This window comes from Convolutriloba macropyga, chromosome 13 (assembly GCF_964194025.1).
Source record: "Convolutriloba macropyga chromosome 13, txConMacr16.3, whole genome shotgun sequence".
Classification (NCBI taxonomy): Eukaryota; Metazoa; Xenacoelomorpha; order Acoela; family Convolutidae; genus Convolutriloba; species Convolutriloba macropyga.
The window spans coordinates 44,873,453-45,017,631 of record NC_134480.1 but is presented as its reverse complement, the minus strand read 5'-3'; the positions used below and the strand labels follow the sequence as shown (position 1 = coordinate 45,017,631).

Genomic DNA, 144,179 nt, shown 5'->3' with positions numbered 1-144,179 from the left:
CTCTTTTTAGCTAATTTGACCTCCAGTGACGATTCTGTTCTGGGTATCGATTGGCCAACATCTGGATGAGAAATTAATCTCGATTCTTTGTTTGGGTCATCCTTTTGTCTTTTCATCGCCTCTTTGCCCAGTTTGTCCTTGTTCACTTCCATTTCAATGTCACTTCGCTCATCATTGTTCCAATTTTCGTCTGTGATGAGCTGCCCATCTGACAGTCTCCAAATCTAAATATTTGTTAAGAATATTTTTATAAGTTAAACTTTTTGAATCGGGATTAGTCGTTATATTGCTTAATGGTGTATTCGCTTTTCTGCCAAAATGTGCCTCAAAAGGTGATATTCAAATAGTCTTTTGACGACATATTCGTAACTGATAAATTATTGAATTTATTGATGCTTTCGTATTAAATTGATTTTGCGCCGCCGTTTTAATACAGGCTGAGCGATTCTTGATTGTTTGAATGAATCTTTCAACCAAACCAATAGCTCTGTGGTCGTGTATTGGCGCCTCGATTAGCTGTATGTTTTTTTGATTACAAAATGTTTTAATTTGATGCCCCGTTTGACATATAGCTTGATCCAATCTAATTGCGCGGGGTATACCGTGTAGCAAAACATATTCTTGAAGAAACTTTAAAATATTATCTGCATTAGCTCTATCAAATACTTCTGCTGTTGGGAATTTCGAAAATCGATCAATACATGCGAGAAAATAAATCTCTTGATTTTTTTCATTATAGATGGGTCCTCCAAAATCAATTTGAATCTCTTCATTAGGAACTTTACATAACTTTAATGGTGCCCATTTTTTTGCTGGTATAATAGGTTTTAAATTTTTACCAATCATGACACAGGGGTTGCACTTTGCTGTTTTGGTTGCAATATCCCTGTGCATGTATGGCCACCACGCGTGTGTTGCCATATCAGTCATTCCCCATGTGCCAGGATGAGTTGCGTGGATTGCGTCTACATACGCATCCTTGATTGCATGGGGAAGAGCAATTCTGTCATCTATGCAGACACACCCATTCTTCACATGCAAGTCCTTCCAGAAGGAATGAATGCAGGGTGATATTTGTCTACATCTATCTTCATTGTCCGTCAAAATGCAGTCGCGAATCTCTTTCAAGATCGCGTCCTTGATTGTCAGGCTGGCCATTAGAGAGCTTGAGAAGATCTTGGAGAGCGCGAAGTTGAATGAATCCAGGTACAAATCGTCTACTGACGGCGAAGTGGCTGTTGTATCTGTAGTAGGTGTTATGGGGGTCACGGGTGCCGCTTGGACAGTAGAAGGTCCCGCCTCTGCAAATCTTACTCTCGATGGGGTCGATTGTTTAACAGTCATCAGCGTTTCATCATCAGAAGGTGATTGAGACATCATGTAAACGTTCTTGAATTTTGTTGCGATTCGTTGAAAGTGATTTAAATTAGAGAGTGACTGTTCGGTGGGTCGGTTTAAGGCAAAAAGAGAGTGAGGAATGTTAGTTGTCTCGATTTTGGGGATGGAATTTAAATTATTTATCATTAATTCGCTAATTGAGTCGTCAATTTGCGTGCTTGTAGAATGTTCTGGATTTCGCGGTGCGAAATCACTACATAAGTTATTAGTGGAATTTGGATTATTTACGACGCAATTTGTAGATTGATTTCGCGCTGCGAAATCCACGTAATTTTCGGCATTTAAAAAGAAGTGTTTCGCACTACGTTTAATTACATCCAATTTAGCTACAATAAATTGCTCGTCGTATGTGGATATATTAGCAGCTTGTTGATGCGGGTCGCAAGATATAAAATCCACTAATCCCATTTTTGTGCCCGGAAGGTGATCAATCGAGAAATCAAATGGTAGTAAACGATCTACCTAACGTGTCAGTCTACTGTTATATGATTTGTTAGATCTATTTTCTCTCATAATAGAGAGAAGTGCTCTATGATCAGTTATCACAGTAAAGGGTTTGCCGTATAAATAATATTTAAAATGTTCCACTGACCAAACAACACCCAGAAGTTCTAGTTCGTTTATACTATATCTGTCTTCAACAGAGTTCAAAAATCGCGACGCGAATGCTACAGTATGCCACCCATTAGGTGTTCGTTGTTCCAATGCACATCCCAATCCTTTACGCGAAGCGTCACATTTAATTCGTGTTTCTAATTCCGGGTTGAAATGTATATTTTCAGTGGTTTCCGTAATTTGTTCTTTTATTAAAGAAAACTGTTTATCGTGCTCTTCCGTCCGGAGAAATTTCGAATTTTTCTTAAGCAATGGTCGTAGGGGGTAACATAATTTTGACAAATTCGGGATACATTTTCCAAGATGGGGTACAGAACCCATAAAAGAGCGAAGTTTTTTAAGATTAGTAGGTGCCGATATTTTTCCAATTGCATCTGTTTTACTTCAAAGTGGGGTTACACCTGATTGTGTAATATTATGACCGAGCCATTCAATCGTCTTTTTTGCGAAGTGACATTTTGCAAGTTTTATGCGGAAGTTTTCCTGATCCAGTTTTATTAAACATTTTCGTACCAAGTCGAGATGTTTTTCGATTCCACCTCTACTAACGATCAAAATATCATCTAGGAAACAGAAAGTATTTTCCAAACCGGCAAGAGTACAATCAATAGCTTTTTGGAACTCAGCTGGCATGTCCGTTAGGCCGTAAAATCCAGTTTTAAATCGATATGTGCCAGTCATATCACCACTGACTATGTTAAAGTTACAATGGCGGGCCGTATCACTGTGTAGCTTTAGTTGACTATAAGCGTATTGCAAATCAAGAGTTGTGAAATAAGCAGTCTCCTGCGGCGCCGTTGACAGTGTTTGCGAAATTGTTTGAATTAGCGAATCTATATTAGGCATTTGATACTTGTTTTTATGAATAGCTTTGTTTAGGATTTTTGAATCGAGTGCTATTTTGATTGACTTGTCCTTTTTCACCGTAATGACAATCGGAGATATGAAAAATTGATCTGAACAGTTGTTTAACTTTTCGATATGTCCTTCATTTAACAGTTTTTCTAATTCAATTTTCACTTTCGGTTGGAGGTGTATGGGTACTTTTCGTCCTTTTTGATGTATTACTCGATAATTTTTGTGAAATTTTGAATTGACCGTGTGATTTTTTGATTTTCCAATTCGGGATATCAAATCAGGAAATTCCTTTGCCAGTGATTTCTTGATTGCACAAGGTGGATCTATATTATTAACTTCTAATTGCGGGCAAGGCTTCTGAGAAATTGTGATGCCTAACTGGTCAAAAAGGTCTCGTCCTAATATTGGTCGAAATCCATCGGATACAACTGTTATTTTTGCTTTCTGTATGCTCCAATCATTACATTTTACCGGCGTTTTCAAAGTGCCAAGAGGTTGAACGATATCATTAGAAAAAGACTTCAATTCCAATGGTCTTTTCTCCGACCATTGTGATTGAGCACAATTGAACATTATTTCTCTTGCGAGCGACATATTAATAATGGTACAACCACTACCAGAGTCTAGAAGTAAATCACAGTTTGTGTTTCCGATTGTTAATGACAAATTTTTCAGTGCCAAATTTGGGGAACTCATATTTTCAACTGTGGCAACGTAATTATCATCCGAAGAATCATAGTCTGAGTTGATTTGCTCATTTTAATTGATATAATTGACGTTCAGAGTTTCCTGGCTAGAATTTTGATTAGATGTTTCTGCCGTATCTACAGTGTTAATGCGATTAGTTTGTTGAGTGTTTCTTGTAGTATTAAGTCTTCGACGACAAACTTTAGCGAAATGGTTTTGCAAACCACAGTGGTTACATTTCTTACCCATTGCGGGGCAAACTTGACGATGTGTAGGTGTCCAGACTTGACCACAACCACGGCATTGTCCAACGGATGCAGGGTTTGCGACTGTTCTGCTTGATTGAGGTCCCCGTACTCCCGCGCCGCGAAATCGATTGAATTGTTGTACTGCGTTCACCGTACTGCCAGTTGCTCCGTTATTAGATGAAATTCTTTGCTGATTCTGATTACCCATTTCCATGTTGACTGCAATGCTGAGTGCCCTCTCTGGTTCAACTGTGTCCCTTAGAAGCTCACGCTGAATGTCATCATCCAGCATGTTAGAGATGAAAATGTCCCTGATGATGGCTTCTTCACGGTTTTCAAAGTCGCAATTTTCAGCCAGTTCTTTCAAGATGCTGTAGAATTGCTCTACAGTTTCGCCCTTCTTTTGCTTCCGAGAGAAGAACACAAATCGATCAAATCTGATGTTTCTTGGGCGGATAAAAGCAATCTCCATCATTTCTCAGAGTTTGAGGGTAGCCAAATCGTAAATGTTGTCATGCGGGAATTTTTGTGTTAGTAGTCGTCTTCCTTCAGTACCAATACTTAGGTACAAGAGAGACACGCATTTCTGATTACACAAATTCCATGGACGCTCCCAGCATAGTATTCCCGCTTCGGTTATCTTTTGACATTTTAGTTCCCATTGCAACTTCAGCTGGTTGTTTCTTATTCTACGCTCTCTCTCTGCTTCCTCAGTTGTGTCGTCAATCGGCATCTCGTACTTTGGTTCCACTGGCAGACGAACTGTCGATGGTTTGGGTTGTAGCAATGTGTCTATAGTGGTATTCTCGCGAGCGAGAATCGCTAGTTTTAGTTGAGTTCTCCATTTCTCACATCTGATTGGTGGGTCTGAGGTTGGTCGTTCCCAAAATGGCTCTATCGACAGCGGTGTTTTTCTCGATTCTCGAGCTGACTGCGCCATGTCGTACAGATTTACAATCCGTAGATTTGAATTGTTTCGTAGTGCCAATTAGCGTTCTTTACTTCGGCCAATTTAAGGGTGAATTGGCGGAGCGATTTAATGCTTTATTTTGTTATTTGAAAATTGACTATTTGAGTTACAAATTTTAGGCTGAATTGGCCGAGCGAATTCGTGTTCATTTATTTGTATTGTATTTCGCTTAGCGAAAGATATCAAACTTTTGATGCGTCTGAATTTAGACTTTGGGAATCGAAATCTAGTTAGGAGAGAGAGAGTCAACTATTTTGAATTACGAAATTGAGAAGAATGAAATTAGGCAAAATTAACAAAACTGCTTCACAATTTGTTCACGAGATAACATTACTAAATGCGGCAACTTACAATCACGAGACAAGGTGAACAGACAAAAGATCATGCATAGGATGTAAAGAAATTAACAAGTATGAAATCATAAGATTTGATCTTCAAAATTAAACTAAATGGATGAACAAATTAAAAGTAGATAAATTGAACTAAATTAAGTTAAACAGAAATTGAACCAAATTGGTTACACCAAAATAATGAACTCAAACTAAAAATGTACTATTGTACCACAGATGTCTTCTGGGTCAAGTGCTTTTTCGGTCAATTCATTCAGGATCTCTGTCAATTGAGTCATCCTCTTTGTTGGGAAAATTTTTCACGTCTTGGATATAAAGGTTTCACAAAACGTGAACGGAAAGATTCACATAGTCTGCATTTCTAACACTTGAACAGAAAATACATAAGTCATAAATGGGAACGCAAATCAAATGTTCAAGTCTAGGTGCAGCATTAAAGGACTGTGCAACACACATCGGCAGGAAAATAGTGAAATCACATTTTGTTAACGTGGAAAGAAGAAGATTTACTGCAAACGAATAGGAGCTTCCTGGAGTGTTCTGTTCAGTGGAATCCATCAAAAACAATGACTTTAGAAGACATTCAATTCAATTACAGTTCATTAAGTTTTGTTATCGAAAATGAAAAGGCATCGTTCTAATAACTCCTATAACACTAAATAAACCAACCAAATCAACAGGAAAAAGTCTAAAATAAATATGGCAGGTACCTGGAGTTGCAACAAACGGCCCGTTTGTGATTTGATTTTTTTAAAATTCTTCACTATCGCAGCGGATTAACGCGCTAAATAATGAATACTCTACTCATGCCACAGATGTAGCTCAAGTAAACAATTTCAATTTGCTTTCTGCCCTCAAGCATAATACCAAATATGTGTTACTCAACTCAACTGCAATCACTCTTCCCCACTAGACAAACACATTAAAGTAAAACTCAGGTAGTCCCCAAAAATGAACGTAAAAGTAATTCAAAACTTCCAAACACAAAGGCTCCCGAGTTTTCGAAATAGGAAGGGTTCAAATAAAACTTTATGCAAATGCTTACAAAACCATTTCCTGACATTGTGACGTCAAAAAATGCAAATTTGAAAGAGGTTCGTAACTGCATATTGCCGAATGACAACCAACGATGCAAGGAAGTCAATTTTTAAATCCGTTCTAATTGGAGAGACAGTCAGGATAGGTATTAATGTGTGCAGACGTTTGTGTAGCAACCCTAAAATCGGTCTAGAAAACTGTATTGGAATCGCTTCGTAAAAAGCTTCGTTTTTTGCTAAAACGCGTTCAGGATGTATGTGCACCGCGATATATTGAAAAAATCGGCCGTGTGCCAACCATGCACTGATATGGGTAACAATACCAAAAGTCTCATAACTTCATCGCACTGGAACCCAAACGTAGATAGCTCTGAACCGGTTTACAAAATTCATAGCAATTTTGGGGTCCTATTGTTAAATAGAAAAACCAAGAAAAATATGCTTGGCACGTTTTGACAGATGGTTCAGACATACTTCCAAAGAAGTGTTTGAAAAAGCAAATGGTTCTAATTGAGTTAAATTCCCGGACGGTTACATCCCCATTTATGAAACACCATGACACAAAACATTAGATCAAGCTCCATCTTTTTGGCAACAATTTTAATATCACTGAAAAAATAACTATATCAAAAAATTATTCCAGCTCCTGCAAAAAAGTCGTGCAGCGAATTGAGTAACTGAAAGCTGAATAAAAACAATTAAAAGACAACTAGACTTCATCTAAAGAATACAATAGCATCTAAAAATGAAATTTTACTAAAAAGAATTGAATGCACTTATTTTTGCATCAATTGCCTCTATGCAAACCGAAATCAAACGCATCACACTTCCAGTCACAATTTGTAAGACAACCAAATGAACAGCTCATAAGTATTCGTACAAAACTCAAAAGTTTGTTCCTCACCTATGAAAGTACTTTCAATCACTATTTGTCAACGATACAGTACCAAAACGTACTATTTGTACAACAAAGAATGGTAATGAGATGAGCGTGGAGACGGCGAGACCTATGAACGGAGTGGGCTATGAACAAAGATCATGTCACTGCCGGATGCTGCTACAAATACCTCTTTTTACCTTTCCAGTGTGCATCCCAAACTACAAAATCCAGTTAAGAGGACAGAAAAACCGCTGGAGTTCAATCTTACCCGCTAGAGGACAAAACACAAAACTAAAAGACTGACTAAAGTTAGTTCAGTTCTCTCTATATAAAATAGAATAGTGTCTTCTGAGTCTCTAATTGGTTGAAGGTGCACAATCAGTACTTTCACTGCTACCTTCATCAGGGGTTGAGAGTTTCAAATCCAAATCTGTGAAGTGTAGCAGAAATACGTAGAATGTGTCATCCTCGCTGGAAAATAGGGTGAAGTTTGTGATGAGTTGTGTCCTCTCTGAAGTGGGTTGTGACTTGTGTCGTCGTCTGAAGTCCCTGTCATTGAAGTGGTGACCACTGTCGTCAAAGAAGAGGTTTGCCTTTTAAGACCAGTAAGGGTGCCAGTTACAGGGTGTGCTGGTCAGTAACGTCAGTCCTGTTGAGAGTATGTCCAACTGCTCTCACTGTCTTGTATTGAGGATTTATTCCCAGTTGGAGGATCGCTTGTAGTCGTAGTCTCTGTCTGGTTTGCACGAAGAGATTTCTGTTTATCTCCCCCTGGTACAATGTTCGAACCAGTCGAATTTACCAGCTCACCTTCTGGTGGAAATCCGTCTTTTAGCTACTGTGTGAGCTACCTTTCCTAATAAATCTAATAGTGAGGTTTAATGCTTTCTTTTGTGAGTCTCAACCGGGGACAAAGAAGAAAAGAACTGATCCTAATCTTCATTTTTGTGGGAAAGGAGAAGAATATGTGAGAGATATATATTCGTTAGAGAGGAAAAAGATATAAGAGAGAAAATGAAAGAAAAATAGAAAAATAAGTTTTAAACAGAGTTTTGAGATCAGTGCGTCTCGTTTTTGTGGGTCTGTGAGCCCAAGGTGGTGTTGTAGGGCTATGGCCTACGTTCGATATTCAAATTTGAAATCCGGAGCTCGATTGTCTGGATCTCGAAAGAAGGCGAGAAATTCTGGGTCACGAGCCAGACAAGCAGCAAGAGCTCGAGGATACAGATCGGTGTTGCAGTGTGGCTGCAACGCAAGGAGGTGATTGAATATCTGTTGCTCTTCCTGTGATCGCTGGCGATTTTCGAGTTTATCGGCCATCCAGTCCCTGTAGAGGAGGCTGAAAGTGTGTCCATAGGTACACTTCGTGGAACCTCCTTCTATACATTGTAAATACTTGATTGGGACGAGGATGAGACGATTGGTCTTGGCGTAGAGTGGTGAGAATATAAAATAGTTCTTGATGGGGTCGAAATTACGAAGAGTGCCTTCACAAAAAATTAGGTTGTATTATTTAGTTATAGTTCATATTATATGGTGAGGTTAGCTTTGTGATAGCATATTGGAGGCGTGAATTCATGTGAATTATCGGGTTGGTGTGTTCGAAATGATGCTGCACAAATAAGTAATTGTGCATCGTGAGAGCATTTTCACCCGATTCACTTTGTGAGTGGTGTTGTTTACATCCATCTGTGTGGGATGTAAAAAACCAAATTGCAAGTAGAAGGGGTCGTACTTGGCGTAAATCTTGTAGAGTGCAACGTCGCGAGTGAAAAAGGTGTTGAGGTAGTCATTCATGCGATCTGCGAGTGCGAACAAATACTTCGAAAGATGCCAGAAGCGTTCTGTGAAACGCGAATTGATGGGGAAGTGAAAACATTCCAGGGGTAGGTCCCTGTCTCGTCCTTCTTGGACATACTCGTTCTCTAGTTGTCCGAGAGAACAAGAACTGACTGTTGGCTTCAGCTTGTGCTGAGGTGGACTGGAGGTGTAGCTAATTTGTTCGGGCACGTGTCTGCCCTGGATTGTAATAATTCCGACAGGGTTTGTGAACTCGTGGCATCTGAAATTAGGTCTTTGTGACCTGTGTGGAATGCCGTGTGTTGGCACGAAAGGGTTTGGCCTTCCGCGGGAGGATGAGGACTGTGGGCCTCAGGGAGGGCTTGGTGTGTGGCGAGCAGGCGATTGTGAAGCCTGTATCGGCAAAGAGCGGACCGGTTCGATTTCATGTGCTGTTGCCCGCGGACGCTTCCTAGGTGAGGGGTCCGTGCAAGGGTAGTTGTCAGTTGACGTAGGTTGGTCGTAGGGGGGTGGCTGAGGGAAAGATTGTTGTGGCCTCAGAGGTGGTAGAGCCAGGCCGTACCGCGGTGAGGGTACCGGCGGGGCGTTTTGTGTGAGGTGTGGGCATCACTGGTGTTGGGTAAACCAGTGGCTGCGGTTGTGGTCGTGGTCCACGGATCCTACAAGAGTATGCCCAGTTGGGGACAAACCGGCTCTGGTGTGGAGTGACCAGACTGGTCTGCTGTGGCCACTTCATCAGCTAAAGATGGAATGTGCGTGGTTGGCATCGGTGGTTGTGTTGAGGAGACTGCTGTGTGCGCAGTTGAGATTAATGAAGGTGGCTGAAGCTCTTGTGACGAGCTGTGCCGTCATGCAGGGACTGTAGGTGGACTCGTATCACTATTGATGTACAAGTGAAGTTCACCTGAACTCGAGGAAGAGGTGGTGCGTGAAGGCAGTGGGTTCACCCGCGCATAATTGGCTGTGTCCACAGACAGTGGCTGTGGGGAAGTTTGCACCATCTTGAAGAGGGCGGTTGTTTGCATCTCGCAAACTGGCTCGGGTACTGTGGGCGCCAGTACCAACGGAGTCAGGGATGATGGCAGAATATCATCAACCTCCAGCATGATAAGGTCATATACTGTCGGATCGACATTTGGGGGGATCGGTGAGCCTCCTTCTTGGTGGGTAGAGACTGAAGGGGAGTCACTAGGAAAAGTTCCTCTGGGATTTCCTGATAATCAGGATCTTTATCAAGAGAGTCGCGTGAAAGAGAAACTCCACGTGAGCGTTTACGCTTATAAGGTTGAAAAGTGTGTAAGTGTAAAGATTGAAAATCTGGTTTCGTGCGAGAATCAACTGGTGTTTCATAGCACTGATAAATAGAAGCTGGGAGAGTGGCTGTGGGGCGTTCATTTGAATTTTTGTGTACTGGAGAGGAGAATTTCTTATAGAAATTTTCAAACTTTTGTGTAATTACTTCAATTCATGTTGTGAATGCGGATGGCAGCTAACGATTGAGTGTCGGCGTCGTTTTTTAAGTGAAGGTGGTTTATATTGTGTAGAGTCGGATTGTAGTACGTGGAATATTGTCCGTGAAAATACTCCAAAAAATCCAGAGGTTATGATCTTAGCCAATGTGATATTGGCTCCCAAGAGTAATTTTAGATTGTATGTGTTAGATGCACTTAGAAATAGGCCGAAAAGGCAATGTAGAAAATTGAATACAGTCCATATTATGGCTATTTCTTTTATTACGTACCAAGGATATCCAAAGATTCCTATAAGGGTTTCTTTTAAACGGTTGCCATTAATCAAGTCACGCAAATCAAATCGGCAGAGGTTGAATTCTTTGCCATTAATAAAGAGTTTGTTAAAATAATCGTTGTATTCGGTGAGTAATTGTGAGAATTGTGCTTGTAATTGTGCTTGTTTTGCAAGATCTGCAAAATTTACTGTGCGTGCTACTTCAAATTTTTCAGCTGCGTCATCGACTAATTGATTATAATTCATCTTATCTATTGATTTAGTCCAGTCGTCTTGACTGTAAATTCCGAGTTGTTGCGCAGTAAAATCAGCGTGGGTGAAGCGAATTTCTACTTCATCAGGCGTGAAGGTTTTAACGGGATTTCGCGCCTAATTTGGGTAGGGTGTTAAACGATATGTGTCATCGCCGTCTGCATCGAGTGAGATTTGTTGATCAAAATTTTCAGATTTACATGGGGCTTTAATAGACCAAGGGATGGTCTTACGGGTGACTTGGTCTACAAATTGTAGTTTATTTTGGTAGTATATAGGAATACGTTCGAAACATTGATTCTCTAATACATAAAGGGGTGATGAAACAACCATACATTGAAAGAGTGAAATTACATTTTGACTTTTAAGTGTAGCGAATCTGTGTCGCTGTCCTGTAATTATGTAACCAACTAAAGGAAATTTCAGTGTGAGTAAAATAAAAGCGGTTTGTTTCAAATCGCAGTCTAAGTCGCAGAGGTTCTTATCAATATTCAAACTTGCTTGATCCATTTCGAGCAAGACTCGACAAATCATGTAATCGAGTTTGGCATCGATTTGGACATTAGGGTGAACAGCTCCAAACCAATTTTGTTTTCTGAATAATTCGTATTTTTCTGATTTGTGGTACAACTGTGATTCTTGTTGAATGACATATCCATCACGGATATTTGCTTTTGTGTAGGGTGTTAAAGAGGATGGTCCAACAGGGACTGTGATGTATGTGTTATCAAAGTCGGAGGACGGTTTTCCCGGGAGAAAATTAAAATCTTCTTTGTAATGTATAAAAATGTCTTGATAATGTGTGGCGTAATATGGGCAGTCTTCATTACATTTTTAGATTGGTTTAGTGAGAACCTCCAAACGAGAGAGTGCAGATTCATCATAAAGGTGTTTTTGAAAACGGCTTGAATACATTTGTGCATTGTGTTTTTGACCAGAATTAGTTTCATTATTCTCAAGTTTTTCGATAAAATATCTTTTTTGGAATTTAATCATGCGTGCATATGATCTTCCCACATCAAAAATACGGCAGTGGTTTTCTGGTTCCCAAATTATGGTGGGGGAACAATAAATTTAGGGTCTAATTTTAGTGGTAGAGTTGGATAGGTTCGTGTCGTGTCGGGTGGTTTCCCGATACAATGATGAGAGTTTTGATCAGGATCTGGTGTCGGTGAAATTGAGCTTAGATTGATAATGGGCGGTGTACCCGGAAACCCGTGGTAGTGAGCTTTGAAATGATGTTGATGAATTGACTATACTACAGGAGTTGTTCCAATGTGCTTAGTTATCTGTCCAATTAGTTATCTGTCCTTGTGGAAGATTAAAAGAATTATTTGCAATTAGTGATGCAGTAGGTGAAAAAAATTGAGAACTGATTGCATCAGAATTAGAAGTGTCAGAAAGTAAGCTAATAGCATGTGTGGTATCGTGAATATTTGAGACAGTACGAAGTGACTGTGGCAATTCGGAGCTACTTGTCTTATCGGTGTTTGCTAAAATTATTGGTTGTGTGAAAAATTGTGGAAGGTTTGAACAATTAAGTAATTCAAGTTGTGGTGCTCGTGAAGGAGCTGTTATAAGTTTGGCAGGAGGGAATGTTGTATTTTGAAGAAAACCAGGGTATGGTAGTAAAGTTTGTGTGGTTATTTGTTGCTGTTATTGTGCTTGCGTTTGGTGTATTTGCGTTTGACTTTGATGGGGGGATATGGGATTACCGATTGTGGGTTAAAGTGGGTGAGTGTCCGTAGGACGATGTCTAACTGTAGATTTGGTAGTAGTAATGACTGAGTATGAGTGTTCCTCGGTTTCTTGAGTTTGTGGTTTTTTATTAAAGAGTTTAAATAATGAGTTTTTGGATGTTGATTGTTTAGTTGATTCTCTGTATGAGCAACTAGGCGATTCTGAGACGGGGGAGCACTTGGGTTAGTGTTTGATTGTTGACTAGAGGACGCAATTGTGACGATAATCTTTAGCCCAAAGTGGGGCAATTGTCGCAATAATAAATTTTATAGTCATTAGAGGTGGGAATAACAATTATTAAAAGATTTGAAGTGTGTACACGTATGCGGATTGCTGCGCAGAGTGATTTTGGTGGGATGACATTATGTAGCTAGATGAGATCTAAAAAATCAGCAGAAAAAACTGTTAATAATTCAGCAATTGTATAATCTTTTCTCTCAACAGAAAAGATAAATTGTGGGTAAGTAATTTCATTTGTTGGGTTGTTGTTATTTAACAATTTTTTGGTATTGTTCGTCCAATCTTAGGAGTTCCTTAATATATTTAATATCATATGAGGCTGGGATAGCGTCAAGATTAACAGTGTAAACAATATCTGTGTATAGAATTTCAGAGAGTTTAGGTGTCGCTTGTGGTGGAAAGATAGGGAGATAACAAAGAGCGATGTGTTCGTTATTAAAATCCCTAATATAAAAAACCATTCACAACGAGTGTGTGAAAGTAGAATGTGATCTAAATTATAGAAAATATCTTGAAAACAGATCTATCAAGGTTTAAAATTCTGAATATTTCTAAAGGTATCAGCGTAGGGTGTTCTTTTAAACACTACTTCGAGTCTGTGTTGAGAAGTTATGTGCACGCCTGTCAAGTCTTTTGAAGGAGATGCTTTCAGTACTGTGAGACTGAAAGTTGGAATTTGAGTGTTGTTGTCGTTATTGCTTCCTTGAGCAATTTTGAGAGGTTTCTGTGAGCTGTTGGCGAAGTCAGAAGTCGAAAGAACTGTGCTGTGAGACAGTTCATGTTTGGTTGAGAGAGAAGAATTGAATTATGATTATATCTTAGAAAATTAGAGATTTTCGAAGTCGTAAATTAGAAGAGAGAGAATTAGAAGAGATGAGAGAGAGAGAGAGAGTTTAGTAGATGGTTTTCAAAGTGTTGAAAGAAGAGGGAAAGAGAGAAGCAAATATATTGCAAGAGCGGAGGACTGAGAACTGATTTTAGACGATATGATTTTATCTGACCATGATTTTTTAGTCGGGTACAAAAAAGTTATCGAATCATATCTTGGCAGATAAATGAGATTAGGGAATTTTTCCCGGACTGAGCTGTGGATCGGTTATTAACTTAATTTTTAGGTAATTTCCTTTTTATTATTATCGTGGGGAATGTCCTGTAATTCCCTTCCTTTCATTTCCTGATGGGGGGGTTTTTGTGGTTCTGCTAGGGTAGCAGGTAAAGAGATAGTCCGTGTGCTTTGTTTACTGAGCTAAGGAGTTTGATTAATTTTCCCAGTGAAAAAAAATTTATTATGGCGGAGAGGGGTAAAAAATATCCGAATTATCCCTCTCGTGTAGGAGAACGAGGTAATTGCATTTCTATCCGTATTGTGTTTTATATCTATCCAGCGTGTTACGCTAAATTGTATTCGGCTATTTAAAGCGAGAAGAGTGATTTAATGTGTGTTCTAATAGAGAAGTGTGAACAGTTTTAAGTGTGCGTTGTTCGTGAAGCCGAAATTTTTGATTGTGGTATGAATACTCTATAGTCTTTTATTGGTTAAGTGTAGTTTAGTTTTCCGAAGTGTGTTCGGGTATTTCAGACAGGTTACTAGATAGTTGGGGGGAAGGTCATTTGTAGACGGTACCTCTAAATTGTCTAGACTGAACGAGACAGTCTTTGACATCGTAAGTGGTGGCTTCGTTGGATGGAGTTTTAAAAGGGAATTATCCGAGAGTTTTTTCTCCATTTGTTCTTGAACGAAGAGTTCTTTGCGGTAATATGGTACTATATTACTTCTATGATGGGTGATTTGTTTACCAGAAAAATCTTTGAGTTTATACGTAACTAATGTAGGGGTATCTATTATTTTATAAGGTCGAATTTTTTGTGGCTGGATCTTTTTGGATACTCCAATTTGTGTGGTTTTGTTTACGACTAAAACATAAGTATTTATTTTGAGTGGCTGCGCTGTTCCAAAGCGGCGATTTATAAATCTGCTTAAATATTTATTTTGGTTTAAATGATTATGTACTTCGTTATGAACTTCCGAGTGTATCTTTTCGCGATAAAGAGACCAATGTGCAAAAGTTTTTTCTGTAACTTTTTACTTTGTGGGTGATGACCTAAGTGGTCAGTATGTGCGTGATTTGGTAATGAGTTACAAGGTAAATTTTCTGTGGGTTTACACTTTCCACTATCTGTGGTGGAAGATAGATTGAACATTATGGGTTTCTTTGGTTTTTGACCAAATACAAGTTCATATGGTGAAAGATTCATGTTGGTTCTAACTTGAGAATTAATTTCAAAGGGAAAGACATTTTAATTTTATGTGACCACGTGTCATATTGTGAGCCTATGACTGTTCGAAGAAAAGTATTTAATTGGCGGTTACTATTTTCAACGAGTCCACTAGACCACGGTGCGTATGGCGTACGTGGTTTGAATTGTACATTATATGTACGGCAGAAAATTGTGAATTTTCCGTTAATGTATTCGTTTCCGTTATCTGTTACCAAAATATCTGGAATGTCAAATTTAACAATCTAGTGGTCAAATAACACTGTGAGTGCATTTGTGGCATCATTTTTGGGTGAAAGATGGAGAACAACATAGTGTGTGAATGCGTCCACAATAACATAGACGTAAGAGTTTCCATCAGAAGACGGTGAAATTGGACTTTTTGTATCCATTGAAGACTGGTGAAGTATGTTGAATGAAGGTGATTGAAGTATGGTGAAACTTCAAGAAAATGTGGCTGCTGCGGTGCCATTAATCGGTTTGGCATGGATTTACTCGCCTGGCAACTTCAGCAATCTTGTGTGAGTATTGCTATCCAATTATTAATGTTTGGAAAATAGTAATTTTCCGTGATTGTCGCGTGTCTTTTTTCACGACCAGGGTGTCCTGGGAGTGTGCTTTATAGGAAATGACTAGGAGAAGAGAAAGTGGTAGACAAATTTTCGTGATGTTGTTTCTTGTATGTAATACAAGAGATTATTGTCTTCATTAATGCTTAAAATTTGGAAATGTCAATAATAGTGTAGTAATCTTTTATTTGCTCGAATAGTGAGTGACGGGGTTGGGGGGAAATTTTTATACTGTTTCCAAAGCAAAAGTTGTCTTAGCGCTGGTTCTTGTTGTTGAGTTTTATAGAGAAGTGTATCATCTATTTCAGTTTGTTCTTCATAGAAATATTTATAAATGGTGGGTGATTTTGGTATTGCTGGAAGTGAAAATTTGATACTATTTTGATACTATTTGATACTATTTTGATACATTGCTGGAAGTGAAAATTTGATACTATTTATTAATTTGGCGTAGTTTGCGTCGTGATTAGATTGTATGAAGGGTTCTGTCTTGTTCGTGTTTAATGTGACGTCTGAGTGTTGTGTTGTAGGATAGTTTTTAGGGTTGAATAGTTATTTTTAAATTGTTGTAATTTTTGATGGTAGAGATTCACGAAAGGTTGTGCTTTGATTATGAATTCAGTGTGTGATACTGGAGGATAAAGATCATTTTCTAGTTGTACTTTAAAAAAGTTATCTTTAATCTGTAAATAGATTGGAAAATGTAATGATTCTAAATGAGTGTCTGTAGATACTGAATTAATATATTGTTTTGATACAGCGTAGTGACACTGTATAGGTTGTGTATTTTGGTTATGCGTCATAAAGAATTTAATTGAGTCTGGTTTTTCAACTGTGCGAAGACGGTGTTCATCTTGTGTTGTGGTTGTCAGTGAGCGATTTAGTAAATCTGGAAGTGAAATAGTTTTCCCTTCCGTCCAAACTATGTGTATGTTTGGAAGTTTCATTTATAATAATTGAATTTTTTAAACTCAATTTGTGTAAACTTTTGTGTAAATAAGAATAAAAATGTTTTGTGGTCAGTGTATAGTATTATTGGGTGTTAGATCCTTGAATAAGGAACTCATATTCTGAAAGTTCATATATAATGGCTGAGCATTCGCTGAGAATAGGGGATAATCTAAGTTCTGTGGTAGAAAATAGACGAGAGTTTGGCGATACTAGTTCCATTTTTCCAAATTGATTTTTTTTATAGGAGTGCTGCTCCAATGCCATAGTTAGAGGCGTCGCACAGGTTGTAAAAGGGTTTTTGTGAATTAAAGATTGCGAGGCTGAGTGTTCCGTCTGTAATTTCTCTTTTGACTCTATCAAATGTTTGTTGTAAATAAGGTGTCCATTTAAAATCTGTTGTATCTCTGAGTTGGAGATAAAAAAGGTCGAAGAACGACTTGTAGGTTGTATATGTATTTTGAAATGAATGTGTGAAATCTGACACAGTTTTGAATTTTTTTTTTGTTGGGTGGTTGGAGTTTTAGAAATTTGAGTAAGTGTATGTGATTATTTTGTATTTGGTGTCCTAAAAATTTAACGGAGTCTAAGAAAAAGAAAGATTTATCCGGAGCGGCTTTGAGATTTTCATTCTCTAAAATAGTGTGGTAGTGAGTAAGCGTTTGCAACATTGTGTCTGTTGTTGTATCTTGGATGAAAACGTCATCCAAATAGGTGATTATTTTGTTTTTTCTAATTAGTGGTTTGACAAAACTACTCATAAAAGATGAGAAAGCTGCTGGGCCAATAGAATTACCATAAAACAAGCGTTTAAAACAGTATTGTTGTCCAGCGATCACAACATTTGTGAGTCTTTGTGATGTGTTATTGAGTGGCATTCGGTTGTGCGCACTGTTCATGTCTGCTATAGAGAAAATAGGTCCTTTAATCTGTGTTAGAATAACTTGAATTGTCTGTATGGGCCAACTAAACTTTATTTCGTCAATCATTGTGTTTAATTGACGAGCGTCTAAGACAATTTTTAGATATTTTCCTTTTTGAGAATTTTTACTGGGTTGATGAATGTATTTCCGATGGTTAAAGAGTCTGTATTTTCGGGTGCTATAAAATCAAAGTGTGTTAAAATATCGAGTAAGTGCTGTATCCTTTCTTGTAATTGGAGTGGATTACGGGTGGCTCTTTGCTTCTTAAAGATAGCGGTGGCTTTGAGAGGGAGATTTAGTTCTACTTTAATTTTTCCGACATCGAATTTCGAAGTTGCATAGCAGTTTTGAAATTTAGTGAGAAGTTGTGCCAATTTTTCAAATTGTGTTTGTGTTAGTTTTGTGTGTTCGAAATTAAACATGGTTAGAAATTCTCTATCCGTCTCGGTGAATTTTGAGATATCAAAAGGCATTGTGAATTTTGTTTGTTGTGATTTGCTAAGATTTTGCGTTCTTGTTTTTTGCTAAGATTTAAGCAATATAATTTTTCAAGTGTTTCTGGCGTACCTTGAGTGAGGTAATTTAAAGTATAAGCATCCATGAATTCTGTGAGTTCATTGATACGATATTTTGTGGTTTGATAGTTGCTGAGTTAAATATCTTGTTGTGCATATCCAATTATTCCTTTTACGAGTGTTAACGGGTGATGTAATGGGTTTTGTATTAGTATTTGAATAAATGATTGATAAAGATATTCAAGACTGTTTATATTCATTATAGAGAAAAACATATTCTTGCGTAGTGGTATAAAGAAAAATCAGATGCATAAAGAATGGTACCATTCGCAAATTTATTTTTACGTTCATATGCGGTTAGGGAGTATGTTAAGATACGGTGTTCAAATGCTGTAAAGTATACTGAGTGATCTCCAATTACTGGAAATAACCGTGAGTAATAAGGGGGAGGTTTAATTGATGAATCATAAAAATTTAGTGCTTTTATTTCATTATTATGTTTAATCTCAAGTGTATGGGATGAACATTTTATTGAGTCTACATATTATTCTGGGAAAGGTGTACCTAGGATATTAAATTTTGTATTCAATAAATGGAAAGTGAGTAAAAATGAAGTGTTTTTGAGAGTTCGACTCTCAGTTACATCTGGGTAGAATGTAAGGTTTACAGTACCTTTTGACTGCAATTTAGAATTATTTGCTGCTGAGAGAACAAATGTTGATGCTTTCAGTTGTAATTTGTGATGTTCTTTGATTTCGGTCCAAGTGTCAGTGTTTAGTATATTAAGCGTTGCACCAGAGTCTAATAGAAAATCTATTTCTAGATGTGGTGGAGAGAGTGATCTTTTATGATCGAGTGTTTGTTGTGTGTACATTGTAAGTGGTAGTACCCATATGTTGTTTTTACACGAAGTGGAGAGAATGTAACCTACTGTGAGAGTGTTACATTCTACTTGGCAATTAAAATGTTCATCTTGTGTATCCTGATTTCCTGATTTAATTCTAGAAATAAATAATTAAATTCTTGTTCGAGGAGGGTTTCCTCGGAGACATTTGTAGTATCTGTATTTTCAGTGTTCGATGTAGTGCTGTCTGTTTGTTCTTGATCTAGTAATGAATTATTCTAGTTTCTAACTATACGAAGTCTATTTTGTGAGAACGGTCGTCGTGAACGATTTCTGTCTCGATTATAGTCAGGCGATTGTGGTGTAGAGTTATATTGTGAATTATTTTGGAAATTTGGTCTTGGGTATGGTGAACCGTTTCTACTCGGTGGTTTAAAATTGCTATTTCCGTAATAGGGTTTCGAGTTATTTTGCGAGAATTTATTTAGATTTCTGTGTCTTGAGTGATTTTTTTGTTCTCTGCTGTTGCTGCGAGAGCGATATAAAAATGATAGTTGTTTACCTATCATGTTATTCGATGTAACTTGTCTATTAGGGAGGTTTTGATTACATTTCATTGCTTGGTTAAAAGTTTGTTTTTGAAAATTAGGTTTATCAAATGGTTTTGCATACCTTTTCTCAGGGCACGTAGAAAAACTATGTTCTGAACGTGAACATTTTTATAATTTTTCAGGAAGAGTAGTTTTCCTTTAAAAATAAGGGTCATTTGAGTACTTGTGTCGTACTACATTTGTTCCGTGAGCAATATCTTGTTCATTGCGTTTATATCGTCTAACGTAAGATTATCTATCTCGAGTGAGAGATTGTTAATTAAGTGTGAAGAAGTGGGATTTGTATTTAATTTGTGTCTGTCAATATTTGTTCGTGTAATATCTTTTTGGTGTATTTTTTCAACAAGTTGTGCAAAAGAAAGTTGTGGTTTCAATGCGGTTGATTTGTGATTTGCAATCTTTTTAGTGCTATTTTAGCTAATTGTGGATCAAAGTGTTTTGACTAGTGCGCCATTCATTTGTGCATTCCGCATATCTGGGGCATTGTCAACATATCCTTTTCGAGTCATTTGTTCTATTCTGAGTGCTAGTGTTTTAATTTGTTCACCAGAAGCACGTGATATGTTTTCTAGTAATAATTTTGCTTGTGTTTGCGATTGTTGATTATCGAATGTTTTCTGAAATTCGTGGCAAAAGGCTTGCCAATCCTTTTTAATATCAAGTGGAAGATATGAATACCATTGATGTGCTGGTCCTTTTAGGGATGTTTGATTCATGGCAATCCGTTTCAAGATCCAGGCTTCATGAAATGGTGAATCAGTCTGCTCTGGTCCTGCTGTTTTTCCCATTTTGTGCTGTGAGAGCATATAGAAAATCTTCTGTTGTATAGGTGGGATTAGTACCATCAAACGGTCGTAACGACTATTGCATTGGTAACGAGCCGCCTAGGTAGGGATACATCATTTGTGAATTCCTACGAACTACAGGTGATGGCGTTTGTGTAGACGTTGCTTGTAAATAATAAGGGGTCGGTACGTTTGTACTTTGTTGTGTATTCTGTGAGTTTATTTGTCTGACGTTGTTTACTAATTGTTGTGGAGTAATTTGTATACTTTGGTTTGTCCCTTGTGTGGGTTGTGTTGAATTATTTAAAATAATGGGTTGATTTTTAGAGTGTACCGAATTCTGTCTGTTTAGACGTGGTAAAGGTTTGTTTACGTTTGGTAATGGTGGTATAAGTGTATGTATTGGGTTTGAATTTTGTGTCAATTCAGTTGAATTCACAGGTTGTCTGTGTTGATGATTTTGATAAACATTTGTGTTTTCAGTAGCATTAGTAGTAGAATGATTATTCTGATCATTATCCTCACGATCCATTAATGTGATTACCGTGTGTGATGGAAAGAGTGTTCCATCATCTAACAGTGTTGAATTGAAATCTATTTCCGTAGTTTCGTTTATACGGCTTTCTCAGTGTTAAGAGTGAATTATTGTTTCCATATTTTCAATAGGTGAGACTTCTAAAGAATTGTTTTTGTTTTTTATATTATTCGCACAAGCAAATGGTTGTGTTTCTGCATTATAATTTTTACTTTCTATGTTTTGATGGTTAATTGATAATTTTTGTATAGTCTCCGATGGAATTTCCGTGATGTTCACGAAATTTTGTGGAAACCAATTTGGGTCAAATATATAATGGAGTGTTTCTGGTTATTTGGTAAATATTCGTGGATACGTTTTTGCTATTAGTTTAGGGGCTAAAAAGATGTGTCTAACCAGACTTTTCCAAAATCTGTGTACATACCAAGATAGAAGTGTAAGAGAATCAAAAATCTTTTTCGTTTAAGTCTGCATCTGTGACAGAACTTGTACATATTTTGAGAAGTTGAGTGAATCGTTCCATTTCCTGTCGAGCAATTCTGTGTACGCTTTCTTTTCGAGAGTGTAAAGCATTAGTATTTAGTGCCGGAGCAAGGCGTTTAAAAAATTCAAAGGACGATTTTCTAAGCAATCCTTCTCTATCTGATGGTTGTATTTCAGACCATGTTCCGCTAAGGAACTCAAATAGTCTGTCTGATAATGGGTGAAACAGAGTATCGTATATTAGTGAGATATAACTGTTTGTGAGTGGATCACAAATGAAAAGAACTGTTTCTTTTGTGAGTTGAGTTCCGTAAATTTCAACTAAATATGAAAGAAAGGCAGTTCGTGAAACCTGTGACGCCTTTTCTGGTATAGAAAGGTCAGGTTGTTGCTCTACTGCAAAATAGTGGTATTTAAGCTGTTTAAAAAGTATTTAAAAAGATTTTTAATTCATCTAGGTGTTGATAGTGTTTAAACTCAAAGGGTAAAATTTCGCGTTTTAAACGCTTGTTCTGTTGTGTAAGAACAGCTAGTTGTAATTCGTCCGAGTGTGTCGGAACATGGGAAGAAGGTTGATCAATGTGATGATCCATTTTAATTGGTTTTTTTGTTTAAATGTTAATGGTTTTTGTTTTGTTGGGGCTGTGCTCCCCTTTTTTTAAATTTTAAGAAAATAAAGAGTAAAAAGCTATGTAATCTAGTTCTAGATTTCTTTCTCAAAAGAGAAAAGGGTGTTTTGCGTGAGTTCTTTTTACTGTTAGAGTTTGTTAACTCACTAGTCGCACCAGTTAAGGCAGACGCAATGTGGGCTCCTTTTACAGCCTTAAAGTATAAAGAGCTAGGGCTACTTATTTCTGCGCGCGAAGTAGACTAACCTATATCTCTAAGACTAACCTACTCTGTTGAACACTGAGAGTAAACTTCTATTATTACGGTGGTTAAGAAATATAGCACCGGATTCAATAGTATATAAATGGTGTGTTCAACTAAAAGACTGACTACATTTAGTTTATTTCTCTCTATATAAAAGAGAATAGTGTCTTCACAGTCTCTGATTGGTTGAAGGCGCACATTCAGTATTTTCACTGCTACAAAGTCATTGGCAAAATCAGCACCAAGGCAGAGCAAGAGAAGAATTTATGGATTTACGTTCAACGCCGCCACTCTTCCCTACGAAAAAACAAGGCAAGAAAACAAAATTCATCACTTCAAAGACCTGAAAAACAATATCTGCAGGAGAAGTCCAAGCCGACAACCGGAAAACCCTCAAGTTTAACGATTCCAAATTCTACTTTTTGTGATTAACGATCCAGAAAAAAACTATATTTTTATGTTTATGCGATGAAGGATATGAATAAAAAAGGCAACGTATGGATCGAAACCCGGGTCGAGGTGTCACCGCCATTAACCGCAAAATTATGTAAGATAAGCGGTGAATGATGAAAATTTTGTAAGATAAGCGGTGAATGCGGTGAACTTACATAAATCAGGTGGTGAATGCGGTGAAAAAAACCTTAATCGCCTGGTAGCGGTGAAATTACATAATTATACCGCTGAATTTAGCGGTGAAATTACATAAATTCACCGCCTCGAAACAAAATGTCCAAATTATGTAAGACAAGCGATGAATGCGGTGAAATTACATATATTCAACGCTTAATTTAGTGGTGAATTTACATAAATTCACCGATTGGAAAAAAGTGTTAAAATTTTGCGAGAAGAACAGTGAATGCGGTGAAAATACATAAATTCACCGCTTAACTTAATGGTGAACTTACATAAATTCACCGCTTAGAAAAAAGTGGTAAAATTGTGTGAGAACAGCAGTGAAAGCGGTGAAATTACAAGAAATCACCGCTTGTTTTAATGGTGAAACTACACAAACTCAGCGCTTGGAAAAAAAGTGTTAAAATTTGGTGAAAACAGCGCTGAATGAGGTCTAATTACAAAAATTCAATGCTTGTTTTGGTGGTGAAATTACACAACCTCACCGCTTGGAAAAAAGTATTATAATTGCACGAAAACAAGTTTTTTGAATCCGCAGCTTTTGGAAATTTAATATTTTTTTGTTTTTTTTTAAATCGTGAAACCCTTGTTTGATTTTTTTTGGCAAAACTCACAAAATACCCTGGCCTTAGGATGAGGTGGGAATTTTTTCCCACTTCGCAGTAGAGGTTTTGGGTGTTCAGTAATTAATGAGTGTTCTTTACTTGCGTCCTGATAAGTCTACGTTGCGATGTTTTTGGTCGTTTTGCGTGATTTTCCTAGGAATTGGGGTCTTATAATAGCCCGAAAATTGGGCTAGGCCCAATGTTCTTGACGATTTCTCCCAATCTACTTTACCAAGTGAGACGCTCATTGCTGCAATTTTCGGCACTAACCTCCGTTTTTTTTAGTGTTTAATTGGTCTCTCAAAATGGCCTAATCGAAAAGTTTTTAATGTTTATAATTGAAAAAATTCGAAGTAAAATTTTGTTGTATTTTAGGGGCACGCTTCACGTTTCAGATTTTTTTTCCTAAACTACTTTGCCAATTTGGCCGGGCATAATAGCGTTTTGTTTAATTTAAGTTTTCATGGTATGCAGTTTTTAATTGTTGTCTAAACTGACATGATCGGAAGGTTATTAAGCTGTAAATTTTAAAATTCAAGAAATAAAAATTGTTATAAATTTTTTTTAGTATTGATGTTTTTTTCTTCTAAATTGGGTTAGTGTTAATTGCGTTATTCAGACTTTTTGGTCTACAGAACTTTTCGACTCCTTAGTTTTCGGGAATTCATTTTTTGTTGGCAAAATCTTGATTTTGCCGGAAGTTGGCGTTTCCCATTAGCTCAAAAATCCGGGTACGCTTCATGTGTTTGACAATTTTTCTAAAACTACTGTACAAAATTGCATGGTTCTAATTTCATTTGTTGACACCAAACATTTCTTGAATGTAGCGTTTAGTTGTTTCCTGAAATCGGCCTACTCAAAAAGTTATTAATGTTTAAATTTAAAAAAAGTTCGAAAAATTTTTTTTGTGGCGCACGCTTAATTCTTCTGATGATTTTTCTTAAACTATTCCGCCAATTTGGTCGTGCACAGTCCTGTTTTACTAATTCTAAGTTTTTACAGGCGTGCCGTTTTTTAATTGGTGTCTCAATTGGCCTGCTCAGAAGGTGATTAGACTTAAATCTGAAAAAAATTAAAAATAATGATGTCTCAATTTTTTTTCAGTACTGATGTAGTTTTTCTTCTAAATATGGTTATTATTACTTGCAATTTGTATTATTTAGGGTTTGTTTGGGTCCTTGAAGCTTTTCGAATCCTTAGTTTTTGGAAATTCATTAATTTTTTTTGCAAAAACATTTAATTCTCGTTCGAGTTACATTTTTGTCAAAAGACCCAAAACACACCGGCCTTTATGGCGAGGTGGGATTTTTCCCACTTCGAAAAAGAACTTTTGGGTATTCAATAACTACAGAGTGGATCTTAATTGCGCTCAGAATGGTCTACGTGGCGCCGTTATTGCGCGCAGAAACTGGGCTCTCGCAATAGCCGAAAAATCGGGGTACGGTTCATGTCATCAAAGATTTCTCCATAACTACTGTACCAAATTGCACGGGAATTGTCGCATTTTACTGAAACTAAGCTTTTATTGCTTGCAACGTTTAGTTGATTTCCCAAATCAGCCTAATCGAAAAGTTAATAATGTTAAAATTTAAAAAAAATGGAAGTAAAAATTATATTTTCGGGGGCACGCTTATGGTTTTTGACAATTTTTGCAGAGCTACTTAACCAATTTGGCCAGTCACAGTCGCGTTTTAAGGACTGGGAGATTTGTAAAGGCCTGCAGTCTTTAATTGTTGTCTAAATTGGCCTGCTCCGAACGTTTTTAAACTGTAAATTTTTAAAGTTTAAAAAATAACGATGTTTTAAATGTTTTCCAGTACTGATTTAATTATTCTTCTAATTTGGGTTATTGTAGCTTGCAAATTGTGATATTTAGGCTTGGTTTGTGTCTCTGAAGCTTTAGGATACTTTGTTTTTGTCATTTCAACAACTTTTTTATTATTTCCGAAATCATGAAATTCTTGTTAGATTTCTTTTTTTTATCAAAACACACAAAACACCCTGGCCTCTAGGGCGAGGTGGGAAATTTTTCCCACTTCGCAGTAGAGGTTTTGGGCGTTCCGTATCTTATGAGTGGACTTGAATTGCCTTCAGATTTGTCTACGTGGCACCGTTTTTAGCCGTTTTGCTAGTGTTTGTGAGAAATTGGGCTCTCCCAATAGCCCAAAAATCGTAGTCTGCTTCATGTCATCGAAGATTTCTCCAAAACTACACTACTAAATTAAACGGGCATAGGCGCGTTTTGTTGCTTATGAAACCCTTGTGATTGATGTATTCAATTGTTGTTCTGAGTCAATAACCGAAAAAAGTTATTCATGTCCAAACTTTGAGAAAATTTGTAATTTTTGGTCATATGAGGTCTTTTTTGGTCATTTTCGATTTTCTCATTCAATTTTTGACCAAAATGAGTTGTTACTGGCTTGATCTGTTGCTGTTAAGGCGCTCTTCTCTGGAATGGCTGGTCACATTCCTGAAAATATCCTTTAGAACACTTATTTACTGATCAATGCAGAAAATTAAAAGTTCTTTCTCAAATTTTATGGCAGAGGGGTGTTTTGCGCAATTGAACAAATTTTTCGGCGTGCGTTTTGTGTTTTCTAGAGACTAATTGTGTCAAATATTGAGACTATTTGTGTTTTCTAGAGACTAATTGTGTCAAATGTTGGGGTTAATTCAACAATTTATCTTTTTTCGCGACTTCATCAAAATTCTGTGGATGTTGTTTTATGTCAAAACACACAAAACATAATAGCCTTCATGGTGAGGTGGGAAAATTTTTCCCACCTCACAATGAAGGTTTGACGTGACCTAGAACTTGGAAGTGGACCAGAATTACACCCACAAATACGCCGGGAACGCTGTTTCACGCTGTTTTACGTCGGTTCCGGAGATCTTGGGCTTCGATTTTAGCCCAAAAAATGGGGTACAGAACAGTATATTGTTTATAACTCCTTAAGTACTGGACCAAATTAAACGGGAGTGGTCGCATTTTGTTAGCACTGAACCCCTCTTGCTTGCAGTATTTGATTGGTTTCCTAAATCGGCCTAGTCAAAAAGTTATTATTGTTCAAAGTTGAAATAGTTCGAATTTTCGGGCTATTCTGGGTGACCCAAATTTCGGTACTACAAAACACCCGATTTACCCAATAAATGTTAGTGTTTTAGAATCCTCAGTTACTGGGGAGTGTCCCCATATACATTTTTCATACTAGTTTATGATGTTCAGACAGTCAATTTGGCCTCTGAACAGATGTCACTTCGCTTTTTCGCAATTTGGTACGGTACCTTGTTTTTGCTATAACTCCTTCTACAGTGCACCGATTGGGCTCATTTTTTAATATGATGCGTATCTCAAGCAGTGCTACAAACGGCAGTGCTACAAACTAAGGGCGTTTGTTTTTCTTCAGCCGTTTTTGAGAAACTACCCTGTAAACTTGACCCCATTTTTGACCCCCGAAGCGGATGACGGTCAGTCTGATCACTTTTTTCACTTTGTGAACACCCGATTTAACGGACAAATGTTAGTGTTTCAGAATCCTCAGTTTATGCTGAGTATCCCTATATATATTTTTTATGGTGTTTTACGTAGTCCAGGTGGTCAATTTTAGCGAAACCTGCTCCGTACTTCTCCTATTTAGTCATTTGGTACGGTACATTTATGTTGGAATATCTCCTCGTAGAGTGAACTGATTTTTGATCTGTTTGTTGATTTGAACTCAGCGTGAGCCGTACTTGAATCCCTGTAAATGTCGTTTTGTTTCTTTCAGCCGCTTTCGAGAAATTGGCCAGGACACATACCTCCATTTTTACCTATTCGTGTCCGGGTACATTTCGGGTATGTACATGTTAGACCAACAAAAAAGCCGAATTTAGCCCCGCGAATTGGTTCTTTAGACTCCCCTGATGGTGAGCATTCTCCTCATATATGTTTTATAGGGCGTTTTCCGTAGTTCAGAAGGTCAATTTTAGCTCTCAAAGTGACGTATCTCTCTTCTGGGGTCAGTTGGTACGGTACGTTATTTTTGCTATAACTCGTCGAATAATGCACCGATTGGGCTCATTTTTTAATATGATGCGTATCTCAAGCAGTGCTACAAAGGGTACTAAGGGTGTTTGTTTTTGTTTAGCCGTTTTTGAGAAATTGGCCAGTAAACTTGCCCTCGTTTTAGCCCCAGAAGAGGTTGACACCAGGGGTGACACCAGTGGTGACACCTTGAAGCTTTGAAGTGTGTTTTAGAAAATTAGTGTTTTGAATAGCCCGTCTAACGTAGATTCCGAATATATATACTTTATATATCATTTTCTGTGGTTCAGAAGGTCAATTTTAGCTCTCAAAGTGACGTATCTCTCTTCTGGGGTCAGTTGGTACGGTACCTTCTTTTTGCTATAACTCCTCGAAGAATGTACCGATTGGGCTTATTTTTCAATATGATGCGTATCTCAAGCAGTGCTACAAAGGGTACTAAGGATGTTTGTTTTTGTTCAGCCGTTTTTGAGAAATTGGCCAGGGAACTTGGCCCCGATTGACCTCCTGGGGAGAAAAACACCACTGCCCATCGACTTTGAATTTCTAAGTACTTATCGGAAACAAGTGATGGTATATATAGTTTTAAAGCCCGTTTCACGGGCACTTCAATGAGCTATGTCTCGTTTCGATTGGTTCAGTATTTCAGAAATTATTAACAATTTTCGACCTCGAACCTCCGAAAATGACCACATGCTCACTCCTCGATCTTTAATTTTTCTTTAATCAGAGTGTTTATGTTAACAACCGGTTAATATGAGTTACAATATCATTGTATCAAACTTTTAAGACTTTGTTGAACGTTTTTGGTTTGCTCTTCGGGAAACAATAATCGAACGAGCGTTTGGTACCAATTGAAAAAAGGGCATGGTGACTGAATGGTCCGGAATAGGTCTTTTTCATCGGGTCAAGGAGTTGTTCAAATCAAACCAAACTCGGTATGTATTATCCCCTGTGTATATAGTGTCTAAAACAAAAAGAATTTTTGCTAAAGCTTGCCTAGGAATAAAGTTAGTTTTTCATACGGAAATTTGCGAATTTCGCTATTAGCGAATTTTAAAAATAGGTCTTTTTTATTGAATCAAGGAGTTGTTCAAAGTGAACCAAATTGATATCCCAAACTACCAGTACTATTTAGGTTGTAATGCAAAACGAATGGTTGTGCTAACTTTCCTAGAAAGAAAGTTCGTATTTCATACGGAAATTTCCTATTATCTCCGAATAATTTTGAATAAGTTTATTTAAGAATAGGTCTTTTTCATTGGATCAAGGAGTTGTTCAAAGCAAACCAAACTTGGTATGGAGAATCTCCTGTGTAATAAGATTATAATAAACCGGCAATTTGTGCTTTGGGGTCAATACTTCAAAAACTCGTAGAGTAGAAATGTTAGGTTCGGAAAGCTATAGCAATTTTTTTTGTTTTACTCTCTAGATACACGTGGTTTGGCTCGATTTGAACAACTCCTTGACCGGATGAAAAAGACTTATTCCGGAAGATTCAGTCACCATGCCCTTTTTTCAATTGGTACCAAACGCTCGTTCGGTTATTGTTTCCCGAAGAGCAAACCAAAAACGTTCAACATAGTCTTTAAAGTTTGATACGATGATATTGTAACTCATATTAACTGGTTGTTAACATAAACACTCTGATTAAAGAAAAATTAAAGATCGAGGAGTGAGCATGTGGTCATTTTCGGAGGTTCGAGGTCGAAAATCCATATTTGAAAATTAAATATTCCAAATAATCGCAAATTTCCGTATGAAAAGCTAACTTTTTTCCTAGGCAAGCTATAGCAAAAACTCTTTTTTTAGACTCTATATATACAGGGGATGCTCCATGCCGAATTTGGTTTGATTTGAAAAACTTCTCGACCCGATGATAAAGGCCTATTTTTAAAATTCTATGATCGCAATATAGTAGTCTATGTGTTGTCAAATTTCGAGCTCTAAAAACTCTCTATTTAGTGTTTCAACTTAAATTGTTTTTCAACCTATTCAAGGACTTATTCAATTAGTTTGAGGATCTAAGGAGGAGTTTCGACATATAGAAAGAGTCTGAAACTGAATGACTTTTTGGCCTAGCTGCCCTTTGAAAAACGTAGTCAATACGCTGTCAAATTTGAGCTCTATCTAAACCGAGCCAGCGGTAAAACTGGGTGCACCCATTCCCGGGTATCAGGGGACGCCACCAAGTGTGAACTGGGACCACCCACCACGGGTCGAAGTGGGACCACTCAGCCCCGGGTATCAGGGGTATAGGATTAGGGTTTAACGATTCGCGTTTGGGGTTTTTCTCTTCAATTTCTCTGACATTTTTTCAGAACTGAGCGTTTAGAACTGATTCAATTGACATTACTGTTTTAGATTCTTTGCCTTCTGCACCTAAAACTTTGATGATGGACCCAAAACGTGTCGGCGTTCCGTATGCAAACTTAGTAGATGAACCCCCAAAAAAGAAGTTTAAGCCGAGCTTCTCGAAACAGCAAATCCGGGGACAATTGTGGAAGGAGATAAATGGACAAAAACTCGAGTTTCTGTATAACAACTTTGATAATGAGAAGAAGATCAATACTGCAATCGTGTGAGATTCCATTGTGGACTCCCTTTGTGTAGATGGATGCGTATCTTTGTCTCTGTCTGGTGGCAGAGTGGAACAGTTCTATGCCCTTTTGGACACCTTAGAGAGTTACAAAAGTGTCATTTTCATAATTGGGGGAAACAATCTCTCTTACTTTAATGAGGCGGGGGAGGAACCCGAAATTGTTATGGGAAAGATACGAAAGTTCTATAATGCGATTCGAGACTTGACACAGAAACCCAAAGTAGTCGCCTGCACAGTGCTAAAGAGATGCCAGGCTAAGCATTTTAACATCGACCGGTTTAATGCAATGCTGACCAGTTCTTCCATCAATTTTTATCGTATGCACCAGCATGTGCATAAGGCAAAATGCTTTAAAGACAGTGACGGGATTCACCTAACAGAAGAAGGTATCCATGCGCTCGCTTGTGGAATCAACAAATGTATCATAGAGAAAAAACTTGATTGATTGATTGATTGAAGTCCTTACTTGCAGTCCTTTTGGTTTATTTATAACTTGCCACTTCACATGACATTATTTGAGCAGTTTCAGTTTGACCAGTGTCAATTTGACCGGTTGCAATTTGACTTTATTTGTTTTATACATTTTCGTTCTCTGGTGGTTTTATATTTTGATAACCTTGAATTCTTAGTTTCTTGTATTTTTTTGGAACATTTTGCTACTGTAGTTGCATATGATCTGAAACAAAGCTGTAGTGACCACTGGAAAATAAAGTTGTTTTGCGAGAGAAAATTCTTTCATAATTTCTATAGGAAAAACTTTTTCAGCGGGCGAATTGCTCGCTGCGGCTTAAATAAAATAGAAATATCTGCGGACTTGTACAGCGGGCGTTTTGTCTGCTGCGGCCTATGAGAATAATTGATTAGGTTTACTTGCGTAATTCAGTGGACATTTTGTCTGCTGCGAAATAGGTCTAATAGCGTACTTTTTCAGCGGGCAAATGGCTCGCTGCGGCTTAAATAAAATAGAAATATCTGCGGACTTGTACAGCGGGCGTTTTGTCTGCTGCGGCCTATGAGAATAATTGATTAGATTTACTTGCGTAATTCAGTGGACATTTTGTCTGCTGCGAAATAGGTCTAATAGCGTACTTTTTCAGCGGGCAAATTGCTCGCTGCGGCTTAAATAAAATAGAAATATTTGCGGACTTGTACAGCGGGCGTTTTGTCTGCTGCGGCCTATGAGAATAATTGATTAGATTTACTTGCGTAATTCAGTGGACATTTTGTTTGCTGCGAAATAGGTCTAATAGCGTACTTTTTCAGCGGGCGAATTGCTCGCTGCGGCTTAAATAAAATAGAAATATCTGCGGACTTGTACAGCGGGCGTTTTGTCTGCTGCAGCCTATGAGAATAATAGATTAGATTTACTTGCGTAATTCAGTGGACACTTTGTCTGCTGCGAAATAGGTCTAATAGCGTACTTTTTCAGCGGGCAAATTGCTCGCTGCGGCTTAAATAAAATAGAAATATCTGCGGACTTGTACAGCGGGCGTTTTGTCTGCTGCGGCCTATGAGAATAATCGATTAGATTTACTTGCGTAATTCAGTGGACATTTTGTCTGCTGCGAAATAGGTCTAATAGCGTACTTTTTCAGCGGGCGAATTGCTCGCTGCGGCTTAAATAAAATAGAAATATCTGCGGACTTGTACAGCGGGCGTTTTGTCTGCTGCGGCCTATGAGAATAATAGATTAGATTTACTTGCGTAATTCAGTGGACATTTTGTCTGCTGCGAAATAGGTCTTATATCGTACTTTTTCAGCGGGCGAATTGCTCGCTGCGGCTTAAATGAAATAGAAGTATCTGCGGACTTGTACAGCGGGCGTTTTGTCTGCTGCGGCCTATGATAATAATTGATTAGATTTACTTGCGTAAATCAGTGGGCATTTTGTCTGCTGCGAAATAGGTCTAATAGCGTACTTTTTCAGCGGGCGAATTGCTCGCTGCGGCTTAAATAAAATAAAAGTATCTGCGAGCTTGTACAGGGGGCGTTTTGTCTGCTGTTGCCTATGTGAACAAATGATTAGATTTACTTGCGTAATTTTTAACTGGATCCAAATTGCTCCACTGCTTCCCACTTATAGCATCTCATCCCAAAAGTTACTTCGCCATTTTTAGTTTTCAGAATTGATGCCACTCAATAAGTTGTTCTGTTATTTGTTCAGAAATGAAGCGGGAGATCTACAGTTCTTAAATTTGATTGATGACCGATGGCCAAAAATTGTCATAACGCAGATAATAAATCTACAGCTATTGAGTGAAGTAATCTTAAACCTAGAAACAGGTAAGCAAAGCTACTACTTAATCTGTAAAGGCGCCGAAGTTGATGTGAAACGGAGGTATGATGCGGATATCCTGGAGGAAAAGAAGTTGAAATCTCTGCAGTCGAAGACCATCCCAGTGGGCAGCTATCGAAAGCTTGAAAAACAAGTGACAGAAAAGGGATCAGATAATTTAACAAATGTAGTTGTGAGAGAGGAAAGCAGTAAAAATGGAGTTGAAATTTCAGCCTCTGGAAGTGACAACTATATGGCTGTTATTGAGAGTTCTCACCAAAAGGACTTGATGACTAAGAGTGTTTATAAAGAGCCAGTGAAAAGAAAAGCGGACAATGACACGAGGCTCTCTGAATTGATAAGAGAAACGAAGAAAAAAAGCAACTTGGATTCTATGGTTTGTCATTTTTAAAAATAAAAAAGTCTTCTTAAAAATAGTAAGATTCTTGCCAGTAAGGTTCCTAACGTAAAATTATTTTTGTTCAGTGCTGCGACCACCACAAGGATGTATGTGCTCTCCTCAAGTCTGACGAAGCGAAGTTTGCTAGCTTTACAAATGATCATGCCCAGGCTATGGCAGACTACAACAAAAAACTTGAGCAAGAAGTGCAAAGTTTTAAGTCATTGGTTAGTTTTCGTGCAATTATTTGCTGCTTGTCCTCGATGACCATTTTTGGGTTCTTGTAGGGCCATGAAGGGACGAAAATTAACGAACAGGAAGAAAGTGCAGTACCAGAAATTGAAGCTGATGGCGTCGCGTGTGTTCGATTTCTTGAAGGAATTGACTTGTATGACCTTGGTTACGTGAAAAATCCAGAGGACGCTGGCAAGAAACTAAGAACCAAAATTTGGAACTGTGACGGTTTGACCGAGAGAATGATTTCGCCTTGTAAAAGTAACCACGATCAACGTGTTGCCGCAACTCCGGAAGAAGTAGCTCAATTTAAGGGTGTGTTTAGTTTTTGTTTCATCACTACAATAGATTGGGCACTGTTAGATTGATAAGTTGGTTTTAGCCCACATCAAAAGACTTTATGGTAAAGCCAAGTTCACAGAAGTCTACCCAAGAGCTCGTAAAGCTGCAAATCAAGCGGGAAGAAATAGAAAGAACTTCCTCAGGAGAAAACAGAGTAAAGATTTGAAAAACAGTGATTCAAAGAGAGAAGAGTCAGAAGTCGGAGATGAGGCGCGAGGTTTTTAGTTTGATTAGTTTGTTAGTCGCTCTGAGTGAAATGGTTTAGCTTTACATTAAGAAGTTTGATGTTAGATTTGATGTACTTAAACATTATTTACCCTGTTGGCATAGCAGATGAGCTAGTATTGTTATAGTTTTAATACGAGTTTGGCATATTTTGTGATGAGAATTTCATAAGCAGGATTTTATTCCTTAATCGTTTTGATTTTGTCCTCGATAAGCAAGCAAATTAATTGAGCCTCTTGTTATCCCCAACTGTTTTGAAATCTTTTTGATTGATAAAAAGGGTGGATTTTTCAAATCAACAAGCCGTAGTTCTAATTAAACAAGCATTGGAGTGCAAGTTCACCATTATAGGTGAGTTCTCTGAGAGGATTCTGGCACACGAAGTTTTTCCAGCTTGGAAAGTTTTGCTGCGTTATTCCATAAATAACTTCCTGTTGGCGCAATTTTTAGATACAATGAAAAAATCTGGCAAAAACAAGAAAAAGAAGTATTCTCTCTCTATTGACAAGGAACCTCTGCAGCAGCCAGCTCATCAAAGGAAATTGACATTCGAGGGATGTTCATTTAGTCAACCAATGTTAGCACGTGGCTCCAATGAAACAATTGATAACCAATTTGAAACGGCAGGACCATCCTCGAGAACACGAGTAAACCCCACAAAAAGACTAAATGAATCTGATTCTGAAGTCAAGATAAACAACTCAGTCAAACTATCTCTGATGAAAGCAGAACAGAAATGGATTTTCGTTGGCTCTAAGGAAGTGCATCTATTGGGTGTTGTCAGTGAGCTATGGCCAGAAAATTTCAGCTATATCCAACGATCGACGTTGGAAGAAAATAAAACTACGACTTTGAAAATTGATGGCATGGATGTTTCGTGTCGATTGCTCTTCAAGGGTTCCAAAAAAACTGCAAAAGAAGTCTACGAAAAATATGAGGCGCAATTGAAAAGTGGTGTGAGACCTGAAAGCTTAAAAGTCACGTTTGTTAAGGTCGATCGTAAACGACAAGTCTTTGATGACGTGAACTTCCTATCAAAGACTGGCACGAATACCAAGCAAAGCTCCTTGCCGGCTTTAGGCGGGTCTCCAAATCAATCAAAGAAACCTCGAATTACCTCCAAGGAGACGACATTGAAGACTCCAACACAAGTGGGGCCAATTGAATTGCGTGATTTACCACCTTGTCCAAAGCTTACACCCGCCAATCGTGGTCAAGACTCAGATCCAGATTCTGATTGCGACATGTTTGAAGAGTTTGCCAACGCTCACGAAATGAGAATGGCTTCTTTGATGAAAGCTTTTAATGAAGAGTGTGTGAGGCAGACCAAGAGAAGGAATTTTCTTCTAGAAACACTAAGGATCAGGTAATCTTTTTTATAAACATATGACGGTCTTTTTATCGTGAATGAGTTTGGAAAATCAGCTTCTAGATATTCTTCTACAGATACATAAAAACCAGGCAGTCTTTGTTATTAAGGTAGGAAAGGTCTTTTCACGGCTAATGAGCTTCAGAAAAGAGCTTTTGAAAATTTTGATCTGGAAATACGTAATGATTGGTTAATCTTTGAGATAAAGGTATAATTTTTTGTCTTTTAATTGTTATTGAGAGTTTCTAAAAGGCTGCTTTTATAGCGACTGCTGTTAAAAGAAGAGATCTCCTACTTGAAACACAACTTCCAAAGCGTGGATGAGTATCCCGAATGGGAGGTACAACAAAAGCCAGTCCTCCATGATGGATTTGATTTAATGACTATCTCCGCAGGAAGCGATGTGGGATCATTTGGACGTTCAATTGGCACTCATCTGATTTCCTCGTGCGTGGGAAATTAACATGCTGATTTCCTCGAAGCGAACGGCGGACAAAATTCGTTCTCCGGTATCTGACGAGCTTTCGGAAAAATTCAAAAATGTAGTGCGTCAGAAGTATCCGGCAACTCCAAATCTTGCCTACAAAGTGGCAAGGAAATCGTACAATCAGTTGGTTCGAGACAGCTGCAGGTTTGCTGAAAACGAAGGTCATGTTACTGCTACGGCAACTAACAGTTCGTTCCAACCAAGTGACTATTCTGTCGAAAGATCCAATACTCAAGAGCAATTAGATGACGAAGCTTAAATAGAATTAGAATTATTTAGATTTAGTGTTAATTAGAATTATTGTTTAAAGTTTATCATTGATTGCCAGAAGTCAAATCGCAGTTTTAATTTGTTCAGTCACGTGCGTTTGTGCTGAGAATTTACGAGGAGTCAATTTATTGGTTTTTAAATCAAGTTACAAATGTTTTCGGTGCCAAAATCTAAATTATGTTGTTTAATTGTTTGTTAAAATAGCTTGAAGATAGCTTTTCTGGAAGCATCTTGGTCAGATTGAAAAATTTGAATGAATTCAAGTTTTGTTTTCCCAGTTCTAATTGCTCGCAGTTATTTTAGTCATGTCTTTCTAATGCATTTTCCGCTAACACTTTTTTGTCGCGCGTTCTGTTGTAACAGCGCAACTGAACCAACAATATTCGGTTATGTTCATATAGTATTGATTGCGAATATGGCTCTTCAGGTGCGAAATGTCAGTTTGTGAAAAGCTAGTGATAGCTGATGCTTTTGTTGTGTCCAATATTTTGAAGCCGCAAGAGCGTAGGCCAATGATGATGTACAAAATTGATGACTTCTCAGATTTTCTTAATGAGGTGAGCTCGAATTCAACTCTTGCCAAGACTTTAGAAGGCTTTTCGAAACTGTACCGGGAGGCAGATAATAGAGGTTACAGAATTTTGCCGGACAAGTTTGGAGGTTTTGGCCTTTTCAATGTAACTGGGAAATTGCTGAAGCCAAAATTTGAGCCACTGGAGGACATTGTTGGAATAATTGAAGAGATTCCCGATAGTTTGAAAGAAAAACTGAGCCCCCTTTCAATTATGAAAAGCAGTTTTACGGAGAAGGAAGTGGTATTGCTTGGAGTGACAAGATTTGTCAATCACAGTTGTTATCCTAACACACGTTATTTCCAGGGATACAGCTGCAATTATTTGCCGTATAAAGCATTGAGACTTCAAGTCATACGGTCAATAAAACCAGGCGAGGAAATAACAGTCGATTACGGAGATTCTTTTTTGGCAGCTTTGGAGAGTGCAAATGTGATTATTGTGCTGAAAAACACTCTTCTCGAATTGAACCAGATGCGAGCAATCAGGAGGGCAAATTTTTTGCTTCTTGTGAAAATCGTTCAGAGTTTGAAGGCCCGAGTTCAGACAATTCTTCAGAAGGCACGCATGTTTCAAGCCCAACAAAAAAGCAGTCAAAAATTAGCTCCCCTCTTTTGTTTAGTCATTTAACTGAAAACGAGACGTCGTCGGATGATTCAGATGTAGGAAATGCTCTTGCAGAATCTGTTGGCACTTTCTCTGAAAAAGATACCATTGGGGAGATTTCTGTTAATAGTAAGGCAATATACAGGAAAAGAAGGTTGGGAAGACAGCACAAGGGTAGCGTCAAGGTGCACCGATCTTCTAAAACTGATCCTGTTGAAGTAATTGAAGGCTTTATTGAACAGACAGCAAGTTTTTCCGGTCAAATTGATGACGAGCAACCATTTCTATCAGATTATGATCCAGTTCCGATTTCTGATCAAGTGATATCGTCTTCCGTTGCAGCACGCGGCTACTCCTTTTTTACAACTGATGATCAGTCGGAAACAAGTAGCGAACGAAGCCCAGACAGAACGCCATTAGTTAGCTCATCAAGTTTTCCTCAACTGAATTTTCCCGAGAACATTCTATGTGGGAACTCCAACGTTACAGTCCACAATGCCCTAATTTCGCTTCTAACCCTTGTGGCAAAACATGGGGGCTCGGACGAACTTCTATATGATCTGATTAAACGAGAGCAATTTATTCATCCTAATTCTGGGTTCCCGACGCCTTTCAGCGTGAAAACGCTGATTCCTGAACTCTCAAATAACTATACTAAAAGTCACACGTGTTACGATAATGGCGAGTTGATTTGTCTGCATTTTTTTGAACATCTTAGATCTGTTGTAGAGAAAAATCACGAACATATTCTGAGGTACAGTTCAACCCGAGAACAATATAAAGACTTGAATTTGGAACCCGTCTTAGAAGGTGACTGCATGCGCCTCCGACTGATTGTGAATACAGATGGAGCCATTGTTCGTGATAGTGCGAACGAGTCGGCATAACCTGTGTGGGTTGCTTTAGTGGATCTGCCACCAATTCTTCGATCGAAATATGAGAATATTGTTCTCTGTAGTGTTTGGTATGGAAGTGGGGATTTGCCTTGGGACGATATCTTCAAAAGTTATCAACAGGAAATATCAAGAAAGTTCACTGTAAACGCTGAGGACTATGTTTTTGATGCAAAATTTAAGACAATTGCCTTAATTGTAGATCTTCCTGGCAAGAGTAGTGTCCTGAAAATGAAAAAATTTAACGGGTATTATGGTTGCACTTTATGTGAAATGAGAGGGCAAGCATAGGCTTGGGGCCCACTTTTACCCTCATAGCGAAGATTTGAAAATGAGAAAACCGGAAAATCATTATCGCCAATCTATCCTGTTTGAAAGCGGCGATGTTGATTACAGGAAATCAAACAAAGAAGACAATCCCGAAATTGATAGCAAAGGTGTTCAAGGTTACCCTTATGTGTTTAAAGTTATTCCAAATCTTCCTCTCACTGCCCCTATAGATACGATGCACCAACTTTCTAAAGGTGTTGCTAAAGACTTGTTGGAGTTTCTTTTTGAGATCAGTGGACCTCCAGTCACAATTGAGTATGCAACAGTCAGTCTAAAATTACCGTCAGAGTTTAAGCGAAGTGTTCGTTCTCTTGATAACTTGAAGCATTTCAAAGCAAATGAATTAAAAATGTATCTCCTGAATCTAGCGCCGATTGTTTTCCGACCTCTTCTTAACGACTATTCAGATATCCGTGATTTAAACTACCTGGTTTTTGCACTTCGTTCGCTCTATGAGAGTGGGGAAAATGCTTCTTTATGTGGATTGCTTTTGGAAGCTTTTTGTAGAAATATGCATTTCAAATACCCAGGAAGACAATTTGAGTCGATTAATTTTCATCTGTTGCGGCACCTCGCTTGGCAATGTGAATTTTTTGGACCCCTGTGGACCACTTCTGCGTCACTTTTTGAATCTGCTAATCATTATCTGGAACAGTTAACACGTGCAAGTTATTAGTTCAAAGATATGTCCGAAATCGCGAACTGATGCTGTCAGATCTAAAAGACGATTCTTTGAAACCTTTGGTTTCAAATTTACTCGGGAAAAGACTGCCAATTAAAGAAGACTACGGGTTAGTTGAAACACAGGAAGTTAAAATGTTGGTTGATCAGTTCCCCTCCGCTAAAATTTTCTGCCGATATGACGGAAAGTTTCTTCTTGATTGCGCCTGCTACTCCCGAAGCACTAGTCATAGCTATGTTGAGATCGGAAAAGATGCAAAAGTGGGACAATTGATTGCATTTTATGACAATGGAACAGTGCGATGCTTGATTCGCGTCTTTAAAATTTTAGAAAGACTTGCCATTAACTTAGAAGGAACTGACTTTGCCGAGTGCTGCGAAAAGTTTGAACCTCTAGGTTTTGCTGTTGAACAAACGGAAGAGACTCTTCACTATGACGTCGATGATATATCCTGCAAATTAATCCGGATTTCATACGATCAATTGTATTTTGTGAAACTGCTAAAACACTTTGAGCATGATTAATACTTTGTGTCAAACTAGATATCAACGTAAAGTTTTTCAACCTAGTGAAGGACTAATTCAATTAGTTTGAGGGTCTAGGGAGCAGTGTCAAACTCCGAATAGAACCAGAAAGCGAATGAATTTTTGACCTAGCTGGTCTACGAAAAAAGTTGTCGATACGTTGTTAAATTTCGAGCTCTGAAAACACCTATTTAGTGTTTCAACATAAATCGTTTTTCAGTCTAGTCAAGGACTTATTCAATTAATTTGAGGGTCCAAGGAGGATTGTAAACATTAGAATGGAGTCTGAAAGCGAATGAATTTTTGACCTAGCTGGTCTACAAAAAAAGTTGTCGATACCTTGTTAAATTTCGAGCTCTGAAAACACCTATTAAGTGTTTCAACATAAATCGTTTTTCAGTCTAGTCAAGGACTTATTCAATTAATTTGAGTTTCTAAGGAGGAGTGTCAACATTGCAATAGAGTATGAAAGGGAATGAATTTTTGACCTAGCTGGTCTACAAAAACAGTTGGCGATACGTTGTTAAATTTCGAGCTCTGAAAACACCTATTTAGTGTTTCAACATAAATCGTTTTTCAGTCTAGTCAAGGACTTATTCAATTAATTTGAGGGTCCAAGGAGAAGTGTAAACTTTAGAATAGAGTCTGAAAGCGAATGAATTTTTGACCTAGCTGGTCTGCAAAAAAAGTTGTCGATACGTTGTTAAATTTCGAGCTCTGAAAACACCTATTTAGTGTTTCAACATAAATTGTTTTTCAGTCTAGTCAAGGACTTATTCAATTAATTTGAGGGTCCAAGGAGGAGTGTAAACATTAGAATAGAGTCTGAAAGCGAATGAATTTTTGACCTAGCTGGTCTACAAAAAAAGTTGTCGATACGTTGTTAAATTTCGAGCTCTGAAAACACCTATTTAGTGTTTCAACATAAATCGTTTTTCAGTCTAGTCAAGGACTTATTCAATTAACTTGAGGGTCCAAGGAGGAGTGAAAACATTAGAATAGAGTCTGAAAGCGAATGAATTTTTGACCTAGCTGGTCTACAAAAAAAGTTGTCGATACGTTGTTAAATTTCGAGCTCTGAAAACACCTATTTAGTGTTTCAACATAAATCGTTTTTCAGTCTAGTCAAGGACTTATTCAATTAATTTGAGGGTCTAAGGAGGAGTGTCAACATTGGAATAGAGTTGGATAGCGGATGATTTTTTGGCCTAGCTGTTCTACAAAAAAAGTTGTCGATACGTTGTTAAATTTCGAGCTCTGAAAACATCTATTAAGTGTTTCAATATAAATCGTTTTTCAGTCTAGTCAAGGACTTATTCAATTAATTTGAGGGTCTAAGGAGGCGTGTCAACATTAGAATAGAGTCTGAAAGTGAAGGAATTTTAGACCTAGCTGGTCTACAAAAAAAGTTGTCGGTACGTTGTTAAATTTCGAGCTCTGAAAACACCTATTTAGTGTTTCAACATAAATCGTTTTTCAGTCTAGTCAAGGACTTATTCAATTAATTTAAGGGTCCAAGGAGGAGTGTAAACATTAGAATAGAGTCTGAAAGCGAATGAATTTTTGACCTAGCTGGTCTACAAAAAAAGTTGTCGATACGTTGTTAAATTTCGAGCTCTGAAAACACCTATTAAGTGTTTCAACATAAATCGTTTTTCAGTCTAGTCAAGGACTTATTCAATTAATTTGAGTGTCTAAGGAGGAGTGTCAACATTGCAATAGAGTATGAAAGGGAATGAATGTTTGACCTAGCTGGTCTACAAAAAAAGTTGGCGATACGTTGTTAAATTTCGAGCTCTGAAAACACCTATTTAGTGTTTCAACATAAATCGTTTTTCAGTCTAGTCAAGGACTTATTCAATTAATTTGAGGGTCCAAGGAGGAGTGTAAACATTAGAATAGAGTCTGAAAGCGAATGAGTTTTTGACCTAGCTGGTCTACAAAAAAAGTTGTCGATACGTTGTTAAATTTCGAGCTCTGAAAACACCTATTTAGTGTTTCAACATAAATCGTTTTTCAGTCTAGTCAAGGACTTATTCAATTAATTTGAGGGTCCAAGGAGGAGTGTAAACATTAGAATAGAGTCTGAAAGCGAATGAATTTTTGACCTAGCTGGTCTACAAAAAAAGTTGTCGATACGTTGTTAAATTTCGAGCTCTGAAAACACCTATTTAGTGTTTCAACATAAATCGTTTTTCAGTCTAGTCAAGGACTTATTCAATTAATTTGAGGGTCCAAGGAGGAGTGTAAACATTAGAATAGAGTCTGAAAGCGAATGAATTTTTGACCTAGCTGGTCTACAAAAAAAGTTGTCGATACGTTGTTAAATTTCGAGCTCTGAAAACACCTATTTAGTGTTTCAACATAAATCGTTTTTCAGTCTAGTCAAGGACTTATTCAATTAATTTGAGGGTCCAAGGAGGAGTGTAAACATTAGAATAGAGTCTGAAAGCGAATGAATTTTTGACATAGCTGGTCTACAAAAAAAGTTGTCGATACGTTGTTAAATTTCGAGCTCTGAAAACACCTATTTAGTGTTTCAACATAAATCGTTTTTCAGTCTAGTCAAGGACTTATTCAATTAACTTGAGGGTCCAAGGAGGAGTGAAAACATTAGAATAGAGTCTGAAAGCGAATGAATTTTTGACCTAGCTGGTCTACAAAAAAAGTTGTCGATACGTTGTTAAATTTCGAGCTCTGAAAACACCTATTTAGTGTTTCAACATAAACCGTTTTTCAGTCTAGTCAAGGACTTATTCAATTAATTTGAGGGTCTAAGGAGGAGTGTCAACATTGGAATAGAGTTGGATAGCGGATGATTTTTTGGCCTAGCTGTTCTACAAAAAAAGTTGTCGATACGTTGTTAAATTTCGAGCTCTGAAAACATCTATTAAGTGTTTCAATATAAATCGTTTTTCAGTCTAGTCAAGGACTTATTCAATTAATTTGAGGGTCTAAGGAGGCGTGTCAACATTAGAATAGAGTCTGAAAACGAATGAATTTTTGACCTAGCTGGTCTACAAAAAAAGTTGTCGATACGTTGTTAAATTTCGAGCTCTGAAAACACCTATTAAGTGTTTCAACATAAATCGTTTTTCAGTCTAGTCAAGGACTTATTCAATTAATTTGAGTGTCTAAGGAGGAGTGTCAACATTGCAATAGAGTATGAAAGGGAATGAATTTTTGACCTAGCTGGTCTACAAAAAAAGTTGGCGATACGTTGTTAAATTTCGAGCTCTGAAAACACCTATTTAGTGTTTCAACATAAATCGTTTTTCAGTCTAGTCAAGGACTTATTCAATTAATTTGAGGGTCCAAGGAGGAGTGTAAACATTAGAATAGATTCTGAAAGCGAATGAATTTTTGACCTAGCTGGTCTACAAAAAAAGTTGTTGATACGTTGTTAAATTTCGAGCTCTGAAAACACCTATTTAGTGTTTCAACATAAATCGTTTTTCAGTCTAGTCAAGGACTTATTCAATTAATTTGAGGGTCCAAGGAGGAGTGTAAACATTAGAATAGAGTCCGAAAGCGAATGAATTTTTGACCTAGCTGGTCTACAAAAAAAGTTGTCGATACGTTGTTAAATTTCGAGCTCTGAAAACACCTATATAGTGTTTCAACATAAATCGTTTTTCAGTCTAGTCAAGGACTTATTCAATTAATTTGAGGGTCCAAGGAGGAGTGTAAACATTAGAATAGAGTCTGAAAGCGAATGAATTTTTGACCTAGCTGGTCTACAAAAAAAGTTGTCGATACGTTGTTAAATTTCGAGCTCTGAAAACACCTATTTAGTGTTTCAACATAAATCGTTTTTCAGTCTAGTCAAGGACTTATTCAATTAATTTGAGGGTCCAAGGAGGAGTGTAAACATTAGAATAGAGTCTGAAAGCGAATGAATTTTTGACATAGCTGGTCTACAAAAAAAGTTGTCGATACGTTGTTAAATTTCGAGCTCTGAAAACACCTATTAAGTGTTTCAACATAAATCGTTTTTCAGTCTAGTCAAGGACTTATTCATTTAATTTGAGGGTCCAAGGAGGAGTGTAAACATTGGAATAGAGTTGGATAGCGGATGATTTTTTGGCCTAGCTGTTCTACAAAAAAAGTTGTCGATACGTTGTTGAATTTCGAGCTCTGAAAACATCTATTAAGTGTTTCAACATAAATCGTTTTTCAGTCTAGTCAAGGACTTATTCAATTAATTTGAGGGTCTAAGGAGGCGTGTCAACATTAGAATAGAGTCTGAAAGTGAATGAATTTTTGACCTAGCTGGTCTACAAAAAAAAGTTGTCGGTACGTTGTTAAATTTCGAGCTCTGAAAACACCTATTAAGTGTTTCAACATAAATCGTTTTTCAGTCTAGTCAAGGACTTATTCAATTAAATTGAGTCTCTAAGGAGGAGTATCAACATTGCAATAGAGTATGAAAGGGAATGAATTTTTGACCTAGCTATTCTACCAAAAAAGTTGTCGATACGTTGTTAAATTTCGAGCTCTGAAAACACCTATTTAGTGTTTCAACATAAATCGTTTTTCAGTCTAGTCAAGGACTTATTCAATTTATTTGAGGGTCTACGGAGGAGTGTCAACATTAGATTAGAGTCTGAAAGCGAATGAATTTTTGACTTAGCTGGTCTACAAAAAAAATTGTCGATACGTTGTTAAATTTTGAGCTCTGAAAACACCTATTTAGTGTTTCAACATAAATCGTTTTTCAGTCTCGTCAAGGACTTATTCAATTAGTTTGAGGGTCTAAGGAGGAGTGTCAACATTGGAATAGAGTATGATAGCGAATGATTTTTTGGCCTAGCTGTTCTACAAAAAAAGTTGTCGATACGTTGTTAAATTTTGAGCTCTGAAAACACCTATTTAGTGTTTCAACATAAATCGTTTTTCAGTCTAGTCAAGGACTTGTTCAATTAATTTGAGGGTCTAAGGAGGAGTGTCAACATTGGAATAGAGTATGATAGCGAATGATTTTTTGGCCTAGCTCTTCTACAAAAAAAGTTGTCGATACGTTGTTAAATTTCGAGCTCTGAAAACACCTATTAAGTGTTTCAACAGAAATCGTTTTTCAGTCTAGTCAAGGACTTATTCAATTAATTTGAGGGTCTAAGGAGGAGTGTCAACATTGGAATAGAGTATGATAGCGAATGATTTTTTGGCCTAGCTGTTCTACAAAAAAAGTTGTCGATACGTTGTCAAATTTCGAGCTCTGAAAACACCTATTTAGTGTTTCAACATAAATCGTTTTTCAGTCTAGTCAAGGACTTATTCAATTTATTTGAGGGTCTAAGGAGGAGTGTCAACATTGGATTAGAGTCTGAAAGCGAATGAATTTTTGACTTAGCTGGTCTACAAAAAAAATTGTCGATTCGTTGTTAAATTTCGAGCTCTGAAAACACCTGTTTAGTGTTTCAACATAAATCGTTTTTCAGTCTCGTCAAGGACTTATTCAATTAATTTGAGGGTCTAAGGAGGAGTGTCAACATTGGAATAGAGTATGATAGCGAATAATTTTTTGGCCTAGATGTTCTACAAAAAAAGTTGTCGATACGTTGTTCAATTTTGAGCTCTGAAAACACCTATTAAGTGTTTCAACATAAATCGTTTTTCAGTCTAGTCAAGGACTTATTCAATTAATTTGAGGGTCTAAGGAGGAGTGTCAACATTGCAATAGAGTATGAAAGCGAATGAATTTTTGACCTAGCTGTTCTACAAAAATAGTTGTCGATACGGTGTTAAATTTCGAGCTCTGAAAACACCTATTTAGTGTTTCAACAGAAATCGTTTTTCAGTCTAGTCAAGGACTTATTCAATTTATTTGAGGGTCTAAGAAGGAGTGTCAGCATTGGAAAAGAGTCTGAAAGCGAATGAATTTTTGACCTAGCTGGTCTGCAAAAAAAGTTGTCGATACGTTGTTAAATTTCGAGCTCTGAAAACACCTATTTAGTGTTTCAACAGAAATCGTTTTTCAGTCTAGTCAAGGACTTATTCAATTTATTTGAGGGTCTAAGGAGGAGTGTCAACATTGGAATAGAGTCTGAAAGCGAATGAATTTTTGACCTAGCTGGTCTACAAAAAAAGTTGTCGATACGTTGTTAAATTTCGAGCTCTGAAAACACCTATTTAGTGTTTCAACATAAATCGTTTTTCAGTCTAGTCAAGGACTTATTCAATTAATTTGAGGGTCTAAGGAGGAGTGTCAACATTGGAATAGAGTATGATAGCGAATGAGTTTTTGGCCTAGCTGTTCTACAAAAAAAGTTGTCGATACGTTGTTAAATTTCGAGCTCTGAAAACACCTATTTAGTGTTTCAACATAAATCGTTTTTCAGTCTAGTCAACGACTTATTCAATTAATCTGAGGGTCTAAGAAGGAGTGTCAGCATTGGGAAACAGTCTGAAAGCGAATGAATTTTTGACCTAGCTGGTCTGCAAAAAAAGTTGTCGATACGTTGTTAAATTTCGAGCTCTGAAAACACCTATTTAGTGTTTCAACATAAGTCGTTTTTCAGTCTAGTCAAGGACTTATTCAATTAATTTGAGGGTCTGAAGAGGAGTGTCAACATTAGAATAGAGTCTGAAAGCGAATGAATTTTTGACCTAGCTGGTCTACAAAAAAAGTTGCCGACACGTTGTTAAATTTCGAGCTCTGAAAACACCTATTAAGTGTTTCAACATAAATAGTTTTTCAGTCTAGTCAAGGACTTATTCAATTTATTTGAGGGTCTAAGGAGGAGTGTCAACATTGGAATAGAGTCTGAAAGCGAATGAATTTTTGACCTAGCTGGTCTACAAAAAAGTTGTCGATACGTTGTTAAATTTCGAGCTCTAAAAACACCTATTTAGAGTTTCAACATAAATCGTTTTTCAGTCTAGTCAAGGACTTATTCAATTAATTTGAGGGTCTAAGGAGGAGTGTCAACATTGCAATAGAGTATGAAAGCGAATGAATTTTTGACCTAGCTGTTCTACAAAAATAGTTGTCGATACGTTGTTAAATTTCGAGCTCTGAAAACACCTATTAATGTTTCAACAGAAATCGTTTTTCAGTCTAGTCAAGGACTTATTCAATTTATTTGAGGGTCTAAGGAGGAGTGTCAACATTGGAATAGAGTCTGAAAGCGAATGAATTTTTGACCTAGCTGGTCTACAAAAAAGGTTGTCGATACGTTGTTAAATTTCGAGCTCTGAAAACACCTATTTAGTGTTTCAACATAAATCGTTTTTCAGTCTAGTCAAGGACTTATTCAATTAATTTGAGGGTCTAAGGAGGAGTGTCAACATTGGAATAGAGTATGATAGCGAATGAATTTTTGACCTAGCTGGTCAACAAAAAAGTTGTCGATACGTTGTTAAATTTCGAGCTCTGAAAACACCTATTAAGTGTTTCAACATAAATCGTTTTTCAGTCTAGTCAAGGACTTATTCAATTAATTTGAGGGTCTAAGGAGGAGTGTCAACATTGCAATAGAGTATGAAAGCGAATGAATTTTTGACCTAGTTGTTCTACAAAAATAGTTGTCGATACGTTGTTAAATTTCGAGCTCTGAAAACACCTATTTAGTGTTTCAACAGAAATCGTTTTTCAGTCTAGTCAAGGACTTGTTCAATTTATTTGAGGGTCTAAGGAGGAGTGTCAACATTGGAATAGAGTCTGAAAGCGAATGAATTTTTGACCTAGCTTTTCTACAAAAAAAGTTGTCGATACGTTGTTAAATTTCGAGCTCTGAAAACACCTATTTAGTGTTTCAACATAAATCGTTTTTCAGTCTAGTCAAGGACTTATTCAATTAATTTGAGGGTCTAAGGAGGAGTGTCAACATTGGAATAGAGTCTGAAAGCGAATGAATTTTTGACCTAGCTGGTCTACAAAAAAAGTTGTCGATACGTTGTTAAATTTCGAGCTCTGAAAACACCTATTTAGTGTTTCAACAGAAATCGTTTTTCAGTCTAGTCAAGGACTTATTCAATTTATTTGAGGGTCTAAGGAGGAGTGTCAACATTGGAATAGAGTCTGAAAGCGAATGAATTTTTGACCTAGCTGGTCTACAAAAAAAGTTGTCGATACGTTGTTAAATTTCGAGCTCTGAAAACACCTATTTAGTGTTTCAACATAAATCGTTTTTCAGTCTAGTCAAGGACTTATTCAATTAATTTGAGGGTCTAAGGAGGAGTGTCAACATTGGAATAGAGTATGATAGCGAATGAGTTTTTGGCCTAGCTGTTCTACAAAAAAAGTTGTCGATACGTTGTTAAATTTCGAGCTCTGAAAACACCTATTTAGTGTTTCAACATAAATCGTTTTTCAGTCTAGTCAAGGACTTATTCAATTAATCTGAGGGTCTAAGAAGGAGTGTCAGCATTGGAAAACAGTCTGAAAGCGAATGAATTTTTGACCTAGCTGGTCTGCAAAAAAAGTTGTCGATACGTTGTTAAATTTCGAGCTCTGAAAACACATATTTAATGTTTCAACATAAGTCGTTTTTCAGTCTAGTCAAGGACTTATTCAATTAATTTGAGGGTCTGAAGAGGAGTGTCAACATTAGAATAGAGTCTGAAAGCGAATGAATTTTTGACCTAGCTGGTCTACAAAAAAAGTTGCCGACACGTTGTTAAATTTCGAGCTCTGAAAACACATATTAAGTGTTTCAACATAAATAGTTTTTCAGTCTAGTCAAGGACTTATTCAATTTATTTGAGGGTCTAAGGAGGAGTGTCAACATTGCAATAGAGTATGAAAGCGAATGAATTTTTGACCTAGCTGTTCTACAAAAATAGTTGTCGATACGTTGTTAAATTTCGAGCTCTAAAAACACCTATTTAGAGTTTCAACATAAATCGTTTTTCAGTCTAGTCAAGGACTTATTCAATTAATTTGAGGGTCTAAGGAGGAGTGTCAACATTGCAATAGAGTATGAAAGCGAATGAATTTTTGACCTAGCTGTTCTACCAAAAATAGTTGTCGATACGTTGTTAAATTTCGAGCTCTGAAAACACCTATTTAGTGTTTCAACAGAAATCGTTTTTCAGTCTAGTCAAGGACTTATTCAATTTATTTGAGGGTCTAAGGAGGAGTGTCAACATTGGAATAGAGTCTGAAAGCGAATGAATTTTTGACCTAGCTGGTCTACAAAAAAAGTTGTCGATACGTTGTTAAATTTCGAGCTCTGAAAACACCTATTTAGTGTTTCAACATAAATCGTTTTTCAGTCTAGTCAAGGACTTATTCAATTAATTTGAGGGTCTAAGGAGGAGTGTCAACATTGGAATAGAGTATGATAGCAAATGAATTTTTGACCTAGCTGGTCAACAAAAAAGTTGTCGATACGTTGTTAAATTTCGAGCTCTGAAAACACCTATTAAGTGTTTCAACATAAATCGTTTTTCAATCTAGTCAAGGACTTATTCAATTAATTTGAGTGTCTAAGGAGGAGTGTCAACATTGCAATAGAGTATGAAAGCGAATGAATTTTTGACCTAGTTGTTCTACAAAAATAGTTGTCGATACGTTGTTAAATTTCGAGCTCTGAAAACACCTATTTAGTGTTTCAACAGAAATCGTTTTTCAGTCTAGTCAAGGACTTGTTCAATTTATTTGAGGGTCTAAGGAGGGGTGTCAACATTGGAATAGAATCTGAAAGCGAATGAATTTTTGACCTAGCTTTTCTACAAAAAAAGTTGTCGATACGTTGTTAAATTTCGAGCTCTGAAAACACCTATTTAGTGTTTCAACATAAATCGTTTTTCAGTCTAGTCAAGGACTTATTCAATTAATTTGAGGGTCTAAGGAGGAGTGTCAACATTGGAATAGAGTATGAAAGCGAATGAATTTTTGACCTAGCTGTTCTACAAAAATAGTTGTCGATACGTTGTTAAATTTCGAGCTCTGAAAACACCTATTTAGTGTTTCAACAGAAATCGTTTTTCAGTCTAGTCAAGGACTTGTTCAATTTATTTGAGGGTGTAAGGAGGAGTGTCAACATTGCAATAGAGTATGAAAGCGAATGAATTTTTGACCTAGCTGTTCTACAAAAATAGTTGTCGATACGTTGTTAAATTTCGAGCTCTGAAAACACCTATTTAGTGTTTCAACATAAATCGTTTTTCAGTCTAGTCAAGGACTTATTCAATTAATTTGAGTGTCTAAGGAGGAGTGTCAACATTGCAATAGAGTATGAAAGCGAATGAATTTTTGACCTAGCTGTTCTACAAAAATAGTTGTCGATACGTTGTTAAATTTCGAGCTCTGAAAACACCTATTTAGTGTTTCAACAGAAATCGTTTTTCAGTCTAGTCAAGGACCTATTCAATTTATTTGAGGGTCTAAGGAGGAGTGTCAACATTGGAATAGAGTCTGAAAGCGAATGAATTTTTGACCTAGCTTGTCTGCAAAAAAAGTTACGATACGTTGTTAAATTTCGAGCTCTGAAAACACCTATTAAGTGTTTCAACATAAATCGCTTTTCAGTCTAGTCAAGGACTTATTCAATTTATTTGAGGGTCTAAGGAGGAGTGTCAACATTGGAATAGAGTCTGAAAGCGAATGAATTTTTGACCTAGCTGGTCTACAGAAAAGTTGTCGATACGTTGTTAAATTTCGAGCTCTAAAAACACCTATTTAGTGTTTCAACATAAATCGTTTTTCAGTCTAGTCAAGGACTTATTCAATTAAATTGAGGGTCTAAGGAGGAGTGTCAACATTGCAATAGAGTATGAAAGCGAATGAATTTTTGACCTAGCTGTTCTACAAAAATAGTTGTCGATACGTTGTTAAATTTCGAGCTCTGAAAACACCTATTTAGTGCTTCAACATAAATCGTTTTTCAGTCTAGTCAAGGACTTATTCAATTAATTTGAGGGTCTAAGGAGGAGTGTCAACATTGGAATAGAGTATGATAGCGAATGAATTTTTGACCTAGCTGGTCAACAAAAAAAGTTGTCGATACGTTGTTAAATTTCGAGCTCTGAAAACACCTATTAATTGTTTCAACATAAATCGTTTTTCAGTCTAGTCAAGGACTTATTCAATTAATTTGAGTGTCTAAGGAGGAGTGTCAACATTGCAATAGAGTATGAAAGTGAATGAATTTTTGACCTATCTGTTCTACCAAAAAAAGTTGTCGATACGTTGTTAAATTTCGAGCTCTGAAAACACCTATTTAGTGTTTCAACATAAATCGTTTTTCAGTCTAGTCAAGGACCTATTCAATTTGTTTGAGGGTCTAAGGAGGAGTGTCAACATTGGATTAGAGTCTGAAAGCGAATGAATTTTTGACCTAGCTGGTCTACAAAAAAATTGTCGATACGTTGTTAAATTTCGAGCTCTGAAAACACCTATTTAGTGTTTCAACATAAATCGTTTTTCAGTCTCGTCAAGGACTTATTCAATTAATTTGAGGGTCTAAGGAGGAGTGTCAACGTTGGAATAGAGTATGATAGCGAATGAATTTTTGACCTAGCTTGTCTGCAAAAAAAGTTGTCGATACGTTGTTAAATTTCGAGCTCTGAAAACACCTATTTATGTTTCAACATAAATCGTTTTTCAGTCTAGTCAAGAACTTATTCAATTAATTTGAGGGTCTAATAAGGAGTGTCAGTATTGGAAAAGAGTCTGAAAGCGAATGAATTTTTGACCTAGCTGGTCTGCAAAAAAAGTTGTCGATACGTTGTTAAATTTCGAGCTCTGAAAACACCTATTTAGTGCTTCAACATAAATCGTTTTTCAGTCTAGTCAAGGACTTATTCAATTAATTTGAGCGTCTAAGAAGGAGTGTCAGCATTGAAAAAGAGTCTGAAAGCGAATGAATTTTTGACCTAGCTGGTCTGCAAAAAAAGTTGTCGATAGGTTGTTAAATTTCGAGCTCTGAAAACACCTATTAAGTGTTTCAACATAAATCGTTTTTCAGTCTAGTCAAGGACTTATTCAATTTATTTGAGGGTCTAAGGAGAAGTGTCAACATTGGAATAGAGTCTGAAAGCGAATGAATTTTTAACCTAGCTGGTCTACAAAAAAGTTGTCGATACGTTGTTAAATTTCGAGCTCTAAAAACACCTATTTAGTGTTTCAACATAAATCGTTTTTCAGTCTAGTCAAGGACTTATTCAATTAAATTGAGGGTCTAAGGAGGAGTGTCATCATTGCAATAGAGTCTGAAAGCGAATGAATTTTTGACCTAGCTGGTCTACAAAAAAAGTTGTCGATACGTTGTTAAATTTCGAGCTCTGAAAACACCTATTTAGTGTTTCAACATAAATCGTTTTTCAGTCTAGTCAAGGACTTATTCAATTAATTTGAGGGTCTAAGGAGGAGTGTCAACATTGGAATAGAGTATGATAACGAATGAATTTTTGACCTAGCTGGTCAACAAAAAAAGTTGTCGATACGTTGTTAAATTTCGAGCTCTAAAAACACCTATTAATTGTTTCAACATAAATCGTTTTTCAGTCTAGTCGAGGACCTATTCAATTTGTTTGATGGTCTAAGGAGAAGTGTCAACATTGGAATAGAGTCTGAAAGCGAATGAATTTTTAACCTAGCTGGTCTACAAAAAAGTTGTCGATACGTTGTTAAATTTCGAGCTCTAAAAACACCTATTTAGTGTTTCAACATAAATCGTTTTTCAGTCTAGTCAAGGACTTATTCAATTAATTTGAGGGTCTAAGGAGGAGTGTCAACATTGGAATAGAGTATGATAACGAATGAATTTTTGACCTAGCTGGTCAACAAAAAAAGTTGTCGATACGTTGTTAAATTTCGAGCTCTAAAAACACCTATTAATTGTTTCAACATAAATCGTTTTTCAGTCTAGTCGAGGACCTATTCAATTTGTTTGATGGTCTAAGGAGGAGTGTCATCATTGCAATAGAGTCTGAAAGCGAATGAATTTTTGACCTAGCTGGTCTACAAAAAAAGTTGTCGATACGTTGTTAAATTTCGAGCTCTGAAAACACCTATTTAGTGTTTCAACATAAATCGTTTTTCAGTCTAGTCAAGGACTTATTCAATTAATTTGAGGGTCTAAGGAGGAGTGTCAACATTGGAATAGAGTATGATAACGAATGAATTTTTGACCTAGCTGGTCAACAAAAAAAGTTGTCGATACGTTGTTAAATTTCGAGCTCTAAAAACACCTATTAATTGTTTCAACATAAATCGTTTTTCAGTCTAGTCGAGGACCTATTCAATTTGTTTGAGGGTCTAAGGAGAAGTGTCAACATTGGAATAGAGTCTGAAAGCGAATGAATTTTTAACCTAGCTGGTCTACAAAAAAGTTGTCGATACGTTGTTAAATTTCGAGCTCTAAAAACACCTATTTAGTGTTTCAACATAAATCGTTTTTCAGTCTAGTCAAGGACTTATTCAATTAAATTGAGGGTCTAAGGAGGAGTGTCATCATTGCAATAGAGTCTGAAAGCGAATGAATTTTTGACCTAGCTGGTCTACAAAAAAAGTTGTCGATACGTTGTTAAATTTCGAGCTCTGAAAACACCTATTTAGTGTTTCAACATAAATCGTTTTTCAGTCTAGTCAAGGACTTATTCAATTAATTTGAGGGTCTAAGGAGGAGTGTCAACATTGGAATAGAGTATGATAACGAATGAATTTTTGACCTAGCTGGTCAACAAAAAAAGTTGTCGATACGTTGTTAAATTTCGAGCTCTAAAAACACCTATTAATTGTTTCAACATAAATCGTTTTTCAGTCTAGTCGAGGACCTATTCAATTTGTTTGATGGTCTAAGGAGGAGTGTCAACATTGGAATAGAGTCTGAAAGCGAATGAATTTTTGACCTAGCTTGTCTGCAAAAAAAGTTACGATACGTTGTTAAATTTCGAGCTCTGAAAACACCTATTTAGTGTTTCAACATAAATCGTTTTTCAGTCTAGTCAAGGACTTATTCAATTAATTTGAGGGTCTAAGAAGGAGTGTCAGCATTGGAAAAGAGTCTGAAAGCGAATGAATTTTTGACCTAGCTGGTCTGCAAAAAAAGTTGTCGATACGTTGTTAAATTTCAAGCTCTGAAAACACCTATTTAGTGTTTCAACATAAATCGCTTTTCAGTCTAGTCAAGGACTTATTCAATTAATTTGAGGGTCTAAGGAGGAGTGTCAACATTGGAATAGAGTCTGAAAGCGAATGAATTTTTGACCTAGCTGGTGTACAAAAAAAGTTGTCAATATGTTGTTAAATTTCGAGCTCTGAAAACACCTATTTAGTGTTTCAACATAAATCGTTTTTCAGTCTAGTCAAGGACTTATTCAATTAATTTGAGGGTCTAAGGAGGAGTGTCAACATTGGAATAGAGTATGATAACGAATGAATTTTTGACCTAGCTGGTCAACAAAAAAAGTTGTCGATACGTTGTTAAATTTCGAGCTCTAAAAACACCTATTAATTGTTTCAACATAAATCGTTTTTCAGTCTAGTCGAGGACCTATTCAATTTGTTTGATGGTCTAAGGAGGAGTGTCAACATTGGAATAGAGTCTGAAAGCGAATGAATTTTTGACCTAGCTTGTCTGCAAAAAAAGTTACGATACGTTGTTAAATTTCGAGCTCTGAAAACACCTATTTAGTGTTTCAACATAAATCGTTTTTCAGTCTAGTCAAGGACTTATTCAATTAATTTGAGGGTCTAAGAAGGAGTGTCAGCATTGGAAAAGAGTCTGAAAGCGAATGAATTTTTGACCTAGCTGGTCTGCAAAAAAAGTTGTCGATACGTTGTTAAATTTCAAGCTCTGAAAACACCTATTTAGTGTTTCAACATAAATCGCTTTTCAGTCTAGTCAAGGACTTATTCAATTAATTTGAGGGTCTAAGGAGGAGTGTCAACATTGGAATAGAGTCTGAAAGCGAATGAATTTTTGACCTAGCTGGTGTACAAAAAAAGTTGTCAATATGTTGTTAAATTTCGAGCTCTGAAAACACCTATTTAGTGTTTCAACAGAAATCGTTTTTCAGTCTAGTCAAGGACTTCTTCAATTTATTTGAGGGTCTAAGGAGGAGTGTCAACATTGGAATAGAGTCTGAAAGCGAATGAATTTTTGACCTAGCTGGTCTACAAAAAAAGTTGTCGATACGTTGTTAAATTTCGAGCTCTGAAAACACCTATTTAGTGTTTCAACATAAATCGTTTTTCAGTCTAGTCAAGGACTTATTCAATTAATTTGAGGGTCTAAGGAGGAGTGTCAACATTGGAATAGAGTATGATAACGAATGAATTTTTGACCTAGCTGGTCAACAAAAAAAGTTGTCGATACGTTGTTAAATTTCGAGCTCTAAAAACACCTATTAATTGTTTCAACATAAATCGTTTTTCAGTCTAGTCGAGGACCTATTCAATTTGTTTGATGGTCTAAGGAGGAGTGTCAACATTGGAATAGAGTCTGAAAGCGAATGAATTTTTGACCTAGCTTGTCTGCAAAAAAAGTTACGATACGTTGTTAAATTTCGAGCTCTGAAAACACCTATTTAGTGTTTCAACATAAATCGTTTTTCAGTCTAGTCAAGGACTTATTCAATTAATTTGAGGGTCTAAGAAGGAGTGTCAGCATTGGAAAAGAGTCTGAAAGCGAATGAATTTTTGACCTAGCTGGTCTGCAAAAAAAGTTGTCGATACGTTGTTAAATTTCAAGCTCTGAAAACACCTATTTAGTGTTTCAACATAAATCGCTTTTCAGTCTAGTCAAGGACTTATTCAATTAATTTGAGGGTCTAAGGAGGAGTGTCAACATTGGAATAGAGTCTGAAAGCGAATGAATTTTTGACCTAGCTGGTGTACAAAAAAAGTTGTCAATATGTTGTTAAATTTCGAGCTTCAAAAACACCTATTTAGTGTTTCAACATAAATCGTTTTTCAGTCTAGTCAAGGACTTATTCAAATAATTTGAGGGTCTAAGGAGGAGTGTCAGCATTAGAATAGAGTCTGAAAACGAATGAATTTTTGACCTAGCTGGTCTTCGAAAACAGAAGTGGATTTGTCGTCAAATTTTGAGCTCAAAAACTATAGCGTTTCAACAAAAATTGTTTCTTCTCTCTTTCTTTTCCTCTTTTTCTATCTTTCTCTCTCTCTCAGTCTGTCTCTCTGTCTGCTCTCTCTCTCCCTCTCTCTCTCTCTCTCTCTCTCTCTCTCTCTTCAGTCTCTCTTTTTTCTCTCACTCTTTCTTTCTTCCTCTCTCTCGCGCGCTCCTCGCCTCTTTTTGTTGCCTTCTGGGCATCTGCTCGCTTCTCTCTCTCTCTCTCTCTCTCTCTCTCTCTCTCTCTCTCTCTCTTCTCTCTCTCTCCAGTTTTCTTTGCTTATGGCAAAGTCCTTTTCTGCTTTTTAGGATTGCCTTCTGGGCAAATTCGGTCGTTCGCTCGATGTCACGGTCGTCCGGTTTCGTTTTGCTCGTTTTGCGCTCGCTCGTTTTCCGTTTGTTCGCTTTCAGGCTCTTCGTTTCCCGCTCGCTCGCTTTTCGCTCGTTCGCTTTCACGCTCGTTGTTTTCGTTTTGCTCTCGCTCGCTTTTCGTGTGTTCGCTTGCACGCTCGTTCGTTTTTGTCACGCTCATTTTGCGGTCGCTCGCTTTTCGCTCGTTCGTTTTCACGCTCGTTCGTTTTTGTTTCGCTCGTTTTGCGCTCGCTCGCTGTTCGCGTGCTTGTTCGTTTTTCGTCGCTGCTCTCGCTTTCCGCTTGAACCCCACCTCTTTTCTGAGTCCCCTTTCTTGTGCTTTTAGATGTTCATATATATGTTTGTTTGTTTGTTTCTTCAGCGCGATAACCCCCCGCCCTTGTTTGTGACCCCTTCGCGCAGCACAATACCCCCCGCCCTCTCTCTGCCCCCTTTCTTGTACATTTAGATGTTCATTTATATGTTTGTCTCTTTCTTTCTTTAGCGCGATAACCCCCCGCCCTTGTTTGTGACCCCTTCGCGCGGCGCGATAACCCCCCGCCCTTGTTTGTGACCCCTTCGCGCATTAGTCTTAGCTATTTAGGGTCTTTGTTTTTTTTCTTTGGCGGCTAGGTCAGGTGCGCTCCTTAAGGAGCACAGTAATGCGCCGGCTCTAGTCCTCAAAGAAGCTAAAAAGGCCCATGCAAAAGCTAAGACAAATTTACTGCAGCAAAAACCTGAACGCAAAAAATCGGAAAAATATGTAAGATAAGCGGTGAATTTATGTAAGTTCACCGCTTGAGTAAGCTGCGGTCATATAAAAATTCACCGCAAAAATTGGAAAAATATGTAAGATAAGCGGTGAAAAGTTAGTTTTTCCACCGCAAATTTCGTACATAATTTTGCGGTGAAATGCGGTGAATGCGGTGAAATTATGTAAGATCACCGCTTGCTCTAGCGGTGATCTTACATAATTTCACCGCATTCACCGCATTTCACCGCAAAATTATGTACGAAATTTGCGGTGAAAAAACTAACTTTTCACCGCTTATCTTACATATTTTTCCGATTTTTCCTCGACCCGGGAAACTAATGCGCAGCCAAGAGACATAAAATCATCATTTCAATTATAATTGAAGAAGAAAGTCTTCGTCGTCCGATTGAAGAAACAGACTTCAACCTTCCAACCAACCTCTCTATCCTCGTGTCTGACCACTGAAGGCTCCCCCTCGAATTTACGTATTTGAGAACTTTGGAAGAGAAATGAGCAATTCAGTTTTCGATACTGAATTCCGAATATTGGTCTAAAATAAACACAACAAAATTTGAGATAGTGAAACGAAAAAAAAAACTGAGAACTTTATCTCATCTATAAATATGGCTGTCAAACTCAATTTTGGTAAAATCAATCAACAAATATTTTATACTTATAGCTGGGTTTTGACTAAATTGATGGAATTTGTAATTTTGTCTTTCATTTGTGACACAATAGCCGGCTATGGGTAAATTAAAGTCTGTAATCCTAACCTGTAATCTAGTTGATGAACGCATCCACCGAAAATTTCAAGTAACCAAGTTGCTCTAAGATTGATATACTCAAAGCATTGACTGCCATGTGGTCTTCTTTTGATCGTCGCAATGAAAGTTGTTTTTTGGTTTGATTTTAAAGTTTCATCGGACAACTTCACTGTCGTTAGAGATGATGCTAGCAATATATTTACTCGGATGCCTTCCTTAGCAAAAGAACAATTTCAGTGGACTTCCCAGCTTTCCCATCTGCGGAAGGACTTGATGCGGATGTTCTGAAATATGATTGATGATCACTATAGACGATTGTCCCGTATATTGAAATATAGGCTGCCAAAAGTTATGAAAGGAGATAATCACGTGTTATCATATTTGGGAGTGTTACTTTGTATAGCTTGCCTAGAAGAAAACTCAAATCAATAGCAACTGAATTATGACTGTAATGTATAAATTTAAAACAAAACCTGAATTGAAACAAAACAACAAATTATCACAGATACTAATTACGAGAGAACTTGAAATGGTAAAAACTGGAACTCAACCACAACTTTTGCGTCTCAATTGAAATCTAATGTCAAAAAGACATTGTAGCTTGATAGCTTCATGTTTTCTGCATGTCAAAAATAGTTATCAATGAATTGTTGTTCTAAAATGTTCAAAAATATTCAAACTTCCAGTTTAATTTACTATATAGTCTCTCTTAGGCATTACAGGTTGCTAATGTATTTGATGGTAATCAGACCTTAATTTAATGGGTATACAAAACAAAGGCAAAAATGAGTCTTCAAAAACCTTCAACAAACGGTATCTTATCTCAACGCTTGGCTGGTGAAATTAAATTTATTTGCTTGATACTAAATCTAAACATAGAATACTTGAAGACAAAATTGAATCAAAACCAGCAATTGTCTTTGCCAGAACAACTGAAAATCCTCAATGAGTCTATCAAAATAACTCTAAGAAGAAAAATGGAATTAAAAATTTATCATCTAGATGTACAAAGCATTCTTAGCAAGAAAGAACTACTACGCAAGATCTTGGTACTAACTGCTTTTTTTGTTGCACAGAAACATGGCTTTGTGAGTTTGATGATAAAAATGTTTTCAATACTGACAAAGAAATATAATGTTGTTTGAGAACTGACCGTAATTTGCCGGCTGGGTACGAAATTGAAAAAATGAGGTTGAGTTATGATGCTTGTGTCAAAGGTTTTATCACCAAAAATTTGTAAAGATTTGAATCTTTTTACTGGGAAACTTTAGAGTATATGGGTCTCATTGGAAACACCAACTTGTCCATCCTTACTAGTGAATGTTACCAATAACACCGATAAACAAAATAGCACTGAATTTTTGGACCAACTTGCAATTAAGATTGATAATGCAATTACGAAAAACGAAAAGTTAAATTTTCTGGGTAACAATAACGTTAACTACTTAGATACCTTGGAAACATCTAGGCTTGAAACAGTAATACTTCCTTGATATTTGTATATAGAGAACCCAACCATTCCAACTCGTTTAAACCGGAGGAACAATACCAAAAACTTTATTGATTACATTATTACTGACTGTTCAATTATAAACGAAATTTTAATTTATGATAGCATAGTAAAAAGTGACCACTTGGCTACTCTATGTCTGATAAGGCTTCATGTAGAAACTTAAAAGGTACAAGTTCTGAAAAAATTTTTGATAAAAAGGACTATAATGCGCTTGATTTTGAACACTGCCTAGAACAACAAATTTGGCGAAAAATATCTGTTCAGGACAAATTGGATTCAATGCAACAATTTTTCACTGAGAATTTTACGATAGCACTTTTGAAAAACTCTCCGCCTAAAATCTGTTTTATCCGAAAGGACAAAAAATTTTTACATTAACAGACAAATTGTTAACTAGAAAATCAAGATAATTGATGGTCGATCGAGATATGTTTTTGGATGATAAAGACTATGAAAATTTCCTTGATCTAAAAAACTAGTTTCGTTTTTCTAATGACAACGATTTCAACAGATTTCATAGAAATCTTATCGAAGTAGCAGAAAATGAGAGAAAAAAAGCGGATGCTGATAAATGAAGTGAGAAAATAAAACCCAGAATCTATAGTTTGAGAAATGTATTTGATGATTATGTAACACAAACAAAAAAATTGCTAACCTGTTCAACTCTCATTTCTCTACACTTGGGAAATTCCAAGACCTTCAGCAACCACTACAGATTTCTGGGATATGCAATCCTAAACAAAAACTTTTTAGCTTTCACTATGTAACGGAAAAAGAATGTCAAGATGCAATTAGAACACTGGGGTGAAACAAACCAATCGGACAATCAAACATTCCTGCATGGGCCACTAAAGACTCAAGCTCTGTCATTGTACCTCCTGTAAACTTTCTTGCAAACTACTGCATCAAATTATATTGCTTCCCCAATGAGCTTAAACAAACACATGTTGCTCCACTGTACAAGAAAGATGACCGTGAGGAACCTGATAACTATCGTCCAATTTCCATATACCCATGCCCTTCTAAGATCTTCGAGATCATCTTGAGGGGTAAAATTTGTCAGTACGTTCACGATAACAATTTACTAAGCAAAAATCTGTATTGTTTTAGGAAAAATTTTTCAACCATCGATTCCCTATCACTTTGCACAGAATTCATCGAAAACAATAATAACATGAACAGTTTAGTCACAGCAGCATTTCTTGACCTATCAAAAGATTTTAATTCTAATAATTACGACTTTTTGGATATCGAGTTAGGCAACTTAGGTTTTAATGAGAGCTCAAAAAATCTCTTAAGAAGTTTTATTACAAACCGCCGCCAATCCGTTATCCTACAAGATTGCATATCAGATGAACCAATGTTTCAAAGAAGTGTACCACAAAGACAGTATTTGGCCCGCTTTGATTTAATCTGTAATACCTCTAAAACTGAATTCATGATATTTGGTAAGAGCAAGAGAAAAGATTTCGCAGAACAGATAATTATGGTTTCAATTCCAATAGATGAGAAACCTGAAGTAAAAATTTAGGGGTTCACATAGACAGCAACTTAACGTTTCAGGAAGAAGTGAAACATGTCCTACGAAAAATGGCCCGAGGAATAAAAAACAATTTATGCTATTAGAAAATCAATTCCACAAAAACTATTGATACTTTTCTTAAGTGGCCTGGTATTAAGTCACTTGCACTACTCAGCAGTTATCATTCGCGCAATTGAGCAAAATTTAATAGTATCTCTTGACAGACAGCTTAACAGGTCATTACGAGCAACTATTTATAGAAAAAGTTTGAATTTGTTCAAGTTATTAAATGCAGTCGGAATATAATCCTCGTGAAACTCTTTTTAAAAACAAAAAGATTTAAATACTTTGGAAAATAAAAAAACAGTTACGACCTGCGCCAACATGTTATGACCTCCCTTAATCACCTGGAATCCTCATGATTCTAAAGGACAAAAAAATTTGCAAAAAAAATTTTCCTCTACCAAAATGCAAAACTCTTATTAGATTAGCGATACTAGATTGGAATGAACTACCAAGAGAAATTAAAATCAAACAAGACAAAAAAGTTTCTTCTGCTCTGCTTACAAAAAAACCCTTTTTTGTGGAATGTTACTTGTTCGACATGGCGTGACTTTAGATTTGGAAAAATGAATTAGAACTTCTGTTTACTAGTTGGGCTGACATTATAAACTTAATGAATTAATTTTTTATTTCGAGATATGCGACTTAATTTGAATTAACTTAAGTTTTCTGTTGTAATATGTAAATGTTAAATCAATTTAAATAATTACACTGCCGGACTAACATCAATCGTATACTCGTTGATATGACTCGGAATTCAGCGTTTTTTATATTATATATATATATATATATATATATATATATATATAAATATATGTATGTATGTATATAATATTATATAACATATATATGACGATAGATCAAAGCGAGGGGACAGCCAACTTGCCCGGTTATAACAGCTATACTGTGTAAAAGACGGCAGTTAGTGATCAACTGGCCACAACAAAAGATGGAGTTTGTCACCGACGTTGCTAAGGCTATCTCCCGTTTTGTACTTGACCGCGATGTTCTGGTTATTAGCCACAATATTCAAAATGAAAACCTACAGTCAATTCAAAACTTTCTTTTAAAAATGCTTCAAAACATGTGCTGAAGAGTTAGTTATCTTTAACAATTTGCAAATAGTTAGACCAATTATTTCGAATAAATTTGAAATTTACCTTTTTGTAGAAATTTTATTTTCATCTATATCCTCTGCAAATATGTATTTTTCTTCTTTTTCTCTTTAAAGTTTTTGATTTGTGAAACATATGCCTTTTTTAGGATAAAATATTCAACGCTTTAATAAATAGGCAAGAAGCAGAAACTTCAAAATAAGTACAAAAAAATAAGATAGCATATTTGTGCCACCTGGTTAGAAATCCCCACAGTAGTTTTAGAGCTAATGGTTTTGTCTGCAAACGGTCAAAAATTATAAATCTACAAGCGTAATGAAAAAAAAACAAAGCAAGTCAGAAGTTACGATACACACTAATTTTTGCATAGGTGGTTCCGCCATTATTGCAGAATTGAGATACCTTCAAATTAATGAAAATTAGTAGACAAGACCTGAAATACTTTTTTTGCTTAATTTAGGTGTTCAGTTTTTGCACTAAATGTGTATGTTTTCCAAAACTGCGCCAAATTTTCTGCTCGCTTTCGAGCATGTAAAATTGGTTCAAAGGTTTTTTAACTGAGCATATAGAGATGGTTTAAATCTTTAAATTTTGAGCATGTAAACGTGGTTTAAGAAAACTGATTGAACATATAGAAGTGAGTTCATCATATGTCACCCGGTAGGTTAAATATATCAAAACGGGTAGGTTGAAAAACTTTTTATGTCAAAGTAAAAGCATTTAGAGAGTTATTTGTAAAGAAAGAGAAAGAGAGAGGTGCGTTAATCCTCAGAATGTGATTATCGTTCAGATCACATAGATTTAAAATTATAGTTTCTGTTTTGATTGTTTTCGAAATGCTGGCAAATCCTTTGTTTTGTCGGAAAAATCCCCCAAGTGTGTTCTTTCAGTAAAAAAGCCAATAGATATGTCAATGGACACCAATTGAAGGAATCCTCAATTTTGTAATTATCCTAATTTGATGACCAGAATATTTTCATCAGCCTAGCTGTGGTAAAATTTTTGAGTTAAAGGTTTTCAGAAGAGGATCAACCTGTCAACAATCACAAAAGATGATGGGGAAATTTTTCTGAAAAAATCAATAAACACATGTCAATGGACACCTGGAAATAGACAACTTTAAACAGCCACTGGTAAACAGATGCAAAAAACTGTTGAATCATATCAGTTGAATAATTTATTTTGTTGAATTTAATTGGAAACCACTCATTAATTAAAATTAACAATAGAAAACGGTAATTGTTTCAAATATTTTTTTTGAAATGCTTCTTTTAGTGTCTGAATCTTTTTTGTCTCAGGGTTTATCTGGGGAAAACACCTTTGAAAACCGCAAAAATTACTAAAACAACTCATTGAAAAGTTTCAAAAGTTTAACTTCAACCGAATACCACTCACTAGTTGAAATTATCAACAAAAACAATTATCAATTCATTTGGGATGTTAAATACCTATTTTGAGTTTAAGTGATCATGGACAGACAAGAGGAGTTTTTACATAAAAAATTTTGTTTTATATACGAACAGTTAATCACATCAGTGAAATTGCTGTTTTTATTATATACTTAACTGCTATCAATTAAAAAATCTTTAAACCACATTCACATGCTTGTAAGCTCATTAAATAGGCACAATCGCAGATTCTAGATACATTCAGTCCTGATTAGAGAAGTGCAAAAAAGGGATAGCTAAATAGAGCAGCAAAGTTTTACTTGGCACGCGAAAAATTGGTTACAAAGCTTATTCCGCGGTTGAAATTTGGAAAATTTTACAATTTTGTATTAACATATAGGATAAACGAAATGGAGGTAAAGAAATCTGGCAGTTTTACGCAGACGATTTGGTTTAACTTCTGCGGCGTAACGACAGCCGTTGAGATTGAGGGGTCGGAGCCCTAGTTATGGTCATGTTGAAATGTTTTGCAGAAGTCTATCCGTATTCTTCACATAAGCAAAAATGGGCCTGAGCCAGAAGTGCTTCCAGTCAGGGGTCTGCTTTATCCTGATCTGGGATTTTCCAATTAGGCAGCCTGGTTTGTAAACTTGCAATTTTGAAAAATAAAAAACTTTTGATAGTTAAATGGTGGCAAGCCAGGATTACAAGCCTGACTCTCGGACACTTTTTGTTTGTCGAGGACGCCATTTATTTTCGAGTCACTTTTTCCAATAGTTATTTTTCGTTTGTTGATGCCTGAAGGCTGCTCTGATGAGATGAAAATTTTTTTAAGTCGGAACTTGACATTCGAACTCCAGGCGGCGAGAGGATACTAACTATAAACCTCAATTTATAATAACAAACCGACAAATTTGCCTAATTTAAAGCTTGGTCTATCCTCAAAGTTTGTAAAGCATATTATATATCGCCGTGACCACATGTTTTCGGTCATTATAAGTCTCAAGACCCTCCCTTTGGCTTTAACTTTTGGATAATTAACTAAACGTGTATTTTTGGGTATTCCATGACAAAAGTCTGACAAATAAGTGCTAAGCGTACATGTGAATGAAAATACAACCGCGTTATGACAATTGAGTTGAATTAACATACACTAATGACACAGAATGCAAGAGCCATGAGCTATGGTAAGAAATGGGCCATAACGGAAACCATTACAGGGCAAAATTTGGTCGAGCGACTTCTCCAAGATTGTGTACTCAACTGGCCGAGTCATGTTTTGCCAGCACTCTACCTGGTTGTTTACACTTTGGCAAAGTTTAATTGGCAAAGCGTCTGGGCTTGTTTTTAGAACCCAAAAGTGAAAACATACTTTCAACCCGGACATACACGCCTAGAACATAACATAGCTCAGTAACTCCCAGAAACTTGTTTTCATTTCTTACGTAAATTTTAATTCTCACTCATAAGCGAATTTTCTTTTCTGGTTTTATCTTATTATGAGTAACTTTCGTTTCTGAAATTTCACTTAGAAATTAGAGCGCGATTTAAGACAAAATGGCTGAAAAGCTGCTCTATATATCTGTTCACGCTTTTTATTCGTGGGAACTGAAACGTGATTTGTAAGTCATACTTTTTGGGTCATAATTTAATTGATCTCTTTTGAAATTTGGAACATTTCGTTGGGAAAAGGTTTTGAATTATATTCGAGATTATAAAATTTTGACACAATTGTTAATCATATCGTTTTATTGCGCCTATTTAAATTTCACTTATTCGGGTATAGTAATTTTTATTACAAAATCCTGTAACTGAACGTAAAACAAATATTTGTTAAAATATTTCACTTTAAGTTTATATCGCATTTCCGTTTTTAAGCAGTGATTAATTTCTCGGCTGATTATTAAGTTTGCTCTAAATATTTTCCGGAGATATCATTATACCCACAAAATTGGGTCTAAGAATTGTTAGAATTACTCAAACATTAAAAGATCAATAGTTGATTGTTCCATAAGTTTGTCAAGCCATTTGAACTTTTTCTTAGCCGAACTTTGTCAATTAACTTGAAACGAAATGCGGTTTGAACAGTAACAACATATAGAAACGCACCATCGTTTTAGTTTAGAATTCGCGAAATTTAAGCAGCTGTTCGAACGTTTCAGAATCTAAGTTTGGCAAAATCGACTTTGGTAAGTGCATTTTGAAACTCAGTTTGTGTGTTTCGCGCTTTCTTGATGTAAGTCTTAATTCGTTCAGCTCAGAATTATATGTGGTTTAGTTTTGCGGTATGGTTTGTATGTAATTTGTGGGGGGCTTTTGTTCAAATATTTGATGGCAAACACTGACTAAAACTAAACAAACGGGCAAAACGGAAAAGCGTTCTTAGCCTAGCAAATGTTTCGGTGTTTATAGTACCTTATTGTGTTGAATGTTTACGAGTCGAGTCATTATTATATAAACCAGTCATTAGCTCTAATGCTCATCATGTACGTCATTTATATGTTTACGATTTCGTGACCATAACTTTATAAACTTTATAACCATAGCCACCGACATCATGTTGATGCCAAAACGAAAACATTATCGACATTTGTTTACAGTTTCGAATAAACAAAAACAATTGTTTGTTTGAGTTTTGTTGTCGCGGTCGGCATTTAGAGTTTATAAACATTCGAGTTCATTTTCAATATTAGCTGCTGAAAGATCACTTAATCTTTCTTGTTATATTATTGCTACTATAATTTTCCAACAGACAGGAATAATATTTTGGAACAAGTTTCAATATTTATTCACCGCGCGCATCTTCAATTAAAATTATTCTTTATAGCCAGAAACAGACAAAAAAATATTCTCAAGTCGAATTTTTGCTAAGCTTATATTTTTGGAGCCAATAAAAATCTAGCGAGCAAGAAACAGTATATAATCGTGTATTGTATTTTTAATAGTATATATTTTCAAATATTCCTGCATTTTATTTTGCAAAAGGATTATTTAGAACTGGTGGATTATTTTCAAGTCTTTTCCTAGCCTTATCCCCGCTACTATATCATTTCTCTCTCACTTAGCTTGTAATCGCTTAATTCCTTTAAATCGGATGCGCATTTGGTGATAAAATCTATTTATCTCCTATTTATCACTGTAAACACTGAATTAAAGCTAATCTCAGCTGATAAATCAACCTTAAATTTCAAAATTACCAAATTATAATTTTCCTGCTAAATTTAACTTCTGATTTCAGTTAGCTTAACTTCAAAGCTAACTTGATTAAATAAATTAGTAACTCGAATTTCTGCAATTTATAAACATTACAAATAATCGCTGGAAGAAATTAATTAACCGAAAGTTCGAAATGGATAATGGCGTTGGAGTCTACACAATGGCCCAATAACAACAACAACAATATTTCCCACTTAACTCAAAATACTTACCAGTGGAAAACAACCTCTTTTGATCCCGAATTTTCTAGGGAAAAGTTAAACTTCACCGAGCAAAGTTCATTTTCGAAACAACTTCATTTTGATAATTCGGCGTTTCTAAGCGTACAAGAACTCACTTTTTCTCCCGGTGGTCAATTTCAAGTTCCCAGCAAAGAAAACAACGCTAGTGTAAACAAAAACAGCACTGAAACGCAATCAAACGTAGCCCCAGGCAACCATCTTTTCCCAAACGCGGCGGTGGAAGCAAATTCAGCCTCAGGCGGGCAGAACGAAAATAGCGGTAGCAATCACAACACAAACGGGGATCCAAGACTAAATTCCCGGTACTTTTCCAGAACCTCTGGCGCTTTGAACATTCCAAGTGTTACAAACTCCGGATCTGCCAACAGAAATACGCAGAACGATATCTACCCAGTTCAAGCCGGAAATTTTGGTGCAGTCCGTTTTCACAGTGCCTCTGTAAGTGTTTCTGGACCAAACGGCCTAAACCCGGTAGGAATATTCGGGAGCGGCCGCAGTGAGAATATTCTAGAAGGTGTGAAAAGAGAAGCGGCTGAAGGTAGCGAGCAGCATCAGCAGGAACCTCCTGAACTACAGTCATCAGAGCTGGATATTTCAGCATCAAGTTTGGCGTCTCTCAGTGCGACCGCAACGCCTTTGCAACTAAGCAGCACTACAACCACTACAACCCCAAATCACCTAGGCAACAACCCCGGCCATCACCATCATCAGTACCCGACTAGTGCCAACATCATCAACAATCCCAGTTCCGGAGTGGTCGTGAGCAACAGTCGGAAAAGGCCCCTGGAAGCAACTGAGCGGACGTCTGGAACTCCTCCAGTTGCGTCAGCAGCAGCGGCCCTAGTGCTTTCTGGAGGCGGAGTAGTTGGTGTTGGTGGTGCACCCCACGTCTTATCCTCCGAAGACCTGGACCAAAACAGCCCCAAACGACACAACATGGAGGGTTAGTTATCTCAGGAATAAATATCAACTGCTCTGTTAATGAATCACGCATTTCGTCACCCAAGCTCAGGTGCTTGACCAGAGTCTTCTGTTTTTGTCACACCCCATAATTTCGCTGCATCAGGTAAGTGTAAATGCCTCTTGCATTTAATTGTACATAAGAGTGTATGAAATGCAAACAACATGCTATTACATGTACAAGTGAAAGGCACAAATTGACGGGGGAGGGGGGGGGGCGTGTTTGACGATAATAAAAAAGAAAAAAAAAGATTCCATCCCGAATGACCAAACGGTCTTTGAGCCGATTCACTTGAAAGTACAATCTAAATTTGTACTCAGAATCCAGCACCTCGTTCACTCATCGAACTCTCTTAATAACCAATAACTCAGTATAATTGAACTACAGTCGGTGCCGGGAAGTTGTTGCCCGGAATTGAGTCTCGGAGCATTTCAGCGCTGAACCAGAATATTTCAAGAGTAAAAGCTTAATTCAGCTCTGAAACATTGCTTCTCCAGAACATTTTAAGTTTCTTTATGTGCCGCGTTTCTTCATTATGGTTATATTGAGGTCAAAGAGTTCGTCCAGGCTTAACTTATCCTTTATATCAGGAAAAATACTCATAGCCCAAAATAAAGTCAGCAGAATAATGACATACCTTTGTAACTTATAATGGAAATTACTTAGTAGTATACATACTATTTATGCATAAGCTAGTTTTTAGGTAATTACCACAAACACCAGTTAGCTCAGTGGTTACCTCTTTCTACGCAATGTAAATGTTACGAGTACCCACGCGGAAGTTCTAATGGCAAATAATGCAAACCTTTTTGGCGGGAGTGAAAATGAACATAATTTTTCTTCATGCACTAAATTTTACTCAAAAATCAAGGCCACTATGTCCTAAAAAATGATAATGTTTGAGAACGTATTTGGTATCAAGATTACCTTAGCTCTGTTCTTCGGAATTGCACAGTAATATAGCTTCCTCCAAACTCGAAAGCCATGTCAATTTGAGATTTTGGACAGTTTTAAAGATATAATTGCCTATAGTTTCATGATTTTCAGTGTCGTATAATTGGCAATAGTTTTATGATCCTCAGTGTCGTAGCGTTTCTGCATCTCCTTTTGTTCTCCAAAAATTGCAAAGGAAGATATGTTCGTTGTTTTTCTTTTTCAATTGTCTTCAGATAGTGTTTTCAGTAGAAGAAATCGAGTGGGGGGTTTTCATTACAACTGTTTGTTCGTTTCCGTGAACTGAATTTACTTTCTTGGTAATGTTTATTCTAACTTTAATTTAATTTGTTCTGTTCTTCTATAGTTGCTCTGCATCTTATTGTATTTTTTGGAGCTTTGGCTGTATTTTATTTATTGTGATACATTTTTGCCAGATTTTTCGTTCGCTGAAGATTCAAATTCTCTGAATACGTATATAGAGACAAGTAAAACAAAGAGACAATCGTATCCCTTTTGATCGTTTAGCAATTGTACTTTCTTAAAAAGTACAGTTGCAGCTGATGAGCTATTCCTTGCAGTCTTAGGCTGCAGAAATTATCCAAGTCTTGAAACTTTTCGTTCACAGCTGCTCGTTCTTTTTCAACTATTTCTAATAAATAATAATTTCTTTAACCTGTTTTGCATAAACTGTAAATTTTTGCTTAATATCTTGAAAAATTTTGCTGGTGTAATACCGAAGATTAAAAAATAATTTTACGGTCTGTCTAATTAATACAATTAACGATGCCAATATTGACCTCAACAACGCGATCAGATAATTTTGTTCTACCCCTCGGCTTAGCTCGAGGGGGAAATAGAAATTGACTTTTTAGAATTTTAGAAGAAACCTTTGTTCTTCGATTTCAGTCAGGTCGTATCTTTGTTATTTTAGAAAGTTTTTCACCCTTGTCTTTCCGGGTAAACGCTATATTCTTAGTTGCTCTCTTTGTGCATCATGGTACTCAGTAAATTTGTACCTTAATTGTAGCTTTGTTGTTTGTGTGAATGAAGTAACCGACAAGTAGACCAATAATTTTTAACAGACGTGACTTTTTTAAGATACTTTTTTTAGAATTTTGCCTAAACTTTTTATCAAAACTTATTATCAAAAGTTTTAATGTTTTCACTCTCTTTCTCTCGTGTCAGCCGTGGGAACAAACTGACTGAGTAAGTGCCATTTCTCCTCATTTTGAGTTACAGTTTTAATAATGGTAGAAGTTTTTCAAAAATTCAATTTTTATTCATTTTTTGAAGGTCTCAAATTATTGTTGTTCTGAATGGATTGTTTTCTTGCTTTCACCACAAATGAACAAAACGATATACGTGGTGCCTGAAGGACGCATCAGTTTATCAGGAATCTGTCACTGCAAAAATTTATGATTTTCTAGATTTAAAACAAAAAACATTTGAAAACATATGTCTCAGCAGAAAAATTTCTGTTAAATTTTTTTTGTTCGCCTTTAGTTTTCGAAGAAATTCATGTGCCAGCTTCCTAATTGTCTGGTCTGGTAAAAGTCTTATTATACAAAAATAGGTCAGTTATAATAGCAAAGAGAATAATGGAACGCGTTTTAGAATTATTTTTTGGACATTTTTGACATAAGACTTTTTATATTTAATTCAGAATAATAATTTTGAAAAGTCTTTTTTGTCTTAAAATTTTTCAGCAGGTTTTGTATGATCTAAAGAAACAGTTTTGGTAGTTCTTTTGTCGACAAATATTATTTGCTTTATTGAGTTTTTGGAGTCAATTACAGGAAAGAACTGAAAAACATAACGTTGGCATGTTTATGGAGCATGCCACCTGAAAATCAAAAAGATTTAAAGCACAAATTTGCTGGTGCAGGTTTTGTGAATTGATTCAAGTTTGAAGTTGATGAAAATGAAATCTAACAAAAGCATCTGTCTGGTTTTTGCAAACAAATGAAATCGATGATCCAGAAATTGTGCTGTAGTAAAAAACTGTTGGTTAAATAGGGCAATTCCTGACTTGTTGTTTGTGAACTAATGAAACATGGTTGTGCTATGACAACAGGGAAAAGTTAAATATAGATTTCTATCACCATAAAAGTTATATAAAGCAGCCGGATTTTTTTAGAACTCATTTTTTGAAATCTTGCATTATCTGCTTTACTACCTAAACGAGATTTAGTTGACGATTTTTATTAATCAAGATTAAGTCACACAAATTTAAATCTCTAAAAACAGCAAAACAATAAGAGTACAAACTGGAGCAGTTGTTGTTGTAAGACAGCTTTACAGAAAATTAGTATTCTGATCAGTAGATGAGAACTGTCATCTAAGAACCTCAATAACTTCTTAAAAGGTTCTTCAATAAGAGAACTTGTCGAAGAACCTTAATAAACAAGCAAACAGCTGTGAACAGGACTCATATCATTTCAATCGTGATTATTGCATTATTAAGTATGCTGTGATATGGTTTAAAAGGCAGCAAATATAATAAAAAATGTGCAACGTGACCTTAATTTTGGTCAAATTGGCCAAAAATTGACCATTTTTTTAAATTAACTTTGTACAACCAAGAACTTCGGAGCAAGAAGTTTTTATGAGTTCAAATTCTAAATCCAGTAAGTATTAAATCGATGTGACATTTCTTAGTGTGGTATGCCGTCGAAATACTTGAATTGCCTCAAGAAAAAGTCTGAGCATAAAGTTTTCTAAATTTTACAATAAACAAATATCTGCAAATCAAAACATTGTAATTGGCTATCTGTCCATTGAATTTAGCCTTCCGACATAGGTACATTAGCTCATGAAATCATTGATGTCAATTATACAAAATCAGTGAAAAGAATTGTGCCATTTTTGTTTGTCTTCTAAATTTTTTGCTGTGATTGAGTCCGCATTCATATACATTTGAAATTTCGAGTATTCAATTCTTTAAAAATAAAAATTCTTACTCGTGTCTACGGCCACATGTGTGGTCGAATACTAAGATGAACTTTTCATCTCTTCTCAAATATTTTCCAATTTCTGGTCCGGAACTGGATTTATGAGTTGGTAAACAAGCTCAAGATGGAAAATGGGAGAGGGGAATTTTGTTTTGGCCATTCATGTTTGGACACAAAATCGATCCAATATCTTCTCTTTTCTCTCGAGGGCAAAGAATCTTGTGTTTGAAGTGAGCAAAAAGCTCTCTTTTTCTCTCTTTCACTTAACAAAATCCATTAAATCGTCTCTCGATATTGCCCCTCGCTTTCTATGTATGGAATATTTTCCCCATTCTTTTACATCAAAAAGATGAGATAATAAAATTATTCATATGTTCACACCTCAACTTGAACAATGTTTAAATTCCCGTATTATTTTTTCTTATTAAGTATCTCAATATATTGTTACAAGTACCACTGACGTTGAACATAGAATAAAATTGGATTCAATGCCACGTTAATCTCGCCGCATTTTTTAGAGTTGAAAAATTTGTTTGGCTCTTAGTTTTCGGCCAAATGTTTTTTTTTCAGTATTTTAATTGAGGTATAAAAATTTCATGAAAAACTGTTCACGGATCTGACTGAACAACGTCTAAACTTCACTGTAAAACATTATCTTTTAAATACACAAAAAATTGTTCACGCTTCACAAATGAGCAACCAATGGTTTTTGTGTCGAAAGTTTTGGCTTTTTAGAACATTTTATTAAAACTGAATACTTTTAAAATAAATTTTCACTTCTATACACGGACGGTAGGATATTCACAGGTAAAAAGCAAAATTATTCATCAATTTTTGGTCCTGCCGGTTTGTCAGACCCAAATTCGTATTTCTCTTAAAATAATATTTATCGGAATTTTTAATGTGTGTGTAGGCTGTAATTTGTATTTTTGGCAAATGTGATAGTTTATGTAGGACACATGTGTTTCCATTTTCCCTTTGAAAATGATTTATTGTACTTTTTAATGATAACATAATTTACAGGTAGTAGATACAAGTTGATGCGTTATTTGTCATGTTGTATATGTTAAAAACACGTAAAAAACACATACACGCTTGTCATTATAATTCGCGGGCCTTTTATGCTAACCAAGTATCATAATTGTGATAATTTGAAGATTGATTGATTCACCTCGCTGTGTATTAATTACACCTTCGTTTGTATGCTCTACATAATACAATGTTTTTGTTAATTTTTTCTATTTTTTATCACAATTCGTAACTTCAAAGCCAACTTTTTGAATGAGAAAGAGTTGTGTAAAGTAGCTTTTACATTCTCATTGTAACATTTTTACATGGTGTAATAAGTGGCTGTTTCTTAGCCGCCATTTTATGATAGTTTGATGGTTTCTATTTTGTCTGTAATCTTTGTTATTTTTCGCTCCTGTATCGTTCTTCATAATCACACAACGCGAAACCCCCTCAGTGTGTGATTGATTTGTTAAACATTTTCTACTGACGACGTCTCGAAAATAATTTTCTGTTTTGTCTCAAGATAAAGTATGTTTAGAAAACCGCTCATTCGAATCATGGGATTATAAAATGTATATGAATGATTACTTCAAAACTGTCTGATTTCTGACCCCTAAAACATTTCTTTCGGCAAAAAAACTTCATTTTAATTAGAGTTGTTTACAAACCGATAAGGCAATAAAATCATTTTGTGTCATAAATGAAATAGCAAGTAGAAAATTAAGTTATAATTATGTTAACGAAAAATTAAGCCGTTAGTTGGTTTTATACCGGTTGATTCATAAGAAAACGCAAAACGCTGTTTTTCTGAAATGAAGATCCCAATTTTTTGAAGCGAGCAAAAAAAATTTGGAAATAGTAAAAACTTTAAACTGAATTTTTATAATTATTGAAAAAATATCCGGCTAAGCTCCATTGAAAAATTGTGCCCTTTGATGTATCGGTCCGAGATTTATGGCAATTTCTTTTGCATACCGCACAATAGAATACACCTGGTTCTACGCGTGCATGTTGAACTTAAAAAGTGGCAATTTCTAAAGATGCGCAATTAAGTAAACATCGCTTTTGTGGGCATATTTCAAATGTCATCCCCTTTTTTGTCAGTAGTGAGTTGTAAGCTGTTGTAAACTCATCAGCCTTTTTATCTAATGCCTCTAAAAACGTAAGTGCGTTTTTGAAAATGTTTTTGTTTTTATCCACGGCGCTGTATCTTGTAAAAGTATACCCGATGCTTTTTAAGGAATCCAGCACAAAGCACGGGGGAATAAACAGCGGCCATAAAACGTGCGCTTTCTGTACGCAATCAGCTGCAGGTTAAATATTTATAACTTTATCAAAAATTAACAAATCATTTCAATTTAACCCAACGCCTAATATGCAATAGAAAAACTCTATACTCATGCAACGCACTTAGGCGCGTAGCTATTCATGTATACATAAAGTACTTAAAAACATATTCCCTCAACCAAATATTTTTGTACAATGTAACTTTTTTCAACAAAAACACGATTAGCTTATTTAAAATTCTGCAAACTACGCTTACAGGAAATACTGGAACAGTGGTCATAACAGAAAAATGACGTTTTAATTTTTAAATAGTTTTGCAAACGATTTTTTGCTTTTGATGAATAAATCAATTGCAACTTTGTTAAAAAGCTACACAGCTCTTAGTTTCTGACAAACAGCTGCAATTATGATAACGATTCTAGTAGCCATTAAAGAAAGAACAGAATAATTGATTTAACAACAATCATTTAAAAATAGATGTCTGTTGGTGTCGCTTTTTGTGATAAGCCAGACAAAATTGAACTTGAAAGCTCAAACGTCATTAAATGAATGCGGGAGATTTTTTTTCATTTTTTTAAATTTGTGGCAAAGCTGTGCTAGCCGTATGAAAGAAGAGAAATGAGGGAACGCAGAAATTTAGATACTCAATAAATTTGAGAAAACCAAAAATGAAAAAGTAGCTGAAAACCAGTGAAAGTTTAGTTTTATTTCTACAAGTACAAAACTTGAAGTTGTTATTCGTACTCATTTAAAATTGGCTTTAAGATTTAATTATCAGGCTTTATTTTTTTCTTAATTGATCAGATTCTAATTACCGACTCATTTTCATAGCAATTTTTTTTTTAAAATTTATTTCAGGGACTTAAATATTTATATATTGTCTTTTTTTAGAAGAGCAACAGAATGCTCTCCACATTGACACAAATGTGGCTCCCCCTAGCGACTGTGACCCTGCACTGAATGCGTACCTGCATGACCCAAATGATGACAACAAGTATCAACTGAAAATGACAATCCCCGCCTACGCAGCTGGGTGTATCATAGGAAAAGGGGGGTCTACTATTGTAGAGACACAGAAGAACTATCACGCCGTGATCAAGTTGTCCAAAGCTAACGAGTGCTACCCTTGTGAGTATGAAAATCTTAAAGTCGATCAATGCTAATTTCGATACTATAATCACCCCCCCCCCCGCCCCTCTCCCCCTAACCATCGATATTTGATGTCTATGCTCTGTCCCGTTGTCGACTCTAAAGTTTAGACCTCGGCTCATAAAAAAGTTCTTCGGCCAAAAAGAAGTGTGAAAAAAACTTTCTTAGCATAGGTGCTCGACCTGCAGTTTTACCCAAATAGTGACCCACCCCCGCTGGAGTATGTGACATGTTGTTTAATAAACCAAGATGTTAACTTGGCCTTCTCCCTTAGTTGCACGACACTTTGAAATGGGGGCGATGATTGGAGGATTGGCGAGAAAATTTATTATTCAAAAAATTCAAACTCACTGTTTTAGCAAAAAAATTGGAACTCTTTGTTATTTACGTGATAGAAAAACCGAATCCTCGAAATCTATTGACCGAAAACGGAGCTGGGGGAGGGGTGCTAGAGAATAATTAGGGCGGGTATGTGTTCTTAAGAGTTATATAATAGCTCTAATAAAGTAATCTGATGATTGATTACTGTATAATGATTGATTGTTGCCTTTCAACGTGCGAACGAGACAAAGCAGGATATCATTATTAAAAAAGCGACTTGTTTTGCCATTAAAGGAATGAAAATAGTCTTTCTAAATCTCTGCAGTTTCTTATAGTTTTCATTTTCAAGTAAATCTCAACCCCCCCCCCCCCCCCCCCCGAACGAGCGGAAAAATGGTTCTCATATTTGTGCACGTTTTGGAGGTTATGCGGAGGAGTAGTGTATGTTTGAGTATTGCATTAAAGCCATACTTTGAGAGTACTCCAAGTGCATGTTGGCCGGACAAAGATGCGCGTGAAGAGCTAATTTGCTCATAAGGTTTCATTCCTAAATACATGGACAGAATAGCTAAACATCTGAACAAAATACGAACACAAACAACATGAGAAAATGCGCAACACTGTATGAATATGAATTTCAGACGCCAAATTGATAAATTAAAGCTGAAAAAATTCAGTTGGTAGACAAAATGTTAGTGTTTGTATTTGCTATGATTGTCTTTTGCAAAGAAACAAAAAAGGAAAACATTTGGAGGTTAACTGCATTGTATGCTCCAATCGCCTCCCCTCCCCCCCCCCCCCCCCAAAAAAATCCTCTCGTCCCCCCGCTGGTACTTTTAACCTTCTCTATTTCAATCTGCTTTTTAAATATCTAACAACAATAATAAAGTTTTACAATATTCCTTTATTTAATTGATAACTTAATAATAACTGTTAGTAATTGATAAATTAATAGAATTAATTTGGTTTCAGATGAGATACGAACGCACTTCGAGCACAATAATGCGTGCGGAGTGCGTGCGTTAGTTTGTACGGATATCGGATGAGGTGAATAGTCTTAAAACAACTTAATCAGTTAAACGCCCAGGTCGAGGTTTTTTTGTAATATTAATAATAATATAATAAATTGGTTTGCGATATACAAAAAATACAGTCATCATTCATGTATACCGCGCGAGCACCATCAGGCTGAAAACCTGTGTGAGGGGCCACTTTAGAGCTTCTTTTCCCATAAATTTTGCCTTGTTTCCCAAAAACAATTGTAAATACATGTTCTAATGCTAGTGAACAACGTCATTGAACACAGTAAAATGAATCAATTACCAAAAAAATTATTAAAAACTTCCGAGTCTAAAACTTCTTTTTTTATAATGAATGAAAAACTGAACTGATACATGGTTATAAACTGACTGAGCAGAAGAAACATTCAAGAAGATGCAAAATTTTTTATGATTCTATTTATGATTTATCTAATTCAAGTTTTTAATTTTGTTCCAGTTTTGATCGTGTCAAAATCTATTTTTACCTGTTTTTACTAAAATTTTGCTTTTATTCGAAATTTTTCAATTGTATCACTTGTAAACATTGTAAACATTTGCCGGTTTCTTTTAAAAATGACTGTTTTAAAAAAATATTTATTTTTTATTTTCTCGTAAATGAAACCCGTCACTTGTTTTCTAATTATTGACATACTGACACTAAAAATGCCGTTTTCCTAGTGCCAACTGTTGCAACCTAGTGCTAACCTAGTGCAAACATAGAAATAATACAGGAACACTTGTATGTGCAACAAGGACCAGCAAAAGGCATTTGTGTAGGTAACAAGATATATGGCTCTATTCGGAAACCAAGCAAGAAATACAGACTAATCAAATGCAATAATTTCAGCCCAAGACAGGAACCCGTCCTCTGTTAAGAGGACGTTAAACTAATTTCTATTTTCGAATGCTATCATTTAAAAAAAAACGCTTAGATCCTTCAAAAATCTTTGCAAGATGTATTTTTTGCCTCTGATCGCAGTTAAGTCAAGAGGTCAACTGGGGTTAATTTCTTTTTTTTTCAAATTGACAAGAAAATTTTATTCATATCCAGTCGCTAAACATTTACAAGTCAGATATATTATTTACTTTTATTTCTCCAGTATAATATTTTTGATCAAGATGAAGGGTGTTTCGTATTCTTCTAATGTTTCTTCCGAATGGTACAAGTTTAAAGTGATGGAGCAGATGCTACCTTAGCATTGTTTTACAATTGACTTGAGATTTTATTTTCCCTATATCAAGAGGAAGTTCATTCCATTTCGGAATGGTTATTGTACTGAACAGTTGCTTGTTTCTAATATGATAAGTTGTTCTGTTCTACCATCTTTCACGAAAACATTGCCCTCTGGAATAAATTATTTGTACGAAAAGCAAATCCTGAAAGAATGATTCTTCTTCACTTCGAAACAGTCATTTGAGTGATTAGCAATTCTGTTCGTAAAATGTCAGATTTTGTTAAAAGATCTCTTTCCTCTGAATATGGCTATGTTTAGTTAATTGGAAACTCAAGTTTTATAACTCTTCTTTCGTAAAATATTAAGCGCTGAAATTTGACTAGACGACCCAATGAAATTAAGCTAACGCGTGCTGATTGTGCGCTTTTCACCGTTTTTTATTCAATTTGACACACAAATTACTGCTCTAAGCTCATTTTTTGGAGAAAAAATGTTTTGACACCATTTGAAAATGTGGCGATGCCTCGACCTGGGTAAAAACATCACTGGAAGTTGAGCTATCTCTATATTGCCATGATCACTCCTGATCAGCGTTTACCTTATTACCTTTTACCCGATTATTGGTTCAACAATTACATATTTACACTTTTGCAGTACCACCATTACATATCGCGCTTTCAAAACACAAACATGTTTATAATCAGGACACTATCGAAAACATCCGTAACTTTATCAACTTATAAACAACAACATATCGCTATGAATTGAGTGTAATCAGCCGACATTTATATTCGGTTAAGTGAGCATTCCTCTTGACGGATTCAGCAAGGACTATTAATATGTTAGAGTGTTGAAGTGTAAAACGCATAATGTGTTCAAGTGGCCTAAATTGTTCGGCTAATTGCACTCAGTTCCTTTAGAAAACCTGTTGCTTTAACATATCGCCGTTTTCTCAGTTCTTTTGTGTATCTCTTCGCAGTTTCAACCAATCAGAGTCAGCCAACTCAATAGTTCAATCAGCCAATCATGGAGAGGCTTTTCAAGCAACACTACATACAGACAACCTGTTCATGTGTTTTCTTCACTTTTGTAACATTTCATTAAAAGTAATTCAGGTTTTTTAGTTCTTTAATCATACGTATATCAATCTTACATGTTACTATGTTGACCCCTGCATTTGAAATTGGAGAGTATTTTATTTCGCAAATTTTTAATAGAAATTGAATACTAATGAGTCAAAATATTTTTAAAAAAATGTTGAAATTCTTGCAAGGGTCAAATTTCAAATTTCTTCAATTTGTGTTGTTGGCGCGTATTCATTTGAACGTGTGATGCATTATAACAAATTTTTAATAGATAAAGAATATTGAAGGTTTTGAAAAAGTAACTCGAAAGATTTGGACTTTTAAAAAGATTAGAACCTAGTTTTAGCAGAAAGCAAAATTATTTTTTAAATGAAAATTTTGATGCTTAACTGAAGCCATATTAATTCAAACTTGTGTTGAAAATTGAAATTATTAGAATTTTAGGCATCGCTCACAATCAAGAAATTGTTCAACATCCAAAATCTGAAATAAATATGAAAAGTTCTCGGTTATTTATAATTATTTGGTTTTTCGCCTTAATACCTTTCAAAATAAAATTAACAATCACAACATGGACATCTTTTCATTCTCAGCGGGATTTTGAAAATCCAACACAAACACACAATCAAGTCCATTATCATATCGGGTTTTGTTGTGCCCTATCAGCCCACCACCAAGCAAGTAAACAATTTGTTTACTAACGCACGTTTTAGTCACGAAGGAGAGGGTAGTCCTGATTGTGGGATCCATGAAGGCACTCCAGCAGTCGGGACGTTTCATCCAGGAAAAGGTCAGAGAAGCTGTTGACCTTTTTGGGCAGAAATTGACCGAGGAAAACCCACCTGCTGATCAAAGAGCTAATATGGTTAGTTAGTCTAAAAATTTAGCACTGCAGTTTTCGAACCAGAACAACCAATTCAAAGTTCAGTTATTAACATAGAAAAGTTCTTAAGAAAGCAGCACGAGAATCTTCCATTAAACAGAGCTAGGACCATTTGTGTTCTATTTTTGCCTCTAAAAACAAACGCCAAATGTGGGAAAATTTAAATTTTCAAATTATACTGATCTCATTTGATTCATATGCACCGACATCTAAGTGCTGAAAATTTGATTATAGTCGTGTACTTCTTTTACTTTACTATAAAAAAAAACTAGACTTAACTTGTCCGAACTCTTATTAGACAGTACCAGCCATTCGTAGCGCAGAAACACAAGCATTACTTTTTCACCCATGATAAAAATAAAAATTTTGTTCACGAGGTGGGAGGGATGATGTCAAATAAAAAGATATGTTAGATCACAACGACGGATATATTGAGGCCGTTTTCCATTATTACGTTTCAATAAAAATCCCCGATTTTCGGACAAATTTTTAATCACAGCCCAAAATTATCAGCAACTGCTTATTTCTAAATATTCAATTATTTAGTGCGAGTTTTACCCTAAAACTCAACACGTTAGTCTAGAAATAGTTTTCCATAAGTCTAGCCCTCGCCATGAGTATATTTTTTGTGACTAGAACTTGTCAAATTCAATAACACAACTTTGCGTGCGTTTTTCGGTCAAACTGTCCGATTTTCATCGAAAATTTTATTTATTACCACAATTAGTACTTTTATAACATCGTAAGTCATAAAATTTTGTGCTTCGATGGCACAAAGCATAATTTATACAGCGTCGTTTTGACCAGCTTTTGTTTCAAACAAAATTTTGTTATTACTAACATTATGCTATAAGTTGGTACGGTTTTCTTTCACTTGGTTTAACATTAACTTGGGAAATGATTGTTTACCTTTCACAGATAGATTGTTTACTCTTAGTTGTTTATGTTTACGAGTGAAAGATCCGAGACTCTCGAAAGAACATTGCGAACGCTGTTGATTTTGCATTTCTTGCGAGTGAAAACCTTCGGGCTAAATTTGCCCAAAGATCTTGAGTCGAACCACTGTCGAAGTAAATTTGGGTTATCATAAACAACTTGTTCATGCCATTTTAAAACAATCAGGTCACGCGGCGTTTTGACTCCTAAAATTCCTCCGAGGTCTGACTAAATGAAACGAGGCATGAAATGAAAGCGGGTTTTGTTCATAGGTTTTCAATGCCTTCCAGTTCTAAGTAGTTCCTATGAACGAATGCGAATTAAGTTTGCAGGAACAGTTCTTCTGGTTTTTGAGGAACAACTTTGTGCCAGAATGAAGTTCTGGAATTGTTCAGTAGTTTCGAAATTGTTCAACAAGCATGAAATTTCTATCAAAACTCGGGATATTTTCGAGAAAAGAGCTAACTGTCGTTGCATATTGATTTGATCTTTCTCATATTAATTTTACGATTCGGTAAATATAGCATAATTTTTATTATCATTGAAAATATTTTGCTTCCCCGAGAATTTTTAAAATCGTAGAAGTATCAAAAATTTTAGATGGTGCCATAAAAATTAGATGCTATTATTGTTACATAAATAAGCAGTGTTGAATAACTACAGATAGGCCTTCTGTTTTTTACACTAAGGTGGGCAATTTCCATCTGCTCTGCCCTTTCGTATTGAGAACAATCACCGCCATTCTGTCTTTCCCAGTTTTTTGCTCTCCTAATTTCTTTCAACCCCTTTTTCTGTTCACTCTCTCACTGCTTTGTTCACGTTGCAGTGCGTGTTGTGTTGTTTGTTGTATAGTGTAATAGTGGTGTAGTGGTTGTAAATGTCGTTATAAATTGATTTCTCAGGTGTTCTTCTAATTATGGTATTTGATATGGCGCAGGTGAAATCTCCCTTAGCGCATTCCGGTGTAGTCCCCTCTTTTTCTCTTTGCCCCCAACTCTACCCCCCCCCCCCCCCCCCCCCCGTCTTCCACATTCCTATAACACAATGCAGCTCCAAAAAATATTTCCTTCTCTAGCGCACCCCACCGGCCTTTAGCTAATAATATATAAATATCACGCTCACCATTTTCTTATTTTGACGGCGTCTTGTTATGTAATTATATTTTTTTAATAAGTTAACTCGGGCTAGTCTTTAATTTTTTTTAAATGTTTTGGATGGCTTTACTTTTTGTTCACTAAATACGGCGCTTAAGCCAGCTCCAAAATTTTTTAAACCAATTTTTAAAATTAAACATGAACACATGCTCCACTTCGAGCTTCTGTATTGTAAAGTAATAGATCATTTTAACTTAGTTATTAATAGCCGCCCTCATCTTCTCAGCCGGCTATTATAGCGCTCCTATTTTTTTACTTCGTCGAACTTTTTTTCGCTTTACCATTTTGCCGCTTTTTCGACATTTTGCGTGAAATCTTTTTGTCTTCTCTAGGCTAGTTTCTCTCTTCTCTCATTCTGCTAAAAGTGAATTTGAACGTCAGTTTGTAGCCTCTCTCTAAGAAACAGAAGTATGTTCAACTTCGAAATGCCATCAAAATATATTGGACTTAAAAATGTTTTTGTACAAAAATCTTTTTTTTTCAATATCTTCTATTCTTCCAATCCCAATCATGCTTATTGGAATCAACTGCGGCTATTTTCCGGCAATCTGCCGGGTATGTTTTTAAATTTTTGAAATTTCAACCTAGCAATTTGATGAAGATCTTAAATGAATTGTCAATATCATTGGTTTCTGATTCGAAAACGTAAATTCAAAGCCTGAATGCTTCTTTAAACTAGAAAAAATTAACTACCGAAACTGTAACTTCTGGTTTTTTTTAATGTTATATATAATGGCATAATTTTTCCCGCAAATTACGCTCCTAAACGCACATATTTTTGCCAGTACAAATTAATTGTTTCGAATAAAATCTTTATGAATCGCTTCATCGACTTGATTAATATATATAGTAGTGCGAAAAGAAAGTCGATGTGTTAGGTACCCGGGTCGAGGGCGAATACTTAACCTGTAAGAACTTGCAAATTTCTTGCAAGTTTTTACAAGGCGATGCATCGCCCTGCAAGTTTTCCGCCAAAGACTTGCAAGATTTTACAAGTTAACCATTCGCACACACACACACACACACACGCACGCACACATACATACACGCACACACAGAGACACACACACATGCAAAAACACACTAAACCGTAAAAACGTTGCAAGACATGGATGTATACGGATGTTTGGAAAATATGGAATCTGTAAACGTGTGAATTGAAATTATAAAAAATGATATAAAAATGAAGGGCCACTAAATCATTTTGAGAAAATGCTGACATTTGTAATTGCAATCAAAGTCAATGTTTTGGGAACATTTTTAAAAAAGCAATCGCGAAAAAGCTAATTGAGATCTACAGTTTTTTAAATTGCAATAGGATCTCTCTTGAATTGATAAAATTCAAAAGGTAACCATTTTGTCTACTTATGTCGAATTGTATTATGTTATCCAAACAGATCAACTAACACCCACGCACTCTCTACGGTTAATGACTGAATGTTAAATGGAATTAACCAATAAGAGATGTGCTCGACCGGAACAAACTTGCAAGAAACTTACAAGATAGCCATTCGTCTTGGAAGTTTTTACAAGTTAACCATCTTTTGCAAGAATTTTGCAAGTTTTTTCAAGTTAACCATTCGGTTGCGACCCGGGTATTAACCGACATGCAAAATTGAAGAAACTTCCATTTACCGCCATTTTTTAAAGATGAAACCAAAATAATAGAAATGTGAAACGTGTTCTGTGTTGCACGCTCGAAGAAGTTCACGAGGAACGTCCTCTTAAACTAAAGATAACTAACTGACTCTAGTCAGAATTCTCTGAGTTGACTAAACTGTACGATGTAATAACTGCCAAACAAACTGCTGATAACACTGTAGCTTGAAATTGTGAACGCAATCGGCACAATACAAAAGCAGACCGCTGAATTGGGCCCTTTTATGTAAAGCCACTTGTTCTTTCTAACAGATAACAAACTTTCACCGAAATTGTTTCCTCTGGATAACCAGACATAGTGACAAGAAAACTGTGTGAAAGACCTTCGTATTTATTTTTATTTTAATCATTGACTTTAGTTTGTGTTTTTATTTAAAGGTAGTCAAAGTTCACCATCGCTGTCGACACAACTTAAGTTACCTTAATGATAGCTGCAGAAATTCGATGTCACTGTTAATGATTTTCGAAGCGACAATCTTTTATCAAATTCTGCTCAATTTTCAGCTTAAATGACAATTTTTTGAAGCAATGAAAATGAAACTTTATTTCTCATCTTCATAGTGGAATTACGAAGCTACGTAAAAACCAAGTTTAGTTAATTTCATTGTGATTTATTTTGGTGAAGTTTTATGTTATTTATATCAAACCACTCAGCCTAATTTTCCGAGGGGAAGTGAAAGCATGTGATTTTTCTCAAGATACCATCCCTAAGAAAATTTCTGAATCTTTGTGAGATTCAATCAGTTTGAATAGTTTAAAAATGTCTAAATAAACTCGGAGAGCGAAAGTTTCACCCCTAGTTGATTGAGGACGGTTATCTTGCAAGATCTTGCAAGAATCTTGCAAGAATCTTGCAACACTATGCATCATCTTGCAAGACTCTTGCAAGATTCTTGCAAGATCTTGCAAGATAACCGTCCGAAATGCAAGAGTCTTGTAAGATAACCGACCATCTTACAAGACTCTTGCAAGATAACCGTCTTGCAAGAAGCGCCGGAAACGTGCCTTAGCTGCTGCATGGGCCTCTTTGGCTTCTTTGAAGATTAGAGAATAGGATTCGACCTATTCTCTAACCGTCAAAGAAAAGAAGAGAGACCCTAAAATTGCTAAGGCTAAAACGTATAAATAGGAACATCATCTAAATGCGCAGAAGGGGTCACAGAAAGGGCAGGGGGTTTTTTGCGCTGCAGCAGGGGTCACAGAAAGGGCAGGGGGTTTGTGTGCTGCAAAAGAAAGCAAACAAATATAAATAAGAACATCAGCAAAACACAAGCACATGAGAGGGGGCACAGAAAAGGGGTGGGGTTGAAGCGCAAAAGAAAAGGAGCGAGAGAGAAGGGTGGGGTTAAAACGCGCTGAACACAAAGGCACAAAGAAAAGCAGATCGCCGTAGGCGAAAGGGGATGGGAAGAAAAAAAGCAAAGGGGAAAAAGAAACAAAGAGAAAAAACAAGCGAGCGCACGACCAAGAACGAGCGAGCGCACGAGGGAGACGGAGCAGGCGCAGGAGGGAGAAAGAGCGAGCGCAAACGACCGAGAGAACGAGCGAGCAGGAGCGTCGGGGACAAAGAACACGCGCGAAAACAAAAAAAAAACAGAAAAAAAGCAGAAAAAAAGAGAAAAAAATGCCCGGAAGGCATACCTAGACAAACAGAATGAAACTAGAGAGACGAAAGGAGCAAGTTCACCTAGAGGGAGAGAGAGAAAGAGAGAGAAAGAGCGAGAGAGAGAGAGAAAGAGAGAGAGAGAGAGAGAGAGAGAGAGAGAGAAAGAGAAAGAGCCAAAAAGAGAGAGCGAGAGAGGAGGGAGAGAGAGAAAGAGAGAGAGAGAGAGAGAGAGAGAGAGAGAGAGAGAAAGAAAGAGAGGGAGAGAGAGAGAGAGGAAAGATAAGAGAGGAGAGATAGAGAGAGAGAAAAAAGAGCGAAAAAGAGAGAGAGGGAGAGAGAGGAGAGAGAGAGAGGGAGAGAGAGCCAGAAAGAGAGAGAGAGAGAGAGAGAGAGAAAAGAGCAAGAGAAAGTAACAGAAAGAACAGCAAGAAAGCAACGAGAAATTAAAAAAGGGCAAGAGAGTCAAGGAGAGAAAAAAAAACACTAAAACAACAAGAAACAATAGACATTCAGAGTTTGTCATAATCATTATTCATGAGCTTCAATGGTTGTCATCACTGTCAGAGCTCAGAAAACTGATGCTACCATCACAGCGCATCAATGGAACAACATGGAAAAACAACAAAAAGTAGAAAGAGGATGCTTCAAACAAACCTACAAGCAGCAAAACAAATCTAAAATAGGTATGGAACTTCAGAGTCTTTCATAAACAAAGATCATGGTTTTCAATGGTTGTCATTACCGTCCGCGCTCAGAAAAGTGTTGTTTCCATCACAGCGCATCTTTGAAAAAACAAGAGAAGCCGACAAAAATGGCAGAACGAGTATCATTTAAGCAAACCAAGAAAAGAAAACAAAAGAGAAATAGGACTAAGCATTCAGAGTATTTCAGAATCAGTGACTATAGTTTTCAATGGTTGTCATCACTATGAGTGCTCAGAAAACTGATGTTTCCATCACAGCACATTGTTGCAACAACTTAAAAAACAAGCGGAAAAATCAAGAACAAAGCAAACCTACAAAAAGGGAAAGATCTTAAAAACGACATCTTAAAAAAATAGTTACCAGAAAAAAAAGACAACAGGCCAACCAAGAGCAGCTAATCAGCTTGGAACGAAACATCAAATACCAGGAACAAGCTACAACAAAGGAAAAAAGTGGTCAATGGAACAAAGGAACTTGAAGCAGTTTCGCAAAGCACTCATATTGCTGACAGAAGAGTCGGTTTTAATCACTGTGCTTCACGCAAAATGCGGGACTTGGCCGGGCAGGCACAAAAAAAAACAAAAAACAACCCAGAGGAAGGACAAAACAGCAGAAAAGAAACGAAGACTGGAACAACACCTGCCCACCCAAGTCCCAAATGTCACTTAACTTATCCAAAACAAAACACAAAAAAAGAACAAGAAACGACAGAGGAAACACTTAAGCCGAGAAAAGAGGGGAAGACCAAAACAAAAGCAGACAAAGGCTGACAACAAGTAATCAGAAAAGACAAATCAGATATCAAATACATCAAAAACCAGGAACAAGCTACAACAAAGGAAAAAAGGGGTCAACGGATTAAAGGAACTTGAAACAGTTTCGCAAAGCACTCATATTGCTGACAGAAGAGTCGGTTTTAATCATTGTGCTTCACGCGAAATGCGGGACTTGGCCGGGCAGGCAGAGAAAAAACAAAAAATAGACAAAACAACAGAAGAGAACAACACAAAAAATGGCCACTGAAATTCTAAAGTCACTAATTAACGATAAAAGAAAAGTGAAGGAACGACATGAAAAATTTTCAACTGATCAAAGGAAATTGAGACAGTTTTACAAAGCACAACAATTGCCGACAGAACGGTCGGTTTAATCACTGTGCATCACGCAAGAGGCCGGACTTGGCCCAGAAGAGAAAAACAATCCGAAAAAAGGACAAAGCAGCAAAAAAAACGAAGAAAAACAAAACCTGCCCACCCAAGTCCCAAATGTCACTTAACGTATCCAAAACAAAACAGAGAAGAACAAAAAATGACAGAGATAAAGTCATCTGAGCAAAGGAAAATGGAACAATTTAACAGTTTAAAATAGTGCTTATCACAAAACGTCGTAATTGGAGAGAAAAACGACGAAAAAAAACGGACACCATAGCACAAAAAAGAGAAGACCACAACTAAGCCCATCTATCTAATTCCCAAAGATGACATAACTTATCAAATACAGAAAACCAAAAAAGCACATCAAGTAACAAACGGTTTGAAAGCTATCAGAATCAAGAACTCAAAAACAATCGAGAGAACACTAATATAATTGAAATACAGACAAAATTTATCACAGTTGAGCACAGGAAACTCGCACCTTTGATGAGTAGGCAGACAGTAACTGCCACCAAATAAAAAAAGGAACCAGAAAGAAGAACTGCCTACCAAAAACCCAATTGCACTAAATATTAAGAAAACAAAAACATTAAGACACTAAAAAAGGAAAAGCAGTCAAATCAATTATCATGATTTGATACAAATTATAAGCTACAGTAATTTGTTCAGAGTTCAACATTGAGTGGCGTTATAAAAAGTTTGAATTTTATAAAATATCGAGTAAGGTATTAAATCATTCTACATCAAACAACCCAATGAACCATCAAAAAAAAGCAAGAAGATTGGATTGAAGATAGGGTTCAACATCAAATGAAGGACCAAAATTTTACTCAGCAGAACAATGGAAAAAATGCAACAACCAAGCGAAACAAACAAAATTTAGAGACATCATATTATCAAAAATAGAGCCGATTCTACAATCGACTTGCAGAAATTGAACCAACAGTGCCTTATGTAAATAAAAAAAAGAACATTTTAAGAGCTTCAGAAATCAATTAAAACTCAAAGCGAAAAAATCAAGGAGTAATTACTCAACTATCACATTCGCAAAGGTTGGGCTAACAAATTTAACATAACCGGTTAACAATAGAGCGGTGCAGCAATTGTTTAAAATCAAGTTTTCCGTCATTATTCAAATGGCACTTATCGAAATTATCAATATGCTTCTCTTTTAGTTTTGAAAGGACATACTGGCGTCCTAAGTTTTTGAATAAATAAAAGTTTACTTCTTGAACAAGTTTTTCATCAACATCGCGTCTTTTTATCAGACCCAGCGTTAGAACTTTGACACCCTTTCTGCCTAAGACACGACTGAACGCAATTAGATTGGCAGCCACCTCAATTGGAGGCTTTGCCTCATTGTCGAAGAACTTTGTCAAGTCATTATTTCCGACAGCAACTAAAACAAACTTGTATTGGGATGCCGCCAAAACAACATGCGGTCCGAGTTCGTTCGATCGCATGCCTCCGAAACTAAGAATATCAACACCATATTTGGATATTAACGGATCGCTTTTGATGTCATCTTTCATCCGTTTGGTGTTGGAATCGCCAATCAGCAGTATTGAACTAAATCAAAGCAATTTGCACAAATTTGAACGAAAAGCAAACAACTCAAATTAGCACATAGTTATCAGCAAAGTTTTTTCCATAAAAAAATGAAATATCTAACCTTAAGATGAAGGTAACCATCCACCGATCGAGCCTATAAATAAATTAGAGGGCAGTATCAATGTTACTCAAAGCATTTGTGTTTTTTTAATTTTTTTCCACGAAATACCGAACACAAGCAAACAAAAAATCTAAATCCAAAAAATATGTTGATTCTACAACCAACATTGCCAAAAAACATTAAAATCTGTATTCTGAATTATTTTTAATTGTGCTCATAGCCTTCTTTGATTACGCTGACAATATAGCAGCCAGAAGCAGGGAGGACAACTGTTTTATAAGCAAGTTCATCTACTAAAATCAGAACGGGAGACCCTGGATTAGATATTTGGAAAAAAAATGGGAAGGGGTCAGAATAATTGAACATTTTCAAATTTGTCATCTCTACAAATGGAAGGCAGAGAGCATGATTTAAACCATTTTTTAAAACAAAACACTCTATCAACACAAAACTGCCGTCACTTTTTTGAAGAATGCATTCTCCTAAATTTTCATTAACACGCATATAAGAAAGGGAACAAAGTTTTTTTCCGTTTTCATTAACGAATCGTCCTCCAGCTGCTTCAATTGAATTTTCACTAACAAATTTTTTCGAGCAATCAGTTAATTTTGTTAGACTAGTTATTATAGAATTTTTCTCAGTCGTTCCGTTTTGCATAGACTGTTGTTCAAATAATCTTTGATGTTTCAAAAACCTGATGAACATTTTTTCGGGATTCTTGATGGTACCTGAAAGCGCAGAAAGCAGCATATGGTTAGCCGATTCGAAGCAAAAAGCTGAAAAAAGAAATAGTGGTCCGTTCCGCTTCACTTGTTCCACTAAATGACGCATGGTATGAAAATTAAAAGATTGTGATTCCTCTCCATAGAGATGAACAAAATTTTGAAAAAAAAGCTCTATTAAATTATCAGCGTGTCGAAGATCCGAGGAGTGAATATCTTTATCACTTAGAAGACGAACTGCAAAGCTCAATTTGCAGAAACTTTCGTAGTAATCATTAGGCAAGAGCACATTTTTTAATGCCAAAGGTCCAAGGTGAAAAAAAAACAACTTAAAATCAAAAGCTTTCCAGAAATTGAGTTCAGATAACTTTTTTGGTCTATGAAGTATTTCGAAAGGAACTTTACAATTTAGAATTGTCTTCTCGAGCTCTAAAGCTGATGGACCTTTGACAAGTGAAACTATCATTTTTGATAAAACCTTTGCTGTTCCTAGGAAAACCTGGTGCATGGGATCAATTGGACAATCCCAGGGAAGACTTAAAAATTTGTTCAAAGGTGTATACGATTTAACTCCATTAACAACTGTTTTTGTTTTGTCTGCCAAGTCGCCACATCGCTTAAAAGAATCGTTTTCTCGCAGTATGAAAGTTTTCGAAACCTTAAACAACATTCGATTACTTTTATGGAAGCCTTTAATAAAACAATGAGGGCAACTACTATAACCCATATGCTGCTTCATGCACAGTACATACGCTGTAGCGGGCATGTCACAAACAATTGATCTTATTTTAAATGTTACACGCCCCAATGGTGGACACAGGTCAGTTGCTGCGCTGCATAGATTTTCAATCTCCACACCAAGTTTGCTAAGAAACTCCGAAAAATCAGGTTTTCCCCCATACCAAAGTCCAAAAAGGCAGATATTTAAGAAACTTGATCTTAAAACAGGAGGCAAGTTATAAAGTTGAACCCAAACTGGCCATACAGCTAGCTTACTAGACTTAAAAACTGGAGCACCGTCTGTGTTTAGAACTAACTGCAGCTCTCCCTGACAAAAAACATCTGATGCATACTCCCAGCTGCAATTATTTGACCAACTTTGCAATATATAAGACGAATTTTTTGAGGCAACTAGTGCGAGTTGAGAAATCAAATCAGCAATAAGGAACTTAGAATCGACGTAACTATTAGTTGTTATTATCGGAAGGTTGTAAATTGGCAGATCTGCAAAAATTTTATTGGGAGACGGTAAAGTTTGAGCAAAAAGCTTGAGCATATCTGCTCTGGCAATATCAGATAATTTATGTTTTTCACTTAATTTTTCAAATTTTTTCATAAACTCGTCATGTCGAATATCTGCTCCTTCAAACAAAAAAAATCAAGCGAGTCAAAAGAATCAGGATCAAAATTAGGTGCATCATTAGGTGGTTTATCTTCGAAAACATGAAGAGAGATAGGTGTAGACATGACCTGAGCATCTTCAACATTTTGCACAACAGGAGTTTCATTTATAGCCAAAAGGTTAATATCCCGAGATCCTTCATCCGATTCACAACTTTGTTCAACTTCGTCACGACAGCCTACAAAATTAAGTATAGTCTCATCAGTGTCTTTTACGTCAAGGCTACCAAAAACAGAATCGTAAGTTAAGTGACTGTGTTGATCATCGTTTTTATCTAAGATTTCTGGAAAAAACATTCGAGCACGCGGTGGAAAACCTTTCCTAGAAAAACGCTGATTAAAATTGAAATTTTCCTGGTGTTTTTGTGAAATTTTGGTTACTTTTCTCTTTTTAGTGACAGGGATATCAGGGAAGGGATCGCCGTGCAAATGCTTATGCGGGCACAGACAATCTTTATTGTTTTCTCCGAAAAAGTGGTTGTGGTAAGATATTGTCAGTTCTTCACCCTCCTCAATTACACGCAAAGGAGCACATACCATAATATTTTCAACTTTTACATAACTAACGTTCGGTTTACAAGACGCGTTAATGAAAGAAATCGGGCCTAACATAATCCATTGCATTCCCACGCGCGAACTACACATTACTGAATAGTCATTATAACCCGGTATTATCTCAGCCTCTTCAATTGGCACTAGGTACCCAATCAAGCCCGGTATTTCGGTACTAAAATCTATTTTGTATTTTGCAAAAACTCCAAGTTGTGTAAAGGAAGCGTCCTGGAGATAAGAAACCGGTTTGTAAACAACATGTTTGAAACTTTTTCCGTATTCAGAATCCAAAAAAATTTTGACATCACAGAGAAAAGCTTTTCTCAAACTGATGTCGAGATTTAAACCATGGGCACTCACCAAATTTGTGTTGATCCATTTTTGTGTTAGCTCGCTGTCAATTTTAGCAATTTCCTGCCAACTGATATCAAGTTTGGAGAACTGCTTCGCCACTTGCGCGTAGAGTTTAAACTTTTTGTAGTCAAGGATAGACATTATTGATCTTAAAAATGATATGATCTTAAAAAAAATGACCAGCAAAAAAATTTTAAGTTTAAATCGCCCAAAGGAAAAAACGATTGACAACTTTTATGTATCACAGAATTCAAGAAAGTTGAAACCGAACAACAAATCAGATTAGCTTCTGAGATAATCGAGAACGTTCGTGACGGCCCAGAGAGTTTGCAGCGTCTTTGGCTTTTCTCAGGGCATAAAGACTATCACCGCATAGTCGTCTCACAGCTTCTAAAAACAATTAAAAATACTTGATACAAAAAAAACGGGCAACATAGTAATGGAGCAAAAAATCGAACCTTTGAAAAACCATTCATCTTCTTTTGAAGCCATTTTCCGCCCTACACAATTTGCATTCGATCGCTGACCGAACCAGCAAAACTCAGCTCTCTCATCAAACGTAAACATTTTACGCGCCAGAAACCTTCCAATAGCACCATAGTCATCTGTAGGACCATCATAGGCCAAGAGATTCTCTCCTTTGTACATGAGTTCACCCTTGACTTTTATTTTAGCACACTTCGCTCGGCGTTCGTTCTGAAAAAAAGGGAAGGGCTCTATAAAGAGAAGTTTCTTATTGCCAGAATTATTCACTTACCAAAAAAACTTACCCACTATCTAAAATATTTTAAAAAGCCTTTAAGCGTATGGAATTTCAGTGTAAAAACAAAGCTGTTAGTTCATAAAAAAGTAGTGTGGCCTTTGATAAGAATTTGAGACAGTTATCACGAGATGCTAAAATAATTTCAAAATGGCAACTAAAAAATAACAGATCAAAAAAACACTAAAAGAGACCAACATAGGAAAACGTGTATCAATAAACAGAACAGAGAACAACCGATTGCTACCAACCGGATCAAAGATTACTTTAATAAAAAGCGAAAAATTAGCGTTTATATAAACTTACGAGCTCTTGTAGACCTTGTGCAACATCCAGCAACCGATTTCTTGCTTCAACTTCAATTCCATTACTCTTACGCACACCGCGTTCCAACTTCTCAAAATAGCTCAGGGACATTTTAAACCCGGGCACAAAATTGGACATAGCTCAATCTAAAAACAATCTTCCTTTATTGATCAAAATAAAACAAAATGCGCAGAAATTGAGGAACAGCTGAGAGAAATTAAAACATGAAATATTAATGCAAATGTGCATGAGAATTTGATTTTCGACAGCAAAACAAATCCAGAAACTAAGAAGACCCAGGGCAACATAAATACTTAGATAAAAAACTCGGAACCAGAAATTGAATTTCGGAAAAGGACCTATGCAATGATAGTTACCTACATCAAAATTCAAAATATTCTTTCAAATGAGTCACGAGCATTATTTCAAACGCTTTTCACGCATGCGTTGATTAACTAATCGTAAAACATTCGAAAATACTCTCTTGGAAAATTGATCACCCAATACAAATGTCAAAGCTTTTTCAAAAAGCTCAGTACGCTCCTCATCCGCTGCAATGCGATCGGTATTAGACAGAGTTTTCTTAGGCTTTATGACAATTTTTCTGCGTTCATCTGCAGACCATAGCTCCATAATTATATTGAATGCTTTTTCAACAGGAGTTGATCCACCCAGGCTGTACAAATTTACGCCATTATACATCAGCTCAGGAAGATTTTTGTCTACTTCATCAATTTTGTGATCATTAATATTGGAGATTGGAACCGAAGCTTCTGACAGCCGATATATTTCGTCCAGAGATCGTCTAGCGAACTTCGACAGATCGTCCAAGATTTTATCACTTCTATCCATTCTTGCTTCCATTCGATCCATTAGTCGTTCAAAACGTTTGACAAGAGCAAGCTAAGAAAAAAAGACAATTTAGTTTAAAAAAAAAAACAAGTAAAACCTATCGCAAATCCAACAACTTCGATATGATGCTCTATCAACAACTCTTACTATGTATCTCAAAATTGTTACAGAACCGCTGAAAACTTAGCTGATAAATTTTACAGAAGATATCTCGAAACAATTTTACCCCACTCAATTCAACCTACTCAAATTTACCCGAAAACAATAGCCGCTACCGGCTAAAGAAACAAAAACATACCACTTCAGCTTTGCTCACGACGGACTCAATGTCTTTCTGAACTTTGTCAGTTGACGCGACAGGAAAAGTTGGCTCATCTGCCTCATGATCAGAGTCGGTACCTTCGGAATCCGACGGACAAGATTCAACCGGCATAGCAGGGAAAGAATTAGAACATTTTCGCAGACTGCCAGAACTTGATTTCTGACTCCCAACGTTTTTACGCGGATCATTGTTTTCCTTTTCTCGTTGCTTTTCTGTTTCAATTTCCTGTCGCGCGTCTTCGAACTCCTGCGTCAGGTTCATATCTGTAGGAGCCATACCCTTCTTAAGCTTCAAGGTCATTAAAACTGCTACTCGTTCCAATATTTCACTAGGGCCACTCGTTATGACCAACCCATTGATAAACTCCTTTGGCTTCTTGTCAGACTTAAACGGCAAATCTTCCCATTTCAGGGAGAGTTTCATTGAATTAGTAAGATGATTCGGCCAACTCCCGTGACCCGGTTTCAAGACAGAAATTTTGTTGTCGCAGTCAAAGTACACCAGAAAGACGTAATTCTTAGGAAACTCTACATCGTCCACCTTATTCGCATTTCTAGCAGACTTCTTTCTGAGACCAGTGGGACCACCGGAATTTGAAACAGGAGTTAATTGAGAGCCACTCATTCTAAAATAAATTATTCGGTATTTTTCAGGTTTTCTTTTTAGTTAACAATCCTTGGAATAAAAATAAAAAACATAGCTGGCAGATTGCCAGAAAGTAGCCGCAATAGCTTCGTAGATCTGCAGTCTCAGACAAACAATAAAAAAGACAGACCAAAAAACTCATTGAAGGCTATATATGTTCTATTTTCATTAAAAATCTGTTTAAGATTTTGCTGCCTCTATCAGCTGCTCTCAAATAACTTTGTGCTAAAAACTCGCTCCAATAAGAGCGAGGATGACGTCACGCACGCAATCCAGATGAAATTGCATGCACGAATGAACAGAAAGCAGATTTGAAGTGGTTGTGACGTCATATGGTCGTAACAAAAATCGCGACGACGAAACTAAAAAAAAACCGAGAAGGCCAATAAAAGTACCAAGTATCTTTGTGCGACTATTAATAAAGCGCGATTTGAGCGCACTTTGGGCCAAACAACGACCTTACAAAAGTTTCTTTCTCGGCGGACAATTGAACTAACTGTCTTGCGAAAAATTGTACAAAAAAATAATTGAATTTATTTAAGTTTTATTCAAGTCAGTTTGAATTTTGGAAAAAACTTAGCTGATAACTGCGAGCATTAAATATTCAATATCAAATTTGATTTACCTCATTTTCAAGCGCTGAAACACATAGAGAACAACTTAGGTGAAAGAAACAACGATAAAAAAAACTAACAAGTGCTACCACTTGCTATAGCAAGAACACACAAAAAATCCTAACGCGTTGATCAGTGCTACCACTGACCAAACAGACAAAGCAAGCTAAACCGAAAATTGTTACACATAGTGCACCAGTGGCCGCTTATTATTGCCAATTCAAACACCAAAGCACCAAAACAGGCGAGCTACGCGGTGAATACGGGTTGTCTCGTTTTTTTTTTTCAGTTTGCTGACAATGTCCAAAGTTAATTTTTGAACAAAACCTAACGCACAGAACAAAACCTGCCCATACATCTTCTTCAATATCATTCTGCTCAGGTTATGACATTCGACTTTGACGCCGAAAGACGCAAGATAAAGAACTCAAATATAAAAAAAGACAAGAAAAAAAAAGAAAAGACGAGACAATCCTTCACCAACAAAGATTTTATTATTGCATAATTGGATTGATTGAGATGGATATTACTCACTCGAAGTTTGATGTCGTTCTGGCTTGTAGCTTGGTAAGACAACTGAAGTTGATAAGGTTGCAAATTAAAGTTTCAAATCAAAACAAACCTGAAAAAGTTTGTTTTAGAGAACATATAGACAACGTACATAAGGCATAAAGAACAGAGCACTAATAATATAACACCAGACTGGGGAAACACTGGGGATGCTAAAGTATATTGAGATACGAGTTGAAAACATCAATCAGACCCAGACGATGTGATTTATAGACCAAGAAAAATCAAAATTTGGGTACTGTACCAGGTCCTGATATGCCCCCTAGTACCCAACCTACATCTCTAAAAATTTCAAAGATAACACTGTAAAAACAACTCCAACTACCCAGAATTTGTTTTGGGAGATTGTCACGGGTGTTTTGGGTCACTATAAGGCCACCATTGGCGAATCAAGGGTACGTACCAGAGGTACGTACCAGAGCCGATTTCATGGGTAAATTGGGAGGGTATTCAGAGGTTAATAGTTCAATGATGCCCGATCCAAATAAAACGGCACCTATATCAAATTAAACCTTGTTTCAGGACCTGTTCAGATCACCAAACAAAATTAAAATCGAACAACTACATCAAAAGTTATTAGGGATCAAAGGTATCGTACCGGAGCCCAATCTCATGGGTACTCAGAGGTGAATAACTCAACAACGCAGGACTCAATTTAAACGGTACCTATATCAAAATAAACCTTGTTTGAACACCTCTTTAAATCATCAAACAAAATTGAAATCGAACAACTACAGCAAAAGTTATTACAGATCAAAGGTACCGTACCGGAGCCCATTTTCATGGGTAAAATGGGCGAGTACTCAGAGGTCAATAACTCTGCGACGCCCGGACCAAGTTAAACGCTACCTATATCAAATTAATCCTTGTTTCAGGACCTGTTCAGATCACCAATCAAAATTAAAATCCAACAACTACATCAAAAGTTATTACGGATCAAACGTACCGTACCGGAGGTCATTTTCATGGGTAAAATGGGCGAGTATTCAGAGGTCAATAACTCTGCGACGCCCGGACCAAATTAAACGCTACCTATATCAAAATAACCCTTGTTTCATGACCTGTTCAGAACACTAAACATAATTAAAATTGAACTACTCTACTGGGAGATATTCACAATTTAAGGTGCAATGGCAAATCCCATGTATATTCCATTATTTGACCAACATTTGATCAAAATTATAACCAAAAATTTGGTTATGAATCTGAAACTTTGTCCAAACCTTTCCGGTACCATAACAATGCTATGGGTACCGTTGATAACACAAACAGAAGCCCGGAACCATAAGTTATAAGCTGAAACCGGTCAAAATGGTCAAAAATGGGGTAAAATGGGGGGGTGCGTGTCCTGGACAATTTTTCGACAACCGCTGAACGAAACGTAACGAACCGTATATCAAATGAAACTAGAGCTTACGGCGAGTTCAACGAGCCATTAAAATCCAAAATCCGTTAAGTTTTCAAGGAGATATTTCAAAATTAAGGTTTGGTACCAAGTCAAAAATTGCACCCGGTACGTGACCTGAATCGTCAAAATTTTCATAGTAAACACTGAAATACGTGTACACACTATAGTGTAATTCCTTCAGGACATAATACTGGGTGTAATAAGCCATAATTTGACAGTAAAATACAAAATTATCAACATTTTATCAACCTCTGCAGCAAAGGCACGTTTTCGTCAAAAATGGGGGTACTTCACGTGCAGAGTGAAAATTGAAGACCTAAACGTCGGAAAAGTGTATAGAAAACCATGCAAAACGGACTCCACACGTAATGACGAAGCTAAAGAACCATTTCCTGTAAGTTAAAGCGCCAATTTTGAAGTTTCGAAAATCGGCCTCTCCGATATGTACCCAAAATAGGGTTATTTCCGGTTTAAGTCTCAAAATTCATCCTTGAACTCGCTGATATACAACGTCAACCAGCACGAATCAGTGAGGGGGGCTCATGCGCTACAAAACGAGCCTACGTTCGCTTAAATCCGTTCGGTACTCGCAGAGATATTAACAAACTACCGAAACGTACTCAATTTATTTTCAGACATATTCAGGACTGTTCCTGCCAAAAAACGCTCTACGACCAAGACGCGCTAACGCAACGTGATTCGGGGGCGTACAGTAGGTCCGCGGTGACCGTTTCGCTATGTCTTGTTTGTGAAGACATTTTTCACAATATTTTCAAATGCATGTTTAATGTAGAATTTTTGTAAATGCGTTTTTTAGAGAACACTACACCGAGAACAGCTGGATTCACAAAAAATGAAAAAAAAACTTTAACCACCGAGTTTATAAATGTCAGCAACCTCTTAAGCTACTTGGAAATAGAAGGAAAAAGGTAGGTAGGCCCGGGGAAATAATCCAAAGTCAGCAATAACAACTGCAGGACAAATGCAGCACATTTTTCTCCGAACACAGACATTAAACATCTTTTGCACCCACAAAGAGCAGAATAAGAGTGAAACGTTTGAGTTGTAGTAGCTCGCGGGCCAGTGGCAGATCCAACATGGGTTCGCTACACATTTTATTTGGTCGTTGTAATGGTGTTTCACGAATTGCGTAGGAACAATTAGAAATCAGCAAATATCAAGTTTTGAATCTTCATTTGCTTTCGAATGAATACTGTTTAATTTTTTTGTTTAAACTAAAATGAACCATCCAATTTTTTCCTAATAGTTGCAGCACTTTGTTAGATTATAAGTTCCGGTCACTTACGGCCATCAAATGTCAAAAACATCAAAAAGTGATGCTAATTTTAAGAAAAAAATGAAAAAAAAAAATCAGCAAAATTTCAAAAAAAAACATTTTTAATAACTACTCAAGCACTTTTAACCTTAGATGAGTTTCTTCATACAACCCCGGGATTCGAGAATACCATTTAACTTAACTGCGACAATTGTAGAGACCAAGGAATAATAAATATAACGGGAATAAAAGAGTCTTCTATAAAAAAAAGAAAGGAACAGAAAATTTAAATTGAAAGTTTACAAACATAGGGCTTTGATATTACTATTTTTATCTTTTAGCTGTGTTTACTATGTTTCAGGAGCGCTGCACTGCCATACGAGGGGTTAAGAACGGATTGGAAGGTTGACAAATCTGACCATTTACGATTTTCGCAAGATAAAGCTTCACCAGTGAAAAATGTTATATTATCGCAAGTCAAAACGTTTGATTTACTTTTTTACAGTAACTATGTCTTTTATCAGTCTCAATTTATTACTGACAACTGTTTTTGGTGGTATTTGCAACATAATAGTGATTCAAAGCTAATGGACTCACAGAAAATTATCGTTTACAGTTTAAAAAATTCGATTAAATCATTATATATCATAAGCTGAAACGTACTGCAGGCTTTTGTATCACCATTTTTAGTGCTTACCACATCATTCACGCTCGGTGTGAACAGAGCAAACCATTGAATTGATAAATGATTTATTTTTGTGGAAACAGGTATGTCAAATACGTTATCGACGGCAAAGTTTATATGAAACTTTCCGTTGAGGCGCGAGAGAAGAATTAATTCGAGGAAAAAAAACTTTAGACCCCATTTTTTGTCCTTAATCTGTGTGCAAACTTCAGTGGGAGTGCCGTTTGGCTATAGGAAGAACTTAGAAAGGATTAGAAGGATGAGAAATGTGACCATTTACGATTTTCGCCAGGTACACCTTAAACCAGTGAAAAATGCTATGTTATCACCAGTCAAAACGTTTGATTGACTTTTTAGCAGGAAATATGTCTTTTATCAGTCTCAAATTAACACTGACAATAGTTTCTGGGGATAATGGCAACATAATAATGATCCAAAGCGAATGCACTCACAGAAAATTATCGTTTACAGATAAAAATAGTTGATTAAATCATTATATATCATAAACTGAAACGTACTGGATGCTTTTGTATGACCATTTTTAGTGCTTACGACATCATTTACGCTTGGTGTGAACAGAACAAACCATTAAAATGATCATTGAATTATTTTTGTGGAAACGAGTATGTCAAATACGTTATCAACGGAAAGTTTATATGAAACTTTCCGTTGAGGCCCGAGAGAAAAATTAATTTCAGGCAAAAAAATTTTGGACCCCATTTTTTGATTTTAAACTGTGTGCAGACCTCAGTTGGATTGCCGTTTGGCTATAGGAAGAACTTACAAAGGATTAGAAGGATGAGAAATATGACCATTTACGATTTTCGCCAGGTACACCTTGAACCAGTGAAGAATGCTACGTTATCCCCAGTCAAAACGTTTCATTGACTTTTTAACAGAAAATATGTCTTTTATCAGTCTCAAATTAACACTGACAATTGTTTTTGGTGGTAATTGCAACATAATAATGATCCAAAGCAAATGCACTCACAGAAAATTATACTTTACAGATAAAAAAGTCAATTAAACCATTATATATCATAAGCTGAAACCTTCTGGATGTTTTTTATGACCATTTTTAGTGCTTAACACATCATTCACGCTTGGTGTGAACAGAACAAACCATTAAAATGATCATTGAGTTTTTTTTTGTGGAAATGAGTATGTCAAATACGTTATCGACGGCAAAGTTTATATGAAACTTTCTGTTTAGGACCGAGAGAAAAATTAATATACGGCAAAAAATTTTTGGACCCCATTTTTTGATTTTAAACTGTGTGCAAAACTCAGTGGGAGTGTCGTTTGACTATAGGAAGAACTTAGAAAGGATTAGAAGGATGAGAAATGTGACCATTTACGATTTTCGCCAGGTACACCTCGAACCAGTGAAAAATGCTATATTATCACCAGTCAAATTGTTTGAATGACTTCTTAACAGGAAATATGTCTTTTATCAGTCTCAAAGTCACACTGACAATTGTTTCTGGTGGTAATCGCAACATAATAATGATCCAAAGCGAATGCACTTACAGAAAATTATTGTTTACAGATAAAAAAGTCGATTAAATCATTATATATCATAAACTGAAACGTTCTGGGGGCTTTTTTATGACCATTTTTAGAGCTTAACACATCATTCACGCTTGGTGTGAACAGAACAAACCATTAAAAAGATTATTGAACTATTTTTGTGGAAATGAGTATGTCAAATACGTTATCGACGGCAAAGTTTATATGAAACTTTCCGTTGAGGACCGAGAGAAAAATTATTATAAGGCAAAAAATTTTTGGACCCCATTTTTTGATTTTAAACTGTGTGCAAACCTCAGTTGGAGTGTCGTTTGGCTATAGGAAGAACTTAGAAAGGATTAGAAGGATGAGAAATGTGACCATTTACGATTTTCGCCAGGTTCACCTTGAACCAGTGAAAAATGCTATGTTATCACCAGTCAAAACGTTTGATTGACTTTTTAGCGGGAAATATGTCTTTTATCAGTCTCAAAGTCACACTGACAATTGTTTCTGGTGGTAATCGCAACATAATAATGATCCAAAGCGAATGCACTTACAGAAAATTATCGTTTACAGATAAAAAAAAGTCGATTAAATCATTATATATCATAAGCTGAAACGTTCTGGGGGCTTTTTATGACCATTTTTAGTGCTTAACACATCATTTATGCTTGGTGTGAACAGAACAAACCATTAAAACGATCATTGAACTATTTTTTTGAAATGAGTATGTCAAATACTTTATCGACGGCAAAGTTTATATGAAACTTTCCGTTGAGGACCGAGAGAAAAATTAATATAAGGCAAAAAATTTTTGGACCTCTTTTTTTGATTTTAAACTGTGTGCAAACCTCAGTGGGAGTGTCGTTTGGCTATAGGAAGAACTTAGAAAGGATTAGAAGGATGAGAAATGTGACCATTTACGATTTTCGCCAGGTACACCTTGAACCAGTGAAAATTGCTATGTTATCACCAGTCAAAACGTTTGATTGACTTTTTAGCGGGAAATATGTCTTTTATCAGTCTCAAAGTCACACTGACAATTGTTTCTGGTGGTAATCGCAACATAATAATGATCCAAAGCGAATGCACTTACAGAAAATTATCGTTTACAGATAAAAAAGTCGATTAAATCATTATATATCATAAGCTGAAACGTTCTGGGGGCTTTTTATGACCATTTTTAGTGCTTAACACATCATTCATGCTTGGTGTGAACAGAACAAACCATTAAAACGATCATTGAACTATTTTTTTTTGAAATGAGTATGTCAAATACTTTATCGACGGCAAAGTTTATATGAAACTTTCCGTTGAGGACCGAGAGAAAAATTAATATAAGGCAAAAAATTTTTGGACCTCTTTTTTTGATTTTAAACTGTGTGCAAACCTCAGTGGGAGTGTCGTTTGGCTATAGGAAGAACTTAGAAAGGATTAGAAGGATGAGAAATGTGACCATTTACGATTTTCGCCAGGTACACCTTGAACCAGTGAAAATTGCTATGTTATCACCAGTCAAAACGTTTGATTGACTTTTTAGCAGAAAATATGTCTCTTGTCAGTCTCAAATTAGCACTGACAATTGTTTCTGGTGGTAATTGCAACATAATAATGATCCAAAGCGAATGCACTCACAGAAAATTATCGTTTACCGATAAAAAAGTCGATTAAATCATTATATATCATAAGCTGAAACGTTCTGGGGGCTTTTTTATGACCATTTTTAGTGCTTAACACATCATTCATGCTTGGTGTGAACAGATCAAACCATTAAAACGATCATTGAACTATTTTTTTTGAAATGAGTATGTCAAATACGTTATCGACGGCAAAGTTTATATGAAACTTTCCGTTGAGGACCGAGAGAAAAATTAATATAAGGCAAAAAATTTTTGGACCTCTTTTTTTGATTTTAAACTGTGTGCAAACCTCAGTGGGAGTGTCGTTTTGCTATAAGAAGAACTTAGAAAGGATTAGAAGGATGAGAAATGTGACCATTTACGATTTTCGCCAGGTACACCTTGAACCAGTGAAAAATGCTATGTTATCACCAGTCAAAACGTTTGATTGACTTTTTAGCAGGAAATATGTCTTCTGTCAGTCTCAAATTAACACTGACAATTGTTTCTGGTGGTAATTGCAACATAATAATGATCCAAAGCGAATGCACTCACAGAAAATTATCGTTTACCGATAAAAAAGTCGATTAAATCATTATATATCATAAGCTGAAACGTACTGGATGCTTTTGTATGCCCATTTTTAGTGCTTACGACATCATTCACGCTTGGTGTGAACAGGACAATCCATTAAAATGATCATTGAATTATTTTTGTGGAAACGAGTATGTCAAACACGTTATCGAGGCAAAGTTTTAATGAAACTTTCCGTTGAGGACCGAGAGAAAAATTAATATAAGGCAAAAAAATTTTGGACCCCATTTTTTGATTTTAAACTGTGTGCAAGTTTCATTGAGAGTGTCGTTTGGCTATAGGAAGAACTTAGAAAGGATTAGAAGGATGAGAAATGTGACCATTTACGATTTTCGCCAGGTACACCTTGAACCTAGTGAAAAATGCTATGTTATCACCAGTAAAAACGTTTGATTGACTTTTTAGCAGGAAATATATATTTTATCAGTCTCAAATTAACACTGACAATTGTTTCTGGTGGTAATTGCAACATAATAATGATCCAAAGCGAATGCACTCACAGAAAATTATCGTTTACCGATAAAAAAGTCGATTAAATCATTATATATCATAAGCTGAAACGTACTGGATGCTTTTGTATGACCATTTTTAGTGCTTACGACATCATTCACGCTTGTTGTGAACAGAAAAAACCATTAAAACGATCATTGAACTATTTTTTTTGAAATGAGTATGTCAAATACGTTATCGACGGCAAAGTTTATATGAAACTTTCCGTTGAGGACCGAGAGAAAATTTAAAAGAAGGCAAAAAATTTTTGGACCTCTTTTTTTTATTTTAAACTGTGTGCAAACCTCAGTGGGAGTGTCGTTTGGCTATAAGAAGAACTTAGAAAGGATTAGAAGGATGAGAAATGTGACCATTTACGATTTTCGCCAGGTACACCTTGAACCAGTGAAAAATGCTATGTTATCACCAGTCAAAACGTTTGATTGACTTTTTAGCAGGAAATATGTCTTCTGTCGGTCTTAAATTAACACTGACAATTGTTTCTGGTGGTAATTGCAACATAATAATGATCCAAAGCGAATGCACTCACAGAAAATTATCGTTTACCGATAAAAAAGTCGATTAAATCATTATATATCATAAGCTGAAACGTACTGGATGCTTTTGTATGCCCATTTTTAGTGCTTACGACATCATTCACGCTTGATGTGAACAGGACAAACCATTAAAATGATCATTGAATTATTTTTGTGGAAACGAGTGTGTCAAACACGTTATCGAGGCAAAGTTTTAATGAAACTTTCCGTTGAGGACCGAGAGAAAAATTAATATATGGCAAAAAAATTTTGGACCCCATTTTTTGATTTTAAACTGTGTGCAAGTTTCATTGAGAGTGTCGTTTGGCTATAGGAAGAACTTAGAAAGGATTAGAAGGATGAGAAATGTGACCATTTACGATTTTCGCCAGGTACACCTTGAACCTAGTGAAAAATGCTATGTTATCACCAGTAAAAACGTTTGATTGACTTTTTAGCAGGAAATATGTATTTTATCAGTCTCAAATTAACACTGACAATTGTTTCTGGTGGTAATTGCAACATAATAATGATCCAAAGCGAATGCACTCACAGAAAATTATCGTTTACCGATAAAAAAGTCGATTAAATCATTATATATCATAAGCTGAAACGTACTGGATGCTCTTGTATGACCATTTTTAGTGCTTACGACATCATTCACGCTTGTTGTGAACAGAAAAAACCATTAAAACGATCATTGAACTATTTTTTTTGAAATGAGTATGTCAAATACGTTATCGACGGCAAAGTTTATATGAAACTTTCCGTTGAGGACCGAGAGAAAAATTAATATAAGGCAAAAAATTTTTGGACCTCTTTTTTTGATTTTAAACTGTGTGCAAACCTCAGTGGGAGTGTCGTTTGGCTATAAGAAGAACTTAGAAAGGATTAGAAGGATGAGAAATGTGACCATTTACGATTTTCGCCAGGTACACCTTCAACCAGTGAAAAATGCTATGTTATCACCAGTCAAAACGTTTGATTGACTTTTTAGCAGGAAATATGTCTTCTGTCAGTCTCAAATTAACATTGACAATTGTTTCTGGTGGTAATTGCAACATAATAATGATCCAAAGCGAATGCACTCACAGAAAATTATCGTTTACCGATAAAAAAGTCGATTAAATCATTATATATCATAAGCTGAAACGTACTGGATGCTTTTGTATGCCCATTTTTAGTGCTTACGACATCATTCACGCTTGGTGTGAACAGGACAAACCATTAAAATGATCATTGAATTATTTTTCTGGAAACGAGTATGTCAAACACGTTATCGAGGCAAAGTTTTAATGAAACTTTCCGCTGAGGACCGAGAGAAAAATTAATATAAGGCAAAAAAATTTTGGACCCCATTTTTTGATTTTAAACTGTGTGCAAGTTTCATTGAGAGTGTCGTTTGGCTATAGGAAGAACTTAGAAAGGATTAGAAGGATGAGAAATGTGACCATTTACGATTTTCGCCAGGTACACCTTGAACCTAGTGAAAAATGCTATGTTATCACCAGTCAAAACGTTTGATTGACTTTTTAGCGGGAAATATGTCTTTTATCAGTCTCAAATTAACACTGACAATTGTTTCTGGTGGTAATCGCAACATAATAATGATCCAAAGCGAATGCACTCACAGAAAATTATCGTTTACAGATAAAAAGTCGATTAAATCATTATATATCATAAGCTGAAACGTTCTGGGGGCTTTTTTATGACCATTTTTAGTGCTTAACACATCATTCACGCTTGGTGTGAACAGAACAAATCATTAAAAGTATCATTGAACTATGTTTTTGGAAATGAGTATGTCAAATACGTTATCGACGGCAAAGTTTATATGAAACTTTCCGTTGAGGACCGAGAGAAAAATTAAAATCAGGCAAAAAATTTTTGGACCCCTTTTTTTGATTTTAAACTGTGTGCAAACCTCATTGGGAGTGTCGTTTGGCTATAGGAAGAACTTAGAAAGGATTAGAAGGATGAGAAATGCGACCATTTACGATTTTCGCCAATTACACCTTGAACCTAGTGAAAAATGCTATGTTATCACCAGTAAAAACGTTTGATTGACTTTTTAGCAGGAAATATGTATTTTATCAGTCTCAAATTAACACTGACAATTGTTTCTGGTGGTAATTGCAACATAATAATGATCCAAAGCGAATGCACTCACAGAAAATTATCGTTTACCGATAAAAAAGTCGATTAAATCATTATATATCATAAGCTGAAACGTACTGGATGCTTTTGTATGACCATTTTTAGTGCTTACGACATCATTCACGCTTGTTGTGAACAGAACAAACCATTAAAACGATCATTGAACTATTTTTTTTGAAATGAGTATGTCAAATACGTTATCGACGGCAAAGTTTATATGAAACTTTCCGTTGAGGACCGAGAGAAAAATTAATATAAGGCAAAAAATTTTTGGACCTCTTTTTTTGATTTTAAACTGTGTGCAAACCTCAGTGGGAGTGTCGTTTGGCTATAAGAAGAACTTAGAAAGGATTAGAAGGATGAGAAATGTGACCATTTACGATTTTCGCCAGGTACACCTTCAACCAGTGAAAAATGCTATGTTATCACCAGTCAAAACGTTTGATTGACTTTTTAGCAGGAAATATGTCTTCTGTCAGTCTCAAATTAACACTGACAATTGTTTCTGGTGGTAATTGCAACATAATAATGATCCAAAGCGAATGCACTCACAGAAAATTATCGTTTACCGATAAAAAAGTCGATTAAATCATTATATATCATAAGCTGAAACGTACTGGATGCTTTTGTATGCCCATTTTTAGTGCTTACGACATCATTCACGCTTGGTGTGAACAGGACAAACCATTAAAATGATCATTGAATTATTTTTCTGGAAACGAGTATGTCAAACACGTTATCGAGGCAAAGTTTTAATGAAACTTTCCGTTGAGGACCGAGAGAAAAATTAATATAAGGCAAAAAAATTTTGGACCCCATTTTTTGATTTTAAACTGTGTGCAAGTTTCACTGAGAGTGTCGTTTGGCTATAGGAAGAACTTAGAAAGGATTAGAAGGATGAGAAATGCGACCATTTACGATTTTCGCCAATTACACCTTGAACCAGTGAAAAATGCTATGTTATCACCAGTCAAAACGTTTGATTGACTTTTTAGCAGGAAATACGTCTTTTATCAGTCTCAAATTAACACTGACAATTGTTTCTGGTGGTAATCGCAACATAATAATGATCCAAAGCGAATGCACTCACAGAAAATTATCGTTTACAGATAAAAAAGTCGATTAAATCATTATATATCATAAACTGAAACGTTCTGGGGGCTTTTTTATGACAATTTTTAGTGCTTAACACATCATTCACGCTTGGTGTGAACCGAACAAACCATTAAAATGATCATTGAACTATTTTTGTGGAAAAGAGTATGTCAAATACGTTATCGACGGCAAAGTTTATATGAAAATTTCCGTTGAGGACCGAGAGAAAAATTAATATAAGGCAAAAAATTTTTGGACCCCATTTTTTGATTTTAAACTGTGTGTAAACCTCAGTGGGAGTGTCGTTTGGCTATAGGAAGAACTTAGAAAGGATTAGAAGGATGAGAAATGTGACCATTTACGATTTTCGCCAGGTACACCTTGAACCAGTGAAAAATGCTATGTTATCACCAGTAAAAACGTTTGATTGACTTTTTAGCAGGAAATATGTATTTTATCAGTCTCAAATTAAACACTGACAATTGTTTCTGGTGGTAATTGCAACATAATAATGATCCAAAGCGAATGCACTCACAGAAAATTATCGTTTACCGATAAAAAAAGTCGATTAAATCATTATATATCATAAGCTGAAACGTTCTGGGGGCTTTTTTATGACCATTTTTAGTGCTTAACACATCATTCATGCTTGGTGTGAACATAACAAACCATTAAAACGATCATTGAACTATTTTTTTTGAAATGAGTATGTCAAATACGTTATCGACGGCAAAGTTTATATGAAACTTTCCGTTGAGGACCGAGAGAAAAATTAATATCAGGCAAAAAATTTTTGGACCCCTTTTTTTGATTTTAAACTGTGTGCAAACCTCAGTGGGAGTGTCGTTTGGCTATAGGAAGAACTTAGAAAGGATTAGAAGGATGAGAAATGTGACCATTTACGATTTTCGCCAGGTACACCTTGAACCAGTGAAAAATGCTATGTCATCACCAGTCAAAACGTTTGATTGACTTTTTAGCAGGAAATATGTATTTTATCAGTCTCAAATTAACACTGACAATTGTTTCTGGTGGTAATTGCAACATAATAATGATCCAAAACGAATGCACTCACAGAAAATTATCGTTTACCGATAAAAAAGTCGATTAAATCATTATATATCATAAGCTGAAACGTACTGGATGCTTTTGTATGACCATTTTTAGTGCTTACGACATCATTCACGCTTGTTGTGAACAGGACAAACCATTAAAATGATCATTGAATTATTTTTGTGGAAACGAGTATGTCAAATACGTTATCGAGGCAAAGTTTTAATGAAACTTTCCGTTGAGGACCGAGAGAAAAATTAATATTAGGCAAAAAACTTTTCGACCCCATATTTTGATTTTAAACTGTGTGCAAACCTCAGTGGGAGTGTCTTTTGGCTATAGAAAGAATTTAGAAAGGATTAGAAGGATGAGAAATGTGACCATTTACGATTTTCGCCAGGTTCACTTTGAACCAGTGAAAAATGCTATGTTATCACCAGTCAAAACGTTTAATTGACTTTTTAGCAGGAAATATGTCTTTTATCAGTCTCAAATTAACACTGACAATTGTTTCTGGTAGTAATTGCAACATAATAATGATCCAAAGCGAATGCACTCACAGAAAATTATCGTTTACCGATAAAAAAAGTCGATTAAATCATTATATATCATAAGCTGAAACGTTCTGGGGGCTTTTTTATGACCATTTTTAGTGCTTAACACATCATTCATGCTTGGTGTGAACAGAACAAACCATTAAAACGATCATTGAACTATTTTTTTTGAACTGAGTATGTCAAATACGTTATCGACGGCAAAGTTTATATGAAACTTTCCGTTGAGGACCGAGAGAAAAATTAATATAAGGCAAAAAATTTTTGGACCCCTTTTTTTGATTTTAAACTGTGTGCAAACCTCAGTGGGAGTGTCGTTTGGCTATAGGAAGAACTTAGAAAGGATTAGAAGGATGAGAAATGTGACCATTTACGATTTTCGCCAGGTACACCTTGAACCAGTGAAAAATGCTATGTTATCACCAGTAAAAACGTTTGATTGACTTTTTAGCAGGAAATATGTATTTTATCAGTCTCAAATTAACACTGACAATTGTTTCTGGTGGTAATTGCAACATAATAATGATCCAAAGCGAACGCACTCACAGAAAATTATCGTTTACCGATAAAAAAGTCGATTAAATCATTATATATCATAAGCTGAAACGTACTGGATGCTTTTGTATGACCATTTTTAGTGCTTACGACATCATTCACGCTTGTTGTGAACAGGACAAATCATTAAAATGATCATTGAAATATTTTTGTGGAAACGAGTATGTCAAATACGTTATCGAGGCAAAGTTTTAATGAAACTTTCCGTTGAGGACCGAGAGAAAAATTAATATTAGGCAAAAAACTTTTCGACCCCATTTTTTGATTTTAAACTGTGTGCAAACCTCAGTGGGAGTGTCTTTTGGCTATAGAAAGAATTTAGAAAGGATTAGAAGGATGAGAAATGTGACCATTTACGATTTTCGCCAGGTTCACTTTGAACCAGTGAAAAATGCTATGTTATCACCAGTCAAAACGTTTAATTGACTTTTTAGCAGGAAATATGTCTTTTTATCAGTCTCAAATTAACACTGACAATTGTTTCTGGTAGTAATTGCAACATAATAATGATCCAAAGCGAATGCACTCACAGAAAATTATCGTTTACCGATAAAAAAGTCGATTAAATCAATATATATCATAAGCTGAAACCTTCTGGGTGCTTTTTTATGACCATTTTTAGTGCTTACGACATCATTAACGCTTGGTGTGAACAGAATAAACCATTAAAATGATCGTTGAGTTATTTTTGTGGAAACGAGTATGTCAAATACGTTATCGAGGCAAAGTTTATATGAAACTTTCCGTTGAGGACCAAGAGAAAAATTAATATTAGGCAAAAAATTTTTGGACCCCATTTTTTGATTTTAAACTGTGTGCAAACCTCAGTGGGAGTGTCTTTTGGCTATAGGAAGAATTTAGAAAGGATTAGAAGGATGAGAAATGTGACCATTTACGATTTTCGCCAGGTACACCTTGAACCAGTGAAAAATGCTATGTTATCACCAGTAAAAACGTTTGATTGACTTTTTAGCAGGAAATATGTATTTTATCAGTCTCAAATTAACACTGACAATTGTTTCTGGTGGTAATTGCAACATAATAATGATCCAAAGCGAATGCACTCACAGAAAATTATCGTTTACCGATAAAAAAGTCGATTAAATCATTATATATCATAAGCTGAAACGTACTGGATGCTTTTGTATGCCCATTTTTAGTGCTTACGACATCATTCACGCTTGGTGTGAACAGGACAAACCATTAAAATGATCATTGAATTATTTTTGTGGAAACGAGTATGTCAAATACGTTATCGAGGCAAAGTTTTAATGAAACTTTCCGTTGAGGACCGAGAGAAAAATTAATATTAGGCAAAAAACTTTTCGACCCCATTTTTTGATTTTAAACTGTGTGCAAACCTCAGTGGGAGTGTCTTTTGGCTATAGAAAGATTTTAGAAAGGATTAGAAGGATGAGAAATGTGACCATTTACGATTTTCGCCAGGTTCACTTTGAACCAGTGAAAAATGCTATGTTATCACCAGTCAAAACGTTTAATTGACTTTTTAGCAGGAAATATGTCTTTTATCGGTCTCAAATTAACACTGACAATTGTTTCTGGTAGTAATTGCAACATAATAATGATCCAAAGCGAATGCACTCACAGAAAATTATCGTTTACCGATAAAAAAGTCGATTAAATCATTATATATCATAAGCTGAAACGTCCTGGGGGCTTTTTTATGACCATTTTTAGTGCTTAACACATCATTCATGCTTGGTGTGAACAGAACAAACCATTAAAACGATCATTGAACTATTTTTTTTGAAATGAGTATGTCAAATACGTTATCGACGGCAAAGTTTATATGAAACTTTCCGTTGAGGACCGAGAGAAAAATTAATATAAGGCAAAAAATTTTCGGACCCCTTTTTTTGATTTTAAACTGTGTGCAAACCTCAGTGGGAGTGTCGTTTGGCTATAGGAAGAACTTAGAAAGGATTAGAAGGATGAGAAATGTGACCATTTACGATTTTCGCCAGGTACACCTTGAACCAGTGAAAAATGCTATGTTATCACCAGTAAAAACGTTTGATTGACTTTTTAGCAGGAAATATGTATTTTATCAGTCTCAAATTAACACTGACAATTGTTTCTGGTGGTAATTGCAACATAATAATGATCCAAAGCGAATGCACTCACAGAAAATTATCGTTTACCGATAAAAAAGTCGATTAAATCATTATATATCATAAGCTGAAACGTACTGGATGCTTTTGTATGCCCATTTTTAGTGCTTACGACATCATTCACGCTTGGTGTGAACAGGACAATCCATTAAAATGATCATTGAATTATTTTTGTGGAAACGAGTATGTCAAACACGTTATCGAGGCAAAGTTTTAATGAAACTTTCCGTTGAGGACCGAGAGAAAAATTAATATTAGGCAAAAAACTTTTCGACCCCATTTTTTGATTTTAAACTGTGTGCAAACCTCAGTGGGAGTGTCTTTTGGCTATAGAAAGAATTTAGAAAGGATTAGAAGGATGAGAAATGTGACCATTTACGATTTTCGCCAGGTTCACTTTGAACCAGTGAAAAATGCTATGTTATCACCAGTCAAAACGTTTAATTGACTTTTTAGCAGGAAATATGTCTTTTATCAGTCTCAAATTAACACTGACAATTGTTTCTGGTAGTAATTGCAACATAATAATGATCCAAAGCGAATGCACTCACAGAAAATTATCGTTTACCGATAAAAAAGTCGATTAAATCAATATATATCATAAGCTGAAACCTTCTGGGTGCTTTTTTATGACCATTTTTAGTGCTTACGACATCATTCACGCTTGGTGTGAACAGAATAAACCATTAAAATGATCGTTGAGTTATTTTTGTGCAAACGAGTATGTCAAATACGTTATCGAGGCAAAGTTTATATGAAACTTTCCGTTGAGGACCGAGAGAAAAATTAATATTAGGCAAAAAATTTTTGGACCCCATTTTTTGATTTTAAACTGTGTGCAAACCTCAGTGGGAGTGTCTTTTGGCTATAGGAAGAATTTAGAAAGGATTAGAAGGATGAGAAATGTGACCATTTACGATTTTCGCTAGGTACACCTTGAACCAGTGAAAAATGCTATGTTATCACCAGTCAAATCGTTTGATTGACTTTTTAGCAGGAAATATGTCTTTTGTCAGTCTCAAATTAACACTGACAATTGTTTCTGGTGGAAATTGCAACATAATAATGATCCAAAGCGAATGCACTCACAGAAAATTATCGTTTACCGATAAAAAAGTCGATTAAATCATTATATATCATAAGCTGAAACGTTCTGGGGGCTTTTTTATGACCATTTTTAGTGCTTAACACATCATTCATGCTTGGTGTGAAAAGAACAAACCATTAAAACGATCATTGAACTATTTTTTTTTGAAATGAGTATGTCAAATACGTTATCGACGGCAAAGTTTATATGAAACTTTCCGTTGAGGACCGAGAGAAAAATTAATATTAGGCAAAAAATTTTTGGATCCCATTTTTTGATTTTAAACTGTGTGCAAACCTCAGTGGGAGTGTCTTTTGGCTATAGGAAGAACTTAGAAAGGATTAGAAAGATGAGAAATGTGACCATTCACGATTTTCGCCAGGTACACCTTGAACCAGTGAAAAATGCTATGTTATCACCAGTCAAAACGTTTGATTGACTTTTTAGCAGGAAATATGTATTTTATCAGTCTCAAATTAACACTGACAATTGTTTCTGGTGGAAATTGCAACATAATAATGATCCAAAGCGAATGCACTCACAGAAAATTATCGTTTACCGATAAAAAAGTCGATTAAATCATTATATATCATAAGCTGAAACGTTCTGGGGGCTTTTTTATGACCATTTTTAGTGCTTACGACATCATTCACGCTTGTTGTGAACAGGACAAACCATTAAAATGATCATTGAATTATTTTTGTGGAAACGAGTATGTCAAATACGTTATCGAGGCAAAGTTTTAATGAAACTTTCCGTTGAGGACGGAGAGAAAAATTAATATTAGGCAAAAAACTTTTCGACCCCATTTTTTGATTTTAAACTGTGTGCAAACCTCAGTGGGAGTGTCTTTTGGCTATAGAAAGAATTTAGAAAGGATTAGAAGGATGAGAAATGTGACCATTTACGATTTTCGCCAGGTTCACTTTGAACCAGTGAAAAATGCTATGTTATCACCAGTCAAAACGTTTAATTGACTTTTTTAGCAGGAAATATGTCTTTTATCAGTCTCAAATTAACACTGACAATTGTTTCTGGTAGTAATTGCAACATAATAATGATCCAAAGCGAATGCACTCACAGAAAATTATCGTTTACCGATAAAAAAGTCGATTAAATCAATATATATCATAAGCTGAAACCTTCTGGGTGCTTTTTTATGACCATTTTTAGTGCTTACGACATAATTCACGCTTGGTGTGAACAGAATAAACCATTAAAATGATCGTTGAGTTATTTTTGTGGAAACGAGTATGTCAAATACGTTATCGAGGCAAAGTTTATATGAAACTTTCCGTTGAGGACCGAGAGAAAAATTAATATTAGGCAAAAAATTTTTGGACCCCATTTTTTGATTTTAAACTGTGTGCAAACCTCAGTGGGAGTGTCTTTTGGCTATAGGAAGAATTTAGAAAGGATTAGAAGGATGAGAAATGTGACCATTTACGATTTTCGCTAGGTACACCTTGAACCAGTGAAAAATGCTATGTTATCACCAGTCAAATCGTTTGATTGACTTTTTAGCAGGAAATATGTCTTTTGTCAGTCTCAAATTAACACTGACAATTGTTTCTGGTGGAAATTGCAACATAATAATGATCCAAAGCGAATGCACTCACAGAAAATTATCGTTTACCGATAAAAAAGTCGATTAAATCATTATATATCATAAGCTGAAACGTTCTGGGGGCTTTTTTATGACCATTTTTAGTGCTTAACACATCATTCATGCTTGGTGTGAAAAGAACAAACCATTAAAACGATCATTGAACTATTTTTTTTTTGAAATGAGTATGTCAAATACGTTATCGACGGCAAAGTTTATATGAAACTTTCCGTTGAGGACCGAGAGAAAAATTAATATTAGGCAAAAAACTTTTCGACCCCATTTTTTGATTTTAAACTGTGTGCAAACCTCAGTGGGAGTGTCTTTTGGCTATAGAAAGAATTTAGAAAGGATTAGAAGGATGAGAAATGTGACCATTTACGATTTTCGCCAGGTTCACTTTGAACCAGTGAAAAATGCTATGTTATCACCAGTCAAAACGTTTAATTGACTTTTTTAGCAGGAAATATGTCTTTTATCAGTCTCAAATTAACACTGACAATTGTTTCTGGTAGTAATTGCAACATAATAATGATCCAAAGCGAATGCACTCACAGAAAATTATCGTTTACCGATAAAAAAGTCGATTAAATCAATATATATCATAAGCTGAAACCTTCTGGGTGCTTTTTTATGACCATTTTTAGTGCTTACGACATAATTCACGCTTGGTGTGAACAGAATAAACCATTAAAATGATCGTTGAGTTATTTTTGTGGAAACGAGTATGTCAAATACGTTATCGAGGCAAAGTTTATATGAAACTTTCCGTTGAGGACCGAGAGAAAAATTAATATTAGGCAAAAAATTTTTGGACCCCATTTTTTGATTTTAAACTGTGTGCAAACCTCAGTGGGAGTGTCTTTTGGCTATAGGAAGAATTTAGAAAGGATTAGAAGGATGAGAAATGTGACCATTTACGATTTTCGCTAGGTACACCTTGAACCAGTGAAAAATGCTATGTTATCACCAGTCAAATCGTTTGATTGACTTTTTAGCAGGAAATATGTCTTTTGTCAGTCTCAAATTAACACTGACAATTGTTTCTGGTGGAAATTGCAACATAATAATGATCCAAAGCGAATGCACTCACAGAAAATTATCGTTTACCGATAAAAAAGTCGATTAAATCATTATATATCATAAGCTGAAACGTTCTGGGGGCTTTTTTATGACCATTTTTAGTGCTTAACACATCATTCATGCTTGGTGTGAAAAGAACAAACCATTAAAACGATCATTGAACTATTTTTTTTGAAATGAGTATGTCAAATACGTTATCGACGGCAAAGTTTATATGAAACTTTCCGTTGAGGACCGAGAGAAAAATTAATATTAGGCAAAAAATTTTTGGACCCCATTTTTTGATTTTAAACTGTGTGCAAACCTCAGTGGGAGTGTCTTTTGGCTATAGGAAGAACTTAGAAAGGATTAGAAGGATGAGAAATGTGACCATTCACGATTTTCGCCAGGTACACCTTGAACCAGTGAAAAATGCTATGTTATCACCAGTCAAAACGTTTGATTGACTTTTTAGCAGGAAATATGTATTTTATCAGTCTCAAATTAACACTGACAATTGTTTCTGGTGGAAATTGCAACATAATAATGATCCAAAGCGAATGCACTCACAGAAAATTATCGTTTACCGATAAAAAAGTCGATTAAATCATTATATATCATAAGCTGAAACGTTCTGGGGGCTTTTTTATGACCATTTTTAGTGCTTAACACATCATTCATGCTTGGTGTGAACAGAACAAACCATTAAAACGATCATTGAACTATTTTTTTTGAAATGAGTATGTCAAATACGTTATCGACGGCAAAGTTTATATGAAACTTTCCGTTGAGGACCGAGAGAAAAATTAATATAAGGCAAAAAATTTTTGGACCCCTTTTTTGATTTTAAACTGTGTGCAAACCTCAGTGGGAGTGTCGTTTGGCTATAGGAAGAACTTAGAAAGGATTAGAAGGATGAGAAATGTGACCATTTACGATTTTCGCCAGGTACACCTTGAACCAGTGAAAAATGCTATGTTATCACCAGTCAAAACGTTTGATTGACTTTTTAGCTGGAAATATGTATTTTATCAGTCTCAAATTAACACTGACAATTGTTTCTGGTGGTAATTGCAACATAATAATGATCCAAAGCGAATGCACTCACAGAAAATTATCGTTTACCGATAAAAAAAGTCGATTAAATCATTATATATCATAAGCTGAAACGTACTGGATGCTTTTGTATGACCATTTTTAGTGCTTACGACATCATTCACGCTTGTTGTGAACAGGACAAACCATTAAAATGATCATTGAATTATTTTTGTGGAAACGAGTATGTCAAATACGTTATCGAGGCAAAGTTTTAATGAAACTTTCCGTTGAGGACCGAGAGAAAAATTAATATTAGGCAAAAAACTTTTCGACCCCATTTTTTGATTTTAAACTGTGTGCAAACCTCAGTGGGAGTGTCTTTTGGCTATAGAAAGAATTTAGAAAGGATTAGAAGGATGAGAAATGTGATCATCAATATAGAACTTTCCGTTGAACCGAGAGCTCCCTTCAATGGACTGAAATCATAAGATAACATGGTCTTTGAGTTAATTGGGGTTTAGAATTCTTCTTTTATATTTAAAATTTTGGGACGTCTATCTTGCAAGATTCTTGTAAGATTCTTGCAAGGTAAGCGTCCGGATCTTGCATCTTGCAAGATTAGCGTTATTTGCAAGTATCTTGCAAGATCTTGCAAGATAAACGTTATTTGCAAGAATCTTGCAAGATCTTGTAAGATAACCATCCTTGCTCGTCTAGGGACACTGTTTGATTTTCTTCAATAAAGATGCTTTTATCTCGAGAGGAAAAAATGTGAGATTTTTTTCAATCTTCATCAAATTTTTCTCAAAATTTGAATATAAGTTTCGGTGTTGCTTATTGTCAGCAGTGTCTTCCTATTGTTTATTTTCTATAGTGTTGGGTAGTGGTAATAAATTGAAATTCCAGATATGACATTTTTGTTAATTTTCAACCGGTAATCAATTTCTCCAGAGATGGGTAGAAAGGACGACTAGCTTGGTCTTATTCCTGTGTTGATGGTCGTAGTGATCAGTGGACTAAACAATGCCAACTAGCCATGTATTTAAATGGTAATTGTGTTTGTTATTCAGCGACTTTGCCCAAAATCCCTTCGGAATAATAGACTGTGGAAGATTCCTAATCCCAAGGGATCGGGGACTAAATTTTATCACTTAGATCGACACGCGTGAATCGAATCGCCCAACTGAATTTTCAGGGATAATTTTTGGGTAAAATTTCTTCTAGAGCTTAAAAGACTGTGTAACTACCCGGCCAGCCCGCCAGCCAGCGTTAGCGTTGTATTGGAAGCAAAAAATATAAAAGTAAAAGTATAGCGCAATGGTCGGGGTGGCCAGTTCTAGAACCAGATACATTTTTTTCCGCTGGGTTTAGTAACCAGTAACTACTACAGTTAAGTCTGTAAATTTTTGTTGCCCCTTTTATTTGAGAAAAATAGACCTGCTATATTAAATTTGCGGCTTTCTGCCTCCCGTGTAGTTGCGGCAACTAACTTGGCTTAATTCAATCATTCACTCATTTTTGCCGTGAAATGTCCCATTTTTGCCCCTGCCTTAATTGTGTGCATCTTCATTTATTCAGAGGGGGACTATAATATATCTCTTTTGCTTACAGAATTCAGATATAGTAAAAGGTAGTTTTCTGGCTTTTATTTGGCTTAGTCTATTTAACTCGAAAGAAGCAACACTTTCATTTCGGCCTTTCATCTTTTCATACATGCGCATCAAGTAATTCATGTTGAATAACGAAGCGACATTTTGGCCGAAAAAAGTTCTGAAAAACATGAGAATAATTGAAATCGCTGTTGCGATGGCAAAAAATATAATGAAATCTATGACTGAAATAAAAAAAATGCAGTATTTAATTATCGCCGTGGGGAAAAACTGATTTTCATACTAAATAGAGCTGCTAAACAGTTAGAAAGAGATTGCTCTTTTAATTTTTCAGTTTTTATCTTAAAAATCAATCTTTTGGACATCAAAACCTGTTTCCGGTGAAATTCCTATAGTATTAGTGAGTTCAAGCAATTTGCAAACAAAAAAATTGATTTTTGAGCAAAAAAACCTTGTCTAATTTATTGGTTCCAACTCAGTTCACAAAATGTGACAATCACATGCGATTTTTCGGCCTAATTTGCTTTCGGTTTAGTTATACAATTACTGCTAATTGGAAAAAGACACATATGAGGTCACCCAAAATGGGCAAAAGTGTGGCTAGAGTCAGAGAAAAGAACTAGAAAAATTAAGAGAGAAGGAAAAAGAACGTGAGGACTATGGATTAGATGAAAACCAGTGATAAAGCTAGACTTAATAGTCGACACATGAATAAACAATTTTGACGCATATTCACAAAGGCTGAAAATTAGCACAATTCTTTTTAAGCGATCGATAAACAAATAGTTTGAAATTTTGACTTTACAAGAATAAGTTTATAAGATTTTCCATGTCTGTAATTCCACTGTCTCCAACGAATCTTTACAGATGTAAAATTGCAAGATAATGAGTAAATGGCCGACTTTTTGAAAGTTAGCATATGCAATTTAAGTCTGATTTTTTGGAGTGGGGACACTAATGAAAATAGGCACCGCAAATGATTTCTGTTAATTTATTGTGAAATTGAAATGCAACTCAGAAAATATGCGGTGCCAATAATAGTTTTTGCCAAAACACTTCAATAGATGCAAAATTAGCAAAAATTAGGAAAAAAGGAAAATAATTTGTACCGAATTTTTTTTAATAATCAGTACTCTTTAATTAAAAGCGTCAACAAACTGACTATTTGTTCCGACCCCACTTGTGGGGGGGGGGGGGGGGGAGGAACTATATACTCAAATGGTTTTTTTTTTGTTCAGTCAATTTTGGCCGATCGATATCTTCATCGCAGAGAAATGTGAGTGGTATCATTAAAAAGCTTGTCCAGCGTAGAATTCAAAATTAAAAAGATTTTTTTGGTTTTCGTTTTTTTCGAGGAGTTATCGAGGATTGAAGTTTTGTGTGAACAAGGGACATTTGATCACTTTCAGTTTGATTTTTCTTCAAATTAAGACATTTTCTATAAAAATAGTATTTCAAACTTAAATTTCTTGCCAAAAAATGAACCAATTTCGTGTTCCTAATAACCTAAAGGAGATAAAAAAGATGAGTTCTGGTTTCATAGGGAGCTTCAAAATCAAAAAATTCGAAATCTATCAGAGCTTTTTTAATAAAACTTTTCTACTTTTTTTGTTTTTTCAAGTCACCTAGAGACAAGTCACTTTTCATATTGAGGTTTCGTTAATGACAAACTTCCTTTTAAGTCAAATGAAGCCCAATGAACAAAAAAATCGTTTTCAAGGAACTGCTCATGTTTTTTTTAAATTCTACTCTTGAGTTTTCGTAATTTTAAATGAAATTTTGAATTTCTTTTTGAGGTTTTACTATTTTTTGGATTCTTATGGCATAAACTCATTGACTAACAGTGCAATATGTTCCGTAATGAGATTTAAGTGAGCATATATAGTGCTTTGAGTGGACAGCTAATGGCTGTTAAGACTTAAAGAATTTAAAAATAATTTTTCGAACATTAACCAATCGTATATATATATATATTATCGTGAACTGTATGTCATTCTCTGTGATGAGAGCACCTTCTCCCGTCCTACTGTAAACAAATTTGATCTAGTTGGCGGTTTTATCTCTAACATTTAGTAACATGACTTCAATGGTACAAGATTTCGAAAAGTTTTAATTTTTGAATTTTTCGGTATTATTGGTTACTTTTAAAATCTGATCACACTATCCTAAAACTGACAGCTCCTATTGGCTTAAAGAAGACGTTCAGTGGATGACAGATAAGTTTTTCAGAGAAAAGCCTATGGTTTCAAATGGTTTCGACCTTTTCTTCTCGCACTTCTCGAGTGAATTTTTGGTTTTTGCCTGATTTTGTTGTTGATTTCAAAGTCATAAGACTTGTTGTGATGTCTGATTGATCATTTATGCTTAGCAAACATCCCCATACTCCTATTGAAGCATATTTGAGCTTATTTATTGACTTCCGTTGAAATTTATTGAGTTTAATGCCTGTTAAAAATTTAAAAATTAATAAAAAATTAATTGCTTTCTAATGGAACTAAAAGATTTATTTGCGGTTTTATCTTCTAACTATTGATAAAATGACTTCAATAACACAAGACATAAATACATCAATAATCTTTACATCATAAAGACATAAATAAGCAGTGTTGAATAACTACAGATAGGCCTTCTGTTTTTTACACTAAGGTGGGCAATTTCCATCTGCTCTGCCCTTTCGTATTGAGAACAATCACCGCCATTCTGTCTTTCCCAGTTTTTTGCTCTCCTAATTTCTTTCAACCCCTTTTTCTGTTCACTCTCTCACTGCTTTGTTCACGTTGCAGTGCGTGTTGTGTTGTTTGTTGTATAGTGTAATAGTGGTGTAGTGGTTGTAAAAGTCGTTATAAATTGATTTCTCAGGTGTTCTTCTAATTATGGTATTTGATATGGCGCAGGTGAAATCTCCCTTAGCGCATTCCGGTTTAGTCCCCTCTTTTTCTCTTTGCCCCCAACTCTACCCCCCCCCCCCCCCCCCCCCCCCCCGTCTTCCACATTCCTATAACACAATGCAGCTCCAAAAAATATTTCCTTCTCTAGCGCACCCCACCGGCCTTTAGCTAATAATATATAAATATCACGCTCACCATTTTCTTATTTTGACGGCGTCTTGTTATGTAATTATATTTTTTTAATAAGTTAACTCGGGCTAGTCTTTAATTTTTTTTAAATGTTTTGGATGGCTTTACTTTTTGTTCACTAAATACGGCGCTTAAGCCAGCTCCAAAATTTTTTAAACCAAATTTTAAAATTAAACATGAACACATGCTCCACTTCGAGCTTCTGTATTGTAAAGTAATAGATCATTTTAACTTAGTTATTAATAGCCGCCCTCATCTTCTCAGCCGGCTATTATAGCGCTCCTATTTTTTTACTTCGTCGAACTTTTTTTCGCTTTACCATTTTGCCGCTTTTTCGACATTTTGCGTGAAATCTTTTTGTCTTCTCTAGGCTAGTTTCTCTCTTCTCTCATTCTGCTAAAAGTGAATTTGAACGTCAGTTTGTAGCCTCTCTCTAAGAAACAGAAGTATGTTCAACTTCGAAATGCCATCAAAATATATTGGACTTAAAAATGTTTTTGTACAAAAATCTTTTTTTTTCAATATCTTCTATTCTTCCAATCCCAATCATGCTTATTGGAATCAACTGCGGCTATTTTCCGGCAATCTGCCGGGTATGTTTTTAAATTTTTGAAATTTCAACCTAGCAATTTGATGAAGATCTTAAATGAATTGTCAATATCATTGGTTTCTGATTCGAAAACGTAAATTCAAAGCCTGAATGCTTCTTTAAACTAGAAAAAATTAACTACCGAAACTGTAACTTCTGGTTTTTTTAATGTTATATATAATGGCATAATTTTTCCCGCAAATTACGCTCCTAAACGCACATATTTTTGCCAGTACAAATTAATTGTTTCGAATAAAATCTTTATGAATCGCTTCATCGACTTGATTAATATATATAGTAGTGCGAAAAGAAAGTCGATGTGTTAGGTACCCGGGTCGAGGGCGAATACTTAACCTGTAAGAACTTGCAAATTTCTTGCAAGTTTTTACAAGGCGATGCATCGCCCTGCAAGTTTTCCGCCAAAGACTTGCAAGATTTTACAAGTTAACCATTCGCACACACACACACACACACACACACGCACGCACACATACATACACGCACACATACATACACGCACACACAGAGACACAAACACATGCAAAAACACACTAAACCGTAAAAACGTTGCAAGACATGGATGTATACGGATGTTTGGAAAATATGGAATCTGTAAACGTGTGAATTGAAATTATAAAAAATGATATAAAAATGAAGGGCCACTAAATCATTTTGAGAAAATGCTGACATTTGTAATTGCAATCAAAGTCAATGTTTTGGGAACATTTTTAAAAAAGCAATCGCGAAAAAGCTAATTGAGATCTACAGTTTTTTAAATTGCAATAGGATCTCTCTTGAATTGATAAAATTCAAAAGGTAACCATTTTGTCTACTTATGTCGAATTGTATTATGTTATCCAAACAGATCAACTAACACCCACGCACTCTCTACGGTTAATGACTGAATGTTAAATGGAATTAACCAATAAGAGATGTGCTCGACCGGAACAAACTTGCAAGAAACTTACAAGATAGCCATTCTTCTTGGAAGTTTTTACAAGTTAACCATCTTTTGCAAGAATTTTGCAAGTTTTTTCAAGTTAACCATTCGGTTGCGACCCGGGTATTAACCGACATGCAAAATTGAAGAAACTTCCATTTACCGCCATTTTTTAAAGATGAAACCAAAATAATAGAAATGTGAAACGTGTTCTGTGTTGCACGCTCGAAGAAGTTCACGAGGAACGTCCTCTTAAACTAAAGATAACTAACTGACTCTAGTCAGAATTCTCTGAGTTGACTAAACTGTACGATGTAATAACTGCCAAACAAACTGCTGATAACACTGTAGCTTGAAATTGTGAACGCAATCGGCACAATACAAAAGCAGACCGCTGAATTGGGCCCTTTTATGTAAAGCCACTTGTTCTTTCTAACAGATAACAAACTTTCACCGAAATTGTTTCCTCTGGATAACCAGACATAGTGACAAGAAAACTGTGTGAAAGACCTTCGTATTTATTTTTATTTTAATCATTGACTTTAGTTTGTGTTTTTATTTAAAGGTAGTCAAAGTTCACCATCGCTGTCGACACAACTTAAGTTACCTTAATGATAGCTGCAGAAATTCGATGTCACTGTTAATGATTTTCGAAGCGACGATCTTTTATCAAATTCTGCTCAATTTTCAGCTTAAATGACAATTTTTTGAAGCAATGAAAATGAAACTTTATTTCTCATCTTCATAGTGGAATTACGAAGCTACGTAAAAACCAAGTTTAGTTAATTTCATTGTGATTTATTTTGGTGAAGTTTTATGTTATTTATATCAAACCACTCAGCCTAATTTTCCGAGGGGAAGTGAAAGCATGTGATTTTTCTCAAGATACCATCCCTAAGAAAATTTCTGAATCTTTGTGAGATTCAATCAGTTTGAATAGTTTAAAAATGTCTAAATAAACTCGGAGAGCGAAAGTTTCACACTGTTTGAATTTCTTCAATAAGGATGCTTTTATCTCGAGAGGAAAAAATGTGAGATTTTTTTCAATCTTCATCAAATTTTTCTCAAAATTTGAATATAAGTTTCGGTGTTGCTTATTGTCAGCAGTGTCTTCCTATTGTTTATTTTCTATAGTGTTGGGTAGTGGTAATAAATTGAAATTCCAGATATGACATTTTTGTTAATTTTCAACCGGTAATCAATTTCTCCAGAGATGGGTAGAAAGGACGACTAGCTTGGTCTTATTCCTGTGTTGATGGTCGTAGTGATCAGTGGACTAAACAATGCCAACTAGCCATGTATTTAAATGGTAATTGTGTTTGTTATTCAGCGACTTTGCCCAAAATCCCTTCGGAATAATAGACTGTGGAAGATTCCTAATCCCAAGGGATCGGGGACTAAATTTTATCACTTAGATCGACACGCGTGAATCGAATCGCCCAACTGAATTTTCAGGGATAATTTTTGGGTAAAATTTCTTCTAGAGCTTAAAAGACTGTGTAACTACCCGGCCAGCCCGCCAGCCAGCGTTAGCGTTGTATTGGAAGCAAAAAATATAAAAGTAAAAGTATAGCGCAATGGTCGGGGTGGCCAGTTCTAGAACCAGATACATTTTTTTCCGCTGGGTTTAGTAACCAGTAACTACTACAGTTAAGTCTGTAAATTTTTGTTGCCCCTTTTATTTGAGAAAAATAGACCTGCTATATTAAATTTGCGGCTTTCTGCCTCCCGTGTAGTTGCGGCAACTAACTTGGCTTAATTCAATCATTCACTCATTTTTGCCGTGAAATGTCCCATTTTTGCCCCTGCCTTAATTGTGTGCATCTTCATTTATTCAGAGGGGGACTATAATATATCTCTTTTGCTTACAGAATTCAGATATAGTAAAAGGTAGTTTTCTGGCTTTTATTTGGCTTAGTCTATTTAACTCGAAAGAAGCAACACTTTCATTTCGGCCTTTCATCTTTTCATACATGCGCATCAAGTAATTCATGTTGAATAACGAAGCGACATTTTGGCCGAAAAAAGTTCTGAAAAACATGAGAATAATTGAAATCGCTGTTGCGATGGCAAAAAATATAATGAAATCTATGACTGAAATAAAAAAAATGCAGTATTTAATTATCGCCGTGGGGAAAAACTGATTTTCATACTAAATAGAGCTGCTAAACAGTTAGAAAGAGATTGCTCTTTTAATTTTTCAGTTTTTATCTTAAAAATCAATCTTTTGGACATCAAAACCTGTTTCCGGTGAAATTCCTATAGTATTAGTGAGTTCAAGCAATTTGCAAACAAAAAAATTGATTTTTGAGCAAAAAAAACCTTGTCTAATTTATTGGTTCCAACTCAGTTCACAAAATGTGACAATCACATGCGATTTTTCGGCCTAATTTGCTTTCGGTTTAGTTATACAATTACTGCTAATTGGAAAAAGACACATATGAGGTCACCCAAAATGGGCAAAAGTGTGGCTAGAGTCAGAGAAAAGAACTAGAAAAATTAAGAGAGAAGGAAAAAGAACGTGAGGACTATGGATTAGATGAAAACCAGTGATAAAGCTAGACTTAATAGTCGACACATGAATAAACAATTTTGAGGCATATTCACAAAGGCTGAAAATTAGCACAATTCTTTTTAAGCGATCGATAAACAAATAGTTTGAAATTTTGACTTTACAAGAATAAGTTTATAAGATTTTCCATGTCTGTAATTCCAATGTCTCCAACGAATCTTTACAGATGTAAAATTGCAAGATAATGAGTAAATGGCCGACTTTTTGAAAGTTAGCATATGCAATTTAAGTCTGATTTTTTGGAGTGGGGACACTAATGAAAATAGGCACCGCAAATGATTTCTGTTAATTTATTGTGAAATTGAAATGCAACTCAGAAAATATGCGGTGCCAATAATAGTTTTTGCCAAAACACTTCAATAGATGCAAAATTAGCAAAAATTAGGAAAAAAGGAAAATAATTTGTACCGAATTTTTTTTAATAATCAGTACTCTTCAATTAAAAGCGTCAACAAACTGACTATTTGTTCCGACCCCACTTGTGGGGGGGGGGGGGAGGAACTATATACTCAAATGGTTTTTTTTTGTTCAGTCAATTTTGGCCGATCGATATCTTCATCGCAGAGAAATGTGAGTGGTATCATTAAAAAGCTTGTCCAGCGTAGAATTCAAAATTAAAAAGATTTTTTTGGTTTTCGTTTTTTTCGAGGAGTTATCGAGGATTGAAGTTTTGTGTGAACAAGGGACATTTGATCACTTTCAGTTTGATTTTTCTTCAAATTAAGACATTTTCTATAAAAATAGTATTTCAAACTTAAATTTCTTGCCAAAAAATGAACCAATTTCGTGTTCCTAATAGGCTAAAGGAGATAAAAAAGATGAGTTCTGGTTTCATAGGGAGCTTCAAAATCAAAAAATTCGAAATCTATCAGAGCTTTTTTAATAAAACTTTTCTACTTTTTTTGTTTTTTTAAGTCACCTAGAGACAAGTCACTTTTCATATTGAGGTTTCGTTAATGACAAACTTCCTTTTAAGTCAAATGAAGCCCAATGAACAAAAAAATCGTTTTCAAGGAACTGCTCATGTTTTTTTTAAATTCTACTCTTGAGTTTTCGTAATTTTAAATGAAATTTTGAATTTCTTTTTGAGGTTTTACTATTTTTTGGATTCTTATGGCATGAACTCATTGACTAACAGTGCAATATGTTCCGTAATGAGATTTAAGTGAGCATATATAGTGCTTTGAGTGGACAGCTAATGGCTGTTAAGACTTAAAGAATTTAAAAATAATTTTTCGAACATTAACCAATCGTATATATATATTATCGTGAACTGTATGTCATTCTCTGTGATGAGAGCACCTTCTCCCGTCCTACTGTAAACAAATTTGATCTAGTTGGCGGTTTTATCTCTAACATTTAGTAACATGACTTCAATGGTACAAGATTTCGAAAAGTTTTAATTTTTGAATTTTTCGGTATTATTGGTTACTTTTAAAATCTGATCACACTATCCTAAAACTGACAGCTCCTATTGGCTTAAAGAAGACGTTCAGTGGATGACAGATAAGTTTTTCAGAGAAAAGCCTATGGTTTCAAATGGTTTCGACCTTTTCTTCTCGCACTTCTCGAGTGAATTTTTGGTTTTTGCCTGTTTTTGTTGTTGATTTCATTGTCATAAGACTTGTTGTGATGTCTGATTGATCATTTATGCTTAGCAAACATCCCCATACTCCTATTGAAGCATATTTGAGCTTATTTATTGACTTCCGTTGAAATTTATTGAGTTTAATGCCTGTTAAAAATTTAAAAATTAATAAAAAATTAATTGCTTTCTAATGGAACTAAAAGATTTATTTGCGGTTTTATCTTCTAACTATTGATAAAATGACTTCAATAACACAAGAATTCAAAATTAAAAAAAAATTGGGTATTTTCGTATTATTGGTTACTTTTGAAGTCTTATCGCATTATCTAAATATTGTACACATTATCCAAATACTATTCTAATCCCGTTGGCTTGAAAAAGACATTCAGAGGATCACAGATAAAGTTTTCAGAGAAAAGCTAATGGTTTAAATGGCTTCGAAATTTTCTTCTCCCACTTTTCTACTGAATTTTGGTTTTCGCCTGTTTTTATTGTTGTTTTCATAGTCTTACGACTTATTGTGATCTCTTATTGATTATCTATGCATGACAAAGATCTTTTTCCTGCAATCGTTTTATTTCTGAGCGTAGTTATTGGCCTCCGTTAAAAGCTTTTGTGTTTAATGATTGTTAAGTTTGGAAAAGAAGTTTTTCGAAATTTTTTTTGAACATCAACTGATCCTAAACTTTTCTTCGTGGACTATTAGTCAGTCTTAGTTCTTGCATGATCCACTTTTATTGCTGGTGCAGCCAAATTTATTCTGTTTAGCGTTTTCATCTTCTACCTATTAGTTTTGAAACTTCAATGCCACTAGTTTTCTAAAATTTTTTTAACTTTCGGTTACTTTTTCTTATTTATGGATCCATTTGAAATCTTATCACTTTATTCTAATACTGATGGTTCTCATTGGTTTAGGGAAGAGGTTCAGCGCATCATATATAAAGTTTTTAGAGAAGAATTTATGATTTAAATTGCTTCGACACTTTCTTCTGGCACTTTTCTATTAAATTTTTGGTTGTTGCTTGTCTTTATTGTTGTTTTCATCTTCAAAAACTAAAAACAAACACCAAATATAATTGGCAAGGAAACTTGTTGTCCCATGGAGGCATAATTTAGCGTATTTAATGGATTCCGTTGAAAGCTAGTGAAATTAATGGCGCTGATACTACAAGTTTTCTCAAAAATTTCGTGGTTCTAATGTGTTTGTTCATATTTGATTTTTTTGAAACTGTATTGATAAAAAAAGGAATGCCATTGCTGTTAATAAATTAATTGAACATATAAAAGTTTTTAGTGAAAATTTCATTTTCTAATGCCTTCGACACTTTTCTCGATCAATTTTTTTTCTTGAAATTGCTGTTTTTGCCTGTTTTTGTTCTTTAGGTAGCCGTAAATTGCTGACAAGTCTCTTATGCTTGTAATTGAGGATTGAATAAATGGTGTTAACCGAATCAGTTAGTCAGTTTATAGCCTTTAGTCTTAAAATTTAGGATATACCTTTTCAAACATTTTCAGTTTTTGTTGTTCTTTTCGTCAAATTGTAACTTATTTTCATCAATGAGAGGTCACATCCAGTTTCTTGTATTCCAAAAAATAACATATCTACTGATATTATTTGTCACCGATGCTTTGTTTGTTGGACATTATGCGTTTTTATAAACGTTTTTCAGTGGTTGTCTTTTGCGCTTCTTTTTCTCTTCTTTCAGAACAATCGTGTAGTAACAGATCCCAATGGTTTACAAATGTTGCCCAAATAAACTTATATAATCTCTCAGTATAATTCTTGCAGCTGAATTGTAGAAATAAGAGTTGAAATAAAAATACATAATATTCAGATAACAGCTAATGATTTTAATGGTATCAATAGTTCGTGTTTTCGCAAATCGTTTCTAATTTTTTAAGTTTTTCTTTGGTTCGTTTCTAAGTCTTAAACTACCCAAAAACAAGACCATTTGGTTTTGTAGAAACTTCTTAGTAATTTATCATGGATTATTAAGTTAAAAGCTAATGATTTTTAAGACTTTTGAAATTTCTTGGTTTAAAAAAAGTTGATTAATTTTTTGAATTTCGCTTCATTGATCGTTCTCGTTGTTGACTTGTAACTTTGTCTCATTAATAAAACTTTCCATCCGCTGTATAAATAGGTAAATTTAAGTTTGAGTAGTTAATTTTTTATCTGACTGCATTTTGACGTTGTTACTACGTGCTTTTAAAGTTAGATATTCAGTTTTTGGAGTGAAATTTTTGTTTTTGCTTTGTTTGTTTGTTTATTTTTTTGTCTCGTAGTCTCTTTAAAGTCAGATCTCATTGGCGTTGTAATAAGGCATGGCATTATGTAATTCAATTAGTAGATGGGTTGTGTAACGATTGTTTTATACTCAAACATCTCTTTTTGTTATTTCTTCATTTGGTTGACAATTAAGTCAAAAATGTAGATGAGGTCGGGTCGGAACATCATGTGCGACCGCACATTAACGAGCCGCCTTGTTGAATAAAAAACTTTAATAAAATTATAAATTTATAATGTGTGACATAACAAAAGCTAAAATACTCTAAATTCATATTTTTAATGTGCCCTGGAAACTGTGAAATTTTACCATCAGTTGAAATTTTACCATCAGTTGTAGTCCAACATTTTCGAATCACCGCGAATTAAGTGTATAGTGATATAGGTGTAAAAAATTGAGTAAAGAGGTCTTTTGGTGTCAAATGATTAGGTAACAAGGTTTTTAGATTTATATAACTTTATACTTTGGGGAACGTTTTTTTAAAATGTCTCTAGTTAAGGACCAGTCAAAATAATTGAATTGTGAAAACAACCACTGTGGTTTTGATAATTGTCGGTAATGAAAGCTAATCGACTACAAATCATTGAAGCATAAGACTGAAATATCCAAGAACAGTAGAAATGCAAGCACATAACATTCTTTGTGCTCACATTATTTTTTCAGAATGAGATTTTCTTAGAATTGTTAATTTGTTATATTTGAATCCTAAAAACAGAGAGCTTTAAAATGATGCCGCATATGTCAGTGCGCTATTTCCCCAAAAACGTCAAAATATTGTCAAACTTTGGCTAGCATAAAAACTGGCTATCATGGCATATGAAAAATGAAAAATGGCTGCTATAAAGTTCTGACTTTTTTCAAAAAAAAAGAACGGTTGTCTCTGTGTTTTCTTATAGCAAATCAAATGGAAAAATAGTTGTATTTGCATTTTTGCAAAAAAAATTGGACAGTTTTTGAGGCCTTGTTATTAGTGACATATAAGAGCTTTAATTTGAACGTGTATACTACATACTGTTTTTTCGTACTTAGGCCAAAATCTTGATTCCTCATACGACAGTCGGGATGTTGATTGGACGACAAGGCTGCAACCAGAGAGCAATCCAGGCAGAGACTGGAGTCAGAATGGAATTCTCGCCCAAACCCGACTTCAGCCCAATCATGGAAAGGTGTTTAACCCTCTCGGGTTCCGCAGTCCAGATCAACATGGCCATGGATAAGGTTCTTGAAAAGATCAAAGCCGATCCTCAAAGTGGAAGTTGTCCCAATCTTGTGTACAACATGGGCGCTAATGTCGGTGGAATGCTAGGAGATCCTTCCGGCTATGCCATGTCTCAAGCTATGAACCTTGAAAACCTTTTGAAGCTTGCCTACGCAAACCCGTACGCTGCTTTGGCCCAACCGACTCCAGCTAACTTTGCATATCCAGGCGCCACCGCCGCATATCTAGCCGCTCAGAACCCTCACGGGGCATCAACAGGACTCTACCAAAGTGCTGCCCTGAACCAAGCAGTTCTGGACCAGCAGACTGCCGCACTCTGGGCAAGTATGGGTCTGGCAGCACCCGGAGGTTTCCCTACTGGTCTGGGATCCCAAGCAAACCCTGGACAACATCAGCAGCAGCAGAATTTAATGCCTGCGGTGTCAACGCATCCTGGCAGTACGCAGCATAACGCGGCGTTAGCTGCAGCAGCCCAGGCGCAAAGAGCGACAGCTTTACAGAAGGAAGGAAATCCTCTAACTGCGTTGAATAGCAACCCACTCTTAGGAGCAAACTTAGCCCAACAGAATCAGATCCTGGCAGCTGCTGGATTGTTACCAAACGGTGGAGGGAACTTAGGAAGTAACGGAAGTCAAAATGCAGCAACCGGTCATTTTTTAGCCGATAACTCCAGTGGGGCGTCGTCAATTTCAGGGGTATCCAACACCCCCCAGAGTCTGACCTCGACCCAGGAAGCCACTGGAGTGTACATGGCAAGTCTTCCCACCTCAATCAACACACCTGGATTCCTTTCCAGTTCTCAGAATCCAATCAACAGCTTCAACAGTGGATCTGCAAATTCCAGTCTCCAGATGTTGTCCGAACAGCAAATCAACCAGAATTTTGCAGTCAAGAACCTTCTGCAATCTCAACAACAACAGCAGCAGCAGAACCCACTATCAAACAATTTTCTAGAAAGTTCCAATAGCGCGGCTGCTGGTCTTTTGAACCCTTTGAACACAAGTGCCTTGCAGAACGTTTCGAGCATCAATGGATCTGTACCTAACAACGTCTTCCGAACTGGGAATCCTTTGGACTCCCAACACCAACCTTGTAACGGCCTTTTTGACCCAAACAGTCAGCCCTCCATTAATTCCATAACCACCCAAACTTTAGAAGTCGAGGACAATATTGTGGGTGCAGTTTTGGGAGTTGCGGGGAAAACCCTGCTCGAGATCCAAACTGCTTCGGGTGCCAAGATACAAGTTTCGCCCAAAGGTGAGCCCACGACAGAACTTCGACGTTTGACAATTGTCGGGAACCACAAGTCAGTTTCGACTGCATGCGCTTTGATCGAACACAGAATTAAAGTGACTCAAGAAATCAGAGCTCTTCAAGGAAAAGTTACTGTTTAGAAACTTTGGTCGGGAACTAAAGCTTCGTCAGAAAAAAAACTCATAGAAAAGAGATTAATTCTCAACCAACTGTTAAACTTTGGTAAGCTAATTTTAATTTTGAAATTTCGCTTATAGAGCTTTCAGGTAAAAGCAAAGCTTATATTCTAAGCCTAAAAAACTCTCTCAATTTTACTATAATTATTTTTCCTGTTCCCTCGGAACTGTGACAAATAGATGCCTTGTTAATGTATAGCATTTAAAAAGTCTAAATATTTCCGCAGTTTAGTGCAGTAGCGAAAATAAATAACAGTTAAAACTTGTTTATTGGATGTATTATTACTCTGATGTTAATTTTGGAATATTAATTTTTTCAATACGTATGATTACTTTATAAATAGTTATGTTTATATGGTGCTCTTTTATGGTTTATAAAACGTTCTCTCTCTCCCTCTCGCACCTTCGGAAGTGCGCGATTCGAACGAATTGAAAAGCTAATATGCAGTAAATTATTGATTATTTTTAACCAAATTGGTTAAAATTGTAATCCAAAACAAAACCTCAAACTAGATGTTAGCACCCCCCCCCCCCCCCACCACCAAACGAAAGAATAATTTAGATGACAAAACCTTGACCTTATATTTGCCTTATACCTCTTATATTAACAGATCGATATGACGCAACTGCCTTAACTGTTTTCTATAATTTTTTTTTGAAAATTTGATCAAATTTTATTTTAAATAGCCATTCCTATTATTCAATTGTAACCTCAAAGCCAAAATATCGCTAATACGAAGTGTTCCAAAGTTCGAACTACTTATGAATATGATAATATTGATATTTAATGAATTTAGAAAGACTTTTATTTTCTTCAAAAATGTTTTTTATTTGAAACTGTTCTCCTACAAATGATGTTTGATAGTTTATTAAGTTTACTGGAAAGCAGGTTAAGAAAGGCGCGTAAAGGTAAGTCCTATTTATCAGTAAGGAAAAGTTTTTAAACCATTTTCGATAAAAAAAAATACGGTGTAGCAGCATAAATTGCGTTGAATTAGCATTTTGATAGAGTCCGTTAAATGAATCGTATCTAAGGTGAAAAATTTATTCACAAATTTAATCTTTCAAAAACAAAATATTACGTCCATTTTTAATAAAATTTTAATAAGACACAAACAGTACCTATGCTTTTAGGTTGCTACACTTTAGCGCGAAAAAAATGTTTGATCTTAGTTTGAAAAAAAAAATAGATTCTTTTCTGCTGCCCACGCGATGGGGTAGTAGATTAGATCCCAAAATTACTGAATTGTAATTGTCATTTAATCTCATCCGTTGTTTTTTCTTAACTGTAGTCGTGTTTTCTATTATCCCTATGTGACTTTACATCTCAATTTTACCCGATCGTTCATTGTAGAATGTTTTCATCTTTCAGTCTCATTACAACTACTAGTATTGTCATTATCCCCATTAATCAGAATCATTTCACATCTATACGCAGACAATCTCTCTATCACACATTTAAAATCATGTGAACAAACTTTCATTTGATCATCAGTTTTCGTTCTATCTCTTCATATTTTAATTCATATTTGTTCAATTCAACTGAAGAAATTGACAATAATGATTTAAAAAACGTGATTTAATTGATGATCATGGAATGTTAAAACTTCGTTAGCTCAAAAAAACTTTTTGTTCAAATTTTATGTCAACTTTGCAATGAAACTAAAAAAAGGAACAAAAAATGAAAGGATTTTGATGGGAAATTGAACAAATTGTTTTAATTGACGAAATATTCAGCAATCATTTAGACTGTGAACGATTATTTCATTTAGTTTGCACTGTAATGTGTTTCATTTCACTTCAAATCGCCCACACTTGCTTCTGACATCATGATTTAAAAATAAACCTTCAAGTTATAACTAGATATAACTAGTCCCCGCCCAATTTGGCTCCCTATCAAAAAGGCTTTTGAAAAACGATGCATTTGACTAACTTTTAACATTTTGTTCTAATTTGAAGGCCTTTTTGTTTAAATAAACAAGAGTTATAATAACTTAATTGTTATAAAGTCCAAAGCTAAAACCATTAATTTTAAGTTTTAGATTTGGAAAAGCTGTAAAGCTATTTTATTTTGGCTAAACAGTCAAAATAATATGAAAAAGTAATCTATACAAAATTTCTTTAATAAAAATGATAATTTTTGTGATTGAATGAGTATTAGTGATATATAATACACTACAATCGTTTAAAAACTGGCTGCTGTCAAAATAATGTCGATTGTTGGAAATTCTTTGATTTAAATTTAACATTTGATTGGCAATCATCGCATGATCTTAATCTCATGAGTCATTGAGTCACACGTTGTTTAGTCTGTCCTTGAACTTTCAGTTTGTCCCAAAATGTTCCAACTAAAACGAACAGTCGAGAAACCCTAAGACTTACAAGTGAGCATTTCGTGGATTTTAATGGATTAAACTGGTCAGATATTTTAAAAAAATTGTTGTAAAAAATGTTATTTTGAATTAGATTTGGCGATATAACCTGCGGCTGCTTTAGAATTTTAATCGAACATGATCTTCTAAGATAACAATTCACGGAAAGTTTGAAAATAAGCCAAAAACTTTTTTAGGATTTCACTGAAAGAATTGAAATGTACTGCTCATTTGCAAGTCGCAGCCCTAAACGTTATTTTATTATTTAAATTTCAACGTTTACTTCTGAATTTTCATTGAATTTTTAACAAATTGGATCAATTAACGATGGGTCAAGATTCATTGTCCATAAAGGTTTGTAAAAATTTTTAAAGTAACAGCCGAAGTGAATAATTGGAAATAAGCAAAATTCTAAAACTAAGGTAAATTCAATTTAAACAAATGAGGGCAAAATAAACCTTTTTCGAGCGGTCGTTTTAATTGAAACTTGCTGGGACAGACTTTATCAATCTATCTATCTCACACGACACACATTTCATAGTAGATTATAGTACACGCCACATAATACGGAACACTCACGTCGAGAGGGTTGACGAAAACGACCGAGAGCAACGATTTGACCAAAAAGACAAATATCGACAGTAAATAAGAATGACTGTCAGAATGAGATCAGGAAAAAATTTGGCACTGTTTAAAAACCCAGTGCTTTGAAAATTAATTAGAGCAAAATTACCAAAAAAAATCATTAAAACAGAACGTTTCCGAGAGTCAAATTAATAGAAGGGTCAGTGGGGTAACAAACTAATGAAATTGATTGCTGAAATTGGTGAAAATTTAGTCGACCATACACTAATTCATTTTACGAAACAAGTCAGCGGTAAACATGAAAGTTATCGCCAGCCTGCCATCAGCGTGTGAGAAAGGCATAGTTCTATCTTTGTATTTTCTTTTGAAATTGAAAATCCAAGCGAGATCAGTTTTTTCTATATACAAATTAGAAGAACGCATTTTTCAAAAAAAACAGTTCGATTTTGCCGAAAATTAATTATCGAAAAACTTTTTCCTTGTTTCCCTTTCCAATTGTTGAGGCAGACACCAAAACAGATAAAGAAATTCGTAAAACAGTGAAACATCGCAGAAAAGGGGAGAAAAGTTATCGAGAAGGATTTTCTGCATGCTATAGTAAATTTTTGGAACCCAGTGCCTTCCATTGCTGAGTCTAATGTATGTAGGTTTGGGTTTGAATACGTAAATAAAATGAGCAAAAAATCAGTTTGAAAACTGGATGAAGGTAAGTGGTTTCCTATTGTGTACAACCCTTTTGACCTATATATTTATACGAAAAACAGGTTCTCATTGAAAAGATAATTAGTGAAGAAAAGTTTCTTCGATTGTTTTTTTGAGCGGAGCTGATGACAAAAACAACCAAGAAATGCAATTTGTTTCGACACAGCTGTTTTGACACTGCACATGGATCAAATAGATTCAATTCCTCGAAGTGACTTCAAAACCTGGATTTATCTGCTCTTTTCATATCCTATGTTTTTTTTGCAGCCAATGTTATCAGTGGTTGGTCATGGTAACAAACTCAAAACACTGGCAGAGCTCCGGAGCAAACTTCAAGCGTCGGCGTATACTGCTGATCCGTACATTAGATACATAAACGACGGGGTTAATCGCAGGATCACATGTATAACTTGAGAGTTCAATCCCTAGTTCTACTCTTGATATATGATTAAGTGTTAAAGAAAGTTTTACGCAAACGTTAATTAATAAGTTATGTTAAACAGCATGAAATATGAACCGAGCATTAAGGGATAGAATAGTTAAAGTTATTAAGATTGAGATAGAACTAGTTAGCACAGGTTGAAATATTCTAAGTTAACTTGTAACTTAGATAGAATTTAGGAGATGTAAATTTATAACTTAGTGAAGTTAATCTGAACTTACCTGATTTCCAAAATGGTGCTAAGTTAATATTTTCTGACTTAAAAATTTCTTAGTTAAGAACTTGTCACAAAATATTCTAAGTTAAAATCTATCTCAAGTAAGCTGAGATCTAAGCCAGGGAGCAAAACGGGAGTATGATTTAAATCAGAATTTATCAGGGACAAAATTGTGCGAAACTTCGTGGTGGTTGAGCGTGCAAGCTCCTTTTATACTTGAGGACACGTGATTTTCTAGTATCCTATTGGATAGAGAAAATAGTGTCGACAGAGTTACCAAGATTAAGTTGGTCTTCTCGTTGTGGCGTGACAATATAACGTCATGGTATTCTCAGTTTGGTTTAGTGATCTTAAAATAGTAGTCTATTCAGAACTACTTAGTAATTTGTTCACATGTTTAAATTGGACTTTGTCCATTTCAAGTTTGTGCTTCACGCACTTTAACATAAATTCTCAAAATAGCACTAAGATTATAAAACAGTGTTACTGAGTGTTGCACAGTTCAGTACATCCCTTCCCGGTCCATAGGTATTTAATCAAAACATCAAAATTGACATAAAATAATTCATTTAGCTTAACTTTATAATAACTAAGCATTAATTGTTTGTGAAGTTGATTACTTGGTTAAAGTTCATCGTAGCTTCTTGTTTCTGAGTTTCTCTTTTAAAGAAGGGTTGACGATGTCCTGAGATTCATAGCTGTACAAAATAGTATGTCCAATTTTTTTTGGGTGGCCGTTGTAAAAGACCATTTGTAGTTTTTCTATAAAAGTTGTGTTGTTAATACATCTGAAGTTGAATAATAAGATAATATAAGTTGAAAAATATACTGGTTAATTTAATTGTCTATAATGAAAAACAAGGTAAATGAATAAGGAGATTAATATGAGGGCGCACAACACCATAAGGGCTAGTGTTGATGAAATAACTCCCCAAATGAAGAATTCAGTTTCGTAATTCATCCTTATTTGAGTACTGAAAAAAATGATTTAATCAAAGTGAGCTTTAAAACTATAGTTTAAAGAATTAATGTTTAAACTTTGTTGATTGTTTTGAATTAACTTCATAAAGTGATTAATTTTGCTTTTTGTCGTTTATTCAAAATAAATAACACTATCTTCTTGTTCTAGGCTTAAAAGGAGTAGAATAACTTCGCCTTGAAATTATTAGTAAAATAAGTCAGAGATTTTGTAAATTTTATGGTGGACAATAACCTGTTTACATCAATTTTTTAATGCGGAATCAACATGTTCAGAAAATTGGCAATAATCTCTAAACAATTCGATATCAACGCCTTGTTGAAAATATGTGTTCATTGTGAGTAAGAAAGGTAAATCAACTTTTGTGTCAATAGCAATGGGGAGAATGAAGACGAAATAATCCTTGAAGGAAATTGACGGGAAGGTTCAATAGTACTAAAACTGTAAATGGCGGATGGAAATATAGAAAATCTGTTAACGAAATGTTGAAACAGTATATGAAATTTGTTCTAGATCCGTAATTTGGTCATTGCCGAATTGTCGGAGAAGTATATTAACATCAGTAATAGTTGGGAGGTTAAAATGAATCACAATTTTTTTATTTTGAAAATCTCTGGCGAATATAATTATTCCGAGTTCTTGTATAGAGAAGTATAGATCAGTAATAAATTTATTAGAGTCTACAAAAATTAAACTCTAGCGAATTTGTCTTCTAAGATGTGATGAGAAGTGTTGCAATATGTTTCGAAGAATTCGACGTTTAACAATTCAGAAGGAAACATATCAATGTTGAACGACTTAATTGAAATACGTGAGCGGTCGAAAATTTAGATTTTTGATATTAAGGATTTCTTCTGTATGAATAAGCTTTAGTATTTCAAATAAGTCTTATTCAGGAATCTGTTGAAAATAAACTACAATTTCATTGGAATTGTTATCTAGCAAAAATAATATGATTTCTTGTAACTCAAATGTCCAATGAACTGAAATCGGGGTATAGAATTTATTTCCAACTAAGAATGTTTTCGAAGTTTTAATATCTTGCGATTGAATAAATTCAGCGAGATCACAATATGTTTTTAAGTACTTAACGTCTACTGAAAGATTGTAAGACATTAAATAGATTTAAGGAATAATGAAAACTTCGTGTTAACTACAAGTTATAAGCAAGATAAATTGGTGAAGTTAAAGGAATAGCTTTATTATCTTTAGAGAAGGGGGAACAAACAAAAATTAAAGATAACGAAGGACTCCTTGTTCACTATAGATTGCGATAAGAGTAACCGGTGAAATAATAACTATATTATTTCAATGAAAATAGGAGAAATGCGGATTTATTTTTGTTCTTTACTTGATGTAAAGAATGAAACCAAAGAAACAATCCAAATGACTCTAAAAATTAAGCGTGAAAACGAATCTGTTTAACGAATAATTTTCCTCACCACCTGAGAAAGAAAAAGTACTGAACATGAACAACCACAAAATTATCTATTCCACTCCATGAGTGCTCACCATGAAGAGCGGAGGATGTGTAGTTTATGATTCAGATTGGCAATCACCAGTTGGAGCTCAGCAATCTGTTGATCGAGCTGTTGAGAGCGTTGCCTTTCTGTTAGAAAGTTTTGTTGTACCTGATAAATAAAGGTATCAAGCTGAGGAGTGAGATTTGCTGTAATATTGTCAAATGGGACTTGTATGGTCTGTCCTTGTAGAGTGTTTTGTCCTTGTAGTGTCCTTGTAGAGTAGTGAGTAAATAAGATTCATTGTGTGACAAGAAACCAATTAGGTGTAATCTATTGATATTGGGTTGCAACTGGTAAATTAAATTTGAGTTGTAGTTTGTGTGTCCACTAAAACCGGGGGTTTTAGCTTGTATCTCCGCTTGATGTTGAATTTGTAGGCAGTCTTGCAGGGGGTAGTTGTGTACCGATGGAGGTTAGGAAAATTTGGTCGTGATGACTGAGTAGTTGTAGTATATGCTAAGACGTTGGGTACTGTACAACAATACAGTACCCATCGTCTTAGCAAACACTACAACTACTCAGTCATCACGCCCAAATTTTCTCAACCTTCATCAGTACCCCCCTACAAGACCGCCTACAAAGACAACATCTAGCTGAGATACAAGCTAAAACGCCCGGTTTTAGTTGACACCCAATTTTATACTTCTGTATATTTACTTCTAGCTGTGTTGCTGGACTGAATGTCTCTAATGAATTGTTTACGTGGAGGTTTCGTGGCAATTGTATCTGCAGTTTTGGTTCTCCTTTTAGATGATGTAACTGTTGTTGATGAACTTGCTCTGGTTGTTTGAGTTTGCACTGCTGAAATCTTGATAGCTGAGAGAAAAAATGTAAAAGGGGTAATGTGAGTTGTGGGTTGTACTAGTCAGTCAGGTTGTTTAACTCCAGATTGAGTTTTAGAAGTTGATTTTGTATTGTAATCGGGCCAACCACTTGAAGGTTCCTTCTGAAAGACTGGTATCAGTTTGTTAGGTATAGAAGACAGTTCCTGAAATATCAAGTATTCTCTACTCTTATTCTATTCTGAGAGTATATTTTTTGAAGTCATTTTGCAAGTATTCTCTTTTCTAATTTTTTTGTATTCTCTTTCAAAGTAAATCAGTAGTAAATATGAAGTCAATCTGCATCATCATATAATTTGATGATATTAAGTGTGATAGAGGAATTAATCCTAAACCGGAGACGTAGGGACTTTATGATCGTTTCTGTTTTCGTCTCTTTTATTCTCATCATTTAGTTTTGGATAACCACTTTTATTCTCAAATTTTAAAGCTTTGAAGCTTATATTGTCTGTATGAGGTGGAATTTGAAATACTCATTCTCTAATATTATTATTTTCCGTTTTTGAAACTTGCATTGTCCGTTCTCTATTTTTATCTGTGTCATTATCCTCTGAATTAGTTGCTTGATAGATAGAAGTCAGAATTGGAACTGACATTAAATCAAATGTGGCAGCAAAGAGTGCTTCACCAAAGTGAATAGTTGCGTCTGCGATTTTGTTAACTTACATTGCTCTAATTAAGCATAGGACTATGTCGATGAGTAGCTTAATGAATACGTAAGCGGCAAAGAATTTTCCGCACCCCTCAATTATATTTTGTATCTTACAAAAGGTTTCAATAAATTGATTATTAAAGAAGTCGGATGAAATGAGTGAATCCAGAAAAATTGTTCTAGAGTTATAATAAGTTGTTCCTGAAAATTTGAAAAAGATTCTCTGCTACCTAATAATGACTTAGTAAATTGTTTGAGAACTCCTTTCATATTGGAGTTGAAAGTTACTGAATTCCAGAAGGCCATCATCATTTCTTTATATGTGTAAATAGAAGCATAAATGCTTGCAGTAACTAACTTAGCAATTTGTTGAATAAATATATGTGGTTTAAAGAGTGCAGGTCCCCTTACTTTTGTAATTTGTGGGGTAAGCTCAACCCAAAGTTTATCATCGTCAACATCTAGTTGAAATAAATTTGAATGTTTACCAGAGCACAATTGTTCTTCGGCTTCACTGAAGGTTTGTCTAGAGAGGGGATCTAAAAAATGAATTTCATCTTCATAAAGAATCGGTCTTCGATTATAGCGCATTTTAAGGATCTGTAAAGGTGAATGAAATTCAGGACAATTATATAACCAGGCAGCATTGCCGTTTGTTTTGAGAAACATAGATCGGTTTCTTGTTAAGGTATATCCAGCTGTACGCGGATGTTGATGAGAAATCATTAAACTGTTGAGAATAATTGAGCGTTCTAATTCACAGTCATTTCTTGATAGCTCTAGAGTAGAAGTTTGAAGTTGCCGAACATCATAAAAGTGCAAATAGTCAAAGTCTGTGCCAAGATGTGCTTCAAAATCAGTATTTTTATAAACTTGAGAGCATGTTGTATCAACTGTTTGTTGTCACTGGAATAGAAGTTTTTTTCAGACTGATAGCACCGGTATCGGATTTAAATTTGTGAATGGTTTCTCCAGTGTTCATATCAAATCCGTCACGAAGACTAATGTATAGAGAATCATATGGCGTAGTGCACACTATTTGATGTTGATTACATAAGGACTGTGGTTTATTATAAACTTGGAACATAAAGCTTTGTAAATCAAAATCTGACTAAGCTGAGTTAAGTTTAGGGTCCTTCACTATATAGTATTTGTCATTAGCTTTAATCATTTGAGCGTCAAAGGTACGAATTGTAATAAAAAGACAGTTATCCCAAGTGTATGCGATTGGATCAGTAGATGTAGAATTGCATCCTCCGGCTCATAGAGGACAAGGTAGAGGTATGTTTTGCCAGTTATTAATCGTGCCATCTCTAAGGTTTACATTCAGGCTAACATTTTGCATATAAGTTTCGTAAGTGTAATGTGTAATCCAACCTCGGGAGTTACATTCATTGTTGGCAGTTCCAACATTGCTTGAGTTAAAGTTTGAAAACAAGGATTTGTCGAAATCAAATTTTACTGAAATGGAAGAAGGGGGAAGCTTTATATTTTTTCTTTCCTGTGCATGTTTGCATTTTTGAGCATCTAACTGAACTGAAGTAGTAATAGTGTTATGTCTGGCATCTATGCCGCTAGAGTCAAAGGAATCGCAACCCAACGTAATTGTTGTTGGGTTGCTTTACACATAGTTGCTTCTTTTTAATTACTTTTTAATTTCTTTGGTAGAGAGTGACTCGTGCTTGATTAGTGCTAACTTTATCAGGGCGAACTTTTCAGGGTGCTACTTTGTTGAGAGAATACATCTGGTTTGAGATAATTTTTGAGAAGTCAAAGTTGTTAACATGAAGATTAGGAGCTGTTTTTTCATAGATACTTCAGTGAGAGACGTTAAGAGTAGTAATGCAAGAAATATAATAAAGATCAAATATTTTGCACAGCAAGCAGTTATAACACAGAGAAGAGCAAGAGATATTATAGCATTAGGTTTTAAAGACTGAACAGAATGAAATTGGTTTCCTCTGCAGGTTATAAAATATTCTACTTTTGAAGTCACAAGTTTCTTATCAGCAAGCTTTTTTTAAAGAAATGGTCTATATTCAGTGATAGTGGCGAATGAACGTTGAGTTTTGACCATATTTCCGAAAATGATAGCTTCTCAGGAGGCTCTAATAATTTACGGTGCGGAATTTTTTCAGGTAAGAAATTATTCCAATTTACGACACATTCTATGAAGTGTGGTTGAGAATCGTTATATTCAAAGAGTATTTCTAATCTTGCAATTCGTTGAGCAATTTCATATCAATATCAGTTGCAACATAGCTAAGTGAGAACATAGCTAAACAAAGTATTAGGAAAAGAAACATTTTGTAACTTACTTTAATTACTTCGTCTATTGCTGGTGACTTTTTGATTTCCCCGTCTTTCTTTTTTTAAATGAAGACAGTATAAGGTGCGTCAACAAATTCAAGTTAATATTATCAGTGAATGTAATTTGATATTTTAGCTCGTAAACATGAGCAGGATTACTGGGTACCCAAAGTCTGACAAACTTTGCGTTATTTTCTGATGTTACAAAGAATGCAACTATTTTCTGCTGATTAGAAACAAAACACTTGTCAAGTGTTACAGTTTATTTCCGAATTTCAAAACTTTCTGTAGGAGGAAAACTCTAGTAGAAGATAGCGTGTTGTATGCAAGAGCAGTAAGAACTTGTGTTTCAAGGGAAAGTGGTAACATAGATTAAGGGTCTACAGTAAAGGGAGCTCCAATGATATCGAGGTTTATTTCCTCTCTATTGTTCAATTGAAAACAAAAACGGCAAATATGTTCAGTTTTGTTAGGGGTCCAACAAACAATTACTTCTACGTTTACAAATTGGTCTTTAACGAAAAAAATAACAATGTTTTCTTTATATGAATTATACGATCGATCAATTGTGGCTGACTTGTTGTTATACTTTAAAGGTTTTATGCGGTATGTTATAAGGACTGTAAGAAGTTGAGAAAATAGTTCTAGACGCTATAATCCAATAAACGTTCAGAGGAATATTCATTGATCAGTTGGTGGTTATAAAATCAAACAAGGGACATTCAAAATATCTAAGTCAACTAAACATGAAGAATGCGTTTGTTTTAATAACCAGCTAAGTTCTTGAGGGTTATACTTCCCCACAATGCGGTCTTCGTTAGATTTGTAGCAAAGAAAACTAGAGCTCCTGCTTTGTTAGAAATTTGACAACTGGTTAGGTTGTTCAATTCACTATTGAATTTCAGTTTTTTTTCTTTGCCTTAAATAATTAAGAAAACCGTTTCGGTCCAATGAGACTTTGGTCATAAATTAGGATTGAAGTTGTGCAGTGTGAGTAGTGTTGTTTGGAATTCAATAAACTAGAAATTTCAGTATTATACTATGTTCATTTTAAAGAGTTATATAACTATTAGTGAACTAGGATACCTGGTATTTGTGTTATGGAGATGTACTGTGACAAGTATTTGTCGGTGTTTACAATTTGGAATGTTTGAAAATTTTACTAAGTTATTTCTAGGATAGAGTTTGGAACATAGGGAGATAGAGAATTAGAGAGAGAGAGAGAGAAAGAGGGATGGTTAAGTTAGAGCTGAGATTTGTGAGCGAAATAAGTAGTTGATTTCAGAAGATAACTGAGAAAAGTGATTTTGAATTTGGTTAAGGCTCTTTAATAGTGGTTCTCAGGGTTAAATTACCAAAATTTGTATGCTCAAAGCTGATTGGATGATGGCTAGTTTTTTCTAGTGCCATGTAGCATTGTGTTAGATTGGTCACGTTATAAGAACACTTCGATAAATTCGCAATTTTCAAAGCGCAGCATCTGCTATTTTATATGTCCTCTAGGTTTAAACCATATGTCTTAAAAAACTGGACTTTTAATGCGAATTTGATAAACCCCACATGTACGACTATAGTTTTGTTGTGTGATTGGGTTAAGCCAAAAAGTAACATTTCTGCTGCAGCAAATATTTTGCGAGAGTTTTTTTTTCGCTTGAGAAATTGAAATATCAGCTTTAGTGTTGAACATTTTTTTATAAAACGAACATTATTATATTTTCACTTCAAAGATATGGAAAAATTGATATAGAAAAATCGCTCGCAACGTTTTCTTTGCTAAGTTTTTTGTATATACGGACAAATTTTGGGTATCGTATCTGGACTCCATCATAAAAGGTTGATCAAAGTGTACCTAAAATTTGAAATTTTTCGAATAATTTCAATGATTTCGCTCATTTTATCAACTCAAATTAGATTAGGGTTGAAATGCATGTTCAACTGACTGGTGATAGAAGTGGGCTTAGCCATAACACTAAGTCGGTTTCTACTCGTTCTAGTAGCTGGTTGTTTTTGTTTGTTCTTAATTGAAAAAAACTCATTTTTTTAAACAATCAAACTTATTTTAAACATTCCTTGGGTCCTTAAACTAGTGAGGTAAGCTCAATTTGTTAACTATGTATATTGCTTATATGTGCGTTTCCTGGCCAAAGTCGATTTTACGTGGTTTAATTAGTTTGCAAGGGACGCATTTCTATACTTAAGGTATTTAACTTTTGCTTAGTTTGCAATAAAGGGTATGCGTGAATATTGAGACTGTATAAGTGTGAACATGTATAGAACTTATGTGTGTGTAACAGCTTGCAATGGTGAATAATCGCGTACTCTGTGTAAGATTTGTGTTGAGTGGGCTAATTGCTTTTTGCCTTTAACTCTCGTCCACTACAGTTTATCTCTTCTTGCATAGTAAACTTCAAACTTTAATTTCAAATTTTGTTCTTCTTAACTTAAATTTCTTCATCTTTCTAGTCTTACATTCTTCAACTTTCATTTCTCGTTTGGAATTCTCTATATTTTTGTAACTTGAATTGGTACACCATGAATTATCTGCGGACAACTGATGAGAATATGGATGCTCTGAACTCCGCCCGATGAAGCATTGCTGTGCGGGTGTTAGAATTACCGCCAGTGAGTGAATCGCTTCGGGGAGTTCGGAGGAAGCAATATTTAAACTTCCTTTACTCAGATGTTGACGGATTAGGAGCTGAGGATTTCCTGTTCTTCTTCTCAGAGAGCTACAAGGTTTCATCATTGGTGTTAACTGATAATGAAATTGATGGAGTCCTCCGGGCGAGAGG

The 144,179-nt window shown here is 35.6% G+C and overlaps 1 protein-coding gene across 1 annotated transcript; it reads left to right on the top strand.

Annotated features, from left to right (window-relative positions):
• Positions 1–64,909: 64,909 nt before the first annotated feature.
• On the top strand, positions 64,910–131,600 carry LOC142352211 (uncharacterized). The gene is made up of 4 exons (XM_075404646.1): positions 64,910–67,153; positions 74,248–74,484; positions 78,840–78,991; positions 129,144–131,600. Exons 1-4 carry the CDS (start codon positions 66,109–66,111, stop codon positions 130,725–130,727), a joined length of 3,018 nt encoding a protein of 1,005 aa, XP_075260761.1. The 5' UTR covers positions 64,910–66,108; the 3' UTR covers positions 130,728–131,600.
• The last annotated feature ends 12,579 nt before the right edge of the window (positions 131,601–144,179 follow it).

Bases quoted from the DNA above. Each gene is read 5' to 3' on its own strand.
- LOC142352211 (XM_075404646.1), top strand. From the start codon at position 66,109: ATGGCGTTGGAGTCTACACAATGGCCCAATAACAACAACAACAATATT. The intron at 74,485-78,839 runs GTGAGTATGAAA...CGCACGTTTTAG, and splicing joins AGCTAACGAGTGCTACCCTT to TCACGAAGGAGAGGGTAGTC. The intron at 78,992-129,143 runs GTTAGTTAGTCT...TTTCGTACTTAG, and splicing joins CTGATCAAAGAGCTAATATG to GCCAAAATCTTGATTCCTCA.